General features: G+C 43.1%; 1 protein-coding gene across 2 annotated transcripts; it reads right to left on the reverse strand.

Annotated features, from left to right (window-relative positions):
* Positions 1–4562: 4562 nt before the first annotated feature.
* TSPAN7 (tetraspanin 7) lies at positions 4563–93092 on the reverse strand. Of its 2 annotated transcripts, none has more exons than XM_085209924.1 (8): positions 92935–93092; positions 22413–22601; positions 20178–20252; positions 18071–18166; positions 16756–16911; positions 12413–12496; positions 5898–5970; positions 4563–5630 (listed from the first exon to the last, which is right to left on the reverse strand). In XM_085209924.1, exons 1-7 carry the CDS (start codon positions 93013–93015, stop codon positions 5902–5904), a joined length of 750 nt encoding a protein of 249 aa, XP_085066050.1. In that variant the 5' UTR covers positions 93016–93092; the 3' UTR covers positions 4563–5630; positions 5898–5901. The 2 variants fall into 2 exon arrangements, with proteins under 2 accessions (XP_085066050.1, XP_085066058.1); XM_085209932.1 differs by lacking the exon at positions 4563–5630 and adding an exon at positions 5668–5796.
* Between the last annotated feature and the right edge of the window lie 19882 nt (positions 93093–112974).

The raw sequence follows: 112974 nt of genomic DNA on the forward strand, positions 1-112974 counted from the left end.
AGCATCTGGACAGTGCTCTCAGACATAGGGTTTGATCTTCGGTGGTCTTGTGTGGAGGCCAGAATTGGACTAGGTGATCCTTGTGGATCTTTTCCAACTCAAGATATTCTTTGATTGTATTGTTCCCAGCTTCAGCACTTCCTGCAAAGATTACCTTCCATGATATTGCAAGAAAATGAATAATGGAAAATGATGGGCTCCAGAGTACTGTGTGAATCCATGGGAGACCCACCTCAGCCTTCCTCAGTTCTTAAGATCCCACCAAATCTTCATCCATTTAGTTCGTAGAAAAAAAGCAAAAGTCAAACAAGACAGGGCAACTCTCCCAAAGCAATAACTGCAAACGCTTTAATTTAAATATGCCGTTATCGTACCCCAACACGTAATCCTTATGCCCAGATACTGTAAATGTGGAGGTTAAGTGATTATTAACTCAAGTTCCAAAACTAATCCCAGCTGGCTGACCTTTTAAAAACCTTTTTAGTTAGGAAAAAAAGACTTTTTTTTCCCCCTTGTAAAACTTTCCCCTAGAGCTCTGCTAACCCTTCCAGCAAAAACGGCTCAAGAAGGGGTAAACCACTTACTGGTGTTAAATTGAGGAATGCTTTCTTCCCCTTGATGCTGAAATCAAAGTGCAGCACATGGATCGGCCTCCGCCGTGCAAGCACTCCTTCATCCCCACTTCTCCACAGCCAAGTGCTGCTCTGCCATCATGTAGTGACCCTGTCCAGCAAGAACTGAGAGGCTGTAGTAGGGATTTTAGCCTCCCTCAGAACATGGCTGTGATGAAAAAAAAAGTTTCCCCTACATAATTTTTTTTAAAGCTAAGTGACTACATCCAAACAAATGTCTGTTGAAAACTTCTTACAGCTGCAGCTAGGCATCCATAATCTACAAAATGCCAAGACTGAGGTTGCCTAAACCAACTGTAACGTGGCCCTGTGCCCACTGAGATGACCTCAATGGAGTCTGCACTTCCAAATACTCTCCTTTCTATCTTCTGCCCATTTTTTCCAGCCCTCACACTCAGCCTGTGCTTCATGCATGACTATTTCCCTGATGCATCCAGAAGGGCAGTGCTGTGATACTGTACGATCACCCCCAGGCAGTACAGCACTGCATGCCGAGCAGTCATTACATTCTGCTCACCTGGGAGCTTCACCTTGCTGCACATAACGGTGTAGCAGCAGAGATGTGGCCACACAGAGACAGACGTTCAGCAGAACCAGCTGTTAAAATTCACATCGGTCCAAAGCCAGTGCTGCTCTTTCCCCCCGGCCTCTGCCACCTGGCTGCCAAACAGCCTTAGATGGTGGATCGGCCACCTCCTGATTGTCACACAGATGGCTCGTGTTCTGCCCTGCCAGGCTCCATGGACACATTGAGCGAAGGGTAGTGACCAGCACTGGCGCATCTCCAGCAGTGTCATAAGATTTGCACCCAGAGACACCCGTCTTTTTGGGTGCTGCACTTCATCTCCTTGATGAAGTTGGTTCTGTCATACTAAGCCAAGCAAATTAATCATAGAATCACAGACTCGTTAAGATTGGAAAAGACCTCTCAGATCATCTAGTCCAACTGCCCACCTACCACCAATGCTGTGGTAGGTGTCCCTCAGTGCCACACCTACGCTTAATGGCCTTTCATTTTGAAGCCTCCTGCTCCAGTGCTCACCAGCAGTACGAGTGCCTCATGTTTGTGATCATCCCACAGCCTGCATTTTCAAACGACGCTGGCTTAGAACAACATTAACCTGAAATGGATTATTATTGGGTTGACTGCTCCTTGGGGTCTAATGATAAGCATTCATTAATTCTCAGGGCAGGAGAGCTAATTACTTTTTTCTTTTTTTTTTTGAAAAAAGAGCTTGCTAATTGCCAATAACATTTTTATTGAATTGGTCTCATAAAGCTATATATTTTTTTATATTTATTTATTTTTCATACCGTAGCAGATAAAGTACGTGATCCAAACAAACTGCAGGCTGAGCTTCTTCTCTGTGCAGAGGGGAAGCCATCCTCTGCACTGAGTACCGGAGACTGTAGGAAGGTAAAAGCAGCGGCATGCACAGTAACCCGTGGGCTCAGTGGGCCTGCTTCTGTAGCTGGAGGAAGAACTAACACACCCAACATGTGCATCACAGTGAATCCTGGGAGGGAGAAAATTCCAGGCGACTTTTACTCGCTTTTAATTACAAATAACGATCAGCCTGAAGACACTGAATAATCAACAAAAGGATTAACCGGTTCTTTTGACATGTAATAAACTACAAACACAATGATGAAAGTAAATCCCACATAAGCACAAACAAGCCCATGGGAACAAACTACTCTCACAAAGCCTCAGGCCATGCCATGGATTTAAGCTGGCCATGAACATCACTGCATGTGCACCACAGGCTTTTTGCAGTCTTGCAGTCCCCACAGCACATTGAAATGCTTCCCGCTTAAAACCATTTTGACCAAAAAAATAGAGGGATGCGTTTTTGCTTTTTTCTCCCACTCCAGAATTTCTCCTATGGGGCAACAACCATTTCTTGTACCGTGTTTTCTGTTTCTCTCATGCAGACAGAGCACACAAAGCATGGCTTCCTACCCTGCCCGACAGCCTATTGGGAACAATTTCTCCTCAGAAAGAGTGGTGAGGCAGTGGCACAGGCTGCCCAGAGAGGTGGGGCAGTCACCGTTCTTGGAGGTGTTTGAGGACCGTGTGGATGTGGCACTGAGGGACATGGGCAGTGGGCATGGTGTGATGGGCTGCTGGTTGGACTAGATGGTGATAGTCTTTTCCAATCTTATTGATTCCATGATTCTATGATAAACCCAGATCAGGAGTGTTGTTAGTAAACCTATTTGCTCATCATCACTGACTTTTTATCCAGGCAGATTGTGATAGGACAAGGGTAAATGTCTTTAAACTAAAAGAGGGGAGACTTAGGTCAGATGTTGGGCAGAAATTTTTTCCCCAGAGGTGGAGAGGCGCTGGCACAGTTGCCCAAAGAAGCTGTGGTGCCCCATCCCTGGTGCTCAAGGCCAGGTTGGATGGATCCCTGGGCAGCCTGAGCAGGCCAAAGTCCTGCGACACGGGGTTCCTTCACAGTGATGCTCACCAATACAAACCTTTTCAGCTCACAGTGGCAACTTTCTCTGCTACTGCTTCATCCTTGCTAGTGCCATGTTGTGCTTTCCGGGGAGAAGTAGTTTGGCTCTAGCACTTGGCTCTGTGTGTGTATTTTCAGAAGAATGTGTGATCCTCACTGACACCAGGGTCGGCAGTGATGCTGGGACCTGCTCCTGATTGTTATTCCTGGGGGACATCTATCTGGAGGTTAGCAGGGGAGAAAAACATGGGTAGCTCATGGGTGAGATTTTCCCAGTGTGGATAAATGCAGGAAGAGGCATTGCTCTAGCATCCTATGGCCCAATCACTTGCTCAAGCCACAACTGTTTTTTCATCTGAGGGCATGGACTGCAGGTGCAAGTGCTAAGCCTGAATCCACAGGGCTCGTAAGTGACTTCAGTGCCAATTCACAGTGCTTAGCATTCATGGGAGAAAACAAATGCAAGGCAAATAAATCAAGCAGCAACAAACAAGGGCTAATGAGAGAGCAGAACAAAAGCTCGGTCTCCACTCTACCCCATGTAGTCAATGTTTTGAGTTAGATTTGAATCTCAAGGACAGCTTGATTGGAGGGAAAGATGGGGAGAGAGAAGGGAGATGGGAAAATTGCTTTTGTGAGCGCTTCATTTGATCAAAGGTGGTTATTTGGTTTGTAGGAAAAAAGGAATAGAAATGCTTCTATGAGATAAGCAGGATTTGGTGTGCAACAGCTCTCAGCCTGAGCTGTTCAGATCTTGAAAGTTCGGCCCCTCTTCGGCTATGGGTGAGCCCACAGCTTTCACATCAGGCATGTAAGTGCGTCTGCTTGAGGTAGGGAAGCGCATTTCCGCAGGATACGTACCACGACGTTCTCTGCTTGCTATACCTGCATGGTGGTGAGGGAACAGCTCAGACACAAAGGACCTTCAGCTGGAAGTCAGGGCATCCCCAGCCACCAGAGGCTTCTGCAACAGAGCACACTGCGGGCTCCTCAACATGCAGTGCTCCTCTCACACAGACGTACTCAGCCTTTGCGCATCCGATGAGAAAGAGATAAAGGCTTTTCCATGAATGCAGCAGAGATGGCTGTGATCCCCCCCCATCCCTCTTCCCCCACCCACACGCTCACCAAAATCAAAGAGAAATGCGGCGCAAAGGACGGGATAATTAAACGCTGCAGATTGTATCAGTCACAAGAAGAGAATTTGCAAAGCAGAGGGTATGTATTTGTCACATGGTGAAACCAGCTGTGGAAGGTTTTTCTCAGAGCTTTGAAACAATTCCAGCTCTTCTTTTTTTTTCTTTTTTTTTCCCAGAGTAATAACATTTTTCTGTCAAAAACAAGTTGGTTGTTAAAATATGCATAAAGGCATGTCACTCCAAGCTGTGCACTCGTGTTTCATTTTCACTTCCCCCCTCAAAAGAGTTTTGTTATGACTAAAGAACAAAAAGGAAGCAGCAAGAAATCTGTAATGGTTCCATTTATTAATACATATATCACAAATACTCACAATATCAATGCATTCTCGTTGGCATGCTAGACAGAGGCATTATTAAAAAAGTCCTATTGTTTTTTTAAAAAGGTTTTAAATTTTTGCTTTCCCCCAAAAATATTCCATATGCCTGTTGGTGGTGGTGTCTGTGAGTTTTTTGTTGTTTCTATTTTGATTTGATTCAACGATGTACTTGGTGGCTGCAACCTCAATGCAAAAAAGAAGAAAGAAAAAGAAAGAAGAGGAAAAAAGTCCGAAGGCCGCGGTACAGCACGGTTCAATTAGTTCATAGCTATCTAATAAAAATAAAGGGAGCAAAATTACTGCCTTCACAGTAAGCGACAACACAGCTTCATAACAGTATTACACAGGATCAGGTTCAGAGGCAAAATGCACTAGACGAAGCCTACTGGGATACGCACTGGGCATACAACACTGAGTAAGAATCAAAGATGTCGAAGAACACCGGGAGGAACGGTTCCCTTCAAGCACAACATTTTAACATCGTTTTCAAGTATCTTTATGTTATGTTACCGATTCCTTTGTCTGCGGGGAAGGGGAGCGGGGAAGGGGGAAAGGGTGAAAACCTTAGTAAAGCATAAACAAACCAAGAAATTAAGAGAAACCCAAAAGAATACATAGTTCATATACCGGTTTATATGAATGTGTGCAACACTTATTAACCATGGTGAAAGGCTAATCGTGCCCTCCGGTCACTACATGCACAGCCTGATCGATGCTGTTAATGAATTACCTGTGTTAACTTACAATGCAACTACAGCGTGACCAAGAGCGCGCCGTCCTGGCCCAGGGGTCGGCTCTGGGCGCACGGCGGTGCTTCACAGGATGGTACACTACGCATGGGGCAGGTCGGGAGGTTGGGGGGAGGCGAGTGTGCGCGCGCGCACGTGCTTGCTTGGGGGGGTGTGCGTGCGTGCGTGCGAGAGACAGTGTGTGCTATAACATTCGTGTCAGTCTTTCTTGAACGCTGCAGTTCCTGATCTTGGGACAGGCGCTGGGCTTCACGCTTCCGAAAGACTGGATGAAGGGACAAAAGACAAGAGGTGGGTCGGTTTGGGTGCCAGCAGCAGGTATTGTGCTCTCTCTTTTCAAGAGGGAAGCTGAAGTGGCGAGACAGTCAATCGTACATCCTCCCTCTCCCCCTCCTTCCTTCCCCCCCTTTCTTTTTCAACCAGACAGAACGCTGGAATAAAAAACACAAAGCAAGACATCACATGGGAAGACTAAATTCTTGATTATTGTGTCGCTTGTCCACTACCTTTAACACAAGAAGGAAAGGCTCACCTTGTTACACCATCTCATACTGGTTAGCAGTAATAAACCGGGACAGGCAGCATGCCAGCAGCATCCCGATCAACTGTTTCAAACAAGAACGGAAGAAGTTAGTTTGAGTGAGTGCAGAGCAAAGGAGAGGCTGTGGTAAGCAGAGACTTCACGTTCTGGTGCTATCGCCCACAACGGAACTTATCCCCTACCCTCTGATCAGAGAAATAGCATTAAAATTTCTTGTCCTTCCTCATGAGATCTTTCTCTTGATCATTATCAAAGCCTCTTTGTTTGATAGCACATATTTTACTACTTTCCCATCCCGCTGCCACTGCCAGCCCAGCACAGGCAGGATACCTGATGGGCTGCTGCCTGGCTGCATTTCACTCACCCATTCCACTCAGTTCCTGACCCCCCCGAGCATTTATGCTTTCTTTACAAATGATGCAGCACTCGATAAATGAACACTATAAATCTGGAAATTAAAAAAAAAAAAAAAAAAAAAGCCTTTCATTATTCCCTTGGATATAACTCAGATTATTGAAAACAGATCCCTCATCTCCACCCTTCAATAAACTCTCAGTCATTTTAACGTTTTGCCTATTGCAATTTGTTAGCGTTTCTTCCATATGCTAACGGCGTTAATGCGCTATACATAATTCAGCCTCATTTTTCTCATTTGGACTGGTCAATTAATTAACTCATGAGCATATCCAGATTGTCACAGTTCATCAGCAGCCACGGGGCGAGGCGAGGGGGCTGCCTCTGCGGGAGTATCAGCCTTTCCTTGACCTTGCTCCAACCAGCTGCAGTGGCTCTTGCTAACGCTTGGGGCGTCCCAGCTGCTCCAGCTCCCAGCTAGCTTTTTTGGGACTGGCTTGTGCTCAAGAAGGCAGACTCTGCTGCAGGAGCCTTGCACAGCTGAGTGACTCAACACATGTCGCAGCTGAGCTGGCATAAGCCCAGAGCGAGGCCAAGCTGGGGTACCACACATCCAGATAAACTGCTTTATGCCCCTAAGACCTCATATCTCTGGTCGAGCCATACTTCACTATGTGGAAATTTGCTACTACCTCTCCCTCTCCTATTTCAGAGACTGCCTGATTGCCAGCCAGCACAACCGCCCCAGGAGCAGCATGGCACAAGTGGTGGGTGTCAGATCACATCCCGCCATGACTATGCTAGGCACCTCCAAAGGGCATGGAGTCATCAGCCTGAACCTCTACCAGCTCCATCCAACACGCAAACACCAATTTCGGCACCAAGTAACAAGGATGATACTGCTTTGGTTATAACTGGACTTGGGTCACAGGTAACACTTCCTGAACGGCCTCCAATACAAATCTCAGCCACTAGGTTTTGGGGGCTATATTATCACAGATGCTGAGAGAGATGTGGGTGCCAAAAACCCTCCACAGCTTTGAAAATCTCACTTGATAGCAAGAAGACATTTTAGCCACGTTGAAGCCTTTTCTGCTTCATGTCTTTAGACAGATGTTCCTGCAGAAAACTTGGTAGCTAGAGTGCTCAAGGCTTGCCTGTGACCAGTGTCGCCAACAATTTGTTGTTGTTGCAGACAGTATGACACAGAGTGTCCCTTCTGGTGACGGACCTTGGTGTCATTTACCCTCAAAAGGTTTGGGAAAGGCCAGAGAAGATCTGGCTGTCCTCCAAAGGACAGGAGTATAGTAGGCACGGTGGTTCAGACTGACAGAAAACTCAGCTGGAAATCAATAATACTAAGATGCTGGTAGATCCTACACCTACTCTTTGCAACATTATCCAGCAACTGACCCAGAGGTGGTTTTGTTGTACTTAATCCCATGTTTGCAGTCTGAAAGGCTTGTTGCAGAAGACCTCTCCCAGCTAACCTCAATCACTGATTCTTCTCTTTCATGGAGGCTGCAACTCTCTAGTATGTAGCTGGCAAAGTTTCACAGCACTTGCAAACACGTGATCATGTTTTGGTGTAAGCAAGTGACTTGTAAGATGAATGACAGGTTACACATGAATGCACAAATGTCTTTCTGATCTCTGGTCTGCTCTTTAACTCTTGGCCTTGATTATTTATGCTGGTTTATGCACTTAAGTAGTTATAGTACCATAATATTCAACTTCTGTATTTCAAAACAATAGGGTGCATATCAAGCTATTGCATACACTGATTTTATAAGGCACTTTGAGCTATCGCTAGGACACAGCAGAGCCGTAACAAATATCTTAGAATTACTTTGAACTCATAAAAGTGTGTATTTTACAAGGTATGTCTTCTTTCTCACTTTTTCTTTTTCTCTCCTCTCTTCTAAGATTAGCTTTGACTCCTGAAATACTAAATGAAAACCAGAAGGTTCACTTTGATACCTCTGGTCTTGCCATAGGAAACTGGAAAATGTGGACAAATTCTTTGGGTTAGAGCAATGGAAAACCAACATCCCTCAGGCATATCTTCTTTACAACCATCCTATTGGCCAAAGTTCATTCTAGGAAGCACAATGCAGTACATGCCCTTTTCATTTCTCCATGATATGTAGGACTAATCTTAGACATACTTTAGATGTGATCACTGAAATCTATCCACAACAATTTCCTAGCAATCTTATCTCTTTTCACACACACAAAGACTGTCTTTCACAGGAATTAACAGTGAAAGCTGTCCTGCAGGACGTATTTATATCTTATTATACTGAAGAGAAACTGAAGTGTGATTTGAATTTCTTCTTTATTTTGGTTCTCTGTATTTTCACCATTTCTCATTCATTGGAGCTACACTGAAGTCTACAAATACAGATATGTTGAAGTAATGGTGAATTCATCAGGGTACTGGGTAACCTAAAATCACTTATTTTATCTGTCAGGAATAATAGTGTAGTTCAATGATTTACCTTGCCATATTCTCAATATGCAGAGTTTCAAGCAACCAGGGTCCCTACCTCTGTTTTAGAAGACATGATGTTTTCCATGCCATGTGCCTCATACCCAAGTCAGCCTCCTGTGCACTGATACATCCTTGGCACAGGTCCTATCTCCATACTCAATCCACAGCAGTTGGTCTTCACAAGCAGCAGACTTAGTCCTACATCAGATTTCAAGTCACACACTGGATCCCAATACAGGTCTAGCTCCCCAGCCCTTGCAAAAGGGGCAATACTCTTCTCTGGGGTCCTGTGCCAGGACCAAGCCAAGTATCAGCTTCCATGTATTTGGCAGGAGTTGAATTAGACAAAGTGGATGATGCCTGTGCCAGAACTGTGTCCACAATCAGTAAAGATACCCACATGTGAGAGGGCAGGTGGGTTCTGCACTACACAGAGGGACTGAAGTCACATGAGAACTCGTATACAAATGGGAGCTGTATATACATGTCAGTGTCTGATTTCGAGCATATGGACAGCACCTGGATTCCAATCCTTCAGTAGAGAAAGGGAGAATGTGGCCCCAACAACACACTGAGAGTTTCCTACTCAGTAACCCTAAAGCAAACGCAGTCCATAACCCCTCCTACAAACCCTCTCTCTTTCACCCTGCACTGTAGTTTTCTCTAGGAAACAGCTCTTCACCATCTATGTTGCTTGCATTCTTTTATTCTCTGTTGGGCAGAACAGAACCATCATTTTGCTGCTCTGAAGAGCACCTGCTAACCTGAAATTATTCCAGCTGGGAGTAAGCGTTGGCATCTGATTGCAAAAACAATCAAATGGTGTTTTATTATTATTATTTCGAACCCAAGAAGCAGTGCCTGCTTCTGAGCATGCAATGTCAGCAACACAGCAGATTTTTTTAAAACTCTGACTCTGACTGGGAGATCTGTGCCAAGCCTGCAAGATGTGTAATGCTGTTACATCAGCTTTCCCTGTTTTGGAGAATCAGCACATTCTTCATGTTAGTCAACCTCACCAGCTAACAAATCATCTGAAGGAAAGGCCCCTTGAGCGTGCTTTGCTGTAGAAGAGCAACACGATCTAATTTCTCTTTTATTTAGATTAAAACTATTCTCAGTAGGAAGAGCGAAACCCCGCCTACAGCTGGAACACTGCCTGGCATCACTGCCAGCTGGGGTTAACCTGAAAGCAATTTGTAAACACCATTCCTAATCGGGTCCAACAAAATGGGTAAGTCACTAAATGATACCTGTCCACCTTCTATTCTTCACACACCAGGAGAGCATTTTTCTCCCCTATAGCACCTCTCTTCTCCTTTTCACACATTCACAAACACCCTGAGCAGACCTTTTCCACCCTGGGATATCTCCTCAGCGTGCCAGAGCTTGTGTTTAGGGAAGGGAGTGACATCCCAGCTGGTAGCAAGGCTCACATTGCCATTAGGCAGGGCGACCTGCCAACACCACAACTAAACATAATTTGGGTTTCACTTGGAGACACAGCAGCAAAGAGCACTCCCTGCTGTGCTGCCTGCAGCACTGGGACTCATCTTCCCTTAGGCCAAAAGCCTCCTGTTTTGGGGACCATACTCTATATACGTTGCCTGCCCTTGCTGCGGCATTGCCTTCCCATGTCACATTCACAGACAACTGACAACCCAGACTAAGCATATTGACACATTCCAGAATACTAACAGTTCCAGCCCAACTCTTCCTACAGTCTCCCTCCTAGCTGCGAGCATCTTTCAGACAAGAAAAGATGTTTATTTTTCTATCCTATGTATGGTAGACTGATCAAAGTGTGTCATATGACATCAGTCCTGATTGAGGAACTTGCCCCAGCAGCATATGAATTACTCAAAAAGTTCTACTTATTCTATTTTTTTGGAGAATTTGACATGAGACAATTAACAAGATGCTATATAGCCTTCTAGCTGCCTAGAATCCGAAGTGAAATAGAGAGTTCAGAGTTCTACATCAGCAATCAAGACATAATCAAGGTAGGAAAAGAGTATCAAGATAACTGCAACCACTCAGCAAGAACTGCAAAAGTCTGTTTTTTTAAGACCAGTGGTTTTTCTGCTTCTGAACCCCAAAGTGGTGACACCCACAGACACACTCTGGCTGGCTGGAGCTATGGCAAATCAAGTTTTACACTCATATAAAACAGGATGTAAGGCAAAGTGTGGGGCCTCTCACGCCTAACATCCAAGCAAGAAGGAATCAGGTTTCCTTTGGCAGAGATGCCCAAGGTAGAGTCAGCAACAGGTCTGAGCCCATCCATTTTCAGGACTATCCAGAGCTGTGCATATGTTGACCAAGAGGACATGGTGGTCTTTTTCTACAGGGTTTGGGAACACTTACTCTGAAGAACCACAGTAATTGCTGAGCAAATTAAGCCCCAGAGAGCTCTGACTAAAGCACCGTGCAGCCAAGCACAGGATGACCATGTGGGGTAGCAAGGGCAAGAGAGCAACTACATCCCATGCATTAATTCACTTACCCATCACCTGCAGCAGCAGTGGAAAATCACTTATTCTAGTGCAGCACAGTGTAAATTTACATCTTGCAAACTGAATTCATGAGTTTTAAGAAGTCAAATAATGTGTTGTAGCAGTTCATTTTTTTCATGCACTGGATAAACCTGAGTCATTCAACAGATACACTTCCAGTATTGCCTCAGGAAACAGACTGTTAATGCTGTGTGAATGAGGCAAGTAGAAGTTGCATGACAATTTTTGAATATGGCACTTGCAGTCATACCACATAATATCCACGAGAGAAGGCAGCCTGCCTCTCCTAAATAACTGGCTTGGACATCACATACATTGTCACACAATTCACTGCAATGTTCTGAAAGCAGTTTCTCACTGCTGGTATATCCACCCCTCTCAATCTTGCCCATCTCCAAGAAAGTCCTTGCCATCAAACATGAAACGATGAGCATAAAGGAGCATAGGACTTGCTGAAAGATGTAGGTGTTTTCCTGCCACTTCTTGATTAAATGGTTCTGACTAGCCTTTCAGTTTCCCCAACTCTTGGCTAGGAAAAGGCAGTTTGGATACGAGGGACAAGCAAAAACTTCTTTAGCTCTCCTCTTATCCTTCATATGCCAAACATTTTGGTGCAGGCAAGGAGCTGGTTTAATAACCTGGTTTTGGCAGATTTCTGTTCTGAGAGTTTGCAGCTACAAGGAAAAAAAATCAGTCACCAAACCCAGTGCCCCTTCCAGGCTCTTTTTTCCCTTTGCCAGGCTGGGGAGGCCTGAAGTGCCTTATTTGTATTCTTCACTCCTTTAAAAAACAGTAAGAGTGCTTAGAAGATAGAAGCTTATCCAAACAATGGACAAGCTATTTGTCTTCTTTGCTGTTTATGCTCCATTTAAGCCAATGTTTTATTGGGTTAACCTCTATTTGACCCAGTGAAGGGACAAGTTGTTTTCCTTGAGCTAGTCATTAGCTCTACCGTAACTGATATTCCCAAGGAGAAACTTCATTTAAGTTGAAAAAAAGAAAATCAATGAACAGATGACCTCAGGACTAACGAGCATGCTGAGTTCAGTCCCTTACATAATCCCTCCTTCCTTGAAGTCAGGATAAAGAGAGAGAGAGAGAGGGGGAAAAAAACTGGGGGAAGGAAGCGTTCATGCACTTACCTGTGAGAATGCAATTCCAAAAGCAACTCCAGCTATAATTCCCATATTTGTCTCCATAAAACTGGTCACCAAATCATAACAGCCCTAGAAAACAAACATCATCATTCCTTGTACAGATCTTCCCTGGCACGCATGCATGCATACATACACACATCTCATTTCAGATGTTCTTGGATTAGATGATATTTTTTGCTGTTGTTTCCAACAAAGTCGCCTTTTTATTTAATAGGATTTCTGAATGAATGATGGAACAAAATGATGTGACAAAAATGGCTCTTTTTACAAAAATTTGCATTGGAATATTTTTAAAAGCTATGCTGCACTCATTTTTATAGGTCTTATTAAAGGAACTGCAGTTTGCATTGATTGAATAAACATCAATATAGCTTTGATCTGAAACCATAGCAATAACAACATATAGTAATATTATAATACAATATAGGTGTCAAAAATGAGTAAATGAAATTGATCTCCTAATATTCCAGATGTTTAATACAAGCATGCTTGAAGTGTCCTGTGAGGCATTCTGCTTGCCATCATCTGTCAGAGAAACCAGACAAGATATGGAGCAGCATCCAACTCTACACCATCTAATGAAGTTATCAATCATTTGTATGAAACTTCCTTGTCTGTTTGCTCCAGAACATACAATAATCTGTCCAACTTCCCAAACCCAATTTTATATCTCCGGCTCAAACCCTGACTCACCAGCTGACCTGCTTCCTCATACCTCTCAGTTCATAGCACATACCAAAAAATTCATACATGTAGCTGCCCTTCTCTGGGACAGGCTATTTTGAGACGTCCCCATCATTACATTAACTTCATCTGAGCTTCTCCACTTGCCTACTCTTCCTTGAAACAAACAAACAAAAAACTTTGAAATTAGTTTCCCTAGTCTGTGGTCTCTAAAGGAATCTTTTTTTCTTTCATTACTAACCCACCTGCCCACACAATACAAAGCCATCTCTCGGCCCTTCTGCCACCATTACCCAAAAGATCAACAACACTCTCAGCATAAAGTCAGTCCCAAGGCATTGCATTTAATGTTAGAACTTTATCCACTTTATCAGAAGATGGAAATGACAGAAATAAGTGTGAGTTCCCTTTCCCAGTTTGGCCTCCAGTCCTGCTGGATATGCATCTCTGCCATTTGCCTTCTATCCACACTCCACTTTTGCAAACACTCAAGGAACTCTTTCTGTTATTTCAGAGGTGTCAAAAATGAGCAAACAAAGCTGATCTCCTAATATTCCAGATGTTTAATACAAGCATGCTTCAGGTGTCAAGTGAGGCATTCTGCTTGCCTTCATTTGTCAAAGAGACCAGGCAAGATATGGAGCAGCATCCAACTATGCTGTTTGAAAGAAATAACAGCTAGAAGGAAAGGACAGTGTCATCTGTTGCAGACAGGCCATTCATGGCCTAAATGATATCATTTCTCTAACCTCTTCTGTAATATCAGAGGACATTTTATATAATCCTGGGAGTAATGAAGTGGTAAACCTAATAACCACTACTAACCAAGGACCAGCACAGACATTATTCAGTTGTGAAATGTTTATGCATACAGATTAATTAAGTCTTACAACACTGTACAGTATGTCAAATTCAAGTTTGTATATTTAACATATCAAGCAACTATAGCTCTGTGTGTGTTCTACATATTATGAAACAAGATTAGATTTCTCAACCAGATCTTTCTGCCTGAAATCTCTTCTGTTCAACAGCCTTTGAGAGATGCAGCACCTAACAGCAATGGTAATTTGAAGGCAACAGAAGATCTCCTTAAAAACACATGCAAGAGAGATAGGTGTCATCACTCTCCCCATCTGAAGACTGTTTTCCCAAATCACAATATTCTGTTTCCTGAAGCGCATTGCATAAGTACAGTTCTTACAGTGCATGTGAGGAAGAGTGCAAGAAGCACTCAAGAGATGCATATGCAGTACAAATGCATGTGAAGCTGTGTGCATGCATCTGGATGCTGATTCTGAAGACAAATTTATACAACATCCATCTTTTCCTTTATTAAGATTTTAGAGAGAAATAGTTCCTGAGATTTGCTGGTAAGAAACACTGAAGATTAAGAGCACTACAAGTTAATCTTAATTAGAGCTGTTAAAACTAGGTGTTAGTCCCACCTTAGATGAAGAAACTGACAGACTAAATGATATACCCAAGGTCACTAAGCAAGTCAGTGGCAGTGTTGGCAAAGAAAATCTGGGAGTGTTTTCTTTTAGTCCCTCAATTTGATCTTTAGTTAATCCTCTTGGATAGCTTATCAGTATTTCTCATAAACTACTGGTAACTTGATTAGCTCATCGAATAGAGCTTGTCCTACTGATCATTTTGCAGGATGCACCAAAAATCTGTATTTCAAATATACTGTTATAGGAACAGTAACAAGGATCTTCTGCAATGAGGAGAACATGCATTTTCATTTTTCTTCAAAACACACAGAGCAAAGTGCCAGAGGTAATGGCTTTTCATTCTTATCTGAAGTGAAACCAGAAGGCCACACAACCTTTTCTCACAATTTCCTTCTTATTTTTTGTGCCCCTTTCACATTTCACCTTGTTTGAGCATTAAGGAAAATTCCAAGATCTGACTGATGCGAAGTAGAAATCTTTACAACTTCTGAATACAAATGTCTATCTCAGAAAATTGGACACAGTTTTTCAGAAGTCACAGGACTTTCCAACTGAGGAATCAGCAGTTCTATTGGGTGACCTGGGCATTACACAGAAGACACAAGCTGAGGAGTAAGCATGGCTAGAAGTGACTCACTAGCACTGGACTAACACAAGTTCATTCATCAGCTGCTCCTTACAAAATCTGTGGGTGACCTTTGCCAAGAGAACTCACAAATGGACAGAGAGTCCTCAGTGCAACACTACACTTGGCAGTGAAAACGCAAATGGCACCTGCACAGTTATGCAGCCTGGAAAGGGTCAAAGCATGTGGCCATCCCAAACTGGACCCCCTGGTAGAGGACAGGACAGTTTCTGAGGATGCATACACACCAGAACGCTTTCCTGCAGGGGATCTGGCTGTACTGCAGCTCCCCTAGGTCCACCTTTATCCTGCCTCTCACCATGTTTCCACTCCGATGAAAATAGAAAGTTACTACAAGTTCACAAAGTGAAAATGAATGGACTTGATCGTCCCTTATGTTCTATATATATGTATCTTATGCAATCCAGCAGCATTACTTTGCTGGCGACTACTGTGAGTTTCGTAACAGATGGATGTCGCTACTGCTCCATGTACATCTGCAACAAGTGGCTCCCACTAAACTATTACAGAAAATAAAGTGTTCAGAAGAGAAAAAGTCATTGGGAAATAATCCTCTACTATCCCTTTGTTAATACGTGCTAGAAAATGTTGTCCGCTTGACTGCTCTTCAAAGAAAGATGATGCAGGCTGTGCTCAGCCACCATTCCAACTTTTTGATCCACAGGTGACTGACTGAGGTAAAAAAGACAGAAACAGAAAACAGAAAGGTATGTCTGTATTTTCTCCATTTTCCCTATTTTCTTCTTTTTCCCTTCTTTTGTGTATTCAGCTCTGAAAACAAAAATAGCAAAGAAAATAATCCTTAAGTCAAAGCGAGGTACGCCACAACTTAGCTTGGTAAATAGGCTACAAACAATTCATTTTATCAATAAATTGTTTGTTCCCTCTTGCAAATTTTGAATAGAAAGAATTGATGATGCACCAGTACTTCAGGGGAAAACTTGAGTTGTATTTCTCCAGCGCTGCATCTGCTACACGTGCTGCATTGTTTGCCCTTTACTCTTCCTTTCTCTGTGTCCTTATTTCCCAGTTATTCCTTTCCTCCCTGTTTTTCTAACCTGATTTCCTACTCCTGTTCTGCTTTCCCATAGTTATGCCCTATGACTGATATTTCTACTGGAACACAAGCAGGAATAAAACCTATCCTTCCCTCCACCTCACTACAAAAAAGATCAGCATTCAGCAGAAGAGTGCAGAGAAGCAGTGACAGACCTGGCTCTTAAGGGCAAACACGTGCTGCATGCACTCTTGGCCTGGTCAGCATTGCTTCTGTGTGCAGTGCAGTACTCAAATCAGTGTTATAAGGAAGGGGAACAAACTTCCTTCTTATCAGAAATGTCACTGCTACCAGTCATTTGAGAAAGGTCAGATTAAGGAATTTGAAAGCAAGAATGAGGCAAAGCCCATCGTTACCATCACTCCACCCCAGTACACATTCTTATCAACTACCACGTGAAATGAAATGCCATTACAAGCAGCCATATGCTCCACTGACATACTAGGTACTTTCATAACATTTTCCACTGGCACAACATTTCTAGTACCTTCTGGTTTACTTTAGTGGCAGCCACGGTCATATTGCGCAGATCCTGAGTATTGCAGTCACTGGAGTTCATGCAACAGCTTGTAGGGATGCCATGTTTGAAGAAGTAAGGGCTGGTGCTCCAGTTGGTATAGCTCTGAATGCCACAGCAGCTCAGCTGTGGGAAAAAAGAGGTAGATTTAACAAACAAACAAACAAACAAACAAAATCAAAAAAATTGGATATTGAAGTCTTATTTCAAATTTTCTTCAAAACTCCCACTTTCCTCAAGTCTATACTTACTTGGTTTCTGCTGCTAAACAAGAATAATCAGAGCCTTGTACCCTTTTTACATGTCACCCATGAGTACCTATAAGTAGCTACATTTGCTTTCTTCTTTGGAAAAAATACACTCAGTTTCTTCTGTTAACTCATCGGTCTCCTCTGCCAGCCATTCATTGTGCTTTGTGAACAAAACAGCTGCAGCTGATGAATGATGCAGGATACTAGATAATAAAAAAAAAAGTCTGATCCAGCTCAGATCTACAATGTTTTATAATCCTAATGACAGATTCCCTGAACAATAAGGGCTGCCCAGTGCCCACCACTCTTAAAGAAAAAACTGTCTCCTAACTGTAGTTCAGAATCTGGGGTCAAACATCTCATCTTTATTGGGCAGTTTGTACTGAGCTCATTAAAATTTAGCAATCTTGTACAAGCATGTCAGATTCAATACTTTTTATTTCGATTTTTGCCAGTCTCTAATTTGGGCTCACATCGGTTTATCTGAATCAATTGTAAAAAGTTTCCATCCCACTGGTATATATGTTTTCTAACATCAGCCAGGCACAAGATTAGAAGTAATTGCAATCAATTTGACAGAACAACAGCATTAAGAGTACACCAGTATGGTGCTGCTGCAATATTGTTTTTGAAATATTGACATTTAGTATCTCCTGATGCCTTGGGCACGGCATCCAGCAAATCTCCTAAACAAAATAGGGCATGCTTCGTGAGACAACTATTCTACAACTGGTAGATGCTCTGGGCAAAAGCTAGTTTCACTGGTGCGTATGGTAAAGTTCCCATTAACTCTGCCAGAGCAGCATGTCATCTCAAGCATACAGAAACCTAATTTCATATAGTAAAAAAACCAGACACACAAACAGGCAGGGCTATAATCAGAAATGTGAAGCAAGACCAAACCTTAAAGGCTGAATTTCGCTTGCAAAATACAGCTTGCAGATTGAGACGTTGGCACTTCATGTTCTGTGATCAAATGTGAAAGTATGCTTTGTCTCTCTTTATTCATTTTTAATATCCAATTTCAGACTTACACTTTCCTGTACATTATCCACTGCATGGCTCCGCTCATCATTCTTGTTGTAATTCTGGATTGCTTCAGTGTATGTCCTAAGGAAGGTATCCTTGATCTAAGAGGGCGAGGAAGAAAAAACAACCACCAGTGAAAAATGAAGGGCATAACATCTGAGCACTAATTGCAGGAAATAAACACATTTTTAAACCTAAAAAGGCAAACTAAGGTAGCCCTTCAAACTCTTTTTAAAGTATGCTTTCAGAGATGGCGGAGGTCCTTCTTTACTGCCAGGAGTCTATTTTCCAAGTAGGGTATATTCAAAGAACACTACCCTGGCTAACTGCTTTAAAAACAGAAAACTGATGGTTTGGGTATTAATGTAAAAAAGTTACGTATTAAGAAGGTTTTTGGGAGGTTTGGGGCTTGTATGTACTGGTTCAGTTGAATCATGACTCTCTAGAAGCACAAGCAGACGGCAAAAGGATGGCTCCACAAATCACAGTTCAAAGCAAGTGCTTCAGGATCACAGATCCTTGGCATGCAACCCAGCTAAGGTTTTAATCTTTCCTTTTTTTTCCCAGCTCAAGAGAAAATCATTCGTTTCAAGGATTTTCTTTCCTTTTCAAGCTAACCAGCAACCCAGGAATGTGCAAAAATGTGACCACTGAAAGCAGACAAGAACTGTTAGTGGTTAACCAGGGAAGTCCCTTATGAAACACTAGGAACATGTGGAGAGGAAGCAGGTGGATGTACCACCATCAGCTGCAGGCACTCGGGGAAGTCAAGCCTGCCAGGTGTCTAAAAGGGGGTGGGAAAAGGACTTAACCTATGACAAGTATATCTTTTGTTGCTTTTTTCCCCAAATACTTTGCTTCAGCACTGAGTTTTAAAGAGGTTGCGTGAATCTCTCTGCTCAGAGGTACGTGATGAGAGCTGGAGTTTGGTGAAACTTCTTGACACAGCATGTGGCAGTGATTATGATGCCACAGCCCCAGGACATGGCCCATGCAGGGGGGTCACAGGTTACAGGCTACTGCCTCCAGACAAAAGAAGGTACGATGCTATCATTCTTACTTAGCACATCCTAAGGAACCAGGAGGGCACCAAGCACCTGGAGAACATCTCTAGCACACACGGCGAAATTGAGATCTCTCAGGGCAAGGTCAGGTACATCACTGCAAAAGGTGCTTCTAACGGGGCAGTAAAGGAGACAGGTAGGAAATGATTTGGTCAACCCACACTGTGGTGACCTTCACAAGAGACTGCCTCTGCCAAGGGGGAGCAGCAGTGTCACACCAAGGCTGCCAAGGCCAGATAAAATGGCAACCTTGAGCAGATGGACAGGTCTTTCAAGATCAAATTAAAAACCACCCACCACTTGTAAGAAACCAGAAAAATCCATACCAAGGGAATTCTCATGTCAAAAAAGGAGACTAGAAAAACTAATACAAAGAGAGAAGACTACGAAGGTCTCTGGGGCTTTGTTCTGGTTCAGCATTAATTGCATATAGATTTCATGGACTTAAAACCAGAGATAGACCTGATTACAGTGGATGCAGCAGAAGTGCTACTACAAATCATGGTTTTTTAAAGCTTCTTCCTGTCCCAGTTTCCTATCTCATGCTACTTCTAATCTCTCCCTATTCTCAGTATAAAAATACTACCCTATTCCACCTCCTCCCTGCAAAAAAAAAAAAAAGAAAAAAAGAAAAAGATTTACGAAACATCAAACATGCTCTGATGCAAAAGTGCTCTCTGCCTTATATAAACAAGTGCTTGCCTGGCTGAAGAAGCTGTGTTTAAGGAAAGTATTTAATCTGTTTTGCAGTCTTCAGCATCCGCAAAAGAGTAAAGAAGATCTTACATGATGGACACACAAAAACTGATAGCTCCAGAGTAAATACCAGACAGCTGAGGCCGAGAGCTTTGGCTAAATCCCTTCATTTGGAATCGCATCATTTTTAAGAGCTGTACACGTTATTGTTGAACATCAGCCACATCCCTGGAGATGCATATGGAGCTGCTGAACTCAGCGACCTACAAATTGTCCATGCTCCAGAGCGCTTCTCAGCAGCTCGTGCCCAGGGAGGCACTGCCACATGCAACCTCAGCACATTTCCACCTACCTCGTGGCGAAACACAAACCCTGAAATGCCAGCCACTAGTTCAGCCAGGAACACCAGGGACAAGAACATGGCATACTGAAAAGAAAGGAGGCATGAGAAGTCTGAGTATGACAGGCTTTTCTTTCAGCACAAATACTGTTCATCACAGAGTTTAATCTACAATTTCTGCTCTAGATACCATTTAAAGATGTTAACAAAGTTTACTTGAAGGCAATACATAGGCTACTGCACGAATATGTAGCATGTATTTGTACAACTCACAGATTACATGCACTTTCCAATTACTAGCTCTTCTGACCTTTCTGTTCCCGTATTTCTTAGCGTTCTCATATAAATTAAAACACACATTCCAGAGATGGATCACAAGTCACTAGGGTTTTGATCTTGCAGTAAGAAATACAAACAGACCCTTTTTATTTGTATGGCCCTCTGATAAAGTAAATAGGCTTCTCCAGGTGTTTTGGTTCACGTTTATCCATCCCTTGCTGCTAGATTGGGATTTCCAGCCTGACTCCTGAAGTTTCTGAAATGAATGAACTGACTGACTTCACTGGAAACATTCTCATGGGAATACTAGACAGATGCCCCTAACATTCTGCTGAGCCAAAGCCCATGTTTGAATTTAAGCAGCATTTGGATTCAGAGCTAAATAAACCTTGAGAACAGTAGCTTTCAGTGTAGCTCCTCTCACAAACTATGAAAAATACATGCAGGCCAAAAATATAAAAAAAAAAAGCAAAGAAATAAATGCAAAATGAGGTGGTAAAATGTGAAGTTGGGACTTAATCTTCTTGTGGGAAAATGACTTTTTGCACCATGTTCTAAATACTCAACAGTTACTCTAAAAAGGAAACAAATTAAATTCAGTCCTAAAAGGATGTAATGGAAAGAAGGAAATTTAATTTTAATTGAAGGTTGCTGGAGAAGGGAGGACAAAAGTGGAGACAGAGCAAGAAAAATCACTCTCCACAACTAATGCTGCTGTCACATCACTGTCTGTTTTCAGGCAAAGAAATAAGGTTTTGAAGTATTTCTCATGTGCACAATGAGAATAGAACGATCTGCTTGGAACAGCACCATGCCACGCTAAGTTAGAGGACATACCTTTAAACAAGTTATATGACTTATGGAGCAACCAGCAGAGCTTGATTTCCTATGGACTTTTATCTTCTTTCACTCTTTATTTCTTTCACATCTGGACTGCAATAACTCTGACAAGCCTATACACACGCCCTGACAACACATCACCAGTCAGAAACAGTAGTGCACCTTCAATAGCATCAGGTGTAAGAGCACATACCTGCTGTCAGTCTGCAGCACATGCTTGTGCCCCACTCTGCCACCACCTTAGCAAATTAACTCTCTTTACAATGCCCTTTTTAAGGGGAGAATCAGCTCATCCTCTTAGGAAATTGGCCCCAAAATACTTTTGGCAGCAGGTGAGTTTACTGTCAAGATCTTTTCCATCACGTCAGTGTTTCACAAGTGGTATTTCTACCCAACAAATGACTACATACGTACATATGTAAGATTTTGCTCCTGAATATTCCTAAAATACACAGTCCGTGATACAGATTTGTTTAACTACTAGTAACTTTGCATTTTATAGTGAGAGAGGTTAAAGTGGACTGAGCGATGACTGCTGTACCTCTGCTTTGAGTAGCTCCATTCCACAGTGCTTTTGAGAGACGGAAAAACATATAGTACAGAGCTTTGTTTTCTGGGCTTGACATATTTTATTCGAGAGAATGTTAGGGAAAAAAAAACAAGGCTGGCATGCATTTAGAAAGTATCAAATGTTTGTCTGTAGATTTCACACCAGAGTATTAAAAAGACCCCCTTAATCTATATTTCAAATGCATGTCACATTTATGGTGCTGTGAACATTTTTAAGACTGTAAATACACCTGTCTGGCTCACATAAGTACAGAATGGCCATAGAACTGGTCACGGAGTAATTCATCAGTGGCACTTTATCCTTGCTCTCAGCCACACGTGAGCCTGTATGCTGTGCAGTAGCAAAATTCATTCATACTCAGTCAACAACTAGCTTTGGCAGGTATTTTTTTTCACTTCTTTATCCAAAAGAAACATGTGTTGAACATTAAGATCCATAAAATCTAGATTCTGTGCCTAAAAAAACATGTTAACATCTGGTGAAGCTTGAGGTGGGAGTGAGAAATCATAACATATTGAAAAACCTTTTTCTGCACTTTGGCACTTCAACACACTTACCAATTTCAGCATCCATGGGCTGCCACGACAAGTGGCAAAGCAACCGAAAAGCCCGAAGACAATGATTGTGGTACCTGTCCCAATGAGCACATAGGGGGCATTGGTGGAGTTCTCTGCAATGAGAGAGATGTATGTGCCTAGAGTGAGCTTGCCCCAGACGCCGACTGCAAGAAGGATAACACCTGTGATCTGCAAAGCAAGAGGAGAAAGCTGTCAGGAGCTATCAGTGAAGACATCCAAATTCACATCCAACATAGTGATCCTGAAGAGACTCATCGGTGCTGTTCTGTTGGTAGTAGACCTAAAGACTTTTACTAACTCCAAAAGGGATGGACAGAAAAAAACATGATTTCCAGTGTCTGGAGATGTTATATTAAGGCCACAAGCAGAGGTCAGACACCTAGGGCTAATCACTGCAAGGCTGATGATTGCCAAGGGAGAATAGAGAGCTTGCTGGTAGCCCCACTCTGGATAGGAACAGGCTCTCTGTTCTACAGCATGCCAAGAAAGGTGATCAAATCCATCTATCTTACCAAAAACCAGCAACTGTCCATACTTGAGCTTTGCCACAAAAAATGAACAACCACCAAATTTGCTTCTACAAATCCTGCCCTTTTTCAGAGAACCACACAATGGTATGGGTTGAAAGGGACCTCAAAGTCCACCCAGTTCTAACTCCTCAGCCACAGGCAGGGATGCCACTCACTAGATCAGGCTACCCAGGGCCCCATTCAACCTGGCCTTGTTAAAGCTCAAGCACCCAGCTCTAGAAATACAGCATTCCTCATAGCGTGTGGCTCTGGAAGGTGAGCTTTTCCCACTCCCCCTGCTCAGCAAGTGAGACCCCAAGTGGAGCAGAATTTTCTTCCCTAAGTATGGGACCTTGGGAACAGCCAGCCTCTTAACTGAGGTGTGAATTAGATACTCACATCTCTGGAAACCCAGTTATTACTAACAAGAATATATATATTATTTTTAAATTAAGTTAAAAGCATTAAGGCAATCCACAGTGGAGCTCCCTGGACAGCACTAGGGATGCAGATAATGGAGGGAGTTGGGGCATAGAGCAGAAGGAAGTGCCACTGCTATCCTCGAGGTCAAAGAGTAGCTTAAAGTGAAACCAAAGGATTGGAGAGCAGACAGAGAAAATCAAATTAACATACCCTCCTTTCTATAACACAGAGAAAATAATCTCATCTGGTAATTTTAACTCTTCCTAGCTCCTTGTCTTCCTTCCCACCTCACCTCTGAGTTGTAGGAAAAGAAATGTCCTTGTCAGGCTCCCTACCCAGAGCACAGCAGGATGCAGCACTGCTGGAGAAACCCACCAATTCCTTTGGTTTCCCTAAACACCCCCTTTTGCCCCCAACCTGCCAAAGCAGGTGCTGGTATTTCTGCCACACCTCCAGATCAGGATTAACAAAGACTTCGGCTCTCCTGCCTACAGGGGAGTAAGAGTAAATCCAACTCCTGTTCATCTCTCAGTGGAGCATCATGAAAAGCTCTCAGTCCTTACTCAGCCAAGAAGCGAGCAACACAGGATTCTGAAATCCAAAGAGCAAAACTTGGTTTCTTGCCTCTGGTTGGACAAAGAGCTGGTTTCTGTGCCTGAGCTGAGCTGCTGAAAGTTTTACCACAGCCCCCAAGGAGCAGTAAAAGTGGCCTTTGCTGCCAAAACAAACAAGCGGCTTCACACTGGAAAGAGAACTCTGGTCTTACAATAAAAAGCATTTATGCTCCACTATTTGAAACAATTATAACCCTTTACTATGCATTTTAAGAGTCTGGTTTTCCTGTATCTCAAGGGTTCCTATCCAGTTTATGACATGGAAAGACTTGGGGAAGAAACAGCAAAGTCTGTTGGTGGCTCATCCCCATTTTGTTTCTTAATAGAGTGCTGATGAAAGGAAATCTTGCAGCTGGTGGTGAGGGCTAAAATTGCAGCAAATCTGTCACTGTGCAGAGATATGGGAAGTTTCCATACAGAAGGAGTGCAGATGCCCCTCAGGCTGCACTCATAAAGAGGAAAAAACAGAAGATTTCCCTGCAGACCTTTTAATGGCCTTTATTTAACGGAGCATGAGTGGCAGACTAATGCCCACTTCCACCCAAAGGCAAACCTCATTTCCTTATTTTTGAGATATACTTTTTATCTCAACCTCGCTGTTCCATCACATAATCTATGTACCAGCTGCCTCTTTGGTTTTCAGGTCTGCTTTCTTTAAAAGCAGTGGGGAGGTTCACAACAGAAGGTCTGAAAGTAAACTTAAAGTACCTGCTGCAATGCACAGCCTCTCCCTCATTTCCCTCATCTTCCCCACTCCCTTTCCTTCCATTCACACGTTTCAATGGAAGAGGCATAAGATTGAATGTGCTTCCATCAAAGCACAGTAAAACAGGTAACGCCATCTGCTTCACAAGGATCTTGCGCAGTTACGGTGTCTGAAGCACTTTGAAATCCTGGTGAAAGATGGCAGCTTCCTTCTGCCACTCAAAAGCTACCAAGGGCCGCCTATCCTCAGCAAATCTGAAATACAAGTGGTGAATGGCTATTCAGATTTCAGACTTCTCTGCTCTTCAAGGAAAAAAACATTACACATTGCGATGCTCTGTTAGATTTTAGTCACTAGACCTCAGAATGTTGAGAGGGTGCTCAGAGCTATCCTTACTCTTCCCAAGGCTCTGCTCATTATGAAATCAGACTTTCTATAGAAATATATATGCTAGATCATGGGGGAAAAATATATGTTTTCATTTGGAATACTGAGCCTTTCTCATGTATGTTTGTGCATGTACGTATTTCTTTCTTTGAAAAGACATCAGCAAATCACCAAGATAAATGGCAGCACGTACATGCATATGATTAACATGTCATCCCCTGGAGATATACAGAATACTTCTGCTCTCCTAGCAGACACAGGAGAGTTGCTACAAGCTTTTTAGAGCCCGTCTGAGCCATGGATCACAGTCCACAGCTGCATTACAAATAGGCATCTGCAAAAGCTGGCACTCAGGGCAGGAGAGCAGCAGCAAAATTTGGCCTCCATGTGGCCTTACTAGGAATTAAGATTTGGCCTGGAAATGGCATGGTGTCCCTGCTAATACAAAGCAAGCCATGTCTGTCTCAAAGCACAACCAGATCCGAGCTCTACAGCAGGCACAGAAGAAACTGCAGTGCCCCAGACCAGCAATCTGGAGCGGCACATTCAAACAAACACTGGAAAGAAAACAAACAAACAAACAAAACAAAACAAAAGAAAAAAAGAAGAAAGATTTGCCTCTAAAAAGAGCCAATAGGGAAAATCTTGCCCGAACATTAAGAACTGTGAGAGAAAGGTCAGCAGCTGTCCTTTGGTAGACTGGGACTCCCATGGCCTACGGGAGGCATGAATGGCCCAAGCTGTGCCACTAGGCCTCAGCTTTTACTTATGTGGCACTGGTTGTGACATGGTGACAGGGTTTAAACCATAGCAGTCTATACCTGCATAGAATCGCAGAATCACTAAGGTTGGAAAAGATCCCTAGGATCATCTAATCCAACCATAAACCCATCATCACCATGCCTACTAACCATGTCCCTCAGTGCTTCAGGATCTAAAAAGGAGTAAGAAACCACTATGCAACTTCTGGTTCTTTTCTGTGCTTTTTCTCCAGTCTTGAACATTATTAAGAAGATATTTCATCCCGGATTTCATTGAAGATAGATTATGCCTTGTAGGGCCTTACAAAAATTCACTACTGCAGAACCCCTAAGACTCATGTTTCTTCAGCATGGAAACTTGAGATGTAGCATTCAATACAACATCACCAGGACTGCCCATCATTAAGTCAAACATTTTATAGGAGAAAAAAAAAATCAAACATATATCCAAGCAAGGCAAAGATTATAAAGACTACACACAACTAAAAATTGTATTGTTTAGAGCTAGAAAGTCTCACACTTCGTTGCTTCTGAACTCAGGCTTGGCAAACACAGTTCAGAAACCCTTGACTGACTAGATCGCAGGAAATGAAGCGGGTAGGCAATCTGGTCATTTTCCAAGAAAAACTCCACTGAAATGAAGTACCCATGGAGTGTTTCAATCTAAATCCTCTCCTGCTGCTTTACAGTTGATGTCTCTATGTATAGTTACTCTTATTCAGCATTTGAATAAACTGGGGTTTGTCAGTAGGAGAACACAGAGACCACCAAAGCATCTTGCCCGGCTTCTTCTTAAGCATATCATCACTGATACATTTCGCCAGTCACTGATTTTCATAGAATCACAGAACAGTTTGGGTTGGAAGGAAGCTCAAAGCCCACCCAGCCCCAATCCCTGCCGTGAGCAGGGCTGCCCCCCACCAGCTCAGGCTGCTCAGGGCCCCATCCAGCCTGGTCTTGAGCTCCTCCAGAGATGGGGCACCACAACTTCTCTGGGCAGCTGTGCCAGCGCCTCACTGTCATTTAAGTAAAGGATTTCTGCCCAACATCTAACCTCCTCTATTTTAGTTTAAAACTGATAGTCAAAAGCAAGCTTTCTAGTTCGTTTGCCTTCCTTCAGAGTTAGTATGGATGTTCTCAGTGTCATGGTCCTTACCGTCTCCAATCCTGGAGCTGACTGGATGAGGTGAAAAAGCTAACATGCTTCAGTCAGGCAGAAATACAACCAAACTAAATGCTAGGTGTAACTTCATTTGTCCAATAAACCTTATGCTTTTAGGAGACATGCAGACAAAGACATGGCCAATAGCTTTTATACAAGGATATGCTGCAGCTTTATAGGAGCTACGGAGAGAATGATAATTTGATAATGCTATGTATTTCTGAAATCAGAAGTAAGACTGAACACATTCAGTTTCTCAATGAGGCACAATACAAAAATGCCTAGGAATTACTTATTTTAATAGTGTCAGGATGAATATTAAACTATCAACTCCCTCTTCCTGCGTAATGGGAAAGAAATACGTAAATAAGAGAAAAGAATCAGACAATAACTTCTGAAAGTGTTCTATCTTTAATTACATCAAAATTACTCAGGAAAACACTACATACTCCTTCAAGCGGGACGCACACAGCATCCTAATGAATTCTGCTTTCTTCACACCCAAAATCTCACAGAGCATTTGCAGCATGGCATAGAGGGAGCTGCTGCCTCAAACTGAGATAGGAGATATAAAAGGAACTCCATCTCACATCCGTAGAGATTTCAACAGCCCCAAATGCAGAGAAACTAATTTATACACAGGGCTTCCATATGGAACATTAAAGTTTATCATTTACAGAGGTGAAGATAAATGTGCAGCGGTAATTGCTAGTTTATTTGTCTACATAATTCATGTCCTCCTGTTCATTACAGATGTCAGCTATTTTGCTTCCTAAGCTCTGGCAAAATAAGACTTGGTACCCAATACTCATTGATGCCGAGCACGCAGCAAGCCCTACTGACTTCAAAGCAGCTGAGAGAGCTCAGCATTTCTCTGGATTAGTTCTTAACCCACAGAACCAGGAAACAGGAGGTGAGCTTCATAAATCAAGATCTCATTGTTGGTATTTTTTTTTTTAATTTTATTTTATTTCATATTCACACCCTTGCTAAAGGAATGCAAAATGTGTGTAACTTAAAAAGAGATCTAAAGCATCAGAAAAGAGGTTAATGGAAAAATACCCATGTCAGCTACTTGATTTCCAACCACCAGCCTCTTTGTACCTCAGTAGAGGTATGCTGTCTCGGTACTATTCTGATGCAATCTTCTCAAACAGGTTAGAGAATGTCTGTACATCAAATGGACAAAGCCATGGCGAGGCAGTCAAGAACTCATGTGATCCACCATGGTTGAAGCTGAAAGGCCTAGTGATTGGTTGTGAGGCAGGCCGTGAGGAAATGAGAGAGGACTAAGGCACACAGCTAATTACATCTACCAGATATTTCCCCAAGGGAGGGAAACTGTCACAAAGAAATGGTCGACCTTGACAGCATCCAGAGCATACTCTGCGTTAAAAGCATGTCTGGAAAGGCTTAAAAATAACTGGCCTACCTCTGAAAATTTTATGAGTTTCCCAAAATAAGTGAAGGATCACATTCAAAATGTTCTTGCTTTGCAGCCTGCCGAGCAAGAGGAGTGGCTGGCTTTGAATCTTTGCTTCCCTCACTGGACTCTCATCAGGCAGCAGGGGACTAAACCAGACGTAAATCTTCCTTGGAGAGTCAGCGTGAGCTCTTCAGAGGCAGGAGCAAAGCAGTAAGAGAAGATGTGATGCAATGCGGAGATGCACGTAAGCCAGCCACACAGCTGAATTTTCTGTCCTCATATCTGGGCATCTTCACTGTACCTTACAGACCTACCTCAATTACCTTTGGCACAGTACTGACCGCTGCTGGAACTAAAAGAAAGCTGTGTCTTTGGAAGAAGGCAACTCTTTCATGCTTTCTCTCTGCTTTGGGAAAAATAAAGGATGCACACTGACAGAAAACAGCAACACAAAACCACCACCAAAGGTGTAGTTATTAAAGTTATAGCCCAGTGTTTCCACAAAAAAATGAAGCTGCTAAGAAAAACCTGATGAAACAAATGCTTCAGTCACAATTTCTTTTTTAATTTTTTTTAAATCCAGAGTCTCCCACCTTTTCTAACTCAGGTTTGTCCCCCTCCTTCCTCTCTTTTTTTCTGACAGCTTCTAAACAATGCCTTTGTAAAGAAATCCAGCCCAAAGGATGCAAAGAAGAGTTTCGGAACCTGAATTTGTTACATTTTGTCCCTCTCTGTAATCCACTGCCTGTTTTGCCCAAATCTTTGAGCTCACAGTTGCCTCCTGCTGCTTAGTGGGCAGGAAGTCCAGCAGCTCCTGGCTTGTCCCTCTGCCCTAGCAATCTCTTTGAATTATGATCCACACTGCTGAGCATCCATCTACTACCAGCTGCTGTCACAAAACAGATTACCTAGCACTGTTCATACTGAACTGTGATTCCTGTTTATTAAAACTACTGGTCCGTACCCTCCCTGCAGAAACAGTCAGGAATACCAGCAGGAGCAAGCTACAGCATCTGGGTCAGCAGACAGTCATAAGTTTGCCCTGAAATACAGTGCAGCAGATTTTGGTTAGATATGCTTACGTCAAACTTAACAACCTGCTTCCTCTGTGCAGACTTAACTCTTAGTTCTTTCTCAAAAATATTTGTGAGGTTCACTGCTCTTTCTTGCTGAGATGCTACTGCAAGTGCATGAATGCTTGTCGTGAGTTGCTGCGGCACTCATATCCTCAGAGCTGAAAAAGTAAATCTAGTTTTAAAATATTAAGAATCATAGAATGGCTTGAGTTCAAAGGGACCTCAAAGGTCATTCAGTTCCAACCTCACTGCTGTGGGCAGGGCTGCTACCCATACTATGGAAAAGAAGTAAAATAACAACTCTCAAATAGGCATCGAAGTGACTACTAGGTTATCACAGAGAACACAACTAGTCAGACTGCTCACCACTGACCCTATAGGAAATAGAGTGTGTCCATATCCCTAACTCCCCCAGTGCTTCTTGACACCCAGAGAAGAGGCCAACGCTCCAATGCTCCTCTAATTCACTGGGGGAAGGTAATCTGAGTAATTCCATTTTCTGTGGGATGAAATACTGGGTATGTTCCAAGAAATGCTAAAAAGCACTAACAAAGAGTGTAGTGTGTGTGTATTTTATGGTTTAGGCCTGATGCAACAGTAAGGCAGCATCTTTGCAGCAGGGCTCTGGCCAGCACATCTACAGGTTGCTCTGCACGTGCTGTACTGCTTTGCAGGCCAAAACCCCATCTTCAGCTAAGCGGCTCCTTCCTTGATTTATCTCCTGAATATCCTTTTCTCAAAAGAGGGCCCATTCCTACCATCCATGACTGACAACCAGATTCATAGTATTTCAGTGGTCACCAAACCCACCAAACATAGTGCCTCTGGTTTTCCATGTAACAGAGCAGGACTGTGGTGCGTGCCAAAAGGCATGGCGTGCACAGGGAAACCTTCAGAATAATTCCTTGTATTGTAGGAATGGAAAGGAGAGCATCCCACCTCCGGACCAGCCCCTGGGCCTGTATAATCAGAGATGACTTCTGTCCAGATCTGTTGCTCTCAACAGGCAGTGCCCATAACACTTTGCACCCCTCTTTGGCAAGGCAGCAACGGGTGGATGAGAACATTGCTTCAGAGCTTGAGAGCTGGGGCCATGACTACAATCCAGCAGTCTGGCCTTTTTTTCTTTTTGCTTTTTTCCTTCTCATTTACTGCATCCATTCAAACATGTGCAAAGTCCGTATGTGGAAAAGGGCCTCCCGGTTGCACCATCCTCAGCAATGTGCCTAGAGAACAACAACAGCAGCCAGGCCTGCTGGGCTCATGGATACTGTCAGGCAGATGCAGGACAGTATAGGTCCCATTCCATCCCTAACCAGGCACTAATCTGCTGCTGCCAGTATGCCAATTGAATATTTGTAATTAGGGCTGCAGAAGTCCCACGCAGCTTCCTCCCAAATGTAACGAGAGGCAGTAATGATATCCACAGCAGCATGAGAACTCGAGTGATTGCTCTCTTTGCTGGCTGAGGAGACTGGAGGCAAAGCAGATCTATCAGATTGTTTATCTACTGTCCTTACAAACCTAAAATTTAGCAATAAGAAAACTTGAATTAAAAACTCATTAACAAGCTCATTAATCACAGCATACAACAGCACTGGTAGGAATCTCTCCTGGAACCACTTTGCATTCAGGCACTTACACAGGCACTCACATTCCTAATATCCTTCAGAAATAGCAGACTACATCACAGAAATGAGCGATAATAGATGTATGATGAAATTCAGTAGTTGCAAATTCAAGGTCATGCTGCCGGGACCAAGGCCAGAAGTTTCAAGCTCCTAAATTTGCAAATAGTCGAGCAGGAAAAGGATTTTTCATGCTAGCAGACCACAGGTTTATGAGGCACCACTCTCAGCACAAAGACGTGAGAAGAAGGCACACACAACCTAGAGATGCTTCTCCAAAAGCTGGGAACCTCCACTAGGGTGAAGAAGGTAGACTCACAGTCACAGAATCATTAAGGTTGGAAAAGACCTCTAAGAACATCTAGTCCAACCAGCAGCCCATCACATCATGCCCACTGCCCACGTCCCTCAGTGCTGCATCCACACGGCTCTTGAACACCTCCAGGGACGGTGACTCCACCACGTCCCTGGGCAGCCTGTGCCACTGCCTCACTGCTCTTTCAGAGAAGAATTGTTTCCTAACATCCAACCTGAACCTCCCTTGGCACAACTTGACGCCATTCCCTCTTGTCCTAGGGTCACTGCCTGCAGAAGATGGTGGGTGGGCAGCTTGTGTCCCTTCATCTGTTGGAGGGGAGCTGCTGGGCAATGGCGCAAGTGGAGAGCAGGAGGTCTGCTATGAACTCAGATTGGCTGGAACCTGTGAGAGAAAGGGGGGGCGAGCAGACTCCATCTGCTCAGTGCCAGGGCTCATCTGCCAAGGTAGCTGTCAGCTGCAGCCTGCACTGCAGTTCAAGCCATGAAAAATCAGTTTGGAAGCACGCATGGTGATCTGGTAAGTGCTTTGTTTAAAGTTTAAAAAGGATTTTATTATTGCAGCTAAACCCCTAATCCCATTTTATTGGAAACCACTGGTTATTTACATTCTCCTAATCATTCTTAGATTTGGACATCTAAGTGTTGGAGAAGTGTCATTCTTTCTGTACACCCTTTCCTTCCTGAAAGGTTGTATTTCTTTCCTACTGAAGACTTCTCATCTTTCCTTCTCTCCCTTTGCACAACCCATGTTTTCTTTCCAGCTCTTTCAGGCACTGTGCAGTATAAAGCATATCTGGTGCATACAGGACTGTTTGAGAAAGAGGTACACACAGTGCACCCTCACCACGTTGCAGTTCAGCTCAAATGAGTCATCATGAGAAAGCAAGCTCATTTCAGTGTACCCAATTCAGCTCATCAAAAGCAATGTTCTCTATAGCTATCCACACTTGCTCTCACCCACACCTTGGCTACCGCCTCTCCCAAAGTCAGGTAGCAATGCATCCAAGAAAGCAAAGAAGATAACCGAACAAGGCAAAGGAGGGCCAAATCATGGTTTGTACCACTCCAAAATAACCTGTGTTTGTCCCAGTCAAGGTCCAGTGCTCTCTCTTAGCACCTACACAGTAGTTTTTCATACTGTTCTGTTTGTCATTTGTAATTGTTTTCTGCATGCCATTTCTACTAAAGAAACCAAAGCCAAAGTCAGAAGCAGTGCTTTTTAACACTCGTATACTTTTTAAGGGAGGGGAAGAAAATATCAGCCTTGAATCCATCAGGAAGGCATTCTCACAAACTGTGGTGTGCAGATGCTTTCTGCACTCCTCTGCATTTAATAACCAACAGTATTCTCTCCAGTCGCATCTTCCTAACAGCAAAAAAAGGAGGAGGAAGAAGACTGATGAAATTCCAATTTGTCAGTTCCTCCAGAGCCTGCACAGCAAATGGACACCGTGTACTGACAATTCTTAACTTCTAAGACTTAAAGAAACAGCCATTTGTGAGAGTGTGTTACTGTGCATTTTTAGAATGCACAGTCCTTAAAATCAGTAACTGCCTACACACAAATCAGAGTACACACCTCTGAAACACTACACAGATGTCAGGGTTCTCCTATGCAAGATCAGATCTCAGCTAGAGTGAATATCAACACCCATCTTCACAGGTTTAACAGGGATACCGCCTCTTCATCTGCAAGCAAGCTGGTCATTCAAGCAGGTGATGGTCAGCTGTATGTGTAAAGCTGTGCTATCAGAATATACTGATCCTCAGCAGAAAAAAAGACAACTGCTCCACAAGCTGGACTGGTTGAAAGGGGCAAGAGCAATAGAACAGAAAAAGAGAAGGAACAACTCCCTAGCATACTCCTTGCTACAGAGCATCCAGCACAAGATTACAGTGAACTGGCTTTGCAGTGCACAATACTAAAGGAAAAATATCCCTAAGGACCAAAATTCAAAATGATCACCTCCACATCTTACAATCCACAGCTGACAAATAGTCCACAGTTGATAAATATTCTTTCACAACAGTTCATGGTCTGTAAGCAAAGTGATCACTAAAAGTTCCTGCAATTATGTAATTATTATTATGTACATAAAAGAAGCAACTGAATTGTGTTTTACATTTCTGTGTATATGTATATGTATAACACAGAGGTATATGCACCTGATAACTCACAGGTAACTATATTGTTTGTATTTAATGCTCTTCTGAGATGCAAATACTCAGACATCTCCAAAACGCTATTGTAAGTTACAAGAGATACTGATATGGTCAACAATAAATGGATAACCTGATTTGCAGCTCAGATCCACAAAGACAGTAAGGACATCAGAAGAGCTTTTAATCAGAGGTCTCCCACTATTGTGACTCATCTTACATCTTGATATGGATCCAGAAGCTATGGGACACATGTTTACGCCACCCTGAAGCTTTATCACAGCATCTTTGGGAACACAGGCACTAATACTGTAGCTGAGCTGCTCTGAAACCTTTCAGAAGAACCTAAGAAGTCTGTTGGTGCAATGGTTGCCAGTCTCATTTGCAGACCATTCAGACCTCTGATACTGATGGCCTGCAGAACATCCTTTGTCAAAAATAGCGACAGACCTAAAAACTTCTGAGCAAGAACACTCCTTCTGCATGAGATGCAGCAAGAGGTTTGCAGAAGGTATGGACCAAACTTTCACACACCACATGCAGCACTTGCAGCTCGTTTGCTCATTTCTCCTTCAAGGCTTCTTTTCTTCAAAAAGCTACAGTGATGTACCTAATGACAGATGGGCCAAATTGTACCCAGCTTTGCACATCTGACTGCTATTAACGATGATTCACTTTGAAATAAGTCAACTCTTTTGCTAAGCATCTCACCAGCTCCTATCAGGTTTTAACATAATGCTAACATGCTAACTAAATGCACTGAAAATCAAAGCAAATAAATGAAGTAGGTGGGCTCTTTAAAAGAAGAGGGAGAGAAGGACTTTATCACAATCCCTCGTTCTAACACACACCATTCAGACTCACACTTACAAATCAAGGCACTAGGAAGCCTGGCTGGGCTGCCTGCAGCAGGCACCCTAAAAGCAGAGCTGAGCAGCCATCATGGCACCTGGTGCTGCTCTCTACCACCTGCCAAAAGCAGGGCAGAAGCAGCTTCATGTAATCACTGCCCACATCTCCCAAAACTGGGCACTGGTGAGGCTGCACCTCGAGTGCTTTGTTCAGCTTGGGGCCCCTCACTACAAGAAAGACATTGAGGCTCTGGAGCGTGTCCAGAGAAGGGAAACAGATCTGTGAAGGATCTGGAGCGCAAGTCTTATGGGGAACTGGGGTTCTTCAGCCTGGAGGAGGCTCGGGGAAGACCTTATAGTTCTCTTACAACCACCTTTAGGAAGGTTGTGGTGAGGGGGTGGTTGGCCTCTTCTCCCAGGTAACAGAGATATCATGAGAGGGAATGGCCTCAAGTTGTGCCAGGGTTAAGGCTGGATATTAGGAACAATTTCTTCTCAGAAAGAGCAGTGAGGCACATTCAGGAAAAAAAAAAATGGAAACCTGAGGTTTAACTAGCAGATACTTGCACCAAATTAAGGATAAATTCCATGTTGAAGCTTTTGCAGACCAGTCCCCAACACAAAAGAGGAATTCCCCGTAAGAGAAAGAGATGAGGTTTGCCCTCCATAGCAGCTTTTCTGCGTTCCCTTGCGTGCCTGTAAATAGGACAGCCGACAGAAGCCTCTCGGTGCGTTCAGCTCTGGTGTGCTTTCAGCTTCACTGGAACAAGGCTAATAAAAAAAGCCCATGTTTACATAGAGCAGACAAGAAATACATTGAGGAAGCAATTTCATTTTCAGGCTTGAATGGAAATACTGCAATTAATGGAAAGTAAAAACATAAATATAAAAAGTAGACATTAAAAAAAACCCTGTTATATATTTTAGAACAGCAATTAAAGGAAATGATTCAGTGCGGGGCTCCCGTTGAAAAGAAAACTATCGTCTCTTTTTCCGGAAGAATTACAGTCTGGAGGAAGGTCTCACGCTAGCATAATGATAGTTTATTTACAGAAATCCAATATTTATCTTACTAGCATTCATATTAACAGTAAGACAAGCTAATGCTCCCATCATTATACACATCATTCTGCTTTATTTCATTTGATCGGTTGTTGTAAAATTCACGTCTGCACGGTTGCCAGCCATGCTTGCTCAAGCCTCATCTATGATCTTAAATGGTTCCAATTTGGGGAGCCACCTACTAACGAGAGAAAATGGAAGGCATTAAAAGGCTGGGCATGAGCCACACAGGTTCCTAGCCCATTACTCTTTCCCATACGTTTATGAAGCTTTCCTGCTTTACTTCAGCAGCTCTTACTACACACTGCCAGCAGCTGTCACTAAGACCATGCTGTGACTGGCTGCAGGCAGGGAAGTAGCTCCCAAATATGCCATTCTATCTGGCTCTAGTCGATGCTTACTCTTAATCTGGGATGACACACCACTGACATGGTGGTTTACCAAATGGGCTATGAAAAGCTTAAGGTACTGCAGCCTGGCTGCCTGCAAACAAAACAGTGCTATCAGCAAAAAAGCACAGCAAATAAAGTTGCTGCTCTCACCCACATATAATTAAAAAAAAGAGAGAGAGAGAGAGAGAAAGAAAAAACCAGACAAAGAGCTATTGGAGAAGTCCAGATGTCCCTCTTCAATTTTGTGTCGCCAATCATGTTGCTGACAGATGCTGCAGTGCTTCCACATCATACTCCAGGCATATAGAAAAGGTATACATCCTCCTGCTTAATTAATATATAAAAATACAAAGACCTGTCACTTTTTTTTTTTTTTTTTTAATTAATAGATGGATGTCATGGCTTCCAAGCATTCCAGGCTGTCAGGGATTTCTGCCTGGCCACTGCTGAGGACAAAGCTCAGGAAACATGTATCTTCCTAGGATTCAAGGGGGTAAAATGCACAACAAAGCCTCCTTCCAGCCACTGACAAACACCCTGGGATTCTGGTATGCCTGTGTTTCAGTTCTTCAAAAACAGGTTATTTCCATTCAAGTGCTCCCAGTCAGCCTGCTGAGAAGAAGACAAATAACAGTAACTTTGCTGAGAGAGTCTATCTACATCATCTCTCACTTCTCCATCTATAAACACTGGAATTGTAGGAGATTAATGTAATAAAGCTCAGAGCAAGACTTTTGGAAGAGCAACACAATTTCATTATACAAAACTCTTATGCTGATTTTTCTTAGGGACACTCATGTTCAAATAAGCATCAGGATGCTTGTGCCCACCTGGTCAGTCTGGCCAGGATTTCCAGTGTGCACTACAGAGATCAGGAAACATTGGACATCTAGTCCTCACAACATCTTGGTTCTTCTTAATCGGACAGAAAACAAATGATTTAGGGTTCATCCTCCATACTACTTAGGAGGGAATATCACCTGGAATCTGCTGCTTCATTATTTTGCTTTATTCTGCTCAGAAATCGTAAGAAATATTCCTGAATATCACTGCTGTTTTGTTTTCTTTATCCAGGCATCCTACAGCTCCAGTCTTGTTCTTCATAAGACTATGCCATCTTCGGGTTAGGTTTTTCTTCTGCTTCTTGCTGTCTGGTTCCTTGAATGAACTAATATAAAGAATGTTCCACAGCAGTTAACACATGCTGCTCTTTAACATTTTTTCCAGTTTCATAGACATTTCCATTCATACTTACAACAATCTTGGCATTCTGTTACAAGCTTCTACACCACAAACACCTGACACAGCAAATGTTGCATTTTGCTGTACTGCAGTTGCAGAGATGCTTTCTCTATCAGTAGCAAGCACCTCAAAACATGTCACATCAAAAAACATGAAGAGCTAGACAATTTAACATGAACAAATGCTTTTTGCTTGTGCCAAAAGGGCCAGACTTTCAAAAGCTGCTTCAAATACACTGCAGTTCAAACACAGATGGGCTGAAACTCATTGACCTACAGGTTACTCCAACACAATGTATAACATAAATAAAATACCAAACGAATGGCTTGCCAATTAGAAAATGTGGCATTCTGTAATTAAGAAGGAAAAAAAAAATGACTTTGCATGATACAAATCACTTACAACCAACCCCTTCTGTCTTTTACTATCCCAACAGACCACAGAACAAGATGTGACTCTCAGACCACTAGGTTCCTCGATTCCTGCTGAATGACTTGCCTTTATTAGTTCCCCAACTGTGGACAGGAGTCACAGCCCTGTGACACCGGAGAGGACGAATGCATGGCAGTCCTAAGAAGCAGGCACTGCTCAGTACTTCTAACGCTGCGGCACACATGGATGTCCCCATACCCCTCACTGGGAAAAAAAACTAGACCTCAGCATTATATCCTAGACAAGGCTGAAAGCAAACCTGAAGGAAGCCTCCTAAGTCTAGAATACTGATGATGTATTTGGTCTGCTATTGCTGCCTACTCAGTGGGTACACCATACATATAATAAAAGGATATCAAGTTCTCAATAGGTAATTTTATTTTTACTGAAATGGTTCATTTAGATTGGGAAATCAGAACACGAGAATGTTCCCACAATATAACAACATGTTCCCCCATTATACATAAATATTATTGCCAGTACAGTTCAAGGCTTGGCCCTAAAGTACATAATGTTTGGAAGAAGTTTTACCGTAGCTATTTTGTGCTACAGTTGACAGCACAGCAGTACATTCAGTTACTTAGAGAGTAGGAATGGAAAGAAGATGAATACTGAGGGAAAGCAGGAAAACCAAAATAGAGAAAATATCAGAGATAAGCACACAACAAAGCAAATTTTCAAAAGAAAAATATGTTTTCCTCAAGAAAAAAAAAAAAAAAGAAAATGAAAATTGTTTTAGGAGGCTGTGCCACCTTTCCCTCATTCTCCTTCATCTTGGGCCGCTATTTTGCTCCATCGCCATGTTTTACTCCTCAGAAGTGGCTGGGGATCCACTCTGGGCATGCCTGACAGGCACTTGGACTCTACAACTCAGAGGTACATTCATTCTTTTCTAAATGCTAGCCCAAAACACACAAAAGCTAACAACAACAACAACAACAAAAAACCCAACAAAGAGGAGCTTCCCAAGCTTTCAATGGCTTTAGACCTCCTCCTTCCACAGAGGTCCACTCAAAAGCCACGTCTGCTGGGTAGAGAAAGGTAGAGCAGAATGACTTCAGCATACAGCAGCATTTTCTCCTGCTAATGAACCCCAGAAAGGCATTCTCCATTTAAGTATTACAAACATGTCCAGATTGTCCCTCTGTCTTACAACTCCATGGACTTCCAACAAGAGAAAGCCAATTCAACTATCAGTTCAGCTTGGACAATTGTCTCATACGGAAAATCATCAGCATTATTACACAGAAGCAAAGGTAACGCCTTCCTCAGATGTTTCTGTTTAAGATGTTCTCCCCCTTTAACCTGTAAGTTTGTCCTTACCTATCCTGATGCATAGGTATGTTCCCAAAGTTTCTTTATCAGTCTTTCTGTATGTCTTAGAGATGGCAACAGTAAATTAATAAATATTGCTCCCACTCAACTGCCTAACTAAAACACACAAATTTCAGTGGAGGAAAGTGAGTTGCCTAATGTGAACAGAATAATTTTGTCCATAGGGTTTAAAAATCATAGGGTATTCAGAGTCTCAACTGCTGCTCAGAGTTGCACCTGCGGGTGACAGGGGGAGAATGGGCTTGTCAAAAACAGCTATTATTGCCATCCCTTTCTCCTTTGTCCACCAAGGATTATGTTAAAAGAGTGGATTTTTTTTCTATTCTTGACTGGCTCTTCTGTCTTGCAATCATGTACATGAACTTCTCATAATTTTCTTCAGCAATCTGTTCTTTCCTCAATAACTACCTGATCAGCTTCAAAGTCCCTGGGAAGTTTGATCTGGCAGTACACAGTAACACAGTACCTCTGATGTTAGACCAGTGCTGTTACCTGAGAAAATGAGGACTCAAAACATCGACTTAGTTTGTCATGATTAAAATGAAACACTGGTTTTGGAAAGAAATGCAAATGGGTACTTGTAAACACGAAAACACCGGCAGGACTCCAGTGTGAAGTACTCCAACCTTATGTTAAGCATCGAACACCTAGGTCAGAAGCACAAATCAAATCCTTCAAAAGTACAAACACTCAGAATGAATATTCATTTTAGTTTGTTACAGCCTGACTCTGAATCCAAACATAAGAGGGCACACTTGTAAAAGCAAGGACAATCCTACATAGGTACTTTATTTTCCACTATACCATATTATTCACTTTCTGATACCATATGAAGAATACTTAGAGCATCTTTCAAAGCAATCTGTGCTTGAACTGTCATGAATAAATGTTCTTTCTACATACATTGTCCTTTTTCCCAACAGGACCACACAGACACAGGCAAATTCCCCTTTGTGCTGACCTGACATAGTGAGTTCAACTCCCAAGGATGCAAAACAAGGGACAGAAGTAGTGGATGGAATGAAAGGACACCACCCGATCAAATTTGCTGAAAAATTCTGATCTGGAAGGGCTTCTGAAACACATTTACACAGGTTCCAGATCAAAAATTTTCTCATTCAAATGGATATTTTTAACTCAGTGCAAGGAAATGCCCCATTGCAGCATCTTTATAGGAACGGCACTATTTAAGAAAGCAAAGATAAAGTGGAAATTAAAACCTACTAGAAATTGGTGAGCTCACTTTCTTTGTTCAAACTGATAAAGTGCCAACAGAAATAGAAAAATAAGTGCTACCTATTGGGAAAAAAAAAAAAAAAAAAAGATGTATTTTTTCATTTGCAATTTAGCTTACCATTTGGTAAGAGCTGCTGCCTGCTCCATTTGGAATGGTTGGCACCTGGCAGCAACATTATCAGCAAGGGATTATTTCCACTGCTATTTCTTAAACTGATCATGTTCCATTAAAATGCACAAATGAACATGTTTCTTTCAAAACTTAAAGCCAGTAATAATTTTCAAACTAAGGTCACCAGTGTACATCTCCAGCAACATTACCTGGACTACTGCTGCTAAATGAAAGGGGAAAAAAGCCTTATTAATTTAAACAGATGTCTTTTTTCTTAACAACAACAAAAACAAATGTTTGTCTGACTTGCTCTACTAAATGAAACTATGGAGATAAGTACAAAATGGTATAAAGCCATGCAAGATAGCTTACTAAAGCTTAGTTATTGCAAGCTAATCCCAAGAAATCTTCCTGAAAAGCTGACTCACTTTTTAGACAACAGAGCACCACATAGAAAACAGGACAGAGCTGTACAAAATCTGATAAAAGAGCTGGGAAAGTGGGGAAAGCTGCTGTAGCTTTTTGTTGGTGGAAAAACTGTTGGAATCAGTGGAGAAATTCATCAGGCATTTGGCATTCAGTCTGACTGTTCTTACAGAAGGTTTCAAAAAAATAGGAAGATCTTAAGGAAATTTTACCAGCGACGTAATTTGGCCAGCACTTTCAATGTGAGAAATACTGTCACACAGAGGATGATGGAGGAAATGGACAAGTGTGAGACCAAAACAAAAGGCACACAATGAACTGAGAGGAGTCCTCTGCACAAGAACAGAGGTATCTGCCACACGCTGGTCTCAGCAGTCAGGAGTTACAGATGCAAGACTTGTACCAAGTGTTCAGAAGATGAATATTAAGTGCCACCAATGCAATGCAGGTGTGACAAAATCTTGTACAAACACTGCATTTCCAGCATGTACATGGAAATAGGAGTGCTACATAAGAAAGCATTGATAGAGTTGAGTAATAGTTCTGGATATTTACGCTGAAATATGATAATTTGAGAATGGGAAAGGTCCAGGGAAGAAATGGTCAGCTATTCCATCTCTGCTCAATCTACTGTATAAGGAAAGACCAGAAGATCGTGGCTTGCTCTGCTGAATACAGCAGCCCAAGAGTAAGTCCCACTGTCCTCCAGATCTGTTGGCTTCTCTTGTATGCTTCTGGGGAACTGCATGGGTTCAAAACTACAACAGTATCAAACTGAGATAAAATTAGGAGTTTAACCCGATACAAATGAGATTTTGAATAGATTTTGCACAGGACTGTTGAAGGTAACAGCCTGTTGGCTTGGAGAAGAGCTTGGCCAATATACACTCCTGGCAGCAAGGAGTCAGGTTGCTCACTCCTGGAGATGCTTTCCATCAAACATTTCTACAATCCTAGAAACACCTATGCACAAAAAAAAAGAAGCCATATTAATGTCATATCTTTTAGTGCTATAACATACAATCAGTCTTTTAACCTAGCTGGCTGCCCCAAAACCAGGCTCCCTCTAAGAAATTTCTGCTCTTTCTGGCCTTTGTTCAGCACCGACAGAAACCCAAACCCTGAAGCAGACAGAAGCTTGAAGTAATCCGTACCACCTGGGAGCCCAGGTAACTCTGCATTCGAGTTGCCAGCACTGAATGCCCACAACACATTGGGCATGCATTTGGACATCAAGTCTAACGTATCTGTTTACTGTCTATAGAGTCACCCTCACAACTGTACAAATGCAAGGTCTAAAGTTAGTTCCCAGCCACACTCTAACTCTTATTCACAAGCACACATGGCCCAGGTGACTATCAATAACAGCCAGGTTAAATGAGAACTGGCTGGAAAACAAGCACATGTATTTCTGTGAGGAAAATCTCATTCGTGTCTACTGGTTTTCCATTCCAACCCAACAATGCCTGTTAAACCTACAAACCCTAGCTCAGCATCATCAAGCTTGTATGGCTATCTAAGTAAATCCATTCAGTGTTACTTAACGGTTTTCAGATCTTGTTATCCCTTTCTTAATACATAAGCAAGTGTTTAGTTCCTCCAAGTACAAAGAGCACTCACACACAAATAAGAATTACTGCCCAGCTATACAGAAATACTGAAAGAAAAGCTCACAAGTCTCCATCCACTGAGGCACTTGGTGGACTACAGCCCACTCACTTTATCAGATTTCAGTTATATAAATGCTAAGCAGCGATGACCTCTATTTACTTCGTTGCTCTCTCAGCCCATAATCCCAGTATTGGCGCTTGCCTGTCAATATTAACTAGCAATGGAACCATGAAGGCACTGCCCAGGAATGGGCACCACAGCCCACAGATAAAATACAGGGGCAGCAGCTTTCATAGCTATAACGTAACTATAAATCAGATTATCAGAGATCATTAGAAGGCCAGTATGTGAACAGGGAAGTTCTCAGAAGCACCAAGCATTCAGAAGGGATAACGCAATCGAAAATAGGCATCCTTTTTCCAAAGTCTGTCTTCTGCTGCACTGAGGTCCAGCTGCCCGTCCGCCTGAAAACCCTAGGACCCATCTGCACCTTTAAGTAACTAAACAACTGCAGAAACCTACATAAACATAAACATCACCTTTTCTGGCCACTCATACCTGTATTAACCTGTCCCTTTTCCCACATCTCCTGTCATTTATTCATTTTTTCATTTAAGTTGTCTTAGGGTAACATACCAAAACACTCTTTCACCTCTCTACCCTTAGCCTTTTAATATAGACGCTATATGCTTACAATGAACTTCAAACATAGATATGTAACTAGAAACACTAGTGGAGACTGTTCCTGTAACGAAAAGGTCACATTAAATACACTCTGCAAAGAACATAAAATCAGTGACATTTTGACCATCAGGCCTTCAGGAATGATCTGTACTTCCCGCTCACAAAGCACCGGTTGGTGTTGGGCTGATTCTGAGCAGATGGCTGCACAGCATTTTTTGCTGGCGCTGAGCCACCGTATTGTTTTTCTTGCTCGTTAAGGTTGGTTTGTTATTTATTGCGTGGCCTTAGAAACCTGTGATCAGAGCATGATGGAAATGCAAACACACAGATAATAAGACGATGTTGCCGTTGTTAGGGGGGATTATCAAACTTTGGTTTTCTATTACCGATTTCCCATTTACCATCTCTCCTCTAATAAGGCCCTCCCTATTGTTTCTCTGGCTTACAACTACTAATGAAATGCTTGAGTGTTTCTAAGAGAGCTGCTATTAATGTGTTTTTCCTAGTTGTTTTCTTTCTTTACAGACAGCGCTGAGGATGTTCAACAGAGCTCCTGTGACCACATCTTGCTAAGCACAAGGGTTAAAATAGGAAACTAATTGGGGAAAAGGCAAAGTCAGCCTTTAATTAAAACTCTGTGATAGTGAAAGTGATTAAATGCAGACACAGAATTATTAGACGCTAATTCCATACAGCTGTTCAGAAGATGCATTTTTAGCCTAATAGCATGGCCACTCTTTCTTTCTCAAATAGTTCCTCTAAAAATGGTAACAGTTTCTTATCTTAAACTCTCTCTCACCACTAAGCTCCTCACAAAGGCTCGTATTTTGACAGTACTTTTGCAAAAAAGCAAAACATGAACCATACATGTATGAACTAAAGTAGAAATGAAAAGCATTTCACTCCAAATTAAGATTCACACAAGTGGTGCTGCACAGAACCAGTGAGTGTTCTCCTCTTTGCATGTGTATTTAACAAAGCTAATCCTACCCATAAAGGAGGCAGATTTAACAATTACAAGGTAATTTTCTGAAAAACATTAGATCAGTCAGATACCCACAAATATACATTTAATCTCAACTGTAGTTTTACCTCCAAAATCACACTGTATTCTATCTCCTACCCCCCATGCCTCATTTTTTAAATCCTTCCATTATTCACTCCATAGCTTTTTATTATCCTCCCCTTAACTCTGTGTGATCAGTTAAGTTCCAGTCGATGAACACATTCTCCCTATGAATAGGAAATCTAGCATAGGAACATCACTGGCTGGTATTTACATGTAAAGCAGTAAATCTTACAAGAAGAAAATTAAAGCGACATCAATTTATACTTTGCATTAAGTGGATCAGACATTTCCCCTCTCCCTTCCCCCCCCCCACCTCCCAAAGCTTCACTGACGACAGTAACGCTTAATCTGTTTTGCTGAGGGATGCTAACCACCCTGTGCTGTGTGTACTGTTCCTCTACATTTCTCTGTTATTAAATACTTTTTCTGCTTGGTTGCTTTGGGGCTTAGAGTCAAGTTAAAAATAAGTGAATATAGAGCAATTACAAATACTGAACCAACCTTAAGCATTTAAGACACAGCAAGAAAACAACGTGAATAGTTGACCAGAATTTCTGAATAAATTTATTTCATAGAATCATAGAATGGCTTGGGTTGGAAGGGACCTTAGAAGTAAAAAACAACAAAACAGCAACACTTCTAATAACTGATGGCACCACGTAGCAGGACAACAAAAACTCAAAATATGCCAATTTACCTGTTCCTAAAAACACTCTGATGAAAATTCACCTCACACAAGATCCCAGATAGGCTCTGTCTGTTGGCCTGAATGGTTTTGCCTCTGACAAGGAGGAGCCTCAAGCAGATTCCATGCCACGTCCCTAGTCATTAAGGTCGGAGAAGACCGCTAAGATCCAACCAGCAGCCCATCACACCATGCCCACTGCCCACGTCCCTCAGTGCCACATCCACACGGCTCTTGAACACCTCCAGGGACAGTGATTCCACCACCTCTCTGGTCAGTCAGTTCCATGTGAAGATAGCGCTTTGCTGGAGAAAGCTTCAGGACTGCCTGAATGTAACACTCATGTGTCACCTTCTTCACAATATCCCCAGGCCATACAAAGCTGACCATCCTGGAAACTGGGATCAAACAAGCACACGATAGACTCCAAGAAAGAAAGATCTGAATCAGCAGGTAAAGCCGTGTGGGAATGCCTAGGCACTCCTCACCTGTGGTCCTCTCAGGGTTCAGCCCACCACTTCCCAGAGCTCAAGGCCCAGCACAAGGGGCAGAAGGATGGCCCTCTCATAGTGTTTTAATTGCAAAGACACAATGCAGAAGGACATTAAAGCCATCTTCCACCAGTCAAGGAGCAAGAGCCAAGAGCTTCCATCTTTTTGGTGGAAGGAGGGACAAGAGGAGCAATCTTCCTGGCTTGGATCACAGTCATGTCTCTGATACCATGCCATCTTCCACCTCATGCTAGTCACTGGTACCTGCTGGCTCCCTGAAAACTCAAACACTACAGTTTGAACTCTGCTGAATAAATCCCTCATCTCTTTTTCCAGCTATTTCAAGTGACAGTCATTCCTTTTATTGCAGCAAAGCACAGTAGCAGAATGGGTAAGTAGAATGAACATTACCCAAGGCTACTGTGTTAATTTTATTATTTTATTTTATTTTATTTGGAGGAGGAGCTTGAGTCAGAGCAGCTAGCAAAGGGGACATTGTCAAGAAGTTAAAAAATTGCTCCAGGGATGGCCAAGAGCAACCTGATTACTAAGGGAGAGCTCTGAGAAGGCTTTGGATTGTTCCGTGAAAAGTAATCCATGGAGGGAGGAAAGCAAAGAGCATGCAGCTTCAGCTGAAGCAAGCAGGTCAATATATTTTGAAGCAACAGGTATAAAGACAGTCAGCTGGGCTGCTAATCAATCGTTATCCTTCATCCTCTTACAGATGCTACTTTATGTCAAAAGGCATAAATAAAGGTTTTACATTGTGGCAAAGTATGTAGAGAAAGATGGAAATGACACTAATCCACAACTCATCACACGCTGGTATCACTCCAGCATGAGATCCTGGCTGAGTTTGGCAACTCCAAGCTCTGGTTTTCCAGGAAACATACAGGTCTAACACCACATTTACCACAGCTCTGAGTCACAAACATGCCTTCCATTTAGTGGGAATACTTAACGCAGTATAGAATTGACAAAATAAAGATGGCTGGAATGCAGTTCTTTCTCATGGGCCTAAAATACATCTTTTCAGACAGTGTGCAGTAAGGATGTCGATGGCCGGACTAGCATTTGCACCAGAAACATGCATATGTAGGGATGGTGTTCCTTGGTGGATTTTCACAGCACAATTGTGTTTTGATTTTCTTCTGAGAAGTGGAGAAGCCTGAACTTCCCAACAGACCTGAATTTTCTGAGGGCTACACCAATGCAGCAGTTACTTGCTTTTAAAAACAAAAGCAACATGCCTAAAACTTTTGTTCCTCCCTGCAAGGAAAAGCCTGCACTATCGGTCCAACAGGACACCACAGGCTGACCACAGCCAGCACTGTACATGCAGCACTGTCATCCTTAATTTGCTTCATGACTCACGAAAAAAAGTATCTTCAATGTTTTCCTGGAGGGCTTTTCTCTCCACATTCTCTTATGCTGCACTTCCTCCCACTGGCATCCAAGTGTCCCAAATATATCGCTGGAAAAGGATCCACCGTCATGATGACAGCAAAGTAAATTCTGTCTTCCGGCTTACCAGCCCTTGTCCATTTGTGGGCTGCATTTCCCACAGCTCCTGCTTAGCCAACCGCGCCAAGACATGCTCCAGTGGCAGCAGGCAATTGGTGGGGACAGTGCTGCATGAGCATCAGCACACTCACAGCCGGTGCCGCTTGAAAATAACTTCGCCAAGAGGGAACAGAGGAAATGCAGACTGATAAGACAAAAAAGGAAGAGTGATAAAGTAAGACAGCAAACGAAGAGACATAACGAAATGAAACAGCAAATGTCTCCACAATGTTTATATTCATATTTTACAGCCCATCTGTAAAGTCTTATATGCTTTACTTATATGTAAATCTTTTGTAAGAAGAGATGTAAAGAAAAGCAGTCATTGGTATGCAAATACTGCTGTAACTACGACTGATTAATATTCTTCCCGTGCCTCTAAAATGCCCCTGTTCTGCTGTGAACTAGTTCCCTTCTCCAAATACACTGTGGTCAGCTGCTTAACAAGGAAAATTTGAAGAGGTGAGACCACAAGTATGTAAGACTGCTCTCTGTTAAAGAAATACACAAACCCTGCTGCCCTCTAAGGACAGTACTAGGGATCTGGTTTATAGAATCACAGAATCATTAAGGTTGGAAAAGACCACTAAGACCATCTAGTCCAACCACAAGCCCATTCCCACCATGCCCACTGATCATGTCCCTCAGTGCTACATCTCCACGTTTCTTGAAAACCTCCAGGGATGGTGACCCCACCACCTCCCTGGGCAGCAAATGGTCTTAAGAGCTTCAAAGATTGCAAATGAAATTGATAATCCACCCTTAAGACAGCTAGGACCCCATTTTGTTCTCAGACATTTCATATTGTGCAGAACATCATGCTATGATGGTTTGACATCTAAGCAAAGTCCAGCTGTCCTCTTGTGCTTCAAAAAGCCATCAGGAAACTTACTACAACTGTGCAGCTGTTAAATTCAGGTCCAAGCTTCTAGCAGACAATGCTAGATTGCCCTAGAAAGCCATGTCATGCCTCATAGCAACCTGCACACTTGCTCAAGAAAACCTTCCCTTGGCAGCTGCATCTGCAGCACAGACAGCTCATCTCCCAGAGGAGTAGGGTGCTGGAGGCTGCCCTGGTGATGGAGCACACGAGGTAAGGGCCTGTCCCCCTAAATTTGAGCTGACTAGAAGGGGGACACAGTGGCAGACACCTGAAGGAAGGATGTTGGGTGGCCCTTGCTATGCTGGTCTATTTGGGCCCAGAGCCTGTTGTCATGGGATGCTGCACAGAGTCACAAGGCAATTAAAGTAACAGCATTTGATCTGGGAACGTTCAAAGCACTGTGCAAATAGAGGGATTAATTAATCCCCACAACAGCAGTGCAAGGTAAGCACTGCTTTCCAGACGGATGAAAACATGGCAGAGGCATTGCAGAAAAGCCAAGAATAAAATGCAGGCCTATGTGCCTGTCAGACTTGATTTTGGTCCCTTGAGCCACATAGGAAAACATTTGTCTTTAAAGGGAGAGTAATTTATGATGATCTGGATCTCAACCCTGACCTATTTTAACAATTTTAACCGGACAGGAAAAAGCTCTCCCAAGTGGTAAGTGAAGCTTTTAAATAAAAATCTTCTATTCCAATGCAGAGACATTTTACGTACATAAGGAACAACCTGCAATTGTAAACAGCTCCTAGCTCTGTGGTGGCAGGTTCCCAAACCTGATTCCCCAAGTGATTCTAAAAGCACACAGCACTACAACTACGCTGAGCTACTTGCTTGCAAGCTGTGCACTGTGTACAGCATAAGCAGAGAGACCTATGCTGCCCCTACTTAGAGCCAATCACTAAACTGCAATAAATACAGCTAAAATACACTGAGTCTGTATTTTCATGTAGAAGTGACTGGTGTAACCATGAAACAATGTCTCTACAAAGGTATGGTTTGTGGTCTTGAAGAATTTGGAGCCATTGCACTATATGAAACCCAACCTGTCAGAACACCAAGGTTTCTTTACATCCACACGAAAGGCAGCAGACAGGAAGAAGAGTAGGAACTGTTGTCAGGCACATGGCAGGGATGGTAATTAATATGAAGAGGATGTTGTTCCCCACAGCAGGAGGCAGTCCAAGACTCCACACAGAACTCTCAAAATCTATGGATTTGCTCATTTCCCATGAAAGGACTGAGCAGACTTTTGTATGCTGATTGCTTGCTCGCTAGTAAGCAGGAAATTGTTGTTACATAAGTTACGTCATCTTGAACATGAAAGATTATAGTGCAGTTGTACTGCTTGGGAGATCTTGCAGCAGCTCTTAGGGTCATGTTCTTTCTCCTGCTGCCTCTGCAACAAATCAAGAGCTTCCTCTCAACTCCTTATTTTAGCACTTAAAACATCCAAACATGTTTAGTTGTCTTTCATAGTGGGAAAACAAACTATGGAAACACACTATGTTTTGGGTTTGAGGGGACTACTAAAAATCATATCCTTCCAAATCCCCTACAGGGACAGGGACACCCTTCTACCAGGATTCAGATGCCCAAAGTCCTACCCAGACTGGCCTTGAACATTTTATGTTTGTTAAATATTTACCCGATAAACTATAATGGACTTGGGTATAATTCATAGAATGTTTTGGGCTGGAAGGGAGCTCAAAGCCCACCCACCCCAACCCCTGCCATGGGCAGGGCTACCCCGCACCAGCTCAGGCTGCCCAGGTCCCCATCCAACCTGGCCATGAGCACCTCTAGGGATGGACAGCCACAATTCAGACCACTAAACATCCTTGTTTAGCAAGATGTTTATAAGATGGCACTATGAATACGAATGAAACACCTCTGATTTCTGTCTAGCAACAAATTACTCTGTAGATGATGTTACCAAAGTCTCTGCAGGAAGAACTTCCAAAATAATGGATTAAACTCATGGTCTTTACAATGAATGGATAAAGCAGGCTCATCAAAATCAAGACAAGATACACTTTTTTTCTGTCATCTAATAGTAAGCAAGTAAAAGCTGAGGTGAGAGGTAGGTGGGGAATAAGCCACAGAGGCATACAATTTTGGGGGAGCCTTTAGTACTGCTTACAGGAAATGGTCAAGTTAGCAAGCCAGGACATAGCTTCCTTGTATAATGTACACACTTCAGACACGTTTTTAAGTCTTTTAGTGTCAGCAAGGGAGATAATCAGGAACGGGGCATTGGTTTCTCCCCTTCATAAGGATGACACATCCCCTGAAGGCACTGAGAGAAGCCAGGTTGCTGAAACACTGCTGTACTTTGGGCTTCTCTGACAGACACATCGGGCCTGCCACGCCGGGCTACACCATTCACTTCTTCCAGCATATGAACACTGAAATTATGCTCAAGGAAGTACAAATTCTGTTACCTTCCTATGGTGTGATTTCTGTTACAACTTTCAAAAGCAGACCATGAAGGATGGATATGACATACTCAAGGTATCCTGATGTTCCTTTCTTTTACTGACCTGACATTGTTCTCCAGAACTCTTAGTTCTTTTAGTCACAGCTTGGCTCCCTCTGCCAGAGCAAGACAACGTGGGGTTGCCCCACAGCGGAAGATGCTTGGTCCAGAAGCACCATTACTCCTACTGCACTGGAGCAATTTTGTTCTCCTCAAAGCACCTTCTGTGATTCCACCCATCCTGCACGGCCGGAGTGCGTTAGAGCTCAGGGTGCTGGCGACAGCATCCTCAGCCAGTTATCAAAGAGCAGATTCAGAGCAGCCTAACCTCCACCTCAGTCCCTCTGTCTTGCATTTTCTGTGAGCTGGCACTAGCTCCATGGGCTTTCAGTAGGAAATAAACAAGCACATGAGTTCTGGTGGAATTTAGGTTGCCATAAAACTGTCCCATCCACTAAACACAGTCAGCCTTTTCTCAAGTATCTTCTATGCAGAGTTGATCCCCGCAGTGCTGATGGACATAAATCTTCCCTCAGGTTTCCTTTGAGGACAGCCAGTAGGACTGTTCAAAGAACCACTGCTGTTCCTGCTCTGCCCTGCTCCCAGGTCGTCTACCAACAAACAACAAGGGCTGGAATATGCAGCCATCTACTGTGCCAAAAAAGTCACGGTGGTGAATAAATGGCAGCTATGTCTGAGAAGTAAGAACTGTGAAATCTCTTAGACAAAATCCAGCAATAAAGGGGTTCTGGAGCAAGCAAACAAAAAGAAAAAAAAATGAAGAAAAAACCAAGGAGTTACTCATAGCCAAACGGCTCATTTGATTACGTTAGAGAAACGTGGAACAAGCTTTTGATAATACTGTGGTATCTCCATACAAGAACAGGCAATACAGCACAGTGTGCAAAACCAGAAGCCATGGCAGAAAAGCCCCTTCGTGAATGCAACACATCTCACTGCACAGCAAAGAAGCTGTGGGGATTATGCTCCTGAGTATTAGCTGGCTGCTTTCTTCTTTTATAACTGGAGACTGGGGAGGAAAAGAAATACAGATTTTCCAGCATGCTGCCTAAAATTGGAATGAGAGTGGCAATCTGTAGTACGCCACATGAAATTAATCACCATCGCTTTCCATTCCCACTGATGTCTCAGTACCCACTGATAAGGCAGCAGCAAGTGTTACAAGGGCAACCAGAGAACAGAAAAGAAACCAGCACAAAGCAAGCTGCCCTTCCTGCTAACAGCACACTTTCAATTCCTGCTGCTGGCTTTCAAAAAGAAACCGTGGTACCTGTCAGTAGCACAGCACCTGACTATCACGAGGGATTCATTCACACCTCCTCAGCAGCCGCACACAAAGCTCAACCTCCTGTGCTTACTGCAGTGAGTTCATACACTGCTGCACCTGCTACACACGGGCATTCTGCCTGCTTTATCAGTTTCCTTCTCAGCGCTCACAAAGAGAAAAAGAGAGAAGGAAGGGAACAGAAAGGGCCCGATGGTTTCTAGCAAAAGCAAATGCTAGAATTCTCTTTTTTAGCTGAGAATGGCAGCGCAATTTTGTTTCCAGAGTTGGCCATTTTCTCAGAGCTCACCACACGAGCTAAATTCCAGCTCATTTGGCACATTAATAGAGCAAGAAACTATCCTGAAGTATTGCTATCATCAGGCTTATGCCATTCTGGGCTTCAAAACCCAACCTCTGAGCAAGTACGGTTTTAAGCACTGCATTACTTGATGCTGCCACCAGATGTCAGAGAGCAACAGAGAAAGATCAGCTGTAGCTGCCCTAAGTCACAATCTGCATTGTAGAGGGGAGGTAACAAGTGCAGCTCAACAGCCATGTCTGTGACAGCGAGGGCCCTATTTATTACAGCGTGTCTTATCACACCGTAACATCTGATACGCAGTGAAGTCTTCTTTCACACAAACACCCCCAGGTCTTGAGAGTGCCGTCAGGAGAATTACCAAAAAAAAAAAAAAAAAAAAAAAAAAAAAAAAAAAAAAAAAAAAAAGCCATCCTGGTTTTCTCAAGCTGGAAATTCAAAAGCAAAACCCCGAGGTAATGCAGCCGTAGTATGTAGGTCTTAAAGGCACACAGCTCCAAAATACACGGTTCCCAACGCGATGATTGCCTCTGCTTTCTCCATGTATAACAATATTATTACGTATACTGGTATCTTCTCTCCTTTAATTATCATGCTGTTGGCAGCAAATCTTACACGCTTTATTCATATCCCCACCCCTCTCCAAACCCTCAGTCAGTGATGAATAAAACACAGAAGGATGCATCAGAGGCTCATCGGCAGCCACGGTGCTCCTGCCAAATTTAAAGCGTCCCTTTAAATCGCTCTGTAACAGAATATGGGTAACACACGATGGGGAAGGAGGGCATACAAGGTGATTTCAGCATGAGTTTGAAGTCCTGCATTACTCACAGGTGGCAAAGTCACAGTTGGGTTTGGATTACAAGGTGGAAATGTTAAAAAAAGTACCCTTACACTCCACTGCCCTGTTTCCCCCCATATGTTACCTTTCTAGAAATGTACCCAACAGCTTCCAAATCCTATTACAAGTAATTTTTTTATTATTATTATTTTTAAATCCTTTCAATATGATGGACACAAAGCTTGGAGGATGCTGAAGTCTCTTACGCGATGTAGAATGCTTACACTGTCTTGTAAAGAGAGTAAGAACTTGAAGAATTGCTTTCTTGGGTCCTTTCCAAGGTAAGATGGAAGTGATACAAGTCTCACTGGAAAGGAAAAATTCCCACTTCCCGTATGGAGTAAATCTTGTCCAGGAGCAGTCCAAGAACATGACTAAAGTTATGGCTGTTTAAACAGCACCTTTGAATCGTTTCAAGAAGAGAAATTTGGAGGTCCAGAGCAGAACAGTGTTTCTGTGGCGAGTTGAGCAAATGAAAACCGTGTCTAACAGAGGCATTTAAGGACTCAAACGAGGCTGAGAGTGCACATCGGCTAAGAGCGAAGCCTGGCAAGGCAGTCGAGAGCATATGGCAAACAAATTACTTCCTTAGAAATTCTGCACATATGATTTTATGCTTTGCACTACATGAATACGCAGACATCTACACCCAAGTGCAAAAAACCTAAGGAGCTGCATCTGAGGAAGTGTTTAGATGGAGTTAGCAGGCAACTCCTCGTGCATCCCATTCCCAGTATCTGAGGGACATCTGAGATAAACAACAGTCATGAGAACATCTGATGTACTGGACATCAGCACATGACTGGAAAATAGAAGGATAGCATCAGAACTGCATGGGTAGCACCTGCACTGGATGCTTCGTGCTGAATGTGGGAGATTATTGGTTGTGTGAGCTGCAGATCCGTGGGCAACAGGAGGATCACAGAATCATAGAATGGCATGGGTTGAAAAGGACCACAATGATCACCTAGTTTCAACCCTTTTGTCACAGGCAGGGTTGCCAACCACTTAGACCAGGCTGCCCAGAGCCACATCCAGCCTGGCCTTGAATGCCTCCAGGGATGGGGCATCCACAACCTCCCTAGCAACCTGTTCCAGTGCGTCACCACACACTGGATGCTCGCCTTCCCATCCCGATCCCTCTCTCAGGCAGGGAGGGCAGCACAGCACAGAGCACATGGCAGAGGGTCAACAAATTTGGTTTGCAGCAGCCTCAACATGAAGCATTCAGTACGCAGGGTATGTGGCACAGCCTAATGGAAACTGCTTCAGAGGAGCTGAGCACCAAACATCTCAGCGATGAGATGGCTCCTTCCTTCTGTTAACATATAACACTAGGGAATTCCCATGATGCTGAAGAGCAGCTCTGCTTGTGGTGTATCTTGCTGCTGCATGCTATAAATACAGCTACCGAGGCTTTACATTAGTTCCACAATATGTCAAGCAGCAGGCACTTCCAGTATGGTACACAGCAAGCAGTATTTCTTCCTACAAATTCCCAGTCTATCCACTGGTGCCGTGGGTTATGGTAACCTGGGTGCGAAGCAGGTGTTTTGGATTACAGTTCTGTTATCTGATGCCCAAGGCTTTCTAGAGCTATCTTTCATACTCCTCAAATTTATTCTATAAACAGCATTTGCAAAATCTCCAAAAAAGTACTTGCATCCTTATTTATTTATGAAACAGTGAATAATTCATGGAAGAGGGCAGACAAAGGAAAGAGACAGGGACAAACGAGTTGCTCAGGATTATAACATATGTACAGATTTGAAGAAAAAACATTTTACTTTAGAAGATAACACTGCAAAGTTATCTGACAGCGCTGGCTTTAAGCCTCGTGATGTCATTTCATGCTTCCAAACACACATCAGCAGCCACAGGAGGGATTAATGGTTCAAAGCTGCACCACAGAGATCCGGACACAGACCCACTGAGCTCACTGTGCACTTACCCTTGCGTAAGAGAGCAGGAGGGTGTACCAAGCACTCAGATGTGGGCTGAGACTTCACAGATTAAAGGCAAAGCCTGGAGAGCTGTGTTCTAACTCTCACAGAGGGCTCGATGCACCTGCAAATCTGAGCACAATCCAAATTCCGTAACACGCAACCCTGGAAACTTCATTTGATAGATTGAAGTAAACTACCCTGAAAAAAAAACACCATAAAGGTCATTCACAGCCAGTCTACTCCGAGAAAATGTCCATATCTCGAGCAAATGCAGGGCAGGTTGATCACACCCTTTAACTGCAGACACTGAAAAGGAGTTCATGTTTCAAGCTCCTCCTGTCAGCACTTGAGTTTGATAGAACGAGGTCAAAGCCAGCCTTGCTCAGACTGCTATGATGCAGCTTCTGGATCCTACCCTGCTCACCAAGAAGATGGGAGACCTCATTCTCCTTTCCCTGCATTACGTTGTTAAAAGCTGTCAGAGACCTGCTAGTGCTGTAGAATGACATGCCAGTTACAGGAAAACAGCCCCTGAAATATGGTGAATGTTTTCACTGCAGGCAGGGGAAGGTAGGCCAGTTCTTGGCTTATGCATTACAAACAAAAAAAAATAACCTATTAGCTCTGCCTAAGAAAATAAACAGAACAGCTGGGGTCACGATACAAGACACCAAGACTGAGAGGGAGGAATCAAGGCATCTTGCTCCACACTAAATTCAAACCTTTGCTTTCCAGTTCCAAAGAAGAGCTGCTCTTTTCTTAGAACAAGCGATATATAACCGCTTATGTATATATGTACAGAAATCAGTATTTGCATCTTTGGAAGATAAATGAAAGTATTCTCAAAAGCTGTGTTGTAAATTACAGGAATGCTTTAAAAAATCCAGAAAGGTGGCAACCAATTCTTATAGAGGATACATAATTCATGTGAGTAAGGAGATCTACATGAACATGCTGTTTTAAAATTAAACATATCCATTCCCAATTGATGGACTTTCCCAAAGCTTTCCTTTGCTTCTAAAAATTGAAAACTTTAGATGCAAGAACTAAATGAAACACAGATTTAGTACTGAAGAACCTTGAGTGAAGCCAGCAGTTTGCACCAACTTGAATTCCATCTTGAAGACCATTTCCCATCACCTCAGAAAAAAACAAGAGGAATGGATAACTTGACAGATGAGGCAGGTACCAAATCACTTAAGCTAACTGTAACCCCAAAAAACTATTAAACATCAGCACAAATCCTGATACACTGGCATACTGGAGCCTTAGGTAGCCTGATTCAGTAGTAGGCAGCCCTGCCTGCAGCAGGGGACTGGAACTAGATGATCATCAAGGTCCCTTCCAACCTAAGCTATTCTATGATTCTATGATACTGTGTTATAAATAAAAGGAAAAATAGAGCAAATAAGATGTGATGCCCTCCCCTAGCTTTAGCTCACGAAAAAGCAACATTTGGCAGCATATACTACCACAGTCTTTTCCAGAAGATAGGCACGGGTCAAGTCAGATTTTGTGGGGAACATTTTTTTATTCATCCACCATCATGGAAGTCAATTTTAGCAAAAAATTGGTCCTAAGTCTTACCTCAAAAAGACTTCAGCGAACTTCAAGCCTAAGAAAAGTTCTTCTGCTCCCAAAGGCAAAGCGTGGTAAGGAGATGAGTCAAAGGGAAGCACTGAGACAGTTTCCAGAAAGAGATCTGCACATATTCTAATCAGTGAGGTTTTTTAATTAGATGGGAGCTCACTATAAATTGAAGGGGTTGTGCAGAAACATCAATAAGGCCTCTTGATGTTTCAACACATCTACAATTTACTTGGGGAGCGCAAAGACCAATCTACTGTTGAATTACAAAAATAAAAAAGACACATCAATCTGAAATCCAGGTTAAGCAAGCCGATTGGTTTTGGCATTGGGAATAAACTTACAGTCATTAAAGCAAAAACCCCAAACATCTGCTATTTCCTGCTTCAGATCCTCCGACCCCCTAGGACAGAAGCAAGCGGTTAATGACTGCCACCCAGCTAATTATAGAGCTGGTTTTGCTATCAAGCCTGGCTGGCAGGGCCGTGTGAAGGCAGACAGCTCTGTGACACATTCACCAGCCGCGCTCCAAAAATGACCAGCTTTCACCTGCCTGAATTTCACAGCCACCATTTAATTGCTGACTGCCACCATGGAAGATAAATTGGAGTAACGACCTGCACACATCCCAGCGCTGCAGCCAATTTCGGTTTCTTTTAGCCTCGCATCTTGGTGATTGCACTCCGCTGACAGCAGAGAGCCACTAACAAGATGAGAGAGAGTGGTGAGGGGCAAAGCCATCACGACTGATTGTTCCCCCTCCTCTGCAGGGAGTTCTTCGAGCCTGCAGTGTGTAGGAAGCTTCGAGCTCTGAATGAAGCACGAAGATGAGCGCACACGTCTAAAAGCACAAGGGAAAAACACGCAGCACAAGCAAGGCAACAGCCCTCTTCTCCATGTAGGCAAAGTCAATGCAAAACCTTATGGAGGGCAAAAGGGATATTTATTTCAAACCTCTACAGATCTGAGTCCCTTGCACACGCTTCCCTGGGGTGCTGGTTCCAAACTGCTGCCATTTACGCTTCAGTTCCAAATGTTTTGCAAGAAGAGAAAGCAAAATAAAGCAGAGGGAGAGCACTCCTAAAATGTTTTTCTTAACCTGGAAAAACCAACAGTTTGCTACAGACCTCATGCTGGCCTGCCCTCCGTCAAAACAACTGCAAGGACTGCCAGGCATATTTCCATCTCAGAGTTGTTTACAGAGTTTTGTCCTTCCCCCAGGCACTTTCCTTGCCATGATTAGCGGCAATGTGTGAAGATACTTCAGTATCAGTCCCCTTTCACTGGCAATATAACAGTCCAGCAGGCTGGAATGACTGCTATGAAGTGCAGAGCTGGCCTCAGCCACTGAAATCTTTCATCCCATATAACTCCCCCAGGTTTCTTCTGGTACACTCAGCAGCGGGCAAAAAAGCATGGTGAGACTAACATATAATGACAAGTCAGCTCTACCTCTGCTTCTGATAACCATGCAAACAAAATGATGCCACACGACTTTAAAGACTGAAGAGGACAAGTCTAAGGAGATTCTTAGCATAAACTGAGTTCCAAGTAGATGAGTAAAAAGAGATGGAGAAAGGTTGACAAATAAAGCCAAGATACGCACCCAGCCATATCACATCTTAATTACTTTTCAGTCCTCACAAGCCTCATCTCATGGAATCAATTCCAGGTGCACCTAACTAAATTTTATCAAATGTGCTGCAGTTACTTGTACTCTAAAAGTATCAACTCATCAGTAAGAACAAAATAGTCAGCTCATCAAATGCATCGCATTATTACAGTCTCTCACAGCAGGAGCATGCATCTTCCTTCACTGCAGACACGGCTATTATCATCAGAAACCCAAATACAAAGTTCCACAGCAACTCTCAGGATTTTTCAACTTGAGCATCTGTCAGTGCCACACATGCTATCTCCACTCTCCTCAGATGTCTCATCTAAGACACACATAGAAGTGCTAAAGTGCTACAAAAAGTACCTACTGTAAATCCCACACATTGGCAAAGGATCAGAGATATTTATAGCACTTGAACCTACATTCGACTTCAGTCTATGAACTACATTAGTTTCCATGTCTGTGGAGCCATTTGACATGGGGACTTTGAAAGCCAACATTCCCAAACACCACTGTTCAACAGCTGTGAACTCATGAGCTTTTAAAACCAATATGGCTGTACCATACTACTTAACAGCTTTCAAAATCCTTAAGTTTATGATGAATTTACATTCCTATGCTTGGTTCTCTTCCATACTGATATCAGTGAAAGAAAGGATGAACTTTATGAGATGTTCATTAAAATCTGCAACACAAATCTGGAGGGAATGCAAGTATACTGATAGACAAGACTATATGAAATTATATTATATTGAAAACACATTTTGAAATTCAACACGCCTAGAAGCATGCTGTAACAGAGAGAGAGATAACGAACCACATAAACACAGGATTTGAGGTGGAGCAGGCTGTATGAGGTGAGCGATTCAGTGAAGTCTTACTGTTAGGAAAACAGGATGCACTACGATCTATAAAAAGGAGCACATGTCACCTACAATAGAGGTCATTCTTGTGCTATGCTTGGCTTTATGAAGACCCAGATGAGGTATTATCTGCTGCTCTAAGCACTTAAAAAAAATATGAAGACCAAGGAAAGAGAAGTCAAGGAACAACAAAGAGATCTAGAAAATGTGACTTGTGAGGAATCATGTTGTTTTCATCCAGAGAAGAGAATGTGATGGGTGGGCTGGTAAAAGACTTCTAAGTACATAAAAGCATGTTACAAAAGTAAATAGAACAATCTGTTCTCCATAACCAGGATAAGGAACAATGACCAGGTAGATAAGGAACAATGGGCTGAAATTTGAGCAAAAAAGACTCAGATTAAACATCATAAAAAGCACATCTGATGATACGGAAGTACAGGAATAGATTTCATGCTGTGTTCTTTAAACACGGACTAGATTAATATTGGTAGAGAATGGCTGAAGAACACCTGGATTCTGGGAGAACATTATAAACTCCTGATGTACAAACCAGTTTTTCCTAGTTCTGTGTGAATGTCACCTTAATGTAAGCACTAAGAATTCAACACAATAACCATATGAGCTGTAACAAAGCATAATGAAGTGTACATGCAGAAAGTACCTGTTTAACACTAAAAATTAAGTCAAGTAGTCTATGCCACCTGGGCCAATATGATGACAGGAAAGTGCTTTTTACTGAGTACCAGATTCAGCTGACATTAATTTAACAGAACAAGAGAAAATTTTGTGCAGTATCACCTTCATCTCTCAGCAAAGTCAATGAAGGGAAAAACGCTCTAAAAATGCCCATGCTTGGTTTCTGTTTTAGGAAAACAGTAAATTATGCTAGAGAAGTGCTCTCCCATGGCTGGAAAGGGGGCCTTGCCCAGCTGGCTCAGGTACTTGCAGTTCCACCCACTTCCCCATCAAAGCAACTGACCACAAAGAGAAGCTCTGTAGCACCTGCACACAAAATCTTAGATTGATTTCATATTCCTATTGTTAAAGGATTTTGCATGCATCCTTTACTATATATGAAAGGAAAACACCACAATGTGCTTCAGGATTCTTACTGAGGTTAGTCTGTATGGAATGTCACCATATTTTTAAGAGGAAACCTTCTTGGAAGCCATGTAACTAGCTCTAGAGCTTTTCTTTTTCTTTTTCTTTTTTTGCCCCCAAACACCATTTAGGACACTATCTGACAAAAACACTTCATGTTGTATCTTTGCTGAATCATCAGGTCTAACTTATTGCAAAAAAGAGAAGCATAATCTTTCAGATTATGTTTCAGGGCTGGGGTCTGCCTCCACCTTTGTGTCCACATGACTTAAACATCAGAGAAGTGACCATATGCTAAAATTCAGCTGTTTGGTTCACTGGGCTTCTTCTTTCTTGTCAGAATTGACAATGCAGCTTGGTGATGCTGCAGTGTTAGATGAAGTCACTCTCCACTGGAGAGCTGTCATAGAATCACAAAACGATTTGGGCTGGAAGGGACCTCAAAGCGTACCCCACCCCAACCCCTGCTGTGGGCAGAGCTGCCTCCCACCAGCTCAGGCTGCCCAGGGCCCCATCCAACCTGGCCTTGAGTGCCTCCAAGGATGGGGCACCACAGCTTCTCTGGGCAGCTGTACCAGGGCCTCACCGCCCTCTGGGGAAAGAATTTCTGCCTCAAATCCAGTCTAAATCTGCCCTTTTTTAATTACATGCTACAACCCATATTCTATGAGACATACCAGCGCAGGATAAATGGACATGCTTAAAACAAATTTTAATTTCATGGAGTAACAAGAGCACTGAGTTGGTCCCACCAGCCCCTCACGGTGCTGACAAACCCTGGGCAGAATCTGAGCATCTAACAGGCACCAGCCTGCCATACTCATCAGAATTCAGATTTCATAAATATCTAGCAATTTTTTTTTTTCTTATGTTACATATTCATTCCAGCCCCTTTGGGGGTGGGAGGGAGAGGAAGACACATAAAATTCCCCTACTCAAGAGCACAGCAACCATTTCTTTTAATCAGAGAAGTCTAAATATTTGGAAGTCAATGTCCATTATTATTTTGGAAACTTTATATGGCAATAAAAGATGGGCTGAATCTGGCAAAATTTCTTCTTAACAAAAGAACATTTTCAGACGAACACAGAGGCACTTTCTTGTTTCTCAGGGTAATAAAGCCAACAGATATATTTCAACAGGACTTCTGCAGCCAGGCAGGAAGCTCAGCATCTAGCTCTAATGGGAAGGAAGGCAAACTTTTTAATGTGAACAACCCAAACAAAATGTGATCAGAGAGCCCCTCTCCTCCCACAGATGAACCCATCCATGGAAAACATTTCTGCCAAAAATGGCATGTGACACTAACTGAAAAACAACCATGAGAAATCTTGTGACTTCATATTCAGCTGTATCTTTTGGATGCCAATATAAGATATGTGGCTTCTCAACCCTTATGTGTCTCCAGGAGAAAGGATTAGAGAAAGGGGAAAAAAAATGGAAGGGAAGGGAAGGAAGGGAAGGGAAAGGGAAGGGAAGGGAAGGGAAGGGAAGGGAAGGGAAGGGAAGGGAAGGGAAAGGGAAGGGAAGGGAAGGGAAGGGAAGGGAAGGGAAGGAAGGGAAGGGAAGGGAAGGGAAGGGAAGGGAAGGGAAGGGAAGGAAGGGAAGGGAAGGGAAGGGAAGGGAAGGAGGGAAGGGAAGGGAAGGAAAATTGTTCTGGAGTTGACTTTAGAAATAAATGCATTGTCAGCTGGAAGAAGTCCTTATTGGGTCTGAAATAACACTTTGCTATGTTCATCCATACAGATATATCTGATCAGAGATGGCTGCACTCAAGGACATTACCACAATAACTGGAAACATGCTGACATCTGCATCAGAGGCTCAGTGCAGTCAGTAGTCTTGAGTATGAGGAGGTGGTGGCAGGACCATCCTACAGGGCCTTGAAGAGCAGTGAGGAGAGCATTTGCAGGAAGCTGTTTTAAATTCAGGATTGCTTCCTAAGCCTGCTAGAAATGTTATAGGAAAGAACCAATCCTTTACTCAAACACTTGAGTATAATGCCCAGCTCTCAGAGCAATCCCAAGCTACATTTCACTTCCTTAAAATGCAGTTAATTCACAGACTTTGCTTAGCCAGTACCACGCATTACTGCTGTTGGACAAATGATGGTCAGCAGGATGGTTGCTTTGTCTTGTTATCAAATCTGTATTTGTCTGGTTGTGACTGGAAGATTAGCTTTGAAACATGAAAATTCTTATATGAGAGAAAACCAAAAGGATCAACATTAATGGTTTGAGTTAGGATCTCTGTTTGCCATCAAATGGCACAAGGAGAAGCAGAAAGGGAAGATGTACACCAATGCCGATGCACAGATTTGTGAGGATGTTCATCATTCCAAATCAAGATATACACACAGACTAAGAGACATTTCATTCCAAGCGAAAAATGGCCAGTCAGCAGCACACAGAATTACTCTGCAGTGAGTGACATCTGCAGGTGCACAGTGTGCTGCTTAGTGGCATCACATCCATGGCAGCCATTTTCCCCTTTGTGTGCTGTGCCCCCACATGGGAACTGCTCCTGCAGTTGTCAATTTGTTCTTAGGGTTCAAGGCAATCATGTTCTGTCTAATAAGATATGAAAACTCCCTGAGATGGCGATTGCCACAAGAAGAAACCTGTAATATGTGAAAAGAATGGTGCTTCAGTACTTCAGCAGACCACTCTACTCCATTAAGAGAGTGCTACAAGCTCACTGAGTCCTGATTCCAAATGAATCGGGGATTAAGCAGGTCCACCATTACATTCACCCACTCCTGCCTCACCGTGACATGCCTTCCTTTCAATCTGCTTCCTGTCATCCATTGGTGATGAAGGAAAAGAGGTGCCAGGACTTTCCACCAGTCTTTCTGGGCAGGGGTTGCTGAGAACACTGCATGTTTGCTTCAGCATTGGGTATACATATCCCTGCTGGGACACAATAAATAATTGCAGCTTTTCGCCTGCAGCTGCACTTTTCTCTTTCCGGACCTGTTTTTAAACTAGGAACCACTTTTATACATTCACAGCTATCACGTGTTTGTTTAGCACGAATCCAGGACATGTTATTCTCTGAACTTTTTTGAGCCTTCTTTTGGTTACCAGGCCTTCAGCCAAATTGCTCTTCAAGAAGAAACTTCTCTCTTCCTTCTATCAGCATCCACTCCAAAAGCTACCAAAGCTCAAGCTTTGCTTCCATACATAGCAAAAGGACTGGGAAATAGGACACCTAAGACAGCTTCCTTTAGGAATTTTGCATGAGCCTTGCTGTGGCCTGTAATTCTCTGATGCTGGAATTAGATCTTTGCCTCACATGACAGGCAAGTAGACAGTCGGAGCCTCAGAGGAAATTATCAGTCCAGTACAAGAAACAACATCTTACTCCAAGGCCTGGCACTTCCTGGCATACCACAACAGGGACTGCTTTGTCCTGTTCTAATGAGGCTCATGCACATAGCCAGGCACCCATCCTTGCCCAGCCACTTGATTCTGACTGTCCTCCTCAGCACAAAGACCTTGCAGCACCGCCCTCAGGAGCTTAACTGCTGAGAGAGTTTGTAGGTGACACCAAAGTCCTCAGAAGCAGCCTCAGTGAACGGCATGTGCTCTTGCAATGTTACATTTTCTTCTCAGACTCAACAAGGGACTGATTTGACTTGATGTATGACCTGCAGGCCTAACTGAAATTCCCTTTTCTCTATTCTGCATTTTCCTTCCAGGGTGATGGTTTGATATGGCCTTTACATAGGAGTCCTCGAGGGCAGAGGGCAACAGGGAGCTGTGGGGAGGCTGGAGGAGAGAAGAATCCCACCAGTGTGTGCAGAGGAGCACGAGTGAGAGCCAGTGCCACAACAAGACACAGCACTGCACCACTTCAGCAAAAACACCGTGAATTAGCACATCAGCCTTAAAACGTGCACGTCTTCAAACCACGAGGAGAATAAGCTTTTTGCACTTGAAAAATAGGAGTCCCAAAGCAGCCCACACGTTTATAGGTACAGCAAATTGTATCTTAGACGAAGGGAGAATTTCTTTTTTGTTCCAAACCAAATTATGAGCTGCAGAAAAAGCTGTACCTTGAAAAATTCACTACAGGCCAAGCAAAAAATTAGAGTGAGCAAAGGATCTTTAAGCACGCTGGCAAGTCTCTTCCTCAGCAGCGTGGCCCCTGACCAGAATACAAATGACGAGCATCACTGACAGGCCTATGTAATATCTCAGGCCCCCTCACAACCATCCGTCCGGCTCAGGGCACAGAGACAGTGCATGCATTGTCAGGAACACACTGGCCCTAAACAGAGTAAAAGGGAGGCCCACAGGCAGACATCCCCCTATTGAGACTAACACAAACTTAAAATGTGCCAACGGATACAGCTACTAACGTGCTTGCACAGAATGAGATACGGGCAGAGCACTCAGCAGTGCTTGTTCGTTCTTTGTCCTTCATTTCAAGCTATCACATCACCCTGTAATTATCTAAAATAACCTATATTCTGCTCAACTTCTCTACTGATGCAAAGCTCACAAGAAGCGTGCATCAGGACAGGTTTAAAAATACGCAGTAGTTTTACAGCAACAACTAGATAAATGGAGTATCTCTTTGTGTACTTTTTAAATATCGTAAGCGCCAATTAGCAAGGATTTCTCAAGTCTGACTGTACAAGCTACTCAGTAAAAAGTAAGTGGGAATAGACTTTTCTTAGGCTTCTCAGTTCTCAGACAAGGGCCATTGTTTGGAAAGATTTGTATATTTCAGTCTTCAACAAAGGTACCTTGTAAACTCCAGAAATGCCTCGCTTTAGAATAGACTGGGAATAATAAGTCTGCCAGTAACACGAAAGAACAAAATTTCCGTAAGATATATCATGTTGCAGTTGACATGTATTTTATTAGCTGATCTTCCTTGAATAAAGATATTGGTGGAAATTATCAGTATGCAAAAAAGAGACCTTGCATTTCAAAATTATTTGCAGTCTTTTCCCCACTTCTGCTACTGTGTGAGCGTCTGATTCACTAGGCATTTTGTGTTTTTTCTTTAATTAAACATTTCAAGCCATTCACCCTATCTGACTAATGAACCCTGCATGTTCCTGTTCTGTGTGCAGATGGGTTGTACACACAAGTGTGAGCATTGTGGCCTATGAAGCATAAAAAAACAAATTTAGATTAAAAAAAGTAAGGAGAAAACTCCACTCTAATGCAATTTTAGAAGCTTGGGGGAAAAATAAAGTCTGAGTGCAAGGGAAGCTCAAGCTGTCAGAGCGCCAGGAAAATCTGCAAGACTCATGCATTAAGTTGCAAAAGATAAATATATTGGAATAACCAAATAATTATATTCAGGAATGTTTTTGTAAAGAAAATGATGGGCTGCATGAGAACAGTAAGCTACTCTTAAGCCCACTCCATGTTCTTTAGGCTCCACTTTTATATAGATTGTTAGGAGAAAGCTATGCTTAATTAAGCTTCTTATTTAAATAAAGAGATGATAAGGGCATGAAGAAATAAAAACCACCAAAGAACAAAAAACACAACTCTGGTATGCATTCTCCCTTCTCTTTGCTTAAAAATCAGACGCAGAGATTAATTTATTTCTTGAGACATAAAACCAATTAAATAAATAAACAGTTTGTCACTCTGACTTGGGAATAAATCTAGTGGAACGTTTTTTTCCTAAGAAAGCTATTTAGGGAAAGTAACAAGCCTCTGAGAAGGGCAAAGGCTGGAGGCCTTAAAAAAAAACAAACACCTGAGGACACTGCACTATTCCCAACATGTTTGCGGTTTTTTGTTGAGTTGCCTCATCACTGCAGGCATCAAACAGTCAACAACAGCAGACTCATAGACTCATGGAATATCCTGAGCTGGAAGAGACCCACAATGATCACTGAATCCAGCTCCTGGCTCCACACGGCACCATTTAAAATCAAACCCTACATCTGGGAGGGTTGTCCAAATGCTCCTTGAACTCTGGCAGCTTGGGGCTGTGACTAGTCCCTGTTCCAGTGCCCGACCACCCTAGAGCAGCCAAAACTGGTTAATTCCCCCAACACCAGTGAAGAGCGAGGCCCATGTGTCCCAAGTCCCACACAAGGCTCAGTGCTTTGCAGGCTCCTCCTCATGCCTCGTGCTGATGCGAGGATGGCAAGCACACAAACTTGGCTTCAACACAGACAAACAGTCTGACGATGCTTTCCATTCCCTGCCAGAGCCCTCCACCCACCAAGCAAACTTCCACAGCAGAGATGGCCAAAGGGGGAATGAGCATAGAATCATTAAGGTTGGAAAAAACCACTAAGATCACCAGTCCAACCAGCAGCCCATCCCACCATGCCCACCGCCCATGTCCCTCAGTGCCACATCCACACAGATCTTGAACACCTCCAGGGACGGTGACTCCACCACCTCCCTGGGCAGCCTGTGCCACTGCCTCCCTGCTCTTTCTGAGAATAAATTGTTCCTAATACCCAACCTGAACCTCCCATGGCACAACATGAGACCATTCCCTCTCTTTCTATCACTGTTACCTGGGAGAAGAGGCTGACCCTCATCTGTCACCAACCTCTTTTCAGACGCTTGTATGGAGCAATAAGGTGTCCCCTGAGCCTCCTACAGACTGAACAATCCCAGCATCAATTATTGCATCTCCATCCTGCCCATCCTCATCCCTGGCAACATTACTTTTCATGAAAAATACCTTTTTCCTATGTCATTTCATTCCTGATCTATACTACTACTGAAATCCATCTGCAAGGCACTGCCCAGATGAGCTTTATTAGACTTGTAGGAGGGAAAGTACTCATGACGGGTCCCTGTGTGCCTCCCTTTAGTTCAGGCTGCACCATTACAAATTACCCCTGCGGAAAGGTGTGCAGCAGCTCTCTTCTGCTGTGGGCTAAGATGCCAAAGCAGAGAAAATTATTATACATGGTGTAGAAAATGTCTCCTTTGGCAGCAGTTAAGAAAATGCTATTCATCCTATGTACAGCTTGCCTCTCCTCCATAATAATGAAGACAATTGAATGGTCTTTTAAGAAGTTTACTGGGTCACATTTCTCCTGGGCTAAGGCCAGCACTCCCGTTATTTACCAATGCTGGGTGCCCATAGCACATATCTTCTACTGGTCACGATTTTTTTTGTTATTATTATTATTAAATTGGTGTTGACAGTGCCTGAAAATCAAAATATGCACCCTAAAATCAGTTATAATGCAAAGTGCGATTCCTGAGGTATGAGGTATCCTCTGCTTAGGGCAGAGGATAAACATGCTCAGGTGCAACACAGTCCTCAGCGTCCCCAGGCAAAGCATTGTGTGCCGCTCCCCAGGGGCCTGGATGAGAATTAGAAGGAAAGTAAAATGCAGCGAAGGGTAGAATAATGTGAGAACTTGATTATGCAAGCCATTAAAGTTAATGGGACTAGTCATATGAGGACAAATTATGGCAGCAAGTATGGCTTTGCAGAAAAGTGCACTGAGGATAAATGGCACTTCCCAGCCAGGTGTATGCCACCACAAGCAAGGCAGCCCATTTTGCAAATGATGCAGGATATGATGCAGGATGCAACTGCAGCTTTTGCAAAAGGAAGCAAGGGGAAAGTGGCAGAAAATCTCCCCAAGCAACACAGCTTAAAAAAAAAAAAAAAATTAGAAAGGAAGAAAAGCACGACACAAATGTGAGGGAGGATGGACAGGAGCTGGAGGTGATGACCAAGAGGGGTGCCCAGTGCTTGGAGTCCTCTCCTGAACATCCCATTTGGGCCAGGATGGGGACCAGCAGTGCACCCCAGGCTACAGCACAGCATCCAGTGGGGGATGCAACCCTAAGCCCAGCCAAATCATGCAGTGTTGCCACCACTTCACCTCAGGTACCAGGGACAGCAGAGACAAAGGAGGGATGCTGTGAACCAAACAGACCAAGAGAAAGGTATGGCTGGCAAGTGCATTTTTTCTCCCTATTTTCTCCTTCTTCCTAGCTGTATGATTGGGTTTCCCACTTGTTCAACAAACAGGTCTTCTAGAATTGTTAATTTCCTCCCTTTTTCTTTAATAATTCACAAACGATGAATTGGTACAAGCAATAGGAAATACGCTTCTTACTGCCCAGGTTTAAATAGCTTAGGATAATTCTGAATGCCCTCTCAGAAGGTCCACACGGTGACAATTTTAAATTATTTCAGATCTAAAAGCAGAAAAGTGAGGGGGGAAACAGCAGATAAAGAAAGCAAGAAAACAGCTTTGAATCTCTGCTGTTAGCAAAGGAAAAGAGTCCCAACAGCTTAATTTCAAATTTAAAAACTGATTTAGTATATACTTCTAGTGCTGTCAATGTACTCAGTAGAAAGAGCCATCTCTTTTCCTACCAGTGAAATGCACCATTTCAGGAGATAACAAAAAAAACTGCAGGATAGGCTCACTTTTTTATTTTGGAGAAATGCTAATCCTTTAACAGAGGAACCAGAAGTGGGAAGCCAGCAGAAGGAGAAATCCTGAGCATCTTTCTGCAAGAGTCCCTGGGCTTGGTCAACCTCCCAGGCAAATCCTGCCCTCCTCTGCACAAGCAAGGAGCACTTCGAGCTCCATCCTAAAAGCACCAGAAAGCTGGGAGAGCTCAGCAGGCGCTTCTCATTGATTTTCTCACTGCTCTGAGTTACCTTTCTGAGTCTCCCATTCGCCTCCACTGCTGGGAGGTGTGAAGAGGCTGCACTGAGCCAAGTCATGGCAAGTAGGGAAAAAACAGGAGGCAATGTAGATGCTGCACCAGTTATTGCCATGTGCCCCCCCAACACTTCACACAACAGCAGTGAGATTCTCGAGAGCTCAGACAGGCACACCGAGCCTTGCCAATGCTCTCCTTTTCCTGCCTGTCCATCGGTACAAATGTGAGTTATTTCTGCACTACCAGCAGCACTGCAGTGGTTGTTCACAGAAGAAAATGTGAGCCAGTCCTACTATTCTAATATGCTTCCCACAAAAGAGGTAAGCTTAACCATACTAGCTAGGTCACCACTTAGATTTCTGCATGGGTTTAATGGAGCAAGGTTCAGCTTCCAGTATATGTAGATCAAGCTGTGGTAAAAATTTAAAACTGAAGCCCGTGACATAGGGCAGCCTGGTGTAGCAATAGATATGGGGGTTGGTAGCCCTGCATGCGGCAGGGGGGCTGGAGATTCATAATCCTTGAGGTCCCTTCCAAACCGAGCCATTCTGTGATTCTGTGATTCTATGACACGTGTAGGAAGGAAGGCTGAGCTGATCAGTGGTGACTTAGATGTGCTGGCACTGAGAAGTATGCTAATAGAACATTCAATTAACAAATTAACTTTCTTCTCTCTTAAATAAGCATTACAAACATCCAAAAACACTGCATTCAATTTCTACCTAGCAAGCTATGCCTGACATTTTTCCAAGCATCACTTCCTACTTTCCATTAAAAACAAGTTTACCTACTGCATCATCAAATGTTCTGCTGACAGCAACACTTTGCTTTGTACACTTCTTTGTAGCTGCACGATGTATTAGCCAATTCCTCTGAGTCACTCCACTCAGAGTTTTACTCTATCGGTACCACTGATTTGTGTAAGTGTCTGTTTGCTTGGCTGGCCTCCAAGCAAACCAGCTTTACAGACTGAACCTCCTGGTCCCTTTCTGAGCAAACAAGAATGACAAGGACTGCAAAAAGCCTCAGAATCACTAACGCACAGAATGGTTTGGGTTGGAGGGGACCTCAAAGCCCATGCTGCCCCAACTCCTGTCATGGGCAGGGCTGCCTCCCACCAGCTCAGGCTGCCCAGGGCCCCATCCAACTTGGCCTTGAGCGCCTCCAGGGATGGGGCACCACAGCTTCTCTGGGCAGCCTGGGCCTGGGCCCTCCAGGTAAAGAATCTCCTCTCTTTTAGTTTAAAATTGTTCCAATCTCCTCTCTTGTAGTTTAAATTTGCTCCCCCTTGTCCTATCACTATCTGCCTGTGTAAAAAGTCACTCTCCCACCTGTTTATAAGGTCTCTTTAAGTACTGAAAGCCTTCTTCCCATTAGGAGAGGCACTTAACAACCGAATCTCGGAGGCGTTTTTCAGAGCCGACTTGGAAAAAGAAAAGAAATAAGAGACATCTAATTCACTGTAAGTCTTAACATCTTCCTGCCTTTACAAAAAGCATAAACTTCCCAATTTGAGAGAAAAAAAACCTAACCAGTGCCAACACTGATTGTTGAAGTATGTTGTCAGAAAACACATCACTCTGAAAAGAAGTGGCTAAAGGTACAAAAAGAAATCTTCACGTCTTCACCCATTCCATTAAGACACTTGGTCAAAGATTTGCCCAGAGGAGTTGAACTTGTTACGGCTTTTGGTCACTGTCTTTCCCCCTCTTCCACACACAGCCTTCGCTTCCTAAATTGGAAAAATGGATTTAACAGATTTAAAGAGCTTTTAAAACAAATTTGGCTTCTATTTCCCAAGCTAAGCCATTCCTAAATTCAATGGACACAAGCACCAAACTTCTTCTGGGGCATCTGTTCTTACAACAGTCAATCCTCAAACACAATGGAACCAATTTCTCCAGCAGCCTCCATCTGGATTAAATAACGAGCATGGAACACTTAACAAGCAGCAAACAGCTTTTGGAGGAGTCCCTTGGGCCAGGACCCTTATACAGCCCTGGTAAAAGCAAGCTAGCTACCTATTCCACACTTGGAGTGTTCACTGGTAACAGATATTTAATTTTAATTAAGCTTGCTGAATGGAAGGCAGATGTAGCAGGGTCAGAATCACAGAATCATAGAATCAGTCACAGAATCACAGAATGGTTTGGGTTGGAAAGGACCTTAAAGTTCATCCAGTTCCAACCCCCTGCCATGTGCAGGGCTGCCACCCACTAAATCTTGCACAGAACAACATGCACAGTGGCTTCCACTTTTCTGGGGGGGAGGAGATACAGGGTAAGTAACAGAGGTCTCCGGTGGTTTGAAAGAACAGATGGAGGCCAGCTGAAGCTCCTAGGGACAGCTGGCATAATAGGAAGAAGATTGCTTGGCCAGGAAAAGCAAGCTGGGAAGAAGGAACTTGCTAATCCCCAAAGCCCTGCTGGACACACAGAAAGGCAAGTCAGAAGAAATTCTGCATCCCATTCGTTTTCCCCAGGGCAGTTTGTCCATCCACACTGCAGACCTCTAAGAGCATCTCTGCCCTGAAGCAGTAGCTTCACTCGACACATTACCATCAGCAGTAAAATCTGGGTTGTTTATTGTCTCTCTCACAGAGGGTGATCCCACATTATGAAGATTAAGGTCAACCAGTGAGCGCATGACATGCTAATCTCCCGCAGATGCCAAGTAGGCTGTGGAAGAAATGCAGCCCATCTTCTTTCCTGGCTCCACACCCACATGCAGCCAGAGAAGAGAGAGGTGCCAGAGTGATGGGGGGATGCAAAGCTGATGTAGAGATGCGAAGCTGAGGTGTCCTCCCATAGGATGCTGCAGCACAAGTCCCCAGTACCTGCAGGACATCCATGGGCTCCCTGCTGCCCTCCCCAAGTGAGAAACAACAGTTCTGTTAAAATACATCTGCAGCATGTTGGCATCCGTGTCACGCAAGCACTGTGCAACATGCTCTCCTGCACCCTCTGAGCAGCTTGTAGACCAAGTTCCTTTTTTTCACACTACACACATCGTGTGAAAGTCATGAATGATTCCAGGGACCTGGGAAAAGTCAAGTGTATTTCTTGCCCACAATTTCATTTCACTGCTGACTCAGCAAGGAAATACTAGGTTATTCTTAAAGCTGCTCACAACTATTTTCTTCATCAGAAAATAGTTCACATTTCTGGAAGATCTGCCACTGTTGCTCACATCACCACTTTCCAGGATTCCACAGGCAAAGCCCAGCTCTGCACAGTGCTCCCTGTATCCTTACCATACAGAAGCCGCCAACATGCAAACCAGGAGGTGACACCCCAGGTCCTGTTCTCCACCAGTGTGCAGACACTGCCAGCCTGCAGCTGCCCTGTTTCCTCACTGGTGTTTAGCACATATTTCCACCCTTCCTCCCCTTTCACGGGTGAGCAACGGCTTCCCATGCTTGTCTTCCTATCACACACTTAATTGCTTGATGTACTGAAGATCTACATTGTACAGTTATTACACAGTTCAGTATCACCAGACTGCTATCATATCATCCAGCGTACAAACATGTCACGCACAATCAAGCCAAAAGACTCTTTTATCTTGGCATGAGAAAGAAATAAGTAAGGTCCTTATGGATTAAGAGAGCTGCTCTCACACAGAGAGCTCAGTTTTGGCCAGTTTTGTCTCAATCTTTCTTATTTGAAGGCAAAGCCACTTTTTCCCAGACCTGCCTGCTACTTATTTTCTACCAGGACCTCAGGTGAGGAAATAAATCTGTTCATTCTTGAAAGCTCAGCTTTACCGCAGATTTATTACCTAATATAGAATCAAAGAATGGTTTGGGTTAGAAGGAATCTCAAAGTCCACCCAGCCCCAACCCCTGCTGTGGGCAGGGCTGCCCCCCACCAGCTTACGCTGCCCAGGGCCCCATCCAACCTGGCCTTGAGCGCCTCCAGGGATACACAAACAGCCCCTTCCCAATCCTGCACAACTCCACTTCCCAAAGCTGCTGGACAAAGCTGGGTACACCAGCAATTTGCTGAGCACAAATCTCAAGATCAGCATTTCTTTTAAGAGTCAGTTCATTCCAAAAATGATGAGCTTGCTCCACCAAAAGTAACTCAAAGTCCAAGCATCTCTGCTACATGCAAAAACCCATAGGGGTGTCAAGCAGTAAAAGGAAGGGAGCCCCTTGCAGAGAATCACAGTGACTGCTGCAATATTAATGAAGCTCTTTATATGAGGGAGTCTAAAAAGGACTTTGAATAATGCATTGCAAGCAACAGTACATCAGCGGTGGCTTTTTTATGCGCGAGGCAGCTGGCATTTTAAAAATAGACAACTTTCAACTGGATGGGGGTAGCTCATCAGAGGAGGAAATTATCCACAAATGCACCATCATTTCAGGGGACAAAGCAGATAAACAAGCGGAGCACAAAAGAAGTTTATTAGCACGAATGTTCTGAAGCAATACTCGGCTGTCGGCACAGACTCGCCGCCCATAAGCAATAAGCATGAGTAATGGTGAAGCTGCGGCTGTCTTAACATATTCTGTCCCTTGCTGTCATCAGAAAAGCCTCTTACAGCCACTCTGCATCAAGCACGTTCTGGCACAAATCTCACAGTTTGCTCCATAAACAAAAGGGATGCTCCATCACCCCCAGGCAGCTCATGCATTTCTGAAATTTATAGTTAAAAATAACAAGATTACTACTGATCTTGGCTGAGAAGTATGGGAAAATAGCATTTATTACAAGAGTGCAGCAGACAGCAAGACACTGGGAGCCTACACACCTGTAGAGCTAATTGGAAACCAGGGATCCTTGGACTATAGGATTGGATTAAAGGCCCCATTTCCGCAGCACGAACACATTTGGAAGCAATGGATCAAACAGGCACATACCATGCTGCCAGCAATATCTTGGCATGTTGGGGCTTGCGTGCTCACACTCACTAATGGCAACATGACCCACTGTCCCAAGACCGACAGCTGAAGATGTTGCTGTAAGTGGCACTGTGACGTGTCATTCTGAAGGTGACACAAGTAGTTGCAGCCGGAGACATCTGCTAAGTATCCTTGATAGGCACCCCCTCTTCCCTGTGCAGTCAGGATATAAAATGCAGGTTTCAAGTGCTGTGACAAGGGCATACCGAAAGGCACGGGGATTGATTTACAGCACAGGTGCCTGGCACAGGGTTCAGCCTTCACATTTACACTGCAAATGGCTGATGTCACTTAGGATCATAGAATTGTTTCAACTGGAAAAGACCACTAAGATCACCTAGTCCAACCACCATGCCCACTGACCATATCTGTCAGTGCTGTATCTCCATGGCTCTTGAGCACCTCCGAGGACAGTGACTCCATCACCTCCCTGGGCAGCCTGAACCAATGTCTCAACTCTCTTTCTGAGAAGAAATGGTCCCTAATACTCAACCTGAGCTTTCTCTGGCTCAACTGAAGGCCATTACCTCTTGTCCTGTCATTTTTTTTTGTTGTTGTTATCAGAGAGAAGAGGCCGACCCCAACCTCGCCACAGCCTCCTTTCAAATGGTTGTAGAGAGTGATATGGTCTCCCCTGAGCGTCTTCTTCTCAAATCTTTCTTTTTTGGAGGAGGCACCATGGACCACCATACCACAGCGAGCCACTATGTGACAAAGCCACTTGGAAAAAGGGTTGAGGGAGTTTAAGGGTAAACTCCCCTTTCCAAGACCTGTAACAATGCTCCCTCAAGGAACTTGATATCTTCTCCCACAGTGGAGGAGGCATAGCCTGGGCTGTTCTGCCTTCGCTTCCAGAAACACCTGAGGGTAGGGGGCAGGGACCCTTCCCCAGGGCAAGCTGCTGATATCATATGGTGCAGGACAGTGACGAGGTAACACTACCTGGGGAACTTGTTGTAAATAAAATGACACAAAAGCTTTTAGGGTCTTGCAGCCCAGTTTGCACTCCTAGCACCCCTGTGGATGCTGTGGCTTCATCCAGTGCCATTGCCACCTGCATCAGCATGCACTGCACTGAAGCTTATGGTTCTGAACTCCCCGTTATGCTACCATTTTCATTTGTTTCACATCTCATTCTTTCTAGCTCCAACTTACTAGTGCACTGCAGCTTTTATTTTTCCTTTACAAAATGCTGAAGGAAGAAAAAAAAAAAAAGAAAAAAAAAAAAGAAGACAAATTATGCATCCCAAGGGCAAAATGCGGGCTATGCATCCCAAGGGCAAAATGCAGGCTGGAGCAGGGCGTCTGGCACTGCAGAGCATCTCGGCCCTGCACCCTGCTGCAGGTGCGTAGGAGGATTGGCTGCTGTGCTTAGTCTGCACAGTAAATAACTGCGGCCTCATTAGGGGAGCATTACAGATCCAAGATGCAGCTGGCACAGGATGGATTTAGCGTGGTTGTCCTATTCAGTGTCTGTATAAATCTCTTTTCCCTCGTGGCTAAGCCTCCACTGCTAACGGTCGCACTGCCTGGCAAAGCTGAGCACAGCCGTGCACACAGCCCACCAGCAGCAGCATCCAAAAGGCTGGTAACAACCACACATACCAGTACCTCTCCTTAAACCTTAGGCTGCAAAATGAGACTCCAGTGAGCGCACTATGCCTGGGCCATCAGCAGCCCAAAAGCCACTGCAAAGCTGGGACTCTGGGAGAGCAATGAGAGAGGAGCCAGGCTCATTCAAATCAACCCACCACCAGATGATAACTCATTAAACTGAGTGGGGGGGGGGGAAAAAAAAAAGATTATTTTACAAGGAATTTTTAATCCCCAGATAACCAGGAAGTGTACAAACACAGCATTCAAGATCTTGAGGCCCTACAGTGTGTCTACAGGGCAGTGAAGATGGTGAGGGGTCTGCTGCACAAGTCTTACGGGGGGCAGCTGAGGAAACTGAGATTGTTCAGTCTGGAGAAGAAGAGGCTCAGGGAGACCTTACTGCTCTCTACAGCTATCTGAAAAGAAGCTGTGGCAAGGCGGGGTTCAGTCTCTTCTATTCTTCTATGTTTAGGTAACTTTTCATATCATCAGCTAGAGGTATCCACAGTATCAGATTCAGAGTGATTTTTCAACTTCAAAATCACCTTTAGGATTGCCGATATTGCTATTGATTTCATTGTTATTATTAAGGTTAGATGTACATGAGTAACATTTTATTGTCAGGTTACCCAGCTCAAACTGTTTGCCATTTGTCCTGCGTTCCTGAAAAAGAGTAGCCTCAAAAGCTGCAACTCAGGTGTGTTTTAGAACCATGAGAAGGTCCATCAGAAACAAATACATCTAAAACTCCAGTAGCACAACTCTTCTGAGGAACTATGGCACTCCGTAAAGAGAACTTCAAAATAAGCCATGCTGGGGCTTTTCCTCCAACAAATATCTTTCTATCCCATCACAGATGAAGCTACCAAAATTCTTTTCTCTTTTCAAGATAATTTATCTTTCACGTACTGTTTGCTGGAATACAAAGCGCAGTGAATCTTTCTTTACAGGCCAAAATTTCTCTGCCCAAAATTGCACTTAATTTCAACTTGAATGCATTAATAATTTCAAAATCCACAGCATCTTCCCACAACAGGAAACAAGTGCAAATATTTACACTTCACAGTTTTCCTGTGGTTTTCATGCCAGTTTCAAAGTCAAGCAGAGAGCTCGCTGTTCATCATAATACACTTACCAGTGAGCTAGAGAAAAGATCAGCAATGGGCAGTGTTAGGACACCAATATTCTCTTTCCTAAACAGGTAATGAACTGTATTCTCCTCTAGCAGTGCTTGTTAGACAGACCACACAAAAGAAACTTGCCAACTCCATCTACCAAAAAGGTGACACATGAGGTCAGAGTATAATTGTAAAGATCTTTCTGACAGTCAACTCCTAATATACATACAGGTTGTTGAAAAGGAAAGGAAAGGAAAGGTACTACATTTAGTCTCAGGAGTTAAGCTTTGGGAAGAAGGTGATGATTAAGTTAGAATTTTATGTAAAGTATACAGCCCTTATCATTATTTCTTAGGCAACTTCTCATGTCCATCAAGAACAGATTTTACACACGGTGTGCAAGCTAGTATGTGGCACAAAAGAAAGCACTTTCCACTCCATCCAGCTCCAGATCTCCCCACTGTAGCAGTGAGAGAAAGAACTCACTCCTGACTGCTCAGGAGACACCCAATATGGCCCAAATTCATTTGTGAGCGGCCTTGCACTCCCTCCTTTCTCACCTGGAAGGAAGGGTTGGAAGGCCACTAGCCAATTAGTGAGCAATTTCTCAAGAGCAGAGCTTAAGAAGGGAAGCGCAATGGAGAGTCATCATTAAATATTTTTATCCCTTCAGGAGCTTAGGTACAAAAGCTGATGCTCTCTTCTTTGCTGTTCTCCAGAAGGTATACTATATATCTATCATAACTAGTAGACAATAAAAGAGCCAGAAAAGGCTCAGCTGTAACCTCCACCAAGGGTAAGTGCATCTGACCATATTGCACAGTCATGTATTCAGTGGCTCCTGGAGCACGTGAGGATAATCTATTCTTTTCTTGCCCTGAAAGACCAATCATGTAATAATTCCAGTTCTATCTCCACAAATGAGACCAGTGATGAAAATGCAGGGCATAGGACTGGGCCAACCACTTAAGCTGAGTTCTAGGTCTCACAGGAGAAGGAAACTCACTGGAGTTCTCAATCTGCAAGCAAAAATAAATTCCCACTGAGAACAGCAATTCACCTTTCCTGTGTCAAATGTTCATTGAGGGATTCTGAATAAATTGAAAACAGACAAATATATAAATAAAAATCCTCTCACTGATTAGATAAATTATAGAATGATTTGCTCATCAGAATAAGTGTGTATATGAATATAAATACATATAAGAATAACACATCCATCCAAATAGCTGAATATCACTTCAACACCCCAGAGATTGATTCCAAGCCATCTATTAGGCACCTGCACAGAAACCACAAGTTCAAATATTTTGGAGAGTTCGAATGAGCACATCTAGATCTACATCTGCAGCACACTATGCAGCAGTGCAGAGCAGCTGTACAACTGCACACAATACAACCAGATCCTCTAAAGAAACGAGGAAGAATACATCTTGAATCCTGACCATGCTTCTTCCAAGATCTAGGTACCTCTGAACAATATTACACTGTGCTAGGACAGGCTAGCTCAGATGTTGCTCAACTGTCTTTACAAAGAACAAGGGTTTCTTTACAAATTTGGATCCTTTTTTATATTAGAGTTAGCTTCTGCCAAACTAATAGGCTAGCACAGAATTACCCTCAGAAGTAGTGCTTTGTAGATGTTCTGTACAAAGATCACACACTTGTCTTGCTTATGCCCAGGATGAAAACATTCTTAACAAAGGCCCTTCTTCCTCAGGCAGAATAAGCCTTGAAATGACCTTGCTCACACCCTTCCTGGTCTGAGACCAGCCAGGTTAAAGCAAAAGGATAGGGAAAATACTATTCAAAATGCCATTTTTGTGACAGCAAGAGGACTCACACCATACCAAAGGTCTGTTTTATTCATTTGAAAAAGCAGTCTCCTTCCTCACAGAGATTTGTTTTAGTGTCAAGAGAAGACAGATGCCTGATCTACCAAATCATAATCACAAAGCCACATCTCCTTCAGAGTCCCCTCTTTGGAGATATTCAGGACCCACCTGGATGCTTTCCTGTGCAACCTACTGTAGGGAACCTGCTTTGGCAGGGGGTTGGACTTGTTCCCCACAGTCCCTTCCAATACCGACGATTCTGTAATTCTGTTATCTAGGATCTCTCAGCCTTTGCCTGGTAATGCCACTCCTTCACAAGCAAGCATCATCATGTATATGCAAACCTATCTGTAAGGCTACTGGGTTTGGCCAAGTTAAGCCTCAGCTACCTCAGCAGAATCAAAGATTTACCTCAGCACACTATATTTAACATCACTCTTTTCTCCCTGCCTCAGATACATTTACTGCTACACGAGAAAACCAAGTCAGAGCGTGGACAATGCTGCCTTCACCACATTAAGATAAGGTCCCAGAACAACACTTCAAGGCAGCTGATCCTTAACACACTCCCTTTCCTCTTTCACCCTGTGCCCACCATGGTATTTAAGCATTTTAGTGAAGGAGAGAGGCTAGTAGGGGAAAGCTGGTCCAAAACAGCTATGACTAATTCTGTTCTGCAGCTTTTCATCAGTTACTACATTTTAGGCTGTGTGGCACAGCACAAATGGAAGTGAGATTACATAATGGAACTGACTGCTCTCTTCTATATACTTACTTTGTCACTAAGTACTTTTGATTACAGGATAAGTCAAGAAAGGGTAAAAACAGCAAGCACAGCAGTTTTACCCAAGCAGGGATGTAATTTTGATATTGTTGATATAGTCCAACACAAACCATTCACATTAATTTTCAAGCATGCCAAGTGCTGGAATAAAGAACACCAAAAATCAGATTGCCACAATTTCAGTGCTAGCAGTGTTCCCTCCTGCAAAACATGCATGCTGAGACTCAAAACACATATGTAGGAATCACTGGCTCCTATCATTATGATCCTCCCTGTCCTAGCTTACGTGGGCCATCTGTTAATACTTAGCAGACAGTCCTACTGAACAGTAGATTGGTAACATTTATGTGAAAAGAATGAAATAAACTGCCAACAAAAACGCCATTATGAAGCCTTGCCTAAATTACTGTAAGAGTTGCTCGTAATTTACATACTTGAAAAGTATAATTTTAATATGCCAAATAAAGTGACAAAGGACACCAAAGCAGGAACTAAGCCATAGGACAGTTTCACTGTCTATATGGTACCACTCATGGAGAAGAAGTGGGAAACAGAAATCACGCTAGGGCTTACCTAATAATTCTGTGGTTTGGACAGTAATATCCAAAAATGTCATGGGAATTAATGATCTTTTGCAAAATACTGAATCCCTGTAATTTGGAGGAATTCTTGTTCACCAGCCTATACATAAAGATAAGAACAAAACAGTGACTGCTCTAAACTATCACGCCTTGCTCTTAGTCCAACAACTTAGCAATAGTAATCACAAGCAACATTAGGATAAAGTTGCACTGATGGAGGAATGGGCCCTCAGAACAGAAATAGCCTGCTATGCCCCCTAAATCTACTTCAACATGAACCCCAGGATACCTCTTCATGAATACCTCTTTTTTCCATGAGCTGTCACTATGACACCCACCTAGCACAAAACAACAAAATACACATTACACTGTAGATAGTGAGAGACCTTAATTTAACTTGGACATAAAATCAAATGCACTTCCCATGCATTTCTTCCCAACAGGTCTCTCTGTGGATGTGGGGAAATGCAAAGATCTATCACATAGGCTACAGAATAGGCTCTCCGTACAAACAGACAGTGTTCTTCTTGAAGAAATCCCCAAACTGAATGCTTCCCATGAGCAATGTCTGAAAGCCTTATTCTCACAACTTGCTCTGGTTTTCAGCAGCAGCTGGGGAGCCCAACTCTGTCCATTTCAGCAGAACTCAGCCTAAGCCCAGCTTGATACTAATGCACTTTTCCTGCACTAAGGCAGACTCCAGAGAGAGCTGCCGTCCTCAAGAAGACTGTACGTTGTTGCTGTCCAATTACAATTCATCTATGAAAACTGCCAAGAAGTCTTCACAGCTGTCATAGCTGGCATTTCACACGTAAATTAGAGACAAATTAGTTAAGAAGGCAGCCCAATTCCTAGGAGCATTTGGCAATCTCACTCAGAAAATCCATGACAGAATACACAAATCACAAAATTTTGTACATTGAACTTTAAACAGCTTCATTTTAACAAAATCCTTCTCCACTGATGCCCACAGGAAGATAAAATATGCAAACTAGCTTGTTCTGAGGTCAACATTTAAACTTGATCTCGCTTGCCACACTTGGTACGTACCATGTAGATAACAGATCACAGACATTTGGTATGAAGAGGATAAGGACATTCTTAAGTTAGCGCACCATTTCCTTCCTTTGGGGTAAGCATGTCAACAAACCCTTCTTAGTCACTAGTCAAGTCACCTTTCAGAATAGAGGTGGATGTCCATGTACAGAACTGTGCACTTCATTCCCCAAAGGAAACCATTCTTATTTTCTACATGAGGGGAAATCAATTCTGTTACCCACAACAGGGCTTGCTGCATCTGTGAGGGCAGGAAAGGTGCCTAGGTCGTTCCCAGCAGTGGATGTCCACTAAGTTGAGGGCCTAGTGCCATTCACTGGCAGCTCTTCCCTCTCGCAAGATACTAAGCAGCGTGATACGGTCTTTGCAGCACATGGTGTATGCAACTTTAGAATAAAATAGCATTACAGCCTACTAATTTCATAGTTCAGGAACAGCCAACTGCTCCATCCAATTTCTTTCCACAAGCAGTATTCATTAGACTTCCCAGAAATATTTCCTGTAGTCTACAAACTACCTTAACAGCAGGGAAAATTCAATTTTTATTTCAACTTGCTATTCCTGCAATTGAAATAAGATGTCAAAGGGAGTGCTACTGTTTAGTAATGATTATAGTCAGAGGCTTAAAATAACTGATTCAAAATTGTGCCCACTTTGACTGTCAAACTGTTCCTTAGATATCTTGCTTGACTTGCATCGTTATCTCCCTCTTAAATATGAGTGTAACAATTATTATATTTTATATACTACCATTGGTGAATAAATCTGAAGATTTTGATTCTCCATTAGTAATAAACCAATGCTTTTTATGACCAGAAAAGAAAACATGTAAGACATAACCATCAATGCTGAAAAAAGTCCCCACCTTATTAATCCATCAGGAGCAGTTAGGTTCCATTTCTTCCCCAGATTTTACTACAAAGAACATTCATTTTGCAATGCCCTCTGATTCTGGTCAGAATACTCAGCATTTATTCGTTTATCAGCTGACTTGTGTGTGATCTCACAGCACGCTATCTCTCGTATACAGATCAAGTATTTTGCTCTTGCATTCTTTAGTTTAGGCTTTGTTTTTATAGAAGCTGCAATATTTTACACACAGTTCTACCTTCTTTGGTGTCCATTCAAGCCCCTGGAGAAGCCCACATCTTCCTGCAGAATGACACTGCACTGCAGAATCAAAGGGCAAGTCCAAAGACACAAGGTAGAACTTTACAAGTCTTCCATCTTATCAATTAAAGGAAAAAAAAAAAAAGGAAAAAGAAAAAAGAAAAAAAAGTTTATCCTGCTGTGATATCCATCACAAGAACAAGTGATAAACCCTCCCAACCTCAATCTTAACTCTGACATTAACACTTGAGCAAAGCTGCGGCAAGCCACAGGCTCTCCAGTGCAATTTATCAGTTTTGGGCAGATGGGCCTTAATATCACAAGCTCCAGCAAACTGAGAAACCGCTCAGTATGTCAAGGATAAATAACTGCATGCTTTTGCCTGCTACTTCTACCCTGCTTTGTTTTAAATGAGTGATGTTCTTCCCTCTATACAATGGCTTTGTCACCTCCAAGTCATACAAGGACAGAAGAGCAGGACAAAGAAGTCCTATATTCCCCAGAAACAACATAGATATAGCAAACAGTCCAAGTTAGGAAAAGATCAGGTACCAATGGCACTGCAGGTTTAAGATGACATTTACCAGGTTTATTTTAAGGCAGAAAAGAAAAAAGGAACAAGAGTGAGCTATGGGAACTCCAGCATCCAAGTCAGGGAAACATTCTGTTTCAACATACCTGAATATTAAGCATGAGAGAATGTTAAAAAACAATCAACTATCTTCATAGGACAATCTGCTCACTAGTTTTAAGCAAAGAAAGATGAGTCTGCAAGATATTTTATACATTTCATATGGACAAAGCTCAGTATACCAACATGCAGTCATCAACCTCAGCTGACTTAATACTTCTTAAAATGTCATTTCACATCATATGCTTTTGCTTACCAGTACTGCATGAGTATATAGAGCAAATAAACTTTCAGAAGGCAAACATTACTGCTATGTTAAATCTGGCTTGGGTGTACAACTGATTTGGTGGGGAATGGTACTTGAAGAAAAACTGTTTAACTTTTTCTCATTGATGAAATGGTTCTTTTTTTTTAATAGCATTACTAGCTTGAATGTAACTAAAAGCAAAGATTCGGATATAATTTTAAAATTCTTCTTGGTATCCTTCAGATGGAGAGGTCTGCCATCTTAGGTCTTCAATATATTCAAGAGTGCTGGGAAAAATAGGAAGACATTTTGGTCTAACACCTAGTGTGAAACTGCAAAGCTCAGCATTTCATGAAATTAAAAGGATAAATCAGCTCAGCGGTTGTGGCTCGGTTATGTCCTTGTTCATTTGGGGATTGCACTGTTCTAGCAAGCAGCCCAGCTTCTTACTGTAACACTGGATATCCTTCAGGACACAGGGGTGAATCCCTTCTGGTCCTGGCAATCTGAGGTCAGCAACTGAGGGAGGAGGGAATACTTTAAATCTGATACTTCTGTTAAAAAATAGCTATGGAGCAGCATGCTCAGGTTTCGGTAAAACAGGGACCGAGTTTGTTTTAAGCTCAAGAGCATAAGTCTCTCTAAGTACTGCAGGTATATAGTGCCAGCTCACAGAAACTAAGGCAACTTTTCTGTACTCTTTTGGACAATTTCACCAGCTGGAAATTCTCTCTCCCACAGATGTATCTATTTTAAGGACAACTAGGTTTCACAGAAGAAAGCAAGGAGCTGTTGTCTACAAAACACAAAACTCCTGGAGGTGGGAGGTTTTATTTTTGTTGCTAGTTTCAGTTGGAAAAAAAAAAACCAACACCCTAACTGTGGCATGCAGCACTCTGTTTACGACCATGCTCCATCACACCACTCCTCTGGATAGCAAGCACCTGGGCAATGACAGGGACAGCCTTATCCCACTGCCAAACACATGCATGGGGACCCGAAGCACAGAGCTGCTGATTCCATCAGAAGAGGGGTGGCCAGCAGGGACAGGGAGGTGACTGTCCCTCGCTACTCTGCCCTCGTGAGGCCCCATCTGAAGTACTGTGTCTAGAACTGGAGCCCCCAGTACAAGAAAGGGCGCTGTTGGAGAGGGTCCAGAGGAGAGCCACAAAGATGATTAGAGAGCTGGAGCACCTCCCTTATGAAGGCATGCTGAGGGAAATGGGCTTGTTCAGCATGGAGAAAAGAAGGCTGCGGGGTGACCTCATTGCAGCCTTTCAGTACTTAAAGGGAGCCTACAAACAGGAGGGGAATCAACTCTTTACAAGGGCAGATAACAGCAGGACAAGGGGAAATGGTTTAAGTTGAGGGAGGGAAGATTTAGGTTAGATGTCAGGCGGAAGTTCTTACTATGAGTGGTGAGGTGCTGAACAGGCTGCACAGAGAGGCTGTGGATGCCCCGTCCCTGGAGGTGTTCAAAGCCAGGTTGGATGGGGCCCTGGGCAGCCTGGTCTAGTATTAAATGGGGAGGTTGGTGGCCCTGCCTGTGGCAGGGGGATTGGAGATTCATGATCCTTGAGGTCCCAAGCCACTTTGTGATTCTGTGATTCCACAGTGGAAAGACACACAACAAAAGCATTGCTTTGAAGCAGAGAGAACAATGAGAAAAGTATTAAGCAAGAATATTTTTCCATAAAGAAAATGTGTTTATGTAGAAGCCTGCACTCAAAGAAGCCAGTTATACCATCCTGCCCAAACACTGAGCTGCACAAAGACTTTTTACACTGTCTGATAGTGATAAGACACAGGGATATGGCTTTAACTAAAAGAGAGGAGACTTAGGTTAGCTGTTAGGGGGAAATTCTTTCCCCATAAGGCGGTGAGGCATTGGAACAGCTGCCCAGAGAAGCTGTGGTGCCCCATCCCTGGAGGCTCAAGGCCAGGTTGGATGGGGCCCTGGGCAGCCTGAGCTGGTGGGAGGCAGCCCTGCCCACGGCTGGGGTTGGGGCTGGATGATCTTCAAGGTCCCTTCCAACCTAAGCCATTTACATGATTCTATGATCCCACACACACCCAGCAAGCGCTCACCTCTTGCTGCTTCCTAGAGAGGCCATGAGCTGCCTTGATCTCACCAGTCACGACAAAAATAAACTAGCAATGTCATCCCTGCAAAACATGTATTTTTTCTTCTTGAAAGGTGTGACCTTCTGCCAGTACTTCCTGATCCAACCGCTCTCTATTGCTCCTTGCTTTATGAGAACAGGCAGCAAGGAATAAACTTGGGCTTGGCCTCTCTGTTACAGGAAACAGTACTGAACCACTCTGCTAGCCAGCTCCCAATGCCCCAGTATCTTGGTTCCTTCTTTGAGAGTCTTTAAACTGCACTTGCCTGTAAATAAAAACTGAGGTTTGAAAGTGAAGCACAAATAGTCTGTAAGCTTTTCCGGGATGAGGGAGATGGATTTAAGCTTCTAAGTTGTTCTGCTCATATAATTTAACTCAACAACTTTCCCCTAAGTATACCTGAAAAAGAAAATTAGTCCCAAATAATATGCAATCTCAACAATAGCTAACAACTGCAAATTGTGAATAACTGACTTACAAACACAGCTACAGAAAAATGTTCTGATGAAATCCAAACATAATATCACAGAATGTCCCGAGTTGGAAGGGACCCATAAAAGATCAGAGTCCAACTTCTGAGTATCAATGAACTGTAAACTCAGAGGAGGTTAAAAAAAAATCTAAACATAAAATAATATCATAAATGGCATGATAAATGTAACCACACTGCAATCAATGCATATCACAGAGTAGAAGGCACCTCAACCAGCTTGGAGCAACTGCAGCAGCAGCAATGACCACTGCACTGAGATGCAGAAATCAAACCCAGCTACAACATATGGAGGCTAACTTACTGGTATTTTGGTTACTTGTTTGTTTTCAAAGGGAAACAGAAATGACACATACTTAATTACGTTATCATTCCAAGCCTAATTAGAGCAATTTAGATATTAAGTACTATTGAAGTGAAGAGCATACAAGAGGATTGAGTTCCTATCTTTTCTTTTGTAACTGCTTGTCTAGAAAGTGTCCAGAGGATTCAGTTTCTCCACAACCAGTGACTTTCAGTGCTGGTTCAAGCCCCAGCCCCAGTCACAACTTGAAGCCAACACACTCCATACATTACCAAAAGGGAGGGTCTTGGTTCCGCCTGGTTGGACTGACTCAACTCATCCCGTGACAACAGGTGATGCTATAAACTGGCTTAAGTTTAACATCAGGGTCCAAAGAAGAACATCAACATTATCTGGCATATTCCAGAACTTCTTGTTTTTTTAAAAGTTTTGCGGTTTTCAGGTCTATTTTTTCTCAAACTGATTCCATCCCTGAGAGGACGACCTCCACCAAAGTTTTCAGTTTTGATATAGCTCCCATTCACTTTTTTTTTACAGTCACACAAAAATGACTGCTTTGTCACATTCTGTTTCAAACAAAAAAGTGCAGAAAGAGATCTTCTAAACACTTCAAAGTCACTGCCACTCAAAGCACCCACAAGAAACTGTCCAAATTATATTCAAGCCCCAGGTGGTTTTCAGGGGGCTCTCTGCACTTCTGAGTCTTAGGGAAATGTAAGCATTCCTCTTACACTGATGTTCACAGGGTTTCAACCCATCCACCTCTCTTATCTCCCTCTGCTGCACCATACACTCATGCTTTAGGCCCACTCCCAAGATTCACAGGCTCTTGTAGATAAAGGTCATCACCTCATCATTCATGCCACCACTTTTCATTAGCAAATAAAACAAACAAACAAACAAACAACAAAAAAAAATTCACCCTGATTCACCCATATTCTTGTTTTGCTCAAAGCTCCCAAAGAGTAACTCCTAGAAGGAAACGACAACAAGACACAACTGCAGCCTTCTGCCCCAGCCCAGGCTTCTTGTGGTGCACTTGCTCCTTTTAAGGCTTTTAGCATTCTCCCCAAAACAATACGTATGAAAAAAATAAAAAAAGAACATCTGGAAAACATATTGCAAAATGCAACATAGAAATTATGGCAAAATTAATATTAACAGCATATTAACAGCATCACTTGCATTCCTTTATCATAGCTCCTGAAAGTCCGTGCCCTACTCCCTCAGCTCAATGCTATGAAATAACAGTAATCCAGCAAGACACAAGCATGCCATGCTTCATAGTGTGCTTCAGAGGCCCTTCAGAACACAAGACACATAAATGCTTCCCTCTTGTAACCCAGAACTGCTACAAAGGCGCTGTGCAGAACATGCAAGCCATCTGCCCACTCAAGTGAGAGAAAGCTGAAATGGAAAAGAGGGCTCCTCCATACATAGGAAGGATCTATTCTCTAGGAGATTATTACATGCTAATTAATAGTGATGACCCTTAAGAAATGGCGCCATGCAAATAAAAGTGGTTTTACTGTAACTGTTACCTGCTCTTAATCATCACCTCCGTAGTCGTTCTTTTAAACATTCCATGACTGCACTGGAGAGAAGCTAACAGGATTTTCACCTGCAGGCATGGTGAATGCTGAACACATTCAGCATTATGCTTAAGCTAGCATCACTGTAACAAATTGCACTGGACTTAAAAGCATGTGAAAGATTGAAGGAGATACTTCTACAAGTGTAAGCTTGTAGAATATGCATGCACAAACAAGCTTTCCAGATATTCATCTATTAACTCATTTGCACATAAATTTGTAGGATAGTTGCAACACTAGAAGAAACGATAAAAATCCAGAGATTGAGACAACTAATGGTACCATGTAATCTAATTTACCTTCCTGGCAGTACGAGGAATTGACAAATAGTCACATAATGAGAGATCAAATCAGATTCTTGGATCCATTTAAATTCCCTAGGTTTATCTACAGTAATTGTCTCCATTTCCTTGATAAGAGAGGCTACCAGGAGCCAGCATCCAAGAAAAAGGATTTGACTGCCTTCTTGAACAAAAAGTACTAACAAGACCTCCTGAGAACTCTTCTTAGAATTTTTATTGGCATTATTTAGACCACGCCACAGTTTGCTTAGAGAAGAAGTGAACACTAAGCGGTGATCACGATACAGACAGCATTATCACACACCACCTGTGAAAGATCAAAGTCTTCTACCACGGCTTGTTTACAAATCCAGCCTATACCTTCCCAAATATAATTGAAGCACTGTAAGCTGAGCACTCTCTCTCCATCAGTACAAAGTGATTTATTATGCAAAAAATTACCATCCTCAAGCTAGGGAAGTGTCCTTGATACAAACTCCAAGATCAAGACGTAGCAAGGACATCACTGAAACATCATCTGAGTGACATGGATGGTAAGGTAAGAAGAAGCATTTGGTCAACAGTAAAATCAATTACATCCCTAAACGAGGCTTTTCTACAATGCTAATTGTAACAAAACATGAAAGGAATGGAACATAACTCCTTTGGAAAAGGCTCAAGGGCGGCCTTATGTTTTTCTACAACTGCTTCAAAGGAGGCTGTGGCAAAGTGGAAGTTAGCCTCTTCTCTGAGGTAACAGCAACAGGACAAGAGAGAATGGCCTTAAGTTGGGTATTAGAAAAATTTTTTTCTCAGAAAGAGCAGTGAGGCAGTGGCACAGGCTGCCCAGGGAGGTGGTGGAGTCACCGTCCCTGGAGGTGTTCCAGAACCATGTGGATGTGACACTGAGGGACATGGGCAGTAGGCATGATGTGATGAACTGCTGGTTGGGTTAGGTGACCTTAGTGATCCTTTCAACCTTAATTATTGTATGATTCTCTTAATGGACATCAGCAATGCAAAAGCTATACGGTTTTGCCAACAAGTCTGCTTCAAAATATACAAGTCAACTAAAGCTGAAAAAGGAATTCACTGCCAAGGGGAAAGGCATTAGGTCTGTACAGTATCTGAAGCCTGCAGACACAACAAGGCAGTTTCACGCCCCCCAGTCCTCACCCAGGCAGGGGACTACGGGACGACCGCTGCAGAGCCCACACCTATGTCACAACTTTATCTACTCTGTTCTCTCTCACTTAGAGTTAACGTGTTCACAGGCAGGACTGCAATTAAGGTTTTTTTTATACCATAGTTTCAATGAAAACCAAAAAAATCCCACTCCGAAGAGAAGACCAGTTGGGCGAGTACCTCAGCAGGAAATTTAGAAAGTCAAATCTGAAGCTATGTTTCTGAACACCATCTATCCTCTTTTTTTAAATCCAGTTATTTATTTAACCAACAGAAAGCACCTTAGGCAGTGCTCATATCACCATTATCTTTAATCTTTCACGTATGTCATTATGAGAACAGAAGGGGAAACAACTGACCTAAGGAGGAAAGGCTTGAGGTTTGTGCCCAAACAATAGAGCACTTTAAATCCACCAAGTTGGGGGATAATATGCACTTTTGAAAGTGAAATTTTTCTGGATTTCAAATAATCGAGTGCAAACAATGAAATTTCTATCCAAAAGTACGGCATTGATGACTTCTCAGTCAACAAAACCACCAAACGACACAGCAGTCCAAACCATGTGGGAAAACTAAAACATTTCCCAGAATAGTTCCTTCACAACTACTAACAGTTATTAAACAGCTATTAAAAAATAAATAAACAAACATAAAAAAAAACATAAGCATGGAGAGATTTAAAAAAACAGATATGCGTAGAAACCAATTCAGAAGCACTGAAAAGAAGTTCTGGGGAGAAAAAAAGGTAATTCCAATAAACCAGTTGGACATCCATAGTGAAGATTACTAATGCCATTGGTAACTCAAAGAGACGCACAAAGTTAATCTGAAATTATAACAAAGAGTTTGAACTTCTGTATTTGAAGATGGGCCAGCAATTCAGCCATAAATTCACATTACAGGGCAGGCCATCACACTCGATCTTTGTCTCAGGCATTTCCCAGAAAATGCCATGGTAAGCTCCCAAAACCAGATGCAAATGCCACCTCCTCCATACCAAGGTCATCGCAGCAACATCAAGGAAGCCCCAGAAGCTGACCTGGGGCAGGCAGTATGGACCCCTACTTCTGCCAGCCTCCAATTGCTGCCCTCCTTTTCTGGAAGTCTGCAAGAAGATGGAAAAGCAGGGCTGTTCTTCCAAAGAGAAGCCCCACACCCCAGCCTTCATGATACTGAGTATGTTTTACGTCACAGGGCCATGTTCTGACTGAGCATCCCTGTGGCAAGCAGAGGAACTGCCTGCAAGGAAGGCTGATGATTCAAAAAGGGGTGATTCCAATGGGTAATTTTAAAATTACAGCTGGTTACCCGTCCTGTCACACACTGCAGCAATCCTGCTGCCCACCAAGCTCCACAGGAACGTACAAGGATGCACAGGGTCATTTCCCAATCACTGAAGACTTGGAAAACGACTGCTATTATAAATATCTCAAGTCTCAATTCTGTGACATTTCAAAGGACAAACCAGGTTCTAAAAACCTCATTCGGTATCTCAAACATCAATCTTGGTCAGTGATATGCCTTGCAAAATACCTGAAACTCTATTAATATGCTGTTATTGCGTTAATTAACCTCAAGAATCCCTCATACTAGCAGAACTGCATGACCAAAGCACTCATTCTAGTGTCAAGTGTCTCATAGGACCTAAAATCAGAGCTAACATGCTCTGAGGTCTGTTTGGGACAACAGTAACATTTGCATAGAAGATGAAAGCCACTTTCTGCAGCCCTCTGACTTCAGGGCCAGTGGACTTGCCCCTGAACCTCCCCCTGAAAACACTCCAAGGCAGGCAGTTAACTTGGTAACAGAATACATTTCAAAGCCCTCACAATGATAAAAACTAAGAATACATACATCTTAAGATATCAAAAAATCTGGATAAATAAAAGGTTTAAACATTTCACCCCCGTATAGAAAATGCACTTTGAATTTTAATCCAAAGTTTGCCTTCTCTTAAAAATAAGGCAGGTGATATCTCAGATTGCCAGGTAAGCAATTTATGATACCCAAAAGGGAAAAAAAAAAAAAGAAAAAGAAAAAGAAAAAAGAAAAGCTAACAACCCAGCAGTATTTTTACTGCCTTTTTTAATCTACTGGTTCCAAACCAGATGCATTCAGTGCAGCATTCTGATTAGGAAAAAAAACGGCTGTTGAATTTTTATTACTTTGTCCCTTAAGGACTAAAAGCAGTAACCCCAGGCATTAATGTGCACCATGAATAACGATACATACGAGCACATAAAAAGCTTGTTATATCTGTTTATGGAATTTTTCTACCATGTTGATGCATTTATGGATAGAAGTAGGGAAACACAGTGCAGGAGAGAAGAGAAGGCTATCAAAGTAACAAATACTGTTAAATAAAGCCTGTCTGGAAAGGAACAAGCTATGCAATACAAAATGCAAATAAGCTATGTCTCTTCAATACCACACTGACGCTCCTATGTAGTCAGTGGAGTTTTGCTTAATAGTTATACTAAAAGCCTTCAGCCACATACATCTCACCCACTGGCAGAAAACACAATTCAGATGTAACCTCGATAAACTAGTACTAGTATTATAGGAACAATCGGCATACACAGGTTTTCTTCTTTTATAACCACTGTAAACAAGAGAGAGCTCCTTTTCCATGCTCTGAAGCAGCTCACTGGATGAACAGAAGCCCCTTCTTGCTTTGTCCCTTATGGCAAGAGGTGCAGCTTGCTCCGATTTATACTAAAGGGTTGATTCAAACCCAGAAAAAGGCCAGAATACATAAATTAGTTTTTGTTCTTGTACCCTGAAAGGAGGAACAAATGACAAAGATTTAGAGACTGCTGTCAGCCACCCTGCTCCTTCACCAAGCCCTCTGCTGACTTCCCCTCACTAAGATCAGCCTGGGTTTCCCTAGGTTGGTGCCCTGGGAGAACAGATGCAACATAGAGCATGATGGAAAAATAAAATCACTTCTCTTTTGGATTCTGTCTCCAGCTGTTTATATTCCTCCTTCAGGCTCAAGGAAGGGGACACAGACAAACACCAACAGCTGCTAGGCTTTAGGTGCCCAGAGGAGCCGTGCACTTGGAGAAGACTGGGTCACACAGGAACAGCCTGTTTGGAGGAAAAGGGTTTGCATCTGAGCATCCCACCACTGCAAGGGCCCAGGCCAAACCTCAGCTGTCCTGCTTGCAATGAGAGGTCCCAGCTGCCAACCTGGCCTGCCATCGGCACAGCCTGAAGCACAAAGCCCTCGGCCAGCTGCTTGGCTCGGTGCACAGTTCTCTCTTTTTTAATGAGATCAGCGCTCACAAAATGTGCTAACTCAATGGGCATGCTGATGGAAGCCTGACCTCTTTGGTCAGGATGTAACAGATAACTGCGGTCGCTTTCACAAAGACCTCGTGTGAAAAGGCACCATGAATTCAGCGGAGTTCCTGCAAGGGTTTCTCGTGGATCTGCTAAGAACAGAGCAGATCAGGGAGGGGAAAATCCTTCCACTGCGTTAAGTGCATGAACTTCACAACCTACCTCCTCAAGACTGGCCCGAAGGAGTCACTTGTCAACAGGAAACCAGCAGAAGACACCGGCTCCCTATCTGTCTCAAACAGACCTGCTTTGGGTGCCACCACTGTTGTTAAAATAAGGAGAGTGGGCATGTTTAATACGCGTAGGTCACAGCCATAGTCCTGCTGGGAGCAGAATGGCTTTTGGTACTGTTTTCGGGTTTTCACTTTGAAAAAGCCTACAAAGTCAAACAGGAAGAGTCACACGTTCACAATAAAGACATAAAGTATTACTGCAATGAATAAGCAAGTCTTTGTTTAGAATACATTTTTAAGCAGAATAATGAAAATCAGTTACTCTTATTTCGCAGACGCTTCTCCCAGCGTAAGGCCATTACAACGATCAAACACAATCAGCTTTCCTCAGTAGCCGGTGACAAATTCGCTCCAGCGTATCGCATCAATGATGCGCAGATTACGGTCTTTAATAGTACACAGTGGGGTCATTATCCTGTGTTGTCACCGCGCACCATTAAAAGGTCTTTAATCTCCAGATTGCTGCCACAATATGCTGCTGATGTCAGTGATCTGCTGAATAACAGGCCAGGGCAACGCGGCTATCTCCAGCCTCTGGAGCCGCCTGCAAATCCAGGCTCCCCGGCACTCAATCGCTGCCACTCAATTAATGTATCTGGGTCAGAAAAACGGTTTGCGGGAGCCGCGTTACGAAACGCTCCCTTCACACCGGCGGACAGCAGAGCCCAGGAAACCCCCCCACTGCCTGCGAGCGGGCGAGCATCGCCCAGCGGTGCCCGCAGCACCGGGCCGGGGGGGCACGCGGCTTCCCGGGGGGCGGTGGGGCTGCGGCAGGCGCGGCTTCATCCCTCCTCCGCCCGCTCCGGGGCTGTGCCGGTAACTTTCCCCCGCGGTGGAGAGCCAAAAAATACACACAGATGTGCATATATATAGATGCCTATGTGTATATATATGTATGTGTGTATGTATACGTGTGGTGCATATATATATGTATGTGTGTGTATATACATATAGAATACGTGCGTATATATCTGTGCATACACACGTAGACATCTGTATAAACGGACGTACGCCCACCCGCGCACCCCCGCCACGCACGGCGGTGTCAGCCCCGCGGAGCCCCGCGCACAGTCCGCCCCGGCTCCCGGCACCGGCCGCGCCGTCGGGCAGGTGGGGGTCGCGGGGGTGACCCGCGGAGTGCGGCTGACTCACCCAGAAGACGAAGGAGTAGATGATGAGAAGGGTTTTCAGACACGTTATCACGGGTTTGGTCTCCATTCTCCTCGATGCCATAATACTGAGCTCCCGGCTGCAGGCTGGGCGCGGGAGGAGGCGGGCGGGAGGCGGGGAGGCGGGCGGGAGGCGGGGGGAGCGGGAGGTGAGCTCAGCGCTCGGCTCGCCCCGCCGCGCGGCTCACCGCGCCGCCTGCTGCCGCCCCCGAACCGCCGGCGGCACACTGCAGCCGCCAGGGGGCGCCGGGACTCGGGGAGGCCGCCACGGCCCTGCTCGGAGGTGGAGAAGCTGAGCGAGCAGGGGGCGGCACCCCTGTGCCGGCTGTGCCTGAAGAGAGACTGTCCCGAATAGCGTTCGGAGATTGCGGGGAGGGGGGTTGGCCTTTTCTCCCAGGTGACTAGTGATAGAACGTGAAGTAATGGCTTCACGTTCTAGGGAGGTTCAGGTTGGATACTGGGAAAATTTCTCCTCAGAAAGAGCGGTGAGGCACTGATACAGGCTGCCCAGGGAGGTGGGGCAGTCACTGTCCCTGGAGGTGTTCAAGAACTGTGTGGATGTGGCACTGAGGGACGTGGGCAGTGGGCATGGTGTGATGGGTGGTAGTTAGGCTAGTTGATCTTAGTGGCCTTTTCTAACCTTAGTGATTCTGTGATTCTATGAGTTGTATGTATGAATTTTACCTTGGAAGTGCAGGTCATGACTCTGGGATGCTGCTGGAGACTGATTCCTAACCTTGTCTTTGCCATATCATCAAATCTGAACTCTATCCAAGAACTCATCTTGATGCTGAACCCCAACTGAAGCTGACCAGAAGCCATTTCCCTCTGCATGCCTCTGAGATCCACAGCCCATCTCCATCCCAGAGAAAGAGAAGAGCCCTCAGGAGAGAGCCTGCCTCTAGTTATTGTCACAGCAGCGATCAGCACACTGCTGTACCCAACAAGAGTGGGTGGCTGAGAAATAACTGTCTTAGCTGAAGAGAAGAATGGAACTTCCAGCTGGGGTGGTGCTCCAAACTATACCTTTTACTGCATTAAAATCGAATCAAGGGCAACCTGCGCAGCATGTCCTCGGGCTACGAAATCAATGTAGTTCGTGCAGCTGACATACCAAGGTGATAAACTGAGCTTTGCCATTCAAGGGACAATGTTTAGAAGCAGAGAGGAAAAAAAAAAAAAAAAGAAAAAAAAAAGATCCCTGAGCAAGCGCTTTTGCAATATGCAGGAGCTTTGTGAGGAAAAAAATGCCACAACACATTCTGCTGGGTTTGACTTATGACTTTAAGGGTTGGTTATTTTAATGGATAGCCCACTGTTTCCAGAAACAATGAAAGCGTTTAAAGGATGCTCAGAGGGGGAGCATATTGCGGCAGCTACTGTTTTGTGAGGCATTCACCACTTTTGTGGAAAATTCATATGACAGATGCATAAATCTTTATTGACTTGGCCATTAAAATGTAAATAAGTGCAGTAACTGCAAAAAATTACATTGACACTAACAACAGTTAAAAATATTCACTGTATAAAAACTACTGTAAGATTTTTGACAGAAAATAGCCAAACAAGAGCAAGAGAAACTTATCTTCCTGCCCCTCACACATGGCTTTGGAAATGATAAATGCTGCTGTTCCAGGCTGGGGGACAGTCACTGTTTATTTCAGCAGCTGTGGTTGTATCTCCCCTCCCCTTGAAGTACTTTTAATAAAGCACAAAGAAAGCATATTATCAACCAGAATTTAAATATCCAGCCAACAGAAGGCACATGTGGTTATCTTAGTGGAAGTGGATTTTTTCATAGGCTCACCATTTTCATAGAATCACAAAGTGGTTTGAGTTGTAAGGGACCTCAAAGCCCACTCACCCCATCCCCTGCCATGGGCAGGGCTGCCTCCACCAGCTCAGGCTGCCCAGGGCCCCATCCAACCTGGCCTTGAGCCTCCACGGATGGGGCACCACAGCTTCTCTGGGCAGCTGTGCCAGCGCCTCACCACCCTCTGGGTAAAGGATTTTCCATTGACTTCTAATGTGGGGGAAGGGCAAGCTGCTTTTAGAAGAAACATCAGCCCTTGAGTTTTCACAAAAAGATATGTCAGGGATTCTGCTGCTTGCAGCACTTCACTTTCCCAATTTGTTAAAACCTACAGAGGATTCAAACCCTTGCACCTGGGAAGCAGAAAGAAAGCATAGGTGTAAGAAGTTCACCTCAGGAAATGTGGTTCCTTCATTCATGAATTGTCCTTGGAGTGAAGATGTCCTGAGCAGTGAGGAGCAGAGACTCTGTGCTCCCTCCACCCCAAACTGCAGCCTCCTGCTCAGACTGGAAAAACACTGAATTGCTTTTTGATATACAGTGAAACAGCATAAACTTTATTGGATGTAGATGCAAATTTTGGATTAAAAATGAGAAGGTCTGAACAGAACCGGGTATAAATCTGTCTAGTTACAGTAAATACCATTAAAATGTGACAGAAGCACCAAACCATCAAAAACATTTTAGGCTTAAATGGAATTACTGAGCAAGTGCTGGCTCTCAAAACAAGTTTACCTTTTAAAATTATTTTATCCTATTTTTTCAGATTTGGGAGTGCTAAGCATTTCTTAAACAAAGTCAAGCAACACTTTCTAAAGCGAGGTACATTTTCAGTACTGAAATCTGTGTTTGCAAAGTTAGGAATGTAATTGCTCCTTACGTCTCCCTGTAGAGAGAGCATTCTTGTATTTATTTTAAAAAGGACATTTTTGTCTAACTGTGTCATTTGAAAAATATTTCTTTAGAACACCGGTGGTTTGCAGGGGATTCATCTGACAAGTCGGTGCCTGTGAGCTCCTTTTTCTTCGTAATGCACAGGGAATATCCTCTTTCTTCATAAGTCTTTCTGCAGTGCTTCTGTCCAGAAAGAGCCCCTTCGTCCCACAACAGGGAAGCATCATGCTATAGACAGAGAAGATGAATGCTTTCATCCTCACCCAAGGCTAACATTGTTTATTTGATGGTTAAGTACAAGGTTACTGGAAGAACTGATGCAAAGATGTAAGCGGCCATTTTGTCAAGCGTAGTAAGGCCTAGTGCCTCAAAGGTGTCAGGGAAACCTGTATTTTGTTCTCCTTGTCCCCACTCTGGCCTTCCCCAGGTTCCCTGTGGTACTGTTTAAGGTAAAGACTGCAACTTCTGCCTGCAGTCTCTGCCATTTGTTAGTGGGCACTTGAGCTCATAATCCAAACCTGATTAGGCCTCCTCTGATGCCAGCGGTTCTGTTATTTCTCTTTCTCTCGTTCCCACTTGTGGTTACCTTCAGCCAAACATACCCACATCCTAGGTCAGTCCAGTGCTGATTAAAGAGCAGCTTTTGGGAAGAATGCAGAAAGCAGAGGAAAAAAATACAAGTCTGATAATGCTGTTGTGCTCATTCGTCTCCGGTGACTTCAGGGTAGCTCCAGGTAGGCCCCACAGAAACCTCTGGGCCATACTTTGGACTCTAAAAATCAGAGCTCCTGCACAGCAGCTGTAGCTCTCTATGGCTTGTAGCTGCATGATTCTGGCAAGTGCATCAGTGGGATCAAGCTGTCAGGCCTGATCTTCAAAATGTCTCTTATAAGAAAGCCTCGGGCTTTGTGTGTTACAAAGGAATCCATGAAGGGTATGTGGCCAGTCTCAGAGAAAGATCTGTTGGAAGAGACCCTGTAAATAAGCAAATGTGGTGTTGATGAAACCAGCTGAGGCGCCTCACTTGAAAAACAACAAATGAAGATGCAGCCTCCTGCAGCATAAAGATAAGGGAGCAAATACAGACATCCACTTCAGTAGCTTGGCAACAGGTATGAATTAGGATGAAACACATACTGAGCAACAATTTTGGAAAAGGGGTTTGTGGGATGGCATTGTGTTACTGCAGGACACAATGCCACCTAAAATAACTGAGTAAGTGGTATATACTTATGGAGAAAGTTGAAGTCACTATGAAACTTTCCTGGGCCTTTTAAGAAAGCTGCTTTGCAGAAATGTACGTCATCCTTTATGAATGATGCTTTGTAAATAAAGCATTATGTTGCACCTAAAAGATATCTTGGGGGAATAAGAATTGAGAGAAGTAGTTTTAGGAGAGAAAAACAGTAAAAGGAGTGAAATTTACACCTCTCACAACATGAAGTAACCAGTTATAAATTCAAAATAGTTACAGAGATTAGCAAATCTGTATTAAAGGTTACACTCTGAAGCTCTGCTTACAAAGCTGAAGCAGGTTTGTCTCCAAAGGCAACCAATTGCTGCTATGTAATGCCTATGAACTGACGCATTTTTAGTAATAAGTAGCCTTGTCTTTCTATTAATTTTAGTATAATTCAATTTTCTGATTTATACCATATTATTTTCTTTCCCCCTCTCCCCCTTTGTTCTGTGACTGTGAAGTCTTAGGAAAGTTTTAAGTCCTTTGGAGTCCTTTGGTATGAATAGTTTCTCTAGAGCAAGTTTCTCAGTTGTCAGCACTCAGTGCTTATGTCATAGAATTATAGAATCATAGAATGGCTTGGGTTGGAAGGGATCTCAAAGATCATATACTTCCAACCTCCATTCCTTTCTGCAGAGTTACCAACCACTAAATCAGGCACTAGATTAGTTTGCCCAGGTTGTCCATTCTTTAAAGGCCACATATGTTTTTCGGTGCTGAAACTATGGCCTATTCTTCCTCTGCCTGTTTTCTCTGCATGTTTCTATGCCCTTTACTCATAGGAGTGCTGTGCTACACAATTTTGGGGGACAAATTGCTACCATTGTGCGCACACACGTGCCAACACAGAATGGAGTGTTTTGTAGGAGGGGAGTCCTTCACCTCTACTCCCTTCAGAGCAGGCATGTAATATCTGGCTATTTTCAGTAATGTTGGTTCAGATCTGCTTTTCACTGCTTTTCCTAGCTCAGCAAATACCTTGATTTAAAAAGGGAAGATTCTAGCTTTTTTGTAGGCAGGCACTCCTAACAGCTTGTGATGACTTTCCTGATTACCCCAAAGATATGCAAAATGTCCTGTCTGAAGTGAGCAGACCAAAAATACATTTTTGACTGAACATAACTGCCGTAACGAGATGACTGAAGATCACCAGCATTTAGAGAGAAATTATGCAGAACTTTGGGTCCTTGGAAAAGATAAGAGGTCAGAAAGCAGAAGAATACACAAAGAACATATCTATGAAACTTCAGGAGAAGCATTATTACATCTCCAAATGATATGAGTTTTGACACAAAGCAAGAAAAATGGAGCCATTCAGTTTTATAATCTCCATCTTTGGCAATAAAGTGACAATTAACCCTGCACACTTGCCAAGTTACTCAGATCGGTTTATCACACACTGCATTTTCTCTTTTTTTTTTAATTTACTTTCTTTCTTTGTACTTCCAAATGCCAGCAATGAATTCTGCTCTAGTACCCTTCGAATACCTGGAAATATCCTTAAATTTAGTAGGTAATGTAGGAATTACACAGTTTCTTCTTCTGGAAATATCAATGTGAGGGATTAAGAAGCATCTCTAAGGTCCCCTTATCCTGTTTTTTTCTGTTATTTAGCTTCTGTCAAGCCTTAAAATTTCAACACCACAATATTCAAAATTGTTAGCATTTTCTTCCTTCTCCCTCCTTGGCTGAGCTATCACTTGTTTTCTCTGAGTTTGCTCTGACTTCTCTATGGTAAAAAGCCTAGCCTCCTGCAAGACCTGCCCAGCACTGTCCTAGCAGCCACCAGTAGGTAGGCAGGGCAGGAGACAGACAGATCAGTAGACTGCTCCTAGCCAGCTACCTAACCATGGATACCAGAATACTTGTGTATACCATATTTGTGTCAGAAACCTCTTGGCAGTGACCACTCCAACCAGTTACAACTGTTCGGATTTGTTGTGTCTCTTATGCACAGGATAAGAGAGCTCACAGACTGTGAAGTCTCTCATGGCTCAGCTTTGGCCACTGGTGGGTCACTTTTGAAGCAGCTGAACTGGCTCTGATCTGATCGTAGAGGCCACCCTCACAGCCCCCTGCTACCAAACCTTGCCATATAAACCCAAGACAATCGCATGAATTTTAAGCCAGTGTGTTTTGATGTGGGGCCCAGGTTTTCTTCTCTTCCAATCGATGTTTCTTCTTCATGCACTCAGAAAACAAAAAGATTGATTTTTAAAGTACCATTTATTTTACAACAGCATAAAATAATAAAAAGAGAAAATATTACCACAGTTATATAGCCAGTGAGTTTTGGCAGATAAAGCTAAATTAAATAAAGCAATAACATTTAAAAACCAACCAATTCATTACAGATAAAGTATACTGACAACAGATCTTAAAACAAGAGTGACATTAAGAGCATGCTTTGTGCCCACCTCAGTGCCAGTGTAGGTGGAGATCTCGATTTTTAAGGACAGGATGTTGCTTGTTAAATATAGGTATCTGTTACTTGAACAGAACAGAAGATACTGCACCGTGTTAGAGGCCTGGCTGTTGTTTCTAGAACAGGCTCCTTCATGGTGGTACTGGGGAATGGCACACTCCTCACTCAGACACTGCTGGTCTCTTATAGAGCCAAGAGGTGGATGAGAGCAACTCTTCTTCCCTTGCAAAAGATTTTTCACTCTGCACTTACATCCCTTCCTTCTGGAAGATCAATCTCAGAGACACCCTTTGCTTATCCTTCTTAGGATCCTTCAGGGAGCACAACCACATGACAATTTTCTAAGCTATTGTGTATAGAGCTCCAATCCTCTAATTAGAGAAGCAGCATACTCTGGGGCACTCAATCCATGTGAGTTAGCAGTGTCAGCAACCTGTCAGGCCCTTTAGCACACCCTCCTACCCTTCTTAGAGTCCTGACTGCTTGGGCTCCAAGCCAGCTGAGATACTGGTTGCAGGTGGCACATCTTGAATCAGAGGTGTTTCAGAAAACTACAAGAAGCCTTTGTGGCAATGGCTGCACTCCTCAGGAGATTCTTTTAAGAAGAGTACTGCACCTGTGCACTCTGCTGGAGCTCCATTCCATTTAAATCGCAGCCATGTCCACACCAATGCTATTGCTCCTCAACTGTTGATGGACTCCTGTCAAAAAATGAAAGAGGCACACACAGCCTATTCTGAAAGTTCTGGCTCTGAAAATGAAGCACCATATGCTCAAGCAGTAGGAGAGAAAGAACGAGCTCAAGGCAAAGTGAGTAGACAGCAGAAGGGCAAGGAGCTGCACAGGAAAGATACCAGGACATGATGCTTCATGTTTCTCTGTCCCTCCTTATGAGGCAATGGGTGGATGGCAGTATCAGCAGCAAGCTTCAGGATAAGGAGATGAGTTCTTGTGTGTATGTCAGTCACCAACACAGGGAACATCATGCAAACTGGGTGCCACTGTCACTGACACTTAAGGCACAAAAGTTACCTGCATCACTGGCCATTCACACGGATGAAAACAAGCCTTATGACTGTACAAACTCAGACTTTAAATTAACATAGGATCAGCTATAGCTTTCCTTTTCTAAGAATAGTCAAAACTGGTAATGCTTTGTAAATTATTGGTTGCCCTTGGAATATATGGTTCTTTTCCACGTTTGTCCTGAATGGTGTGTATTTGTTAGTTTCTTTTTTTACTGGTAGCCAAGAGAAATATAACTCTATGGAGATTAAGGAGTTTTTGACTCATCTGAAAGAATTCTTAATGATTGAAAAGTCATTTAGATTCAATACCAAATCTCATGATAAAAAAGGGACCATGTAAATCTGAGCATTACAATGCATTACTGTGCAGGAGGAAGACAAAAGGGATGCACAGTGGGAGTGGTGCCATTTCTGTGAAGAAGTGAGTAAAGCAGATATGCTTCCCAGGGATGTGTTTTGATGCAGGACGTTTTTTAGCCCCGGGGAACACCACTAAACTTCAGAGAATTGCTGTAATTGGTAAAGTTGGTAAAATAAAATACAGACTTTTATGTTTATGTTCTTCTGGAGATTTTTATATCAAATTGGGTCCATTTCTAAGTTAGGAGAAAGTATTTTATGTCAGCACTACAAACTTAGCCTGAGATTTAAAAACTACTTTTGTGTCTAGAAATGTTGTGGATTCTGACTTTGGCAAGCAGTATTGTTGATAAGATATATCATGGTATATAGCCCAAAATCTAATTCCCCATACTCTTTTTTGTTTACCATTATGTTAGCAAATAACCAACATTCCCCTTGACTCTTTTTTTTTAAGTGGTAGTGTTTATAAAGGTAGTCACCTTTATAAAGACACCACCTGTTATAGACGTGAATGCAGATCATAAAACTGCTCTGCCCAGACCTATAGGGGAATCAAACAGATGGCAGATCCTGATGCAGTTTAGAAGACCTCATAGCTAGATATGCAAGAAAATAGTAACTGGTGACAAGGTCACAGATAAGGTGAAAATTGTTGCATGCACAGCCTTCCTCGTGCATTTAAAGGCAATGAAGTACTATGTAGGCAGCAGCTAGCAGGATACTTAGGCTTGCAAGCACAGGGGTGCACCAAACCCAGAAAATACCTCCATCATCATTAACAATTGCCCTCAGTGGAAGGACTGTTGCATCAGGAGGAGACTTTGCTTGCTTAAATGGCATTTTAAATGCATATTCTTCAATCTTTTTTTTTTTTTTTTTTGAGTTATTTATGACCATTTCTGCATGCATATCTGAGCATGTATTTTTTTAAAATTCAGTCAGATCTGCAGGTGGTCATGCAGCAGTTTGTGAATAATAGTAGTTGTGAATGTTGGCAACAAAAGTGTTTCTCTAATAACATTTTGTTATTCAGTTAATTCTGGTTCCAACAAGCATCTAAACCGACTGGCAGCTGATTTTTTTCCTCTGTGCTCATGCATTTTATGTCCCCACAAATCTCTGCATTGAATAGTTATGGCCTTATATGGAAAATTCCCTCCTTGACTTGTTGTGTTCTTTTAGAAATAAAACCCCCTATCAGTTAACTTGTGACACCCGTCAGGCTCAGCTACACAGATGTGGAAACTGTATTTCTCTCTTGTTTATGTCATTAGTCTGCTTTTAGTTAATTTTCACTTCCAGATGTCTCTTGTGCCCGCTTCTCTGGTTAACAGAATATAAATTACCTTGATGTGCCAGAGCAGTTCTCTCTGTCCCAGTTTTACTTGTTTAATTTCTGGTTATGTTTTACAGAGCCTGATTCCTCATCATCACAAAGTAGCTGTTAGTGGCACTAACAACACAGATTTCACTGCTGCTGTTTATTGGTATGAAATACACACATTGACTGAAAAATCAGGCTTGCAGCCCACGTGCCTTCTCTGTCTCCTCGAGGCACGAAGCCCATTGTGGGAAGAGCTGGGTTCAACTCCTGGGCAGTGAGAAACACAGAGACCTGGGCAGGGAGGCTGCAAGAGAGGGCATGTGGATTACTGTGGTGGAGAGCGAGTCCTGTCTGCTAGATGAGGATGCTGTCCTCAGGAAATGAAGCTGAACTGAAGTGAGTTTCGTATCTCCCTTTTGAGGAAGATCTTCGACTTTATTTGTTATCAGTGAATGCGGTGTTGCACAACGATGCCAACCAGGTTGCAATAAGCAGGGTGGCTGCCGGGCAAATCAAATCCAGCACCGCATCCTCTTCTGCTGAGTCACTTCCAGGCTCCTCCTGAGGGAGCAGAGGGTGCAGGCAGCTCCTCCGTGGGGTTTCTGAAGGTTGTGTTTGGAGTGTGGTGTTTATGCCCAGCTGGACTTTAGCAGAGCCCCACCATACCTCAGGTATAGGTGAGCAAGTTGTCTTCTCATAGGGACATTTAGTTGCTGGATTATAGCACTGTAACTGTAGAATATTTCCTGCTGCTTTTGCAGTTCTTTGGACGTTCACAGATTGCATATGAAGATCCTGGGACATCTTGTACTTTTCTTTGGAAGCTTTGTGGATTAAAGAGGTGAGATCCACAGATCTAAGAAGAAGCCTGGGAGCATGAGGATGCATTAAGTCTGGGCAGTGCTGCCACTTTCCTTTTGGTATATCATGGCCAACTAACACTCAACTACAGGCAATTAAAAAAGCCAGAAAGTTTTCCACAATGTTCCAAAGCATACAGAAATATGCAGTCATACTACTCTAACCAAAAAGGCCATGACAGGAGAGCTCTCCACTTCATTTAAGGACCAGATGCAGGCCCCTCTTGGACACCTTCTTCCTAGGTGACTAGCTCATCCAAACAGGGCTTGAACAAGGCAGCCACAGAGCACCTGATGAACCTACTGAGTGACTGTTATCACTAAGCTTCTGTATTCATTGTTATTTGAACTTGAGTTGTCTAATGAACTATTTTTGGGTTTATGCTGGCCAGCTGAGGTCTTCAGCTGATGCTGATCATGGAACATGAAGGAGAACTATGCAGCAAGTCGGAGAGATGTGTATGCTGAAAGTCATTTGGGATTTGGGAGCTTGCCAAAAATAACGTTTCAGAGGGCATGTATAACACTGCCAAAATCAAGCTGATGAATTGCTGTATCACTGAATTTGAATGCAGAATGGGGATCAAGTTCAAAGCAGTCTAGCAGAGGGCTGTTCACCAACCGAAGCAGGATGGGACCAGGACATTTTGTAATTAACTCATTAAAAAGAACTTATTTAGCCTGGTTTCATCTAAAATGCAGCGAGTGGGGGGGTTGGGGGGGGGGGGAGGAGGAGAGGGGGGAAGGGGATGCAGGCAGAGAGGAATTAAATCTGGAAGATAGATAACTAGGCAATTCCAGAGCTTATCTGAACATTTGGGAGTTTCCTCTATTTAGGCACTGTGAAACAAGGAAGCAAATGTTGATAGCCATCCTGGAATCTATACACATCTAGGGTTTGGCTCTCTAACACTGGTGTTTACTCCTCTCTTCCAGTAGCACTTCTTTCATGCTTAATCTTAATTTGAAGCACGAGAATAATAAGTCTGAAGATGAAATACTGCATGCTGTTTTTCCCAAATGTGAGAGGAGTTTACGTTTAAGTAATGAAGCTTAGTTATGAAAGCCTACAGCTTTGCATTTAATCTTTTATTGAAGAATCTTATCTCCCTTTACAACAGACAAGTAATAGAGCAAGAAGTGTATCAGTTTTTCCTATCTGGAGAAAAACAGCAAAATAAAATTGAGATCTGGTACAGAAGACATCAGATCTTGGCTGGGTGCCCTCCCCTCCTAACTTTTGCTCTTCAGTTCCATTTATATTCTTCTCTTTAACCAGTGGGTGCTTTCCCATTGCTTTTTGACTGACAGGGTTTGGGGTTTTTTTTATTTTGTATTTTTTTATGGCAAGTTACTTTTGGCTCAAGGCAGTTTTGACTGGTTTCGTAATCAAAGGCTGTGCAAGCGAAAGAGAATCGCAGTTAAGTCAGCTTCAACATGGCCACTGCTAAGGATAAAATGAAGAGATTACTGGAGAGATAAAACTGCCTAAAACACTGCTAGCTACTCTTAACTTTAAAAAAGCACAGTATTCTTTCTAACGCACATAAACATAAGACACTACTTGGAGTTATGTTGGTAGTATCATGGACAATTTAATTAAAGTAACTGAATACAGGACAATTTTGAGTACATCCTACTCTGGACTGACAAGCAGTCAGTACAGATTGATGGAAAATAGGGCCAGTCATTGATGTGGCAGTATGTCCAGACAATGAAATGACAATAAAATGACTAAAAAAAAACACTTAATGTTAATTAGTTACTTGTAACTGGAAAACATGCGGGAGCCTACAGTACACATAGCTCAATGGAAAACAAATACAGTAAGAGAACAGCAAACGTAATTAAATAGAGTCATCCAAAGTCATCTGTATGGAGTTGCCACAATATCTAGCTATGGACAAATCCACTCAGTTGGATCTGAACACTGTGATTTAATAGGTATTAGTTGTTTCTATATCTGTGTTTAGATAACTGAATGGCCCTATACAGGGTAAATTAAATCTCATGGCAGAGCATTGCATTTGAAATATTAGCTGAGCTTTTCAGGCAAAAATAATTGTACGGCTATACCAAATTACAAGTGATGATTTATACCAATATTTCTGTTAATTTCTTGCCTGCCCCTAAAATGGAGAGCTGATCTTCAGATAAAATGTCTCAGTTAATAGAAAAACTGAGCTCCAGGAAGACAAGGAAATTGATTCAATATAGCAAAGAGAGTAATGGGTTGCTGGGCTTCTGAACAATGCATCAGTTTGCAACTTGAATTCACCTCCAGCAGAAATCTCGCCGAGATGCTCATTTCCCTTTTCATGCTTACTCCTTAACAGCAGAGCTGGTGGCTGTCCTTTTCATTCAAGTGTGCAGTCAGATGTGGAACACACACTAAATAGTTGGCAGTTTCTCACTCTTCCACCCAAACAAGCCCATTTCAGTTATCTTTAAGGTCAAAGCTGAAGTGGGACTGTGCAGACAGGGACTTTGTCATCAGCTGCAGACTGTCCTATAACTCTCTTTACTCAGCTTCTGCTTACAGACCATGCTGCATGCTCTAAGGCTGGACCACAAACACCTCATCTCTGATCAAGGACTTTGCCATACCTCAAGGATTCCTTCTCCTCCCCACCACTGTCTGTGGTCAGTTTTTGGGGTATTGGCTGCTTGGTTTCCTGGTCTCCTCCCTGTGCTTCGTCACACAGTGAGGGTTAAGCCTGGATGATACTAATTCCTGCAGTGTGTGTTTGTCTGTATACAAGCCTTGATGAACTACAGCTCCTCTCCAAATATGTCTGCAAACAAACAGTGCAGCTCAAATGTTTGCTGAAAAACAAAGGAGAGGGATGCAAGACTGGCTGAGCTGGATTATCTGGCTAATTAGGCACAACTATTTTAGGCTACACTTCCCCATCATTTTCTCAGCTATGTTCCATCTGTATGCTTAACTTCTTACCTAACTGATCACCCAGTGTCAATGTCTATGATGGAAACATTCTGATATTCTACTTCAGGATCTTGGACTAAACTGAAGGTGACAATATTGCAGAGCCTTGAGCGTGAATGCTGGCCTTCAGAGATGGGAGAAAGAGGAGGTGGCTGTATTTTCAATACACAAGGAAGTCACATTTTTAAAGGTCAGATCTTTCATCTTTCATTTCCTTAGTACAATCTGACCAGTGCTTTGAAATGCATTCCTGTGCTAGCTGCAAATAGATTTAACTTAGTTTATAAAGCAGCACTCAACACTCAGATGTTTATATGGTATTTTCTCTTTTGAGAGTCTCCAAAATCTCATTTATCCCAAGAGCCCTACAGCTGATGTCAGATTGCTTTATAATCAGAGGCCGGATGAACATCTCAGTGGTAGTGAAATCTGCTTTGAGCTTGGAAGCAGGAAGCTAAATGGCTATTCTGCATCATTTTCCCTGCTTCAGTTGTAAAGCAGCACTGAAAACAGCCAAAAACACCAACAGCCTGTCTGCCTTTATGAATTCAGGTTGCCCTAGTTGATGTGGATGTATATGTGCGTGTACTTACATATGCACAGTTACTCTGGGTGAACAGAAAGAAGTGTTCCACTTAGAAAGAATGCTAGTAGATTTTGGGGCTGTTCTAGGCTTAGAGAGATACTGGCAGAAGTTGGTTAATGCAATTGCAAAAAATGTGACTCATAAATCAGAGTAAGGGTCTCTGATGCATTTGGCATAGTCAGCTTCACTTTCTCAATAGGGTATGCTAGGGGAGTGAATGCTGCTGCTGAGCACTGAATACAGCTTGCATATGTGGTATATAGGTGGTGTGGAAGAAGCCTTACGCAGCTCAGCTTGCCTTTGCCATACATACATGGCAGGCTTCCCTTGGTGTGGTCTAAAAGAGTAAATCACCTCAGCGGCCTTTTTTTCTAGGATTTGTCAAAATGCAATATATAGCAAACATAACTTGAAGCAATGATGCTACTTGGATAATTTACAGCACTTGAAAAATCCAGTACATTACGGTGATCAAATTGTGTTCTCTTGTAAGAGTGAATCAATAGATTCATACCTTTGAAGTGCTTCTGTACCAAATTAACACAATTAAGCAATCAAACCCCATGACGAGGCTGTCTTTCAGTGTCCTTGTTGCCAATGAAGTTGTGCTGTGAGAATCAGAGTAAGGGTTGTTTGCCTTCAGACCAAGACATGTTGACGTCCCACCCAGAACACTCCTTTGGCTCAGGAGGCACACTGGTTGCACCACAGCCTTCACTTTGGCCAAGACTCTTAACAAGCAAGAATGGCAAAGGTGAGCAGTATTCCTCTATCAACATAGGTTGCAAATAAGTCTTGCCATAGCATTTCTTCAGGTCTTGTGGCTGTCTCAGGGTGTGGGGTGTCATTACCAACTCTCCTGCCCAGACGCACTCTTTGTAGGACAAGAGATCTACTTGATTACTGCAGGAAGGTTTGCAAAATAATGCATGACAGCAGCTTTTGAACAGCTTCCCACCTTGTAAGAACTAACACAGTGTCAGACTAACTTTTTTTTTTTAAACTGTGAAGGATGTTTTTCCCTTGGCTATAAACAAATACTTATTTGTATGAGGAAAGGAGGGTGGTGGGAGGAAGAGAGAAAATTATTGGACTGAAGTAAGCTTGGAAAAAGAGTAATTCAGTGGGAGCCAGCGGAGAACTACTGGCCTGGTCTGGCCTGGCTTGGACTCCCTGGGACTCCTCTTTGTTCACTGCTGGTGACACAAATTAATAGGAGGCAGTAGGGGAAACAATCTGCCCTGCTGGATTTTCCTTAGAGAGGGATGGAGAATGCAGTGCTCACTCATGAAAATACCCAACAGGAGAGGCTGCACCTTCTGATGACTGTAGCCCTTCCCAAAATAAAGCTGAATTCCAATGAGTGCAGGGGATGAGAAAGACTGAATTTATCCCACGTAAAGATATGCTAAGAAAAATGTCCCTGGATATTTCTTTTACTAAAATATCTCACTAGAAATGTTCAAAGGCTAGTGGGCTTTATCGAAAGGAAGAACTTTCAACCAGAGAGCATCAAGGAATATGAAGATAAGCTACTATGATTTCATGCTGTGTTATATTATTCCATAGAACAAACTATTATTTGCTTTCACATATTTATACCTGTGACCATGCAAATTATGGTTTGATGTCACAGGAATTCTCATGGTTTGCTAGCAGTGGAGAAAAAAGTTAATTCCAAAATGTACAATGGCAATAGAACAGCAAAGAGGGGTGGTTATGGTAGCAATTACCCCAGTGTTTGAATGTTTCCACTCTACATAATTTTCAAGAGAAACATTTCTTTAAAAGAAAAATCCTTTCCAAATTCTAAGGGCCAAAGGAAATGCATGGAGATCCTCGTGATAATTTGGGCCAGTACAACGAATCAGTCTGAACAAGCAGGATAGCAGAGATGCTGCTTCCTGACAGCTTCATGGTGAGGATGCCAACCAAGGTCTGGCTGAAGACAGCAGGCATCAGCCTGCCTTTCATTGCTAGGGAAGTGACTGGCTTGTTGCAGTCTCTGAATGTGCACTAGACAGCAGTGCAAGAAAGCAGTTCAACATCTCTCCTCAGAGCAGATCACCATAAACAACAACCAGAAATATCTAGGTGGTCAGAGAAAACTACAGCAAGCCTGTGTGGGTAGCTAGTAAGAGCATAGTGCTCTGCTTCATTTCTGATAGCAGTCTAAAATGTTGTGAGGACATCGAAAATGATCTCTCTGGGACAATGGCATTAACTTTAGAACTCTTTTTAGTGAGAATGAGTCAACAGAAAATGGGTCGTGGGACAGGATAAAGGGCATTCTATTACAGCAGTTGTTTGTTTAACATGGATAGAAATGCTGTTATTAAAAAAAAATTGTTGCTATGATACGCTGTAAGTTCAGTACACTTGAAATCTAGTTTATGTCACTAGATTTGAGTTGCAGGAATGTTATAGATGTCTTTAGCGCATAGCAGAAGACCGAGGCAGGGAGGGAACTTCTCAAACACTAATAAGAAATAAAGCCATTTCTATCAGCTTCTGTGACCTGGAGAGCAAAGCTATCTTTGGAAGACAAACAGCTTGCTGAGAGAAAAGGGGGAGCAGGAAAGTGATGGTAGAAGGAACTAAATGGGCTGGAAGGGAAGAGTGCAGCAGCATTGCTCAGCTGAGCTGTGCTCACATGAGTCATTCAAGAGAAGCAGCAGAGGCAGATCTTGGAGACTGAGAGGTGGCCTTCTGGTGCTAAGCATCCATCAGCATCGCTGCACAGATGTTAAGAGGGTTTATTTCAGTCTCAGATTCAAGTCTTGTCCCTTGGGTGAGCTGCAGTCACGGGCTGGAGCATTGCAGATGTGCTCCTAAGGTGTGTGTCCTGATTTACTGCTGTCCAAAAGCAGACAAACACTCAATTTAGGTCATCACCTGCCTACGTTTTAGCTCTCTGCTCCACAATACAAAAATGTTTAATCCAACCTCCCCAAAGTAAATTCTCTGTACAGTAAAGAAAGGGAAAGAGCAGTCCCTAGAAACTTCCAGATACTGATTCAGCATCTTAGACTGAGAGTCCTCTCTCTCTGTCGATTATTTAAGAAATGAGTGGGAAATGACAGATGTCTCGTTCCGCCAGAGGTACTGTTGACAGTAGACATCTCTGTAGTCAGGGAAGAGGCTTAGGAAAGCTGACAAGAGAGAGTCTGGAAAGTAGCAAAAGGTTCTGCTCCCTGTAGTATATCAGTAATAACACTAATGGTCACTGGGAAGAATCCAGTGACCAAGAAAAGACATCAACTACCCCTTCTTGAAGGCCAGATGGTGTCATTTTTCTCTTGCCTCTTCTGTTTCTCACTCAATGACTCTCACCTTCCAACCAGGGCTTCAGGATAGGCAGAGAGGCTCTTCAAATGTTTAGGTGTCTACCAGAACAGGTTCCTGAGGTGTATTGTACTTTGCCTACCCGTGTGAGCACAAGAAAAGACCCAGTCTGCAGGTTTCCTTACTAGAAAGCACATGGGAGTTTGAAAAGTATTTCCCCTTTCTCACAAAGACCAAGTCAAAAGAGAAAGCAGCAGGGTCAGATCCTGTTTTCAGATGACACAGGAATCCTGGAGCTCCACTGACAGACACAGGAAATTTCCCACACATTTCCCCTATTTCTTGGGGCTTTAGTAGCTGATATTAAAATTTATTTTTCTCAATTCAATTCATACCGTTTTATTACAAAGGGCTTTGCCAGATGGCAACCTTTGCTGTAGCAATTTAAGATGTTATTGCCTCCAGCCACCCCATTCAAAGTTATGACCTTGTAGGAGTCGGTAGTAGGGGACATCACCCAGTTACATCTGTTCCCATTCACAATTCCAGCGCATTGATGACTTCAGCTAACACCACGGACCATAATTTGGAGCAACCAAGAAACAGGTGATATTTCCATCTTCTCACACTGCTAAGAGGGGATAACCTTTGCAACTGGAAGTGAGCGACAGCTTGAGCTGCTCACGTATTAAAGCAGTAGCCATGAGTTTCTCAAAGATCCTGTGTGGCAATCACAAGCTGTGCCAGCCCTATGAGTAATTTACTTGCATACTGACCAAGACACACTAACCTGAAGGCAACACTTTGTGCACAGGGGTGTAGCTGTGTCACCATTTCTGCTTTTTGCACTGCTAAGGAAAGCTAAGCTGTATTTTATGAGCAAACCAAACTATCCCAGCAAACATGAACTCTTGCCAGAACAGCTGGATCTGCACCAGAGGCTTCTGCTGACACAGCTAAGATGGTCAGGAATGATTATTCTTCTCCCTCCTGTCAACACACCAGGCTGGAAAATATCTGTAGTAGAGACTGGATTAAAAGCAGTCACAATTGTTTGCCTTTTCTGTGGTGCTCCAATTTAAACAAGGTCACGTGGGCAGAACGTATGGGTGCATTTTTACCTCTGAGATCAAATTCAGTGCTCTGCAGAATTGCACCAGTAGTAATTTAGCACGGCTGTGAAATTAGAGAGACCAATTAGCACTACGGTGTGTGTGCAGAACTCTCAGCTTTGTGATGGAGCTGGCAGCATGTTCACATGAGAACAGGACTTTGCCAGAGATGCTTAGCTGCCAGCTCCAGCAAACAAGATATTAGGAGGACACGTGAGGAGGAAGAGATCACAGTTGCATCTTGCTGATGTTCTCTGCTTGTGTAACTGCTTTTTGTTTGTAGGGGAGAGATGCTGGAGCAGCATAAATATTGTCAAAACAGTTTGAAGAATGGTGTGGATTAGCAGGAATGGTTGGTGAATCACTCGCGTCGCATCTTTGCAGGATGTTGGAAATATTTCATTATTACTAACCTGGTCTAACTAATGACCTTTCCTTTGTCCTTTGTGACATTTAATGATGAGAGCTGTCGTCTGTATGGTGCCCCTCACTGTCTTCAGACCAAGAACCTGCAGACAAGTGTCTGCAGAAAAGTTCAGTAAAGCCAAGCATGTAAAATCTGGATCCTGCTGAATTCAGTGGGGCATGGATTTTACAGTATGCACACAAACTCGCCCATGTGTATAAAGTCCTTCCATAACATGTTCTGTTGTTGTGTAATAGTTAAATCTCAGTATTAATATTTAACATGGATTTTTTTTTTTCCCAGACTTTAACTAGAAGATGATTACCTCCAGTCTGTCCTGTGTTTCTGGTAACTGAACCATACTTCCTTTGTTGATGTTCTGGGATGTTATTATCTGAACTTGGGACAGGGAGGAGAAAAACGTGACTTTTAATTGGCAATAACTTGTGCAGCCGTTTAAAACAAGCAGCAGTATGCTTAACACTCCCCCCTTTTCCAGTGTTGGTAGTCCCTGCTCGCTTCCCAGTGGTGTGAGCAACAACCCATTTTGCTGACCAGTGGAGAATCAGGTCCACTGATACATTTTCTCATCACGTCCCTCCGATCAACTTCTCAGTAGCAATGGGTATTTTATTATTCTCCCACTCCTTTTTCTCACATATTAAAAAAATGCAATATTTATACACTCTCCTTACTTCTATGAGGGCTATTAATTATTGTTTAAGCGGTTCTCCGGAAATTAATGCAAGTCCTAAGTGGTATTTAATTTAATTATTGAAAATGTAGTATTACTTTACTTTGTAGGCTACTTTTAGCTTTTGGTTTGTCCATACAGAAATAACACCTATTTCTTTCAGTCTGCAAAAGAATGTGTTCATGGCAAAAGATATACAGGTCTTAAAGCTGGCTACCGCAGCAATTTTAGACTTGCTTAATGCCTTTGATTCTTAAGGCCATGTTCTCCACTCAGTTGAACAGATGTTGCTCAGTCTGTGGTTGCCTACACCAACTCATAGCATGGTGTGTGGAGATGCACGTGCAGTCATGATAGTGGAAACAGGCAGAAAGTAGCACTTAATCCCTTTTGTCCTGACCTCCCTCCTCAGGAACGCTAAGAAGAAGCAGTGTCTGTGCTGTGCAAGGAAACTCTATTTGAAGATGGTCGCTATTACACCTCTTCCTCTGTGATAGCAGTAATAGAGAAGCTCAGCATTTAGCCAGAGACATCCCATGTGTGACATCACCGGGTTAACAGATCTCTGTTAAAATCAGGAAGTGCCCAGCTCTCGGCAAATATGATGCTATGATTCTCTTCAATTTTTAAGAGGCAGAAATGTTCCCAAGAAGCAGAACACAGTGAGCCTGTTTCTTCTTTCCATGCCCCTCAGAACAGTGGTGGGCATAAGTAGCAAATGGAGGAAGCTGTTGAAAGTTCCCGTCTTGACTCACAGCAGTAGGCAAATGCACTCTTGAAGCTGCACCTCTGGTTTGCCTAAGCCTGTCTTTGTTTGTAACAGAAACTCCCTGGAGAATGGGGAGGCCAGGACGTGGGAAGCTAAAAATCCATGGCTCCTGGGCAGTCTTGGTATATGGAGAGAGGCCACCATGGAGGCTATGTTTGCTCGGAGCTTTAGGATAGGATGTCATGTAGGAAAGAGGAGTCAGCTGCAGAAAGGGGCAGCCCTGCACAGGAAGAGAAGTGAGGTTTAGATATTATTGAGGTAGCCATGAAGGGGAGAG

The sequence above is a fragment of the Meleagris gallopavo genome, chromosome 1 (assembly GCF_905368555.1).
Source record: "Meleagris gallopavo chromosome 1, MGAL_WU_HG_1.1, whole genome shotgun sequence".
In the NCBI taxonomy this organism is placed as follows: Eukaryota; Metazoa; Chordata; class Aves; order Galliformes; family Phasianidae; genus Meleagris; species Meleagris gallopavo.

Bases quoted from the DNA above. Each gene is read 5' to 3' on its own strand.
- TSPAN7 (XM_085209924.1), bottom strand. From the start codon at position 93,015: ATGGCATCGAGGAGAATGGAGACCAAACCCGTGATAACGTGTCTGAAA. The intron at 16,912-18,070 runs GTAAGTCTGAAA...TTTTTCCCACAG, and splicing joins TGGATAATGTACAGGAAAGT to CTGAGCTGCTGTGGCATTCA. The intron at 5,971-12,412 runs GTAAGTGCATGA...TGTTTGAAACAG, and splicing joins TTGGAATTGCATTCTCACAG to TTGATCGGGATGCTGCTGGC.